The following is a 116,812-nucleotide window of genomic DNA, read 5'->3' on the forward strand; positions in this document are numbered from 1 at the left end:
GACATCAGAACGACAACTCCAGGGGCTCTGATTGTTCATCAACTTCTCAGCAAGTCCAGAGAACCACCTAGCAGTCCCACTACTCAGAAGACACTATTCCTAAAAACATACCAGGGCAGATTTAAGAAAGTGGGGAGGAGGGGGTCAATGAGAGGGAAAGGGGAACATCTGTAATACTTCCAACAACAAAGATAAAAAATAAAACAGAGCCTGGTACATCAAAACAAAGGAAGGTCTTCTGGAAATAGCCTCTTTGTCCACAAGGACTACCTCAGGCATCAATCATGTCATCTCTCACCATTTCCACTGTCACAGCGTCTTCTTCAACTCCAACCTTACTAACTAGAATGCTTCTTTCCTTAGCCTTCCTCCAACCTAACACCCAGAAGCCTTGAGGTGGCAACACATGGCTAATGGCACTCTTCAGGCCTTTCTTCTGTGTAGAGAGAGCCTGGTGGGCACCTGAGCCAAGGGTCCTCGGCTGAGTCCAGCAGCTTCAGCAAAGCCATGACCTGGAGACATACCTCACCAAAGGCAGGGATGTCTTCAGTCCTGATCTTTAGTTCAGGCGCCAGGGGGGTGGGTGTAAATATCTAAGTTCAGCCAGTCCCTAGGTGGGGATGCAGTTATCAGGGTCCATTCAGACCTGACCATTCTGAGAAGCCACAGGAATGAAGAATTGCAGCTTGATCTTTAAGCCTGATTTTCCATAATTTCCTTTGTCTTAAACTCTAGTAAAACTTTTTGGTATCATGCTGTATCCAATAAACGCGATGCACTAGCTCTGGGTCACTGTCTCTCCATCCAAGAACAGTGTCCCACCTGGTCCCAGCTTTCCCTACTGTCTCTGTGTCTGTTTCATTCTTTTTCTCAATCTCCATAGCCCCTACTCAGGACTCATCTGCTCTCTAGCAATTCTGGTCGTGCCTAAAAGAGAACACTTATACTTCTGGGTTTCATTTCATATTGGAATGAAATGTCCTCCCCGAACTCTACATAAACTCTTGAGCTTTGATTAGGCACAAACTCCTCCTTTCACCTCTTTGTCTTAATCTTGGTCACTTGTCTCTTTTTTTGTTTTTTCTTTTTTTTGTTGTTTGTGGTATTATTTTGTGTTTTTTTTTGTTGTTGTTGTTAATCCTCACCCGAGTATATTTTATGCCATTGATTTTTTAGAGAAAGAGGAATACCTAGGCAATCCTACCTGGTGGCCCTGCTAAACAAACTCACAATAATTGCCCTTTCTTTGAATGATATTCATCAACTCAGGCCACTTCACGTGGATTATTACACCCCTCTTTATCTGCTTTGTGCTCATGGTGGCCAGGAGTGATGTCTCAGATACTAAGATATGACATAGACAGTCCAGGATTCAGTGTTCAATAAGAAATCTGTGAAGTACCTCTGAGGACTTCTCCAGACCCCATTTTTCTCAATCCTCCCCAATGCAAATCTCCCAGCAGATAAGGCAAATCTCAGAGAATAGAAAGACCTTCTTATTCCCTAAAGCCTTCCCTTCTCAGTGTCTTTTGCTGGTCCATGACTGATATGACACCTTCAACACAGTAAGTTCTGGGTCTTTGGCCTTATTTCTATTCCTCTCCATCTACCAAATCTCTTGGTTACCTGATATCTCAGCTGTTCTGAGTGACAGCAAGACTCTAAATTTGGATTTTTATACATGAATTGTTCACTATACATCAAATTTTTATTGCACCCAGAAGATTCCATACAGATTTTGTTGAGTCTGGAGTTTATACAATTTGAATTTCATATGATTTAGGAAAAAGGATGTAAAATTGTGAACACAAAATTGAATGTTTACTTAGAACCATTAATCACCATAAGCCATAATTTTAAAGAGTTAAATACAACAAACATTTAAAAAGTAGAAAAATCACAGTATTATCTTTATTATTAACAGATCGACATACCCCCAAATTCTTTTTTTCTTACATACTCTGATTGCCTCTTAAGATGACAAAGATTTTGTAGCATCATTTTCTGTAGAGAGGTTGGAAAGACGATTCAGTATTTCCTCTAGTGTGGCTATTTACAATTCATTTTAAAGTATAAATAAAGTATTAAAATTAAAAAAAAACTTGTGAGTTCTGTTCTAATACTATCCTTGATATCAGAGTCTGCAAAGCTTTCCTCTCTGTGGTGTTGTCTCTGGTGTTAATGTGAGGTTAGCATCCTGTTTCCAAGTGAAGGGCAGTGCAGACAAAATATAGATGACATTAATAAATTCTTATATCTCTTATATCTCACAATGTAGCACCATTGAGTATCTATTACATCCTATAAAGAATTTCAATCTTATGCCTCAGCATTAAGAGCTCCTGGTTTTGGTCCCATAAGTTCTGTTTTAAATGACCTACTATTTTAAAAAATATATTTGTATTGATTTCAGAGAGGAAGGGAGAAGGAGAGAGAAATAGAAACATCAATGAAGAAAGAGAATCATTGATCGGCTGCCTTCTGCACACCCCACACTGGGGATTGATCCCACAACCCAGGTATATGCCCTGAATAGGAATCAAACCGTGACCTCCTGGTTCATAAGTTGACTCTCAAGCACCAAGCAACACCTGCTGGACAAATGACCTATTTTTTTAAATTTAATTTTTATTATTCACACTATTACATTTCCCTGCCTTTGCCCACCCCTTATCCCTACGTCTGGTTCTATTTTGATCATCAGTTTATTTTGTTAATTAGATTCCACCTACAGGTGAGAGCATATAGTATTTGTCTTTCTGTGACTGGCTTATTTTGATCAGCGTAATACTGTCCAGTTCTATCCATGCTGTCATTAAAGGTAATAGTTCCTTCTTTTTACAGCTGAATAGTATCCATTATGAAATGTGCCACAAATTTTTTATCCACTCATCTACGGATTGGCACTTGGGCTGTTTCCAGATCTTGCCTATTGTACATAAAGCTGCTATGAACATAGGAGTGCATATATACTTCTAATATATTTCCAGAAGTGGGGTTGCTGGGTCAAAAGGCAGCAGAACAGAATAGAGAGCTCAAAAATTAACCCACACCTATGGTCAATTAATATTTGACAAAAGAGGCAGGAGTATACAATGGAGTAAAGACAGTCTTTTCTTTTTTTAAAATTTCTTCATTGGTTAAGGTATTACAAATGTGTCCTCATCTCCCCATTAACCCCCAACCCCCGCCCCCCCCAAATGGTGTTGGGAAAATTGGACAGGCACATTGAAAAAAATGAAACTAGTCCACCAACTTACACCATGCACCGGAGTAAACTCAAAATGCATAAAAGACTTACATGTAAGTAATGAAACCATAACAATCCTAGAACAAAACAATAGGCAGGAAAACCTCAGACATCTCTCATAGCACTATTTTCCCCAGTATATCTCCTAGGACAAGGGAAACAAAGGAAAAAAGTAAACAAATGGAACCACATTAAACTAAAAGGCTTCTGAACCTCATCAACAAAATGAAAAGTGAACCCACACTATAAGCGAACATATTTGCCAGTGATACATCTGATAAAGGGTTAACTTCCAAAAAAATATAGATAAACAATACAATTTTTAAATATGGGCAGAGGCCTGGCTGGTGTTGCTCAGTGGTTGAGCTTTAAACCATGAACCAGGAGGTCACAGTTCGATTCCTGGTCAGAGCACATGCCTGAGTTGGGGATTCAATCCTCAGTAGGGGGTGTCCAGGAGGCAGCTGATCAATGATTCTCTCTCATTATTGATGTTTCTGTTTCTCTTTTCCTTTCTCTTTCTCTCTCTGTAATCAATTAAAACTATTTTTAAAAATGGGCAAGGAACCTGAATGGACACTTCCCCAAAGAGGACATAGGCATGATCAATAGACATGAAAAACGCTTAACATCACTAATCATCAGAGAGCTGCAAATTAAAACTACAATGAGATATCACCTCACACCTGCCAGAATGGCAACCACCAATAAATCAACAAACAAGTGCTGGTGAAGATGTGAAGCAAAGGGAACCCTTGTGCAATGTTGGTGGGAATGGCAGACTGGTGCAGCCACTGTGAAAAACAGTGGAGTTTCTTTAAAAACTGGAATTCCTCTTTGACTAAGCGATCTTACTTTTATTTTTTAAATAAATGAGGTGTAGATCAAAAATCCTTCTGATAGATGAAGCCTAAATTTACTTTGGATTTTCTGAATTGCTTCAGATTTTTCTAACAGGAATTCTTATGCAACAGAGTTTAAGCCTGGAGAAGTACTCAATTTTCTGTTTATTTCATATACAGATCGTGCAATAATTATTCAAATATTTTACTCGTTTCCCCCCAAAGAACCAAGATGCTGTAAAAGTTGCTCAGACTGCAAAAAATATTATTTTCATTTTTATTAGACTGCAATTGTGAAACAGACCTACACAATGGTCACATAAACCACATATTAAGATGAACTTCAAAACACCAATTTGAAAAAAATACAAGTCCTTGGACTTGTATGCATGAATATAAGCATAATCAATGGACACAGACACTGGGGGGGAGGGTAGGGGAGGCTAGGGGAAGGTCAAGGGGAAAAAAGGAGACAAATGTACTACTCTGTGTAATATTTTAAGCAAATATATATATATATATATATATATATCCCTATGTTCACAGCAACATTATTTAATCCATCAGTAGATGAGTGGATAAAAAAGCTGTAGTACATTTACACAATGGAATTCTAAGTGGCTATACAAAGAAGGAACTCTTGCCGAAACCGGTTTGGCTCAGTGGATAGAGCGTCAGCCTGCGGACTGAAAGGTCCCAGGTTCGATTCCGGTCAGGGGCATATACCTGGGTTGCGGGCACATCCCCAGTGGGAGATGTGCAGGAGGCAGCTGATCGATGTTTCTCTCCCATCGATGTTTCTAACTCTCTATCTCTCTCCCTTCCTCTCTGTAAAAAATCAATAAAATATATTAAAAACAAAACAAAACAAAACAAAAAAAACAAAGAAGGAACTCTTAACTTTTGCATAGATGGACTTGAAGGTTATTGTGTAAGCGAAATAAGCCAGTCAGAGAAAGCCCATATAATCTCACTTATATGTGGAATCTAATGAATAAAATAAACTGATGATCAAAATGGAGCCAGAGGCAGGGATACATGGAACAGACTCACCGTTGTCAGAGGGGTGGGGGGCAGGGGAGACTGGATGAAAGAAGGTGAGGGATTAGCCAAAGAACATGTCTGCATAACCTATAGGCAGAAGGACAAAGGACCTGAACGGATACTTACTTCTGTGTAACAGATGGTGATGGCCAGAGGGAAGGAGGGGAGAGGGAGGTGGGCAAAGGTGGGGGAAAAGGGGACACCTGTAATAGTGTCAACAACAAAAATAAACTTAAAATAGACACAACGTTAGTATAGTGATAATTCAATAACAGTCAGCAACTATTCTGAATATTAAAATACTAATATTTTTTATTAATAAAGGGTCAGTGTAAAAGTTAAGCAGAAATTGCAAGATATTTTAAGAAAAAAGAAGAGAAAGCCACAGCATGTTTGTGGCACTACAGCAGCATTTTACATTTCGGGTCCACAAGATAAGTTAAGTAAATAGCCGGTAAATACCAAAGAGGCAGGATCCCTATCACAAGGCTTTGAGAGCTAAGATAAGGGGTTTGAACTTTGAAGACATTTGTGAGCAGGAAAGCAACAAGGTCACCTGCTGGCATCAGAATCTATTTAATAAATAGAACAATTCATGAAACCAAGTGTCTACCACCCCTGAAGATTGTCCCATTCCCAGGGTCCCTGCTGCGATAGCTTCACATGGAGAGGAAACCTGGTTTGGGAATCATGGATGTGAATTTTGTGGGGCCTCCCACAGAGAAGCGACTTCAAGTAGATGTGAGGAGGGAGAGCAGGAGCAACTGAGTGACCGAGTGTGCCTCAGTCCTAACCTACATATCTAAACAGGGACATTGCTTAATGCTCATAGCAATATTATCCTATATATATAAAGAGCCAGCGACTGGAACACCAGAAGGACCAGAACAACTGGTCGCTATGATGCCCACTGCAGCCAGTGAACCGGCCCAATCTGGGGGTGGGGCCAGCCAGCCAACCTCAGGGGGCACCTCCCCCCTGTCAGCCCCACCCCTGATCGGCCTCTCCCACCCAGATCAAGGTCAGGGCAGCTGGCCAATCCCCCTATGGCTTTTCCCCCCAGTAGGACCCCCACCGAATCACTCCCCCAGTAGGGGGCAGGGCTGGCTAGCCAACCTCCTGAAGACCCTCCCCCTGGCAGGCCCCACCCCCAATGGGCTCCCACCACCCCAATTGGCCCATAGCTCCTCCCCCCAGCCTGCCCCACCCCTGATCAACCCTCCACCCCAATAAGGGGCAGGGCCAGTGGCCAACCACCTATAGCCCTTCCCCTGGGCCAGCCCCACCCCCAATGGACCCCCATCACCCTTATTGGCCTGCAGCCCTTTGCCCTAGCTGGCTCTGCCCTTGATGGCCCCCGAATACCCCAATAAGAGGCGGAGTCAGCTGGACAAACTACTGCAGCCTCTACCCCCACCAGGCCCCACCCCTGATGGGCCCCCATCACCCGAATAGGCCCATGGCTCCTCCCCATAGCCAGCTCTTGCCCTGATAAGCCCCCCCCCCCAACTCTGATCAGGGGCAGGGCCAGCCAGCCAACCACCCATTGCCCCTCCCCCAGGCCAATGGCTCCTAATTGGACCCCTAACCCCATTTGGGGACAGGGCCAGTTGGATAAACACTCACAGCCCCTACCCAGTTGGCCCCACACCCAGTCAGACCCCACCACACCAATTGGCCAGCGGCCCCTTCCCCCAGTCAAATCTGCTCCAGATTGCCCCCACACCAATTGGGGGCGGGGCCCACTGGCCAATCACCCATGGCCCCTCCCCCGAGCTGGCCCAGCCATGATGGGCCCAATCAGGGTGGGCCGGCCAGCCAACCTCCCACCGTCTCCTTCTCCCGATAGGCCTGGCCTCAATCTGCCACAATTGGGGCCAGGCTGGCTGGACCCCACCCATGCATGAATTCATGCATTGGGCTTCTAGTCCTATATAATAAAAAGCTAATATGCAAATTGTCCCCTCGGGAGTTTGACCCACCAGGAGTTAAACCACCCGCTATGATGTGTGCTGACCACCAGGGGGCAGCATGGAACGAAGGAAGGCCCTGGCCGGCAGCCTGGCAGCCAGGTGAAGGGAGGCCCCGATTGGCCCTGATCACCAGCCAGGCCTAGGGACCCTACCCATGCACGTATTTCAGGCACCGGGCCTCTAGTTCAAAATAACCCTGAAGAAGAAAGAACCCAAAAATCAAAAACAGGTGTCCCTCAGCTCTAGGTGGTTTGGCTCAGTGGCTAGAGCATCGGCCTGAGGACTGAAGGTCCCAGGTGTTTTATTCTGGTCAAGGGCACATAGCTCAGTTGTTGCAGGCTCAATGCCCAGCCCTGATTGGGGTGTGCAGAAGGCAACCAATCAATGTATCTCTCTCAAATCAATGTTTCTCTCTGTGTGTCTCTCCCCCTCCCTTCTATTCTCTCTAAAAATCAGTGGAAAGAAATCCTCAGGTGAAGATTAACAACAACAAAAAATACATGTTCCTCCCCATTGCCTCCTGTGTCCTCACCTTCCCAAGAAAGCTACATCCTCAATTTATCATTAATTATTTTTATTTACAGTTTTACTATCAATTTCTGCAAAAACAATTATCAAGGAAACTATAAAACACATATAATTTAATAGAAGGCCTGAATCTATGGATACATACACCATATTAATAGAGGTGAATCATTTTCTAAAAATTCCAGTTCTCCCCTAAAATAACCCAAGAAGTCATAGTTTTTTTTTTTTTAACAAAATCCCAATAAGATTTTTATAGAAATTTTCACACTGATTCAGGCTCACCTGGTGATAATAAATCATATGTTAATGTGTCTAATGTAATGATAGTAAGACAATTAGCATTGGAGTAGATACACAAATAAATTAATATAGAAGAACAAAAGTCCCAGGAAAAGACCAAAGCATAGAGGTGGCATTACTAGTGAGCTGGGATGACAGATCCCCTAGAAGTTACAAGCCTTCTGGGCTGCAACTTGGGGTCTTACAACAGTGGGGTAAGCAGAGATGTCGCCAAAGACTTAGAGTCAAGAGGGAGAACAAGGGGGAGGACAAGGAAGGGGAGAGGCATGGAGAAAAATGTGATGAAACATGAAAGAGGGGGAAAAGGAGAGAGGATGAGGAGGGGTAAAGACAGAGAGGTGGCCTAAGATTAATGCCCCTTCGCTCTGTCCTGACTCCTCTCTGATGTCCTTCAGTTTTCAATATTTTACCTTTTGCTGTAGTGAAGTAAACTTTTTGCCGGGGGTACAATGATACAGACTAGTACTGAAAAGTGCAGAAATCTTAAATTTAGGTGATATTGAGGTGTACAAGACAGATTGTCACCTGTCTTGTGGAACTCACAGTCACTGTTATGGTCCCAGAAAGTTTTCAAAACAAACCTTTCAGGTGTAGAAAAATATTAGAAAGTCAATATATTACCATTTTCATATCACCATTTAAGCATCTCTGTTTTAGTGCATTTTCATTTACATATTTTTCTTTTTCTCTTTTTTTTGGGCAAGATTTCATTTGTTTTTTTAATGCTGAATAATATTCCACTGTATATATAAACATAGGTGCAAAATCATCAACAAAATATTAGCAAATTGAATCCAATGATGTATAAAGTGAGTTATACACCACACTACAACAAAGTGGGATTTATCCCAGGTATACAAAGCTGGTTCAACATCTGAAAATTAATTAATATAATACAACAAATCAACAAGCTAAAAAAATCACATAATTATATCAATAGATGCTTTGAAAAGTTCTTTGATATTCTGAGACCTAAAAAATTGCCCAGTAGTTTCTTCTAGTACTAGTATATTATATATATGTTTATATATATATATGTTTATATATATATAACATAAAAATATATATTTCATTTATCTGATATTTATTTTAAAAAATTTTTTTATTGCTAAAAGTATTACAAAGGGTATTACATATGTGTCCTTTTCCTCCCCCACCTCCGCCCTTGACAATCCCCTGGCCTCCCTTACCCCCCAGTGTCTTATGTCCATTGGTTATGCTTATATGCATGCATGCAAGTCCTTCGGTTGATCTTTTACCCCCCTCCCTCCTGCCCCCCAACCCTCCCTGGCCATCCCACTGCAGTTTGACAATCAGTATAACCATTTTCATATCACCATTTAAGCATTTCTATTTTAGTGCATTTTCATTTGCTTTTTTTCTTTTATTTTATTGTTGACAGTATTACAAAGGTCCCCTAATTCCACTTACCCCCTTTTCCCACCCTCCTCCCAGCCTCTGCCCCACCCCAAGCCTTCACCACACTATTGTCTATGTTCATTGGATATGTATTTATGTATAAAAGTTCTTTGGTTAATCTCTTCCCGTCTCTCCAGACTGCTTCCATCTGAGATCTGTCAGTTTGTTGCATGCTTCAATGTCTCTGGACCTATTTTGTTCAACATTCCTCTCTCCAGATCTGAATCCTTTGTCACCGGAGTCGCTTAGCTCTACGCCCACTTCTAGCAGGTATTCGGGGTCACCCTGTTCACAAACAATCTATCACATGTTTGTCCTGCCATCGCCTAGTCCTTCACCCCCAGGCTTCAGGGACTCTCTGGAGACACCCAGCTACTCTCCCACCACCCCCAGATTTCTGCGGGAGTCAGCCCATCACACACAGGAATCCCATAATCACTCACAGACCTCACCAGGTTCCACCCCAAGGTCTCCCATGTCTTCAGCTGCTGTCCCCAGAGACCCTCCAGAGTCACTCAGTTATTCTCCCACCATCCCCAGATTTCTGCGGGAGTCAGCCCATCGCACACAGGAAACCCCCATGAGCTCCCAGACCTCTGGGGCTTGCTCTCCCGTTTACACCCAGGGACTCCCAGATGTTCTCCAGTCCCAAACTCTTTTCCTTTCACACTCGGACACGCCCAGGTCCTCGCAGCTCCTCTCCATTTTGGTCCTTTGACTGCAACACGTGTGGGCCACGGCAGGGGTGAGCAGGACTCAGTGTTGAGTTCATTTCGGCATGGTTCTGGTGATGGTCACACACCCACCAGAGGGAGAAACCCTCCTCGCACCCTCCTGAGCTCACACCACTGCCCTCCCACTTGCTATTGTCACTCACTGGCTCACAGAAGACACCATTCCAGGGGAAGGCAGCACCACCCTGGCCATCGTCACCCCTCAGCTGTCCTGCCTGCCTCTGACCCTGCTGCCGGCCACCATGCCAGCGAGACCCTCCAGCCTGTCTGCTATCTTGTGGGCAACCCTGGAGATGATGGTGACCACGTGTCTCTCTAGTGTATGTGGTGGAGAGTCCCCTCTCTTTTATATGACCTTCTGGGGGAAGACAAGGTGACTATTGACATCAGCCTGGGCCTGCCTTCACACACCCTCTCAGCCTCCCAGAGTCTCACCAGTTCCAACCACCTACCCCTCCTCATTTTGGTTTTCCCTGGCTGGCTGCTGGCCCTTCTGTGTCTGCCCTCCCCCTGCCTTGGGATCTCAGCTGTCATCCATCACTGCCTCTGACCCTCTGCCTGAGACACTGTCTGAGTCCCTGTCCCTTTCCTTGGACCCCTCACCTGATCCCTCCCTCCACCCCTGAACCTGATCCTCCCCACACTGTATATATCAGGAGGCCCTTAACCTTCTATACATGTTCACTCTAGAATTAGAATAAATCCTGTGGTTCTGGTGTTTATTATCATGTTAGTGTTTAGAAACCTTTGCTTGGTCACACAGCATTTGACCACGCTCGCTTCAGCCTCTGTGTGAGCATGTCAGGCCCCAGCCCGTACAGCCGGATCAGGAGCTCCTCTTCCTCAGCACAGCCAGGTGGATGGGGACAGGGACGTTCCCGGCTTGGTGGCACATGTCCTGGCTGGGTCTGGGTCTGGGAACCCAGGGACAGTGGTGACTGTAAACTGGAGAAAGTCCTGGCCCTCAGCTTCCACCTCTGACAGAGCTGGTGAGGAACTGTGGTCACTCAGGGCTGAGTGCCATGAGGATTCAGGGGACATGGGTGCAGGGCCCCCGCAGCAAGCATCCCTCATCCTGAGAGCTGTTCAGACAGACTATCCTGTTGGCCTCCATCAAAGCACAACACGATGGAATTTTCCTTCAACCTGGCCTCCACTCAGAGTTCAGTGGTCCGTTGCTTCCGGTTGGCTTCAGAGTCAATCCAGCAGATAGGGATCCTCTACTGGGCGGGGCTCCCATCTCTGCCTGGATGCCCAGGCCCAGTGTGCACACGTGCCTGTCGTTTAGCAGGAAGCCAGAGGTGAGACGCTGGGGTGAATGAATTACAGGTGCAGGTGTAGGGAGCCACCAGGAGGGTAGAGGCTCTGTGTCTCTCCCGGATGCTCTTCCCAGATGAAGTCCTGCTCACAGCTCAGTACTGTGTCTGGGGAACGGAGGCAAAATGGGCCCCTGGTGCATGGACTCCACATCCTTTCAGGACAAAGTGCTGCTGCAGGTGGTTGGCCTGCGGTGGGCAGGGACTTGCCTGCAACCACAGGGTGAATGTGCGAGGGTGTGGAAGTGGGCACTTTCCCACCTGAATGACCTTGTTTTGATCTGGTAGTGGGTGGAGAGGACACCGTCCCCTGTGGTGCGCATGCACGGGTCGCCGCAGCTAGCGACAGGTGGAGCTCAGGCTTCCTCTCCAGAAAAGCCCCAGGTTCCAGTGACTCCTCCACCTGCAGAAGATTCTGGGACACTGATCGCCTCTGTCCAGGGTCCTGGGCGTTTCTTTTCCTGCTCCAAGACCAACCCTCCATCCAAGCGGGGCGATTCCAGACCCTCCAGGCTCTGGGGCATCTTTTCCTCACTTGGGATCTCTTGGGATAAGCGGTGGACACCAATGTCCTCCCTCAACCTGGCCCCTTCTTAGGAAGCTGGGCTTCTGTGACTTGAGTCCCTCCACATGCGCTGTAGTTTGGAGAGTCCAGGACATCGGGAAGGGCTTCCACGTTTGTTGGGGTGAAAGTGGACAGTGGAAACATCCTAAAAGAGGCGACATGAAAGTGGGTGACAGGGCCGTCTGGGTCGAGGCACGCACGGATTTTCTGATGCAGAGGGCGGGCATGGCGCAGATCCTTGGGTCAGGCGAGTTTGAGTAGCATTCAGGGCTCATCAGGCTGGGTATTTGGTGTTTGATTTTCAAATCCGATTATATGGACACTTCTAAGAGTGGACACAGAAAATACATGCAAATAGAGACCTTAAAAATGTCCCACCACGTTTCAATGGGGGAAACATTGCGTTTGGCTTTCAATTATTTGCTTCATATGTGTACTTTCACACACTAGAACAGCCGTGGGCCAACTACGGATCCGGCCCGTTTGAAATGAATAAAACTAAAAAAAAAAAAAAAAAAAAAAAAAAAGACTGTACCCTTTTATGTAATGATGTTTACTTTGAATTTATATTAGTTCACACAAACACTCCATCCATGCTTTTGTTCCAGACCTCCGGTCCAGTTTGAGAACCCATTGTGGCCCTCGAGTCAAAAAGTTTGCCCACCCCTGCACTAGAATGTTTTTCAGTGAAAATGTTTTAAAGTTGTTTTCAAATTTTCTCCCAAAATGTTTGGCAAAAGTGTTTAACCGTAGAAATGTGAAGCCACCCACTGAATGGAAACTCGGTGAGCAGTCATGGACTCCGTAGAGGGTTTTCTCCAGCTGTCATTTGATTTTCCTTCTGTGCATCCATGATGGGAAACACAAATATTTGGTATAAGGATCTGTTTACTCTTCTTCTTTTTTAAATTTTTAAAAATATTTTATTGATTTTTTACAAAGAGGAAGGGAGAGAGTTAGAAACATCGATGAGAGAGAAACATCCATCAGCCGCCTCCTGCACACCCCCCACTGGGGATGTGCCCGAAACCCAGGTACATGCCCTTGGCCGGAATAACACCTGGGACCCTTCAGTCCGCAGGCCGATGCTCTATCCACTGATCCAAACCGGTTTCGGCTATTTTTCTTCTTCTTAATCATAGGTAATTAACGTAAGTTAAGTTTTATTTTTAACCTTTGAATGTATCCATTCTTTCTTTCTTTCTTTCTTTCTTTTTTTTTTTTTTTTTTACAAAAAAATGTTCTAATTGGTTTCAGAGAGAGGCAGTGAGAGGGAGAGAAAGCTACAAACATCAAAGGTGAGAGACTATCATTGATCACCTGCATCGTGGGCCACCCCAACTGGCGATGGAGCCTGTGTACTGGGAAGGTGACAGAATTGAACAGGTGACCTCTTTGTTCATGGTGGACACTCAACCACTGAGACAAACCGGCCAGGGCCTCTGTATATTCTGAAATTAAATACCTACGTTCTGGCCTTACAGTGTTTGACATTTTAAAATACACTGTCGAGTCAAGAGAGCAATTGTCTAATGGGCGGAGCCACCGAGACAAAGCGGGAATACCTGGGGGGTAGACAGGTGTAAAACCCTGCCCCTCATCTCCCATCATCCACCGCGGCTCCATCCAGGCGGTGCCCACTGGTATTTAAAACCAGGCCCGCCTCTCTGGGCTCACATCCTCTCAGAGGACAGCAGTGTGCCGACCGCTTCGTCTGAGCCGCGGCTGCAGGCCAATTTTGAGGACAGAGGACAGAGGACAGAGCTTTGGGAAGGGCACGTCTGTTTGCCTGTCTGTCTGCTTTGTTGACTTCCTCCTTTTTTTTGGAGGACAAACACACACACACACACACACACACACACACACACACACACACACATGAACGCACGCACACTGCTCCCTCCACTGCTGTAGTCAGAAGAAGGGGCAGAGAGTCCTGGGAGCTGCAGGTTTCTCAACCAGGAGGGCACTTGGGAGAGTGGGCCATGTCTGGCTCCTCCCCAGAACGGTCCCCAGTTCTGAGTTATATTTCAGCAATGTATGGAAGGTGCCATTGTGACGATCTCGCTCACTTGTATCAGATTGACTCCTAGGTATTTGGTCTTCCAGACCCTTCATTCTCAAATTGGATCCGGTTCACCTCCACTTCCTTCCTGGATACAGCTGCTGCTGATGTCAATAAACGGAGAGCATCTGCTCTGGCAGGGCCCTGTGCTGGTCGCAGAGTGCATAGCTGCCAAAGAGGCAAACAGTTTAGTCGAGGGCAGGGGACAGACATTAAAGGGATAAGTACTGAACTCTTTTTTAAAGTGCATGTAAAGAGGCCCGAAGGGAGTTGGTAACAAGAGACTTGACATAATCTCAGGAGTGAGTGAGTGAGTGAGTGAGTGCCCCGAGGAAGTGCATTTTGGACTGACACCTGGCAGAAGAGGCCGTGATCCATAGTTCATGGCATAAATGATGTGTGTGTGTGTGTGTGTGTGTGTGTGTGTTCTAAATGTCCTTTTGAGATGGAAAAAGGGAGGCTTTAGTGATAGTTGTGGGGCATGTCTGATGATGCCAATGAATTTAAGTAATGTAGTAAGTACCCAATCACCTCATACAATTCAGGACCCACACGTGGTTGTCTGAAGTTCCTGCTCCAGGCTGCTTTGAGCACACTGATTGTAAGCAGGCAGGAGTCTTTGTGCAGGCCTGATTGATGGGATGTGAAATGTGCATCAGTTGGTAATTCCTGATACAAACTGTTTCAAATTCCTCTTCACATGCAACCCAAATCCAGACCCAGTTACAAACCACAGCTGCACTTTGATAGGTTCTTCCCTCAGCCCTGGGCCATGTGGTGAATGGTTCTACTCCAAAAACGGTGCTTCTCTTGCCCCTCTACACTCCTAAGCCTCAGTCCACTACCTGACCCAGCCCCCATCCCAGGGTGGAAGGGGACTTGGGCAAGTAATGAAAAGTTTTCCTTCTGATTTCCAGATTTAAGTCTCAAGGTTTTTACTATTTGGAGACTGATTTTTCAACTTGTTAATGAAAACTTCTTACTACATAAATGAAAATATAAAATTCTCATGTTCGTTCTCATGTGCTGTTTTTTGGTCATTTGGACCAAATCTGATTAAAATCGTCATATGATCCTGAATTTTGTACCTGGACTTCATTCTCCAGGAGAGAAATTAGGCTTCAGAGCAAGCATTTGTGTGGTCACACGTGGGTGATTGCAGGTGTGGGCAGGTCAAAGGGATCAGAAACATGGGTCCTACCACATCACGGCCCAAGGAACATGCTGGAAAATAGCAAGTTGAACAAGTACTAGCAGCCAGTTCCTGTGGCTGTGCTGGATCTGAAAACAATCCAACCTCCAGGGGAGAACTTGCTTCCACAGGCTTTTCAGTCCTGAGTGGACACTTTTTTCACAGGAAGAGGATTAGGCCTGGAGTGGATAAACCTATGGCCCACCAGTAATGTATGGGTTGGCGACTGCAAGCAGGAACAATTTCATAACACAAGGCGATTGTGAGACTGTTTATTAAAGTTGTGGATAGTGAAATAAGGGAAGGGCTTAGGATAGATGAAGCAACAGGAGAGCCAAGGCCGGCTGCTTGGTGTCATTGGAAACCTTCTCAGGAAGATGTGGACCTAGGCGGGGCTCCTTGGGGTCACTAGAAACGTAATCAGGAAAGTATGGACCTAGGCGGGGCTGCTTGAGGTCACTAAAAACATAATCAGGAAAACGTAGACCTAGGTGGGGCTGCTTGGGGTCACTAGAAACGTAATCAGGAAAATGTGGACCAGGTGGGGTTGCTTGGGTTCACTACAAAGGTTATCAGGAAGAACTGGACCAAGGTGGGGCTGCTTGGGTTCACTAGAAATGTTATCAGTAAGACATGGCCGAAGGTCAGGCTGCCTTTTGCTCACTGGAACATCAGAGAAAGGTGGGGCTGGAGACTGGTTCACCGGAGTCCCTCAGAGTTTAGGTCATGCACACTCTGGGGCAGGGGTCCTTAAACTATGGCCCGCGGGCCACATGCAAATACAGATATTGTATTAGTTCCCGTTTTGTGTTTTTACTTCAAAATAAGATATGTGCAGTGTGCATAGGAATTTGTTCATAGTTTTTTAAAACTATAGTATGGCCCTCCAATGGTCTGAGGGACAGTGAACTGGCCCCCTGTTTAAAAAGTTTGAGGACCCCTGCTCTGGGGGAATGTTCCAGTTGCCCACTGGAACCCAGCCCTTGGCCTCCCTTTGCTCTTGCCATCACCACACTGCTGTCTGTGTCTATGGGTTATGCATCTATGTTCTTTGGCTAATCCCTTCACCTTCTTTCATCTACTCCTTCTGGCAAGTGTTAGTCTGTTCCATGTATCCATGCCTCTGTTTCTATTTTGTTCATCAGTTTATTTTGTTCATTATGTTCCACTTGGAAATCTTAATGTTGAAAACATTCTGATTTAACTAGTTTTTATTGTTTCATTTAACTTTTTTAAATGACTCTAAGACGTGTCATTAATTGGGTTGCTATAATTTATGAATAGGTCATCATGATTAAATCATACTTATTCAAGTGTTATTATTACAAAGAATTTTTCATCTTAAATGTCCAATCTTGATTGAGGTATGTTGGAAGTTCACCAAGAGCGTGAAACAAAAAGGCTAAAACACTGTTGGCATTAACAGAGCCAAGGGACCTACTGTGGAAAAGAATTGAGACAAGACTTTATCTCTATCTCCAGGGCTGCTGAGGATCTATTCCTATGACCTCCCAGGACCTCTGGAAGGGAGTCCTTACCTCCGGGACCACCAAATCTTTGCCATTAATCAAGTCAGAAAAATGGGTACCTTTTGGGTGGGTTCTACTCTGAGGGATAAATACTTGGTGAGAGGCACGTAGGCTGGATTATAGACCCACTCACCCATCATTCCATCACCCTTATTCATGAATTTTTCCTGCTAATCTTTCCTCACCCACAGTTTCCTCACTGACGTTTCTATTGTATCACAACACGTCCTTTTCAAGGACAAGTTGTGATTGATTCTATTTATGATACCCCACACCTTCTCACCGGCTGGGGATCTGTCTAGAAGAGACTTAGAAACTGAAAGGAAGCCAGAGGGCGGGGCTTCCATAAATCATTTATAACCTGCCACTTGCAGACATCACACACACAACCAGACACAGTTCGGAAGAGCTTCCCAGCAGAAGGCACAACAATGGCAGCGATCCCGGTGAGTTGAACAGGAACAGCCTTCAGTGATCCCAGGTCCCGTAAGGGAAGGAGGAAACAGTCTGAGATTTTCTGAGATGAAAGTATTGGGAATGTTTTACTAGGGGTTGTGAATGTTTGGAAGAGAGAGGATGGGCCAGTGTAGCTACTGTCAGCATTTGGTGGTATCTGACAGAGGGTGAAGTCTATTGAAACACTGTGACTTTGTGTGGGAAGTGAACAGCTGACTGGGATGAGGGAGTGTGAGCATGGGTGCAAGGGGGTGACATTGCACGTTTGTCTTCATGCCTCTGAGTATGTGTGTGTAGTGCAGCTGGGGCAGTGGTTGAACAGCTATGCATGTTATCGTGAGTACTAGTGTTGAGAGGTATGTGTGAGACGGTGAGTTCCATGTCTTTGTGTATCTGTGTGTGTATGATGATCTATGATTGCATGTTGAACTATGAACATGTGTGTAGTTGTGTCTGTTTCTGATGGTTCTCCCATATACAGTAGTGACTGATTAAGCAGCTGTGGTTCTGTTCCTGTGTATCATTGTGGCTCCTGGTGGGCAGAACTGGAGGTCTTGGGGAGAGTGGGTTTCCCAGGACTCCTCCAGAGCATTAATGAGAGCAGAATGAGCCAGTCCTCAGATGCCTCTTCTCAAGAAGGCTGGGGGAAAGAGAACTCCGACTGTGGGGCATAGGAGCTCCTGTCTGAATCAGCACACAGTGACCCCTGCTCCTGCCTCAGGTCTCCTCCCCCAGCCAGTCCTTCCTTTGTCCTAACAAAAAAATGGTAGGAGATCCTGACTCTCTGGGAAGGTGATTGGGAGAATTGGTTTCAGAGAATGGATCACCTGATGATGGAAGGAACAAAACCAGCTTCAGTCCAGACAAAGCTTACAGTTGTTATGAGGGAGCAACCTGTAATTCTATCTAATTCCTTTCCTGTCTCCCACCCTGTGTGCAGGTACTGACTCTCCTCAGCAACTTGTGCATATTCATGAAATGACACCATTGCCCCTGAAAATTCTGATGCATATACATGCCACACTCAGGAGTCTCCTTTTCCATTATTTCCCTCGCCCTTTAAACAACTATCTTATATTGGAGTGAATTTTTATATTTTATACTTTTACATTCTAAAGTCTTATCTTCACAGTTTCAGATAAAAACTGGTGGGAGGGTAGTATCCGAGAAAGGGCCCTCCCCTTCTGCTAAGTCACCCCTGTCAGACCCTATACCTGCCAGTGACCATGCTGAAGGTTTTACATGTATTAGCTCAGCTATTCCTGAGAACATCCTATGAAATATGAATTTTTATAATCCTTCTTGTACTGAGAAAATGGAAGCAGGGAGCATTCAAGCAATGGAACTCAGTTCTCATTGGTTGTAAGAGGCAGAATCCGCATTAGAATCCAGGCCACCTGGCTTTAGAACTCTTGCTGTTAACTTCAACCGTATCATTTCTTCAAAGACACAGAGACCTGCCTGTGGTGAGGTGGGAAGAAGTGGGTCCTGAGAGGATGTCTTTTGAAGTATAACCTGCTTTGCCACTGGGAACTGTTACAGGATGGGAGACGACACCTGGCCTTACCCCTCTCAACCACTCTTGTCTCCCATGGCAGGTCCCATATACAAAATATGTATCCTTGTCTGTTGGTTCTTTCGTGAAAATCAAAGGGACATTTGTCATGCCTTTCAAGTGAGTATCTGTAGCCCATGGGGAGGAGAAGTGAGATTATTAGAGCTTTGGGGGTCACTTGATGCATGACTGAGGTTGACGTTTGTAATTATTGTAATGGTAGCACAATGCAGATGCAGGTTCTTGAGACCCATATGGTGTCAGGCATTAAAACTACAGGTGCATGACTGTGGGCAAGTGTTGAAGTCTGGGGGCTGGGGTCACTCAGGCATTGGAGCTGAGGTTGGTTATCAATAGGACACAGTATTTTCCAGGGCAAGAAAAGTAGCCCCAGGCCAGTGACTGCTGCTCAGTGTGAGTCCTGGGCTAAGAGACGAGGCATCTCCCCAGCCTGGGCAGGACAAGCTGAAGCAGCCCCATAGGAACACGTACTGCAGTCTCACCCAGCAAGGCCTTCCTTCCAGCAGGAGTTGGGGAGGATGTGGATATGTGTGTTGAATGTGGTCCCCCATGAGTTACTGTCCTACTTAACATGCTGCCTGCTTTGCCTTCAGCATGAACCCAGAACTGCAGGTGGATTTCCACACTAAAACTGAAGTGAACACACACATTGCCTTCCATTTCCGAGTGTTATGTGACAGATATGTGGTGATGAACAGCCGTCAGGGTGAGAACTGGGATGAAGAAGTGAGGAGCTCTGTTATTTCCTTTGAGAATGGCCAACCCTTTGAACTGGGCATCTTGGTGCTGTCAACGGAGTACCAGGTGAGTGTGCCAGGAACATCTACTACCATCCTGTGGCTCTCAGGGCTCTCACAGGAGCACACAGCTCTCCTTGGCCTGGCCCCCAGAGTCACTTGTGGTTCATCGCCTGCCTCTCTCATCACACAGCACCCTCTGCTTGTACTGCCATGCTCAGGTCCTTTTCCAAATCTAAGCAGGTCAAGATCAGCCCACATGCCTTATTCTCCAGGGTGGAGAAGTTCCTGTCTTCACTCACAACCATCGTTTCTACCTATGCTCTCATTCCTTCAGTTTTCATGTAGGAGATTGTTAAAATGTGCATATAACTAATTATAATCAGTCTAAAATTAAGTCTTTCCTACATTGCCAAACCCAGTCCCTCTCTCCAGAGCAACAATTCCTAATTCCTTTATGCTCCTTCCAGAGATACTATATGCTTGTTCAAGTCTATGTATCTATGTATCTATGTATCTATGTATCTACCTATCTATCTATCACTTATCTCTATATGCTTCCATGTTTAAACAAAGAGGTTATAAGTTACTCTAGAAATCACACATTGATATCTAGATTTTACTTGTTGTCAAAGAATGTATGTTAGAGAAACTCACATCATTCTATTTGTGATGCCCCAACATTATTTAATGTTTACATAACATTTCAATAGAAGCATTGTCAGAATAATTTAACTTGGCTCTTATTCATGCACATTTAGGGGGCTTCCATATTTTGCTCTTATGAACGATGCTTCATTCTATATCAATTTTGGTCACTATTAACCTCCCTATTCTTATAAAGGAGGATAATTTCAGAGGAATTGAATAACTGGTTCAAAAAGGCTATGCATTTTAAATTTGAAAAATTAAGACCTAAAAAGTTCAGTATTTCTCCATAGCCACACCCATAAAGGGTATGTTTAAGCCTTCTATCATTGGAGAAGCAAAAAGATTTCATGGCCTGTGACTGAAGTGAGGCATTGTTCCATTTTTATAAGCTTAATAAAAATGTCCTCATTTTAATCATATGTACTATTCCTTCTCTTCAGGAACATTCAAGTTTTGGTTCAGTGGTTAAAGCATTGGCCTGCACTCTGAGGGTCTCAGGTTAGATTCTTGGTCAATGGCACGTATCTGGGTTACAGGTTCAATAACCCAGCCCCAAGAAGGCTAATGAGAAGTCAACCAATTGAATCTCACATTTCTCTCTCTCTCTCTTTCTCTCTCTCTCTCTCTCTCTCTCTCTCTCTCTCTCTCTCCTCCTTCCTTCCACCCTCGCGCTATAAAAAATAGGAAAAAAAGAGTTTTATTCTTTACTTTTACCACCCATCAGGAGTAAACAGCAGTAACATTTAGCAGAGCTAAACCGAATGCACTCAATAAACACTTAATGACCAATTAGCCCAGTGGTTCTCAACCTTGGCTGCACATTAGAATCACCTGGGAAACTTTTTAAAATCCTGATTTCTGGGCCTCCTCCTCCGGAAATTCTGTTTCTTCGTTGCTAATGTTGTGGCCCCACCCCATAACAAAGAAATAGAATTTCCGGAGGAGGAGGCCCAGAAATCAGGATTTTAAAAAAGATTCCCAGGTGATTCTAATGTGCAGCCAAGGTTGAGAACCACTGAATTAGCCTATGATACTCTATGCAAGACCCAGACTCCCAAATCATGAAACAGATCCTGGCCAGAGGGAAGCCCAGGCAGACATAGACACTGCGACCTAATGTGCTAACATAAGTGGAAGAATGAGAGAATCTCAGAAAATAGGGTGAATAACTGTCTGAAATCGTCACAAAAGGAACGCTATAAAAAGAACAGGTGTGTTGGGTTTTAGAGTGTGACTAGGACTTTCTGGTGGATGGTGCATGTGTAGGATAGAAACGGAAAGGAAGACGGCAAGTTTGTTTGGTGGCATGCTATATTTCTGACACGTACTGTCTTCCAGGTAACAGTAAATGGTCGCCAATGTTACACTTTTCCCCATCGACTTGACCCAGCATCTGTGAAGATGATCCAGGTGTGGAGAGACATCTCCCTGACCTCAGTGACTGTCACTTAGAGAAGGATGTGACCAGACTCCCCGTTGTCAAGGAGATCCCTCCACCTAAGTGACTCTGTGGTTCCCAGAGCTCACTAACAACATGGGTTCTCACCCTTCCCCCACACTCGGTCATTAAAACTTCTGAAAACATAACAAGATTTGCTTCTTGCTTTAGAGGGAAATGAGAGAGGGGAAAATAGAGTATGTGGTTATCAGCAAGAGGGGTGTGACAATATTGTGGGAGAAATCAGGGTATCAAAGTGGATAAACATTTCTCTGATACAAGGAGTGAGTATCAGGCTCATGAAATATCTGAAGAGACATTGGAACCATATTCTCATGATGTAGTGCTTAGGATATGTTAGAAACTCCGGAGCAAAATCGTTCCCCAATTTCACATAGCTAAACTAAGACTTTAGGCTTCTCTCTAGTGCTATAATTGGTGATTTGATGAAGGAACTTTGTATTTTGAGGAAAATCAGGTGAAAAGTCTTAATTGTTCCTTTATGCTAAGAATTTTTAATTTATATTGACACTGTCTGGTTTTGTGTAAGATACACTGGAAAATAAAGAAAATGACAAGGCCAGCACTTACAATTTCTTTTAACCCTCACCTGAGGATATATTTTTATTGATTTTGACAGAGAGAGAGAGAGAAAGAGGAGAGAGAGAGAGAGAGAGAGAAACATCAATTGGTTGCCTCCCATATGTGCTCTGACTGGGAGCTGAGCCTGCAACCTTTTGGTGTACAGGATGATGTTCCAATCAACTGAGCCCCCAGCCAGGGTGCACTTAAAAAATTGTAATCCAAGGACTATTTGAAGAACCAAAAAATTTTTCCCAAAGATTTTTCTATTATTCAAACAATTGCAAGATTTTTCCAATTTATATGGGCAGACGCCTGGGGCATGTTTCATAATAATTGTCACCATTTTAGACCAGGGAGGATAAAAATTGTTATTAAAACAAGAACAATGTATACACCCGGATGCAGCGACAAGATTCTGGTTTTGATGTTGTCTCACTTAGTCATTACAGAATAACAAACCTCCCCAAAACATATTGGTTTAAAACAATAATTTATTATTATCTCCGTTTTGCAGGATTATTGCTCTTATATGGGTAGCGTATTATCTGGCCTTAATCAAATTGCAGTGGGAAGTGAAGTTTTCTGATGGAAGCTTTCCTCATATCTGATACTTCACTTGGGCTGGCTGACACAGCTGGGGGCTGGCTGGTTATTTCTCTCTTCACATGACCTTCATGGTTGTCTTAGACCTCTTCAAATCACAGAGATCTCAGGGGTTTGGGACTGGCTTCTGCCACAGAGAACCCTTGAAAAGACTCAAGCAGAAGATGCAAGGTGTAATGGGACCTAACTCTAGAAGTCATGCAGTGTGACTCCCAACATATCCTATTGTTCAAACATGAGTGAGAGAGACGGCCATAGTTATGTGGAGAAGACTACACCAGGGAAAGCGTATGTTGCCTGTGATACATGACAAGTCATCTTAGACTAGTACTGTTCCACCATCAGGCTCCAGAGACATTCACACTTCCCACATACCCCCAAATCTGACACTTCCCAAGGAATTCCCAAGTGTAATACAATAACAGTAACAACTCAAGACAGAAGTTCAGGATTTCACCATTTAAACCAGGACCTGGTGCTCACGAAGTGAACTGAGTATAGCTTCTCAGGTGCAGTTCCTTTCAATGTGTGCACTAATGGGGCAAAACACATCATACATGCCAAACCTACATGCTGAAACAGACACAGAATAAATGCAATCCACATTTTCAGAGGCATAAATAGGAGGTGTATAGCAGCCGCAGCTTCATATCACATAGGACACCCAGTCAGGCTCATATCTACCCTTCTCTCTATGACTGTTTTGTCTGTAGCGATTGAGTCCACCCTCCATTCTCAGCTTCTTTGAGTTCTTGCCAAGATGTCAGAATGACAACTCCAGGGCCTCTGATTGATCATCAGCTTCTTAGCAAGTCCAGAGCACCACTTAGCAGACCCAATACTCAGAAGACACTATTCCTAAAAACATACCAAGGCAGATTTAAGAAAGTGGGGAGGAGGGGGTCAAAGAGAGGGAAAGGGGAACATGTGTAATACTTTCAACAACAAAAATAAAACAGAGCCTGGTACATCAAAACAAAGGAAAGTCTTCTGGAAATGGCCTCTTTGTCCACAAGGACTACCTCCACCTTCCAATCCCCCATTTATCACTTACCCACTCTGTGCCCCTCTGTCAGTCCCTCCACTCTCCAGGTTTACACTGCCTGAGTCCCACCCCTGTTCCTTCCCTTGGACCCCTTACCTTATCCTTCTTTCCATAACTGACCCTGATCCTCCCCCAACCGTCTATATCATTATGCCCTTTACCTTCTAATCCAGATTCACCCTGGAATTAGAATCAATCCTGTGGTTCTGGTGTTTATTATCATTTTAATTGCTTAGAAACCTTTGCTTGGTCACATAGCATTAGACCATGCTCACGTCAGCCTGTGTGTGTGAGTGCATCGGGCCCCAGCTGGTACAGCCAGATCAGGAGCTCCTCATCCTCAGTACAGGCAGATGGAGTAGACAGGAACGTTCTCAGCTTGGTGGCCCGTGGCCCCCTGGGGTCTGGGTCTGGGAACCCAGGGAGGGTGGTGACTGTAAATTGGGGAAAGTCCTGGCCTTCAGCTTCCACCTCTCACAGAGCCGGTGAAGAACTGCGGTCACTCAGAGATGAGTGCCATGAGGATTCAGGGGACATGGGTGCAGGGCCCCCTCAGCAAGCATCCCTCATCCTGAGAGGTGTTCAGACAGACTCTCCTGTTGGCCTCCATCAAAGCACAGCACGATGGATCTTTCCCTCAACCTGGCCTCCGCTCTGAGTTCTGTGCTCCGTTGTTCCCGGTTTAGCAGGAAGCCAGAGGTGTGACGCTGGGGTGAATGAATTACAGGTGCAGGTGTAGGGAGCCACCAGGAGGGTAGAGGCTCTGTGTGTCTCCCGGATGCTCCTCCCAGATGAAGTCCTGCTCACAGCTCGGTACTGTGTCTGGGGGAACGGAGGCAAAATGGGACCCTGGTGCATGGACTCCACATCCTTTCAGGACAAAGTGCTGCTGCAGGTGGTTGGCCTGCGGTGGGCAGGGACTTGCCCACGACCACAGGGTGAATGTGCGAGGGTGTGGAAGTGGGCACTTTCCCACCTGAATGACCATGTTCTGTTCTGGCAGTGAGTGTGGAGGGCGCCCTACCTGTGGTGCGCACGCGCGGGTCACTGCCGCTGGGGGCAGGTGGCGCTCAGGCTTCCTCTCCAGATAAGCGCCAGGTTCCAGTGACTCCTCCACCTGCAGAAGATTCTGGGACACTGATCGCCTCTGTCCAGGGTCCTGGGCTTTATTTTCCTGCCCAAAGACCAACTCCTCCATCCAAGCGGGGCGGTTCCAGACCCTCCAGGCTCTGGGGCATCTTTTCCTCACTTGGGATCTCTTGGGATAAGCGTTGGACACCAATGTCCTGCCTCAACCCGGCCCCTTCTTAGGAAGCTGGGCTTCTGTGACTTGAGTCCCTCCCCATGCGCTGTAGTTTGGAGAGTCCAGGACCTCGGGAAGGGCCTCCACGTCTGCTGGGCTGAACGCGGACAGTGGAAACGTCCTCAAAGAGGCGACATGGAAGTGGGTGACAGGGCCGTCGTGGGTTGAGGCACTCACGGATTTGCTGGTGCAGAGGGCGGGCATGGCGCAGATCCTTGGGTCAGGCGAGTTTGAGTAGCATTCAGGGCTCATCAGACTTGGGATTTGGTGTTTGATTTTCAAATCAGATTATATGGACACTTCTAAGAGTGGACACAGAAAATACATGCAAATGGCGACCTCAAAAATGTCCCACCACGTTTCAATGGGGAAAACATTGCGTTTGGCTCCCAATTATTTGCTTCATGTGTGTACTTTCACACACGAGAATGTTTTTCAGTGAAAATGTTTTAAAGATGTTTTCAAATTTTCTGCCAAAATATTTGGCAAAAGCGTTTAACCATTGAAATGTGAAGCCACCCACTGAATGGAATCTCGGTGAGCAGTCATGGACTCTGTAGACTAGGGTTTCCTCCAGCTGTCATTTGATTTTCCTTTTGCGCATCCATGATGGGAAACACAAATATTTGGTGTGAGGATCTGTTTACTCTTCTTCTTCTTAATCATAGGTAATTAATGTAAGTTAAGTTTCATTTTTAATCTTTGAATGTATCCATACTTTATTTTCTTTTTACAAAAAAATGTTTTAATTGATTTCAGAGAGAGGAAGTGAGAGGGAGAGAAAGCTACAAACATCAAAGGTGAGAGAATCATTGATCAGCTGCCTGGAGGACAACCACTACTGGGGATGGAGCCTGCACCCTGGTCATGTGACTGAATTGACCTGGTGACGTCTTCGTTCATGGTTGGACCCTCAACCACTGAGACAAACCGGCCAGGGCCTCTGTAAATTTCTAAAACCAAATACCTACGTTCTCGCCTTACAGTGTTTGACATTTTACAATAGACTGTCAAGTCAAGAGAACAATTTCTAATGGGCGGAGTCAGCCTGACAAAGCAGGAATAACCTGGGGTAGGGAGGTGTGAAACTCCGCCCCTCCTCTCCCATGATCCACCTCAGCTCCTCCCAGGCGGTGCCCAGTGGGAATTAAATCCAGGCCTGCCTCTCTGGGCTCACATCCTCTCAGAGCACAGCGTTGTGTGGACCGCCTCGTCAGAGCCGCGGCTGCAGGCCAATTTTGAGGACAGAGGACAGAGGACTGAGAATTTGGGAAGGGCACGTCTGTCTGCCTGTCTGCTTTGTTGACTTCCTCCTTTTTTTGGAGGACACACACACACACACACACACACACACACACACACTGCTCCCTCCACTGCTGTAGTCATAAGAGGGGCCAGAGAGTCCAGGGAGCGGCAGGATTCTCAACCAGAGGGCTCCTGGGAGAGTGCGTCGTGTCTGGCTCCTCCCCTGAACGGTCCCCAGTTCTGAGATATATTTCCGCAATGTTTGGCAGTTGTCAGTGTGACGATCTTGCACACCTGTATCAGATTCACTGCTAGGTATTTGGTCTTCCAGACGCTTCATTCTCAAATTGGATCCGGTTCACCTCCACTTCCTTCCTGGATACGGCTGCTGCTGATGTCAATAAACAGAGAGCAACTGCTCTGGCAAGGACCTGTGCTGGTAGCAGAATGCATAGCTGCCAAAGAGACAGTTTAGTCGAGGGCAAGGGACAGACATGAAAGGAATAAGTATTGAACTCTTTTTTAAAGTGCATGTAGAGACCCGAAGGGAGTTGGTAATAGGAGACTTGACATAATCTCAGGAGTGAGTGAGTGGGTGAGTGCCCCAAGGAAGTGCTTTTTGGACTGACACCTGGCAGAAGAGGCCGTGATCCATAGTTCATTGCATAAATGATGTGTGTGTGTACGTGTGTGTGTGTGCGCGCGCCCACGTGCACGCGCGCGTACACGCGCGAGTTCTAAATGTCTTTAGTGGTAGCTGTGGGGCATCTGTGATGATGTCAATGAACTTAAGTAATTTAGTAAGTATCCAATCAACTCTTACAATTCAGGACCCACACGTGGTTGTCTGAAGTTCCTGCTCCAGGCTGCTTTGAGCACACTGAATGTAAGCAGGCAGGAGTCTTTGTGCAGGCCTGATTGATGGGATGTGAAATGTGCATCAGTTGGTAATTCCTGATACAAACTGTTTCAAATTCCTCTTCACATGCAACCCAAATCCAGACCCAGTTACAAACCACAGCTGCACTTTGATAGGTTCTTCCCTCAGCCCTGGGCCATGTGGTGAATGGTTTTACTCCAAAATCGGTGCTCCTCTTGCCCCTCTAGACTCCTAAGCCTCAGTCCACTACCTGACCCAGCCCCCATCCCAGGGTGGAAGGGGACTTGGGCAAGTAATGAAAAGTTTTCCTTCTGATTTCCAGATTTAAGTCTTAAGCTTTTTACTATTTGGAGACTGATTTTTCAACATTGTTAATGAAACCTTCTTACTACATAAATGAAAATATGAAACTCTCATGTTCGTTCCCATGTGCTGTTTTTTGGTCATTTGGACCAAATCTGATTAAAATCGTCATATGATCCTGAATTTATGTACCTGGACTTCATTTTCCAGGAGAGAAATTAGGCTTCAGAGCAAGCATTTGTGTGGTCACACGTGGGTGATTGCAGGTGTGGGCAGGTCAAAGGGCTCAGAAACATGGGTCCTACCACATCACGGCCCAAGGAACATGCTGGAAAATAGCAAGTTGAACAAGTACTAGCAGCCAGTTCCTGTGGCTGTGCTGGATCTGAAAACAATCCAACCTCCAGGGGAGAACTTGCTTCCACAGGCTTTTCAGTCCTGAGTGGACACTTTTTTCACAGGAAGAGGATTAGGCCTGGAGTGGATAAACCTATGGCCCACCAGTAATGTATGGGTTGCTGACTGCAAGCAGGAACAATTTCACAACACAAGGTGATTGTGAGACTGTTTATTAAAGTTGTGGGTAGTGAAATAAGGGAAGGGCTTAGGATAGATGAAGCAACAGGAGAGCCCAGGCGGGGATGCTTGGTGTCATTGGAAACGTTCTCAGGAAGATGTGGACCTAGGCGGGGCTGCTTGGGGTCACTAGAAACGTAATCAGGAAAGTATGGACCTAGGTGGGGCTCCTTGGGGTCACTAGAAACATAATCAGGAAAACATGGATGAGGTTGGGCTGCATGGAGTCACTAGAAACGTAATCAGGAAGATGTGGACCAGGTGGGGTTCCTTGGGTTCACTACAAAGGCTATCAGGAAGAAGTGGACCAAGGTGGGGCTGCTTGGGTTCACTAGAAATGTTATCAGTAAGACATGGCCGAAGGTCAGGCTGCCTTTTGCTCACTGGAACATCAGAGAAAGGTGGGGCTGGAGACTGGTTCACCGGAGTCCCTCAGAGTTTAGGTCATGCACACTCTGGGGCAGGGGTCCTTAAACTATGGCCCGCGGGCCACATGCAAATACAGATATTGTATTAGTTCCCGTTTTGTGTTTTTACTTCAAAATAAGATATGTGCAGTGTGCATAGGAATTTGTTCATAGTTTTTTAAAACTATAGTATGGCCCTCCAATGGTCTGAGGGACAGTGAACTGGCCCCCTGTTTAAAAAGTTTGAGGACCCCTGCTCTGGGGGAATGTTCCAGTTGCCCACTGGAACCCAGCCCTTGGCCTCCCTTTGCTCTTGCCATCACCACACTGCTGTCTGTGTCTATGGGTTATGCATCTATGTTCTTTGGCTAATCCCTTCACCTTCTTTCATCTACTCCTTCTGGCAAGTGTTAGTCTGTTCCATGTATCCATGCCTCTGTTTCTATTTTGTTCATCAGTTTATTTTGTTCATTATGTTCCACTTGGAAATCTTAATGTTGAAAACATTCTGATTTAACTAGTTTTTATTGTTTCATTTAACTTTTTTAAATGACTCTAAGACGTGTCATTAATTGGGTTGCTATAATTTATGAATAGGTCATCATGATTAAATCATACTTATTCAAGTGTTATTATTACAAAGAATTTTTCATCTTAAATGTCCAATCTTGATTGAGGTATGTTGGAAGTTCACCAAGAGCGTGAAACAAAAAGGCTAAAACACTGTTGGCATTAACAGAGCCAAGGGACCTACTGTGGAAAAGAATTGAGACAAGACTTTATCTCTATCTCCAGGGCTGCTGAGGATCTATTCCTATGACCTCCCAGGACCTCTGGAAGGGAGTCCTTACCTCCGGGACCACCAAATCTTTGCCATTAATCAAGTCAGAAAAATGGGTACCTTTTGGGTGGGTTCTACTCTGAGGGATAAATACTTGGTGAGAGGCACGTAGGCTGGATTATAGACCCACTCACCCATCATTCCATCACCCTTATTCATGAATTTTTCCTGCTAATCTTTCCTCACCCACAGTTTCCTCACTGACGTTTCTATTGTATCACAACACGTCCTTTTCAAGGACAAGTTGTGATTGATTCTATTTATGATACCCCACACCTTCTCACCGGCTGGGGATCTGTCTAGAAGAGACTTAGAAACTGAAAGGAAGCCAGAGGGCGGGGCTTCCATAAATCATTTATAACCTGCCACTTGCAGACATCACACACACAACCAGACACAGTTCGGAAGAGCTTCCCAGCAGAAGGCACAACAATGGCAGCGATCCCGGTGAGTTGAACAGGAACAGCCTTCAGTGATCCCAGGTCCCGTAAGGGAAGGAGGAAACAGTCTGAGATTTTCTGAGATGAAAGTATTGGGAATGTTTTACTAGGGGTTGTGAATGTTTGGAAGAGAGAGGATGGGCCAGTGTAGCTACTGTCAGCATTTGGTGGTATCTGACAGAGGGTGAAGTCTATTGAAACACTGTGACTTTGTGTGGGAAGTGAACAGCTGACTGGGATGAGGGAGTGTGAGCATGGGTGCAAGGGGGTGACATTGCACGTTTGTCTTCATGCCTCTGAGTATGTGTGTGTAGTGCAGCTGGGGCAGTGGTTGAACAGCTATGCATGTTATCGTGAGTACTAGTGTTGAGAGGTATGTGTGAGACGGTGAGTTCCATGTCTTTGTGTATCTGTGTGTGTATGATGATCTATGATTGCATGTTGAACTATGAACATGTGTGTAGTTGTGTCTGTTTCTGATGGTTCTCCCATATACAGTAGTGACTGATTAAGCAGCTGTGGTTCTGTTCCTGTGTATCATTGTGGCTCCTGGTGGGCAGAACTGGAGGTCTTGGGGAGAGTGGGTTTCCCAGGACTCCTCCAGAGCATTAATGAGAGCAGAATGAGCCAGTCCTCAGATGCCTCTTCTCAAGAAGGCTGGGGGAAAGAGAACTCCGACTGTGGGGCATAGGAGCTCCTGTCTGAATCAGCACACAGTGACCCCTGCTCCTGCCTCAGGTCTCCTCCCCCAGCCAGTCCTTCCTTTGTCCTAACAAAAAAATGGTAGGAGATCCTGACTCTCTGGGAAGGTGATTGGGAGAATTGGTTTCAGAGAATGGATCACCTGATGATGGAAGGAACAAAACCAGCTTCAGTCCAGACAAAGCTTACAGTTGTTATGAGGGAGCAACCTGTAATTCTATCTAATTCCTTTCCTGTCTCCCACCCTGTGTGCAGGTACTGACTCTCCTCAGCAACTTGTGCATATTCATGAAATGACACCATTGCCCCTGAAAATTCTGATGCATATACATGCCACACTCAGGAGTCTCCTTTTCCATTATTTCCCTCGCCCTTTAAACAACTATCTTATATTGGAGTGAATTTTTATATTTTATACTTTTACATTCTAAAGTCTTATCTTCACAGTTTCAGATAAAAACTGGTGGGAGGGTAGTATCCGAGAAAGGGCCCTCCCCTTCTGCTAAGTCACCCCTGTCAGACCCTATACCTGCCAGTGACCATGCTGAAGGTTTTACATGTATTAGCTCAGCTATTCCTGAGAACATCCTATGAAATATGAATTTTTATAATCCTTCTTGTACTGAGAAAATGGAAGCAGGGAGCATTCAAGCAATGGAACTCAGTTCTCATTGGTTGTAAGAGGCAGAATCCGCATTAGAATCCAGGCCACCTGGCTTTAGAACTCTTGCTGTTAACTTCAACCGTATCATTTCTTCAAAGACACAGAGACCTGCCTGTGGTGAGGTGGGAAGAAGTGGGTCCTGAGAGGATGTCTTTCGAAGTATAACCTGCTTTGCCACTGGGAACTGTTACAGGATGGGAGACGACACCTGGCCTTACCCCTCTCAACCACTCTTGTCTCCCATGGCAGGTCCCATATACAAAATATGTATCCTTGTCTGTTGGTTCTTTCGTGAAAATCAAAGGGACATTTGTCATGCCTTTCAAGTGAGTATCTGTAGCCCATGGGGAGGAGAAGTGAGATTATTAGAGCTTTGGGGGTCACTTGATGCATGACTGAGGTTGACGTTTGTAATTATTGTAATGGTAGCACAATGCAGATGCAGGTTCTTGAGACCCATATGGTGTCAGGCATTAAAACTACAGGTGCATGACTGTGGGCAAGTGTTGAAGTCTGGGGGCTGGGGTCACTCAGGCATTGGAGCTGAGGTTGGTTATCAATAGGACACAGTATTTCCAGGGCAAGAAAAGTAGCCCCAGGCCAGTGACTGCTGCTCAGTGTGAGTCCTGGGCTAAGAGACGAGGCATCTCCCCAGCCTGGGCAGGACAAGCTGAAGCAGCCCCATAGGAACACGTACTGCAGTCTCACCCAGCAAGGCCTTCCTTCCAGCAGGAGTTGGGGAGGATGTGGATATGTGTGTTGAATGTGGTCCCCCATGAGTTACTGTCCTACTTAACATGCTGCCTGCTTTGCCTTCAGCATGAACCCAGAACTGCAGGTGGATTTCCACACTAAAACTGAAGTGAACACACACATTGCCTTCCATTTCCGAGTGTTATGTGACAGATATGTGGTGATGAACAGCCGTCAGGGTGAGAACTGGGATGAAGAAGTGAGGAGCTCTGTTATTTCCTTTGAGAATGGCCAACCCTTTGAACTGGGCATCTTGGTGCTGTCAACGGAGTACCAGGTGAGTGTGCCAGGAACATCTACTACCATCCTGTGGCTCTCAGGGCTCTCACAGGAGCACACAGCTCTCCTTGGCCTGGCCCCCAGAGTCACTTGTGGTTCATCGCCTGCCTCTCTCATCACACAGCACCCTCTGCTTGTACTGCCATGCTCAGGTCCTTTTCCAAATCTAAGCAGGTCAAGATCAGCCCACATGCCTTATTCTCCAGGGTGGAGAAGTTCCTGTCTTCACTCACAACCATCGTTTCTACCTATGCTCTCATTCCTTCAGTTTTCATGTAGGAGATTGTTAAAATGTGCATATAACTAATTATAATCAGTCTAAAATTAAGTCTTTCCTACATTGCCAAACCCAGTCCCTCTCTCCAGAGCAACAATTCCTAATTCCTTTATGCTCCTTCCAGAGATACTATATGCTTGTTCAAGTCTATGTATCTATGTATCTATGTATCTATCTATCTATCTATCACTTATCTCTATATGCTTCCATGTTTAAACAAAGAGGTTATAAGTTACTCTAGAAATCACACATTGATATCTAGATTTTACTTGTTGTCAAAGAATGTATGTTAGAGAAACTCACATCATTCTATTTGTGATGCCCCAACATTATTTAATGTTTACATAACATTTCAATAGAAGCATTGTCAGAATAATTTAACTTGGCTCTTATTCATGCACATTTAGGGGGCTTCCATATTTTGCTCTTATGAACGATGCTTCATTCTATATCAATTTTGGTCACTATTAACCTCCCTATTCTTATAAAGGAGGATAATTTCAGAGGAATTGAATAACTGGTTCAAAAAGGCTATGCATTTTAAATTTGAAAAATTAAGACCTAAAAAGTTCAGTATTTCTCCATAGCCACACCCATAAAGGGTATGTTTAAGCCTTCTATCATTGGAGAAGCAAAAAGATTTCATGGCCTGTGACTGAAGTGAGGCATTGTTCCATTTTTATAAGCTTAATAAAAATGTCCTCATTTTAATCATATGTACTATTCCTTCCCTTCAGGAACATTCAAGTTTTGGTTCAGTGGTTAAAGCATTGGCCTGCACTCTGAGGGTCTCAGGTTAGATTCTTGGTCAATGGCACGTATCTGGGTTACAGGTTCAATAACCCAGCCCCAAGAAGGCTAATGAGAAGTCAACCAATTGAATCTCACATTTCTCTCTCTCTCTCTTTCTCTCTCTCTCTCTCTCTCTCTCTCTCTCTCTCTCTCCTCCTTCCTTCCACCCTCGCGCTATAAAAAATAGGAAAAAAAGAGTTTTATTCTTTACTTTTACCACCCATCAGGAGTAAACAGCAGTAACATTTAGCAGAGCTAAACCGAATGCACTCAATAAACACTTAATGACCAATTAGCCCAGTGGTTCTCAACCTTGGCTGCACATTAGAATCACCTGGGAAACTTTTTAAAATCCTGATTTCTGGGCCTCCTCCTCCGGAAATTCTGTTTCTTCGTTGCTAATGTTGTGGCCCCACCCCATAACAAAGAAATAGAATTTCCGGAGGAGGAGGCCCAGAAATCAGGATTTTAAAAAAGATTCCCAGGTGATTCTAATGTGCAGCCAAGGTTGAGAACCACTGAATTAGCCTATGATACTCTATGCAAGACCCAGACTCCCAAATCATGAAACAGATCCTGGCCAGAGGGAAGCCCAGGCAGACATAGACACTGCGACCTAATGTGCTAACATAAGTGGAAGAATGAGAGAATCTCAGGAAATAGGGTGAATAACTGTCTGAAATCGTCACAAAAGGAACGCTATAAAAAGAACAGGTGTGTTGGGTTTTAGAGTGTGACTAGGACTTTCTGGTGGATGGTGCATGTGTAGGATAGAAACGGAAAGGAAGACGGCAAGTTTGTTTGGTGGCATGCTATATTTCTGACACGTACTGTCTTCCAGGTAACAGTAAATGGTCGCCAATGTTACACTTTTCCCCATCGACTTGACCCAGCATCTGTGAAGATGATCCAGGTGTGGAGAGACATCTCCCTGACCTCAGTGACTGTCACTTAGAGAAGGATGTGACCAGACTCCCCGTTGTCAAGGAGATCCCTCCACCTAAGTGACTCTGTGGTTCCCAGAGCTCACTAACAACATGGGTTCTCACCCTTCCCCCACACTCGGTCATTAAAACTTCTGAAAACATAACAAGATTTGCTTCTTGCTTTAGAGGGAAATGAGAGAGGGGAAAATAGAGTATGTGGTTATCAGCAAGAGGGGTGTGACAATATTGTGGGAGAAATCAGGGTATCAAAGTGGATAAACATTTCTCTGATACAAGGAGTGAGTATCAGGCTCATGAAATATCTGAAGAGACATTGGAACCATATTCTCATGATGTAGTGCTTAGGATATGTTAGAAACTCCGGAGCAAAATCGTTCCCCAATTTCACATAGCTAAACTAAGACTTTAGGCTTCTCTCTAGTGCTATAATTGGTGATTTGATGAAGGAACTTTGTATTTTGAGGAAAATCAGGTGAAAAGTCTTAATTGTTCCTTTATGCTAAGAATTTTTAATTTATATTGACACTGTCTGGTTTTGTGTAAGATACACTGGAAAATAAAGAAAATGACAAGGCCAGCACTTACAATTTCTTTTAACCCTCACCTGAGGATATATTTTTATTGATTTTGACAGAGAGAGAGAGAGAAAGAGGAGAGAGAGAGAGAGAGAGAAACATCAATTGGTTGCCTCCCATATGTGCTCTGACTGGGAGCTGAGCCTGCAACCTTTTGGTGTACAGGATGATGTTCCAATCAACTGAGCCCCCAGCCAGGGTGCACTTAAAAAATTGTAATCCAAGGACTATTTGAAGAACCAAAAAATTTTTCCCAAAGATTTTTCTATTATTCAAACAATTGCAAGATTTTTCCAATTTATATGGGCAGACGCCTGGGGCATGTTTCATAATAATTGTCACCATTTTAGACCAGGGAGGATAAAAATTGTTATTAAAACAAGAACAATGTATACACCCGGATGCAGCGACAAGATTCTGGTTTTGATGTTGTCTCACTTAGTCATTACAGAATAACAAACCTCCCCAAAACATATTGGTTTAAAACAATAATTTATTATTATCTCCGTTTTGCAGGATTATTGCTCTTATATGGGTAGCGTATTATCTGGCCTTAATCAAATTGCAGTGGGAAGTGAAGTTTTCTGATGGAAGCTTTCCTCATATCTGATACTTCACTTGGGCTGGCTGACACAGCTGGGGGCTGGCTGGTTATTTCTCTCTTCACATGACCTTCATGGTTGTCTTAGACCTCTTCAAATCACAGAGATCTCAGGGGTTTGGGACTGGCTTCTGCCACAGAGAACCCTTGAAAAGACTCAAGCAGAAGATGCAAGGTGTAATGGGACCTAACTCTAGAAGTCATGCAGTGTGACTCCCAACATATCCTATTGTTCAAACATGAGTGAGAGAGACGGCCATAGTTATGTGGAGAAGACTACACCAGGGAAAGCGTATGTTGCCTGTGATACATGACAAGTCATCTTAGACTAGTACTGTTCCACCATCAGGCTCCAGAGACATTCACACTTCCCACATACCCCCAAATCTGACACTTCCCAAGGAATTCCCAAGTGTAATACAATAACAGTAACAACTCAAGACAGAAGTTCAGGATTTCACCATTTAAACCAGGACCTGGTGCTCACGAAGTGAACTGAGTATAGCTTCTCAGGTGCAGTTCCTTTCAATGTGTGCACTAATGGGGCAAAACACATCATACATGCCAAACCTACATGCTGAAACAGACACAGAATAAATGCAATCCACATTTTCAGAGGCATAAATAGGAGGTGTATAGCAGCCGCAGCTTCATATCACATAGGACACCCAGTCAGGCTCATATCTACCCTTCTCTCTATGACTGTTTTGTCTGTAGCGATTGAGTCCACCCTCCATTCTCAGCTTCTTTGAGTTCTTGCCAAGATGTCAGAATGACAACTCCAGGGCCTCTGATTGATCATCAGCTTCTTAGCAAGTCCAGAGCACCACTTAGCAGACCCAATACTCAGAAGACACTATTCCTAAAAACATACCAAGGCAGATTTAAGAAAGTGGGGAGGAGGGGGTCAAAGAGAGGGAAAGGGGAACATGTGTAATACTTTCAACAACAAAAATAAAACAGAGCCTGGTACATCAAAACAAAGGAAAGTCTTCTGGAAATGGCCTCTTTGTCCACAAGGACTACCTCCACCTTCCAATCCCCCATTTATCACTTACCCACTCTGTGCCCCTCTGTCAGTCCCTCCACTCTCCAAGTTTACACTGCCTGAGTCCCACCCCTGTTCCTTCCCTTGGACCCCTTACCTTATCCTTCTTTCCATAACTGACCCTGATCCTCCCCCAACCGTCTATATCATTATGCCCTTTACCTTCTAATCCAGATTCACCCTGGAATTAGAATCAATCCTGTGGTTCTGGTGTTTATTATCATTTTAATTGCTTAGAAACCTTTGCTTGGTCACATAGCATTAGACCATGCTCACGTCAGCCTGTGTGTGTGAGTGCATCGGGCCCCAGCTGGTACAGCCAGATCAGGAGCTCCTCATCCTCAGTACAGGCAGATGGAGTAGACAGGAACGTTCTCAGCTTGGTGGCCCGTGGCCCCCTGGGGTCTGGGTCTGGGAACCCAGGGAGGGTGGTGACTGTAAATTGGGGAAAGTCCTGGCCTTCAGCTTCCACCTCTCACAGAGCCGGTGAAGAACTGCGGTCACTCAGAGATGAGTGCCATGAGGATTCAGGGGACATGGGTGCAGGGCCCCCTCAGCAAGCATCCCTCATCCTGAGAGGTGTTCAGACAGACTCTCCTGTTGGCCTCCATCAAAGCACAGCACGATGGATCTTTCCCTCAACCTGGCCTCCGCTCTGAGTTCTGTGCTCCGTTGTTCCCGGTTTAGCAGGAAGCCAGAGGTGTGACGCTGGGGTGAATGAATTACAGGTGCAGGTGTAGGGAGCCACCAGGAGGGTAGAGGCTCTGTGTGTCTCCCGGATGCTCCTCCCAGATGAAGTCCTGCTCACAGCTCGGTACTGTGTCTGGGGGAACGGAGGCAAAATGGGACCCTGGTGCATGGACTCCACATCCTTTCAGGACAAAGTGCTGCTGCAGGTGGTTGGCCTGCGGTGGGCAGGGACTTGCCCGCAACCACAGGGTGAATGTGCGAGGGTGTGGAAGTGGGCACTTTCCCACCTGAATGACCATGTTCTGTTCTGGCAGTGAGTGTGGAGGGCGCCCTACCTGTGGTGCGCACGCGCGGGTCACTGCCGCTGGGGGCAGGTGGCGCTCAGGCTTCCTCTCCAGATAAGCGCCAGGTTCCAGTGACTCCTCCACCTGCAGAAGATTCTGGGACACTGATCGCCTCTGTCCAGGGTCCTGGGCTTTATTTTCCTGCCCAAAGACCAACTCCTCCATCCAAGCGGGGCGGTTCCAGACCCTCCAGGCTCTGGGGCATCTTTTCCTCACTTGGGATCTCTTGGGATAAGCGTTGGACACCAATGTCCTGCCTCAACCCGGCCCCTTCTTAGGAAGCTGGGCTTCTGTGACTTGAGTCCCTCCCCATGCGCTGTAGTTTGGAGAGTCCAGGACCTCGGGAAGGGCCTCCACGTCTGCTGGGCTGAACGCGGACAGTGGAAACGTCCTCAAAGAGGCGACATGGAAGTGGGTGACAGGGCCGTCGTGGGTTGAGGCACTCACGGATTTGCTGGTGCAGAGGGCGGGCATGGCGCAGATCCTTGGGTCAGGCGAGTTTGAGTAGCATTCAGGGCTCATCAGACTTGGGATTTGGTGTTTGATTTTCAAATCAGATTATATGGACACTTCTAAGAGTGGACACAGAAAATACATGCAAATGGCGACCTCAAAAATGTCCCACCACGTTTCAATGGGGAAAACATTGCGTTTGGCTCCCAATTATTTGCTTCATGTGTGTACTTTCACACACGAGAATGTTTTTCAGTGAAAATGTTTTAAAGATGTTTTCAAATTTTCTGCCAAAATATTTGGCAAAAGCGTTTAACCATTGAAATGTGAAGCCACCCACTGAATGGAATCTCGGTGAGCAGTCATGGACTCTGTAGACTAGGGTTTCCTCCAGCTGTCATTTGATTTTCCTTTTGCGCATCCATGATGGGAAACACAAATATTTGGTGTGAGGATCTGTTTACTCTTCTTCTTCTTAATCATAGGTAATTAATGTAAGTTAAGTTTCATTTTTAATCTTTGAATGTATCCATACTTTATTTTCTTTTTACAAAAAAATGTTTTAATTGATTTCAGAGAGAGGAAGTGAGAGGGAGAGAAAGCTACAAACATCAAAGGTGAGAGAATCATTGATCAGCTGCCTGGAGGACAACCACTACTGGGGATGGAGCCTGCACCCTGGTCATGTGACTGAATTGACCTGGTGACGTCTTCGTTCATGGTTGGACCCTCAACCACTGAGACAAACCGGCCAGGGCCTCTGTAAATTTCTAAAACCAAATACCTACGTTCTCGCCTTACAGTGTTTGACATTTTACAATAGACTGTCAAGTCAAGAGAACAATTTCTAATGGGCGGAGTCAGCCTGACAAAGCAGGAATAACCTGGGGTAGGGAGGTGTGAAACTCCGCCCCTCCTCTCCCATGATCCACCTCAGCTCCTCCCAGGCGGTGCCCAGTGGGAATTAAATCCAGGCCTGCCTCTCTGGGCTCACATCCTCTCAGAGCACAGCGTTGTGTGGACCGCCTCGTCAGAGCCGCGGCTGCAGGCCAATTTTGAGGACAGAGGACAGAGGACTGAGAATTTGGGAAGGGCACGTCTGTCTGCCTGTCTGCTTTGTTGACTTCCTCCTTTTTTTGGAGGACACACACACACACACACACACACACACACACACACTGCTCCCTCCACTGCTGTAGTCATAAGAGGGGCCAGAGAGTCCAGGGAGCGGCAGGATTCTCAACCAGAGGGCTCCTGGGAGAGTGCGTCGTGTCTGGCTCCTCCCCTGAACGGTCCCCAGTTCTGAGATATATTTCCGCAATGTTTGGCAGTTGTCAGTGTGACGATCTTGCACACCTGTATCAGATTCACTGCTAGGTATTTGGTCTTCCAGACCCTTCATTCTCAAATTGGATCCGGTTCACCTCCACTTCCTTCCTGGATACGGCTGCTGCTGATGTCAATAAACAGAGAGCAACTGCTCTGGCAAGGACCTGTGCTGGTAGCAGAATGCATAGCTGCCAAAGAGACAGTTTAGTCGAGGGCAAGGGACAGACATGAAAGGAATAAGTATTGAACTCTTTTTTAAAGTGCATGTAGAGACCCGAAGGGAGTCGGTAATAGGAGACTTGACATAATCTCAGGAGTGAGTGAGTGGGTGAGTGCCCCAAGGAAGTGCTTTTTGGACTGACACCTGGCAGAAGAGGCCGTGATCCATAGTTCATTGCATAAATGATGTGTGTGTGTACGTGTGTGTGTGCGCGCGCGCCCACGTGCACGCGCGCGTACACGCGCGAGTTCTAAATGTCTTTAGTGGTAGCTGTGGGGCATCTGTGATGATGTCAATGAACTTAAGTAATTTAGTAAGTATCCAATCAACTCTTACAATTCAGGACCCACACGTGGTTGTCTGAAGTTCCTGCTCCAGGCTGCTTTGAGCACACTGAATGTAAGCAGGCAGGAGTCTTTGTGCAGGCCTGATTGATGGGATGTGAAATGTGCATCAGTTGGTAATTCCTGATACAAACTGTTTCAAATTCCTCTTCACATGCAACCCAAATCCAGACCCAGTTACAAACCACAGCTGCACTTTGATAGGTTCTTCCCTCAGCCCTGGGCCATGTGGTGAATGGTTTTACTCCAAAATCGGTGCTCCTCTTGCCCCTCTAGACTCCTAAGCCTCAGTCCACTACCTGACCCAGCCCCCATCCCAGGGTGGAAGGGGACTTGGGCAAGTAATGAAAAGTTTTCCTTCTGATTTCCAGATTTAAGTCTTAAGCTTTTTACTATTTGGAGACTGATTTTTCAACATTGTTAATGAAACCTTCTTACTACATAAATGAAAATATGAAACTCTCATGTTCGTTCCCATGTGCTGTTTTTTGGTCATTTGGACCAAATCTGATTAAAATCGTCATATGATCCTGAATTTATGTACCTGGACTTCATTTTCCAGGAGAGAAATTAGGCTTCAGAGCAAGCATTTGTGTGGTCACACGTGGGTGATTGCAGGTGTGGGCAGGTCAAAGGGCTCAGAAACATGGGTCCTACCACATCACGGCCCAAGGAACATGCTGGAAAATAGCAAGTTGAACAAGTACTAGCAGCCAGTTCCTGTGGCTGTGCTGGATCTGAAAACAATCCAACCTCCAGGGGAGAACTTGCTTCCACAGGCTTTTCAGTCCTGAGTGGACACTTTTTTCACAGGAAGAGGATTAGGCCTGGAGTGGATAAACCTATGGCCCACCAGTAATGTATGGGTTGCTGACTGCAAGCAGGAACAATTTCACAACACAAGGTGATTGTGAGACTGTTTATTAAAGTTGTGGGTAGTGAAATAAGGGAAGGGCTTAGGATAGATGAAGCAACAGGAGAGCCCAGGCGGGGATGCTTGGTGTCATTGGAAACGTTCTCAGGAAGATGTGGACCTAGGCGGGGCTGCTTGGGGTCACTAGAAACGTAATCAGGAAAGTATGGACCTAGGTGGGGCTCCTTGGGGTCACTAGAAACATAATCAGGAAAACATGGATGAGGTTGGGCTGCATGGAGTCACTAGAAACGTAATCAGGAAGATGTGGACCAGGTGGGGTTCCTTGGGTTCACTACAAAGGCTATCAGGAAGAAGTGGACCAAGGTGGGGCTGCTTGGGTTCACTAGAAATGTTATCAGTAAGACATGGCCGAAGGTCAGGCTGCCTTTTGCTCACTGGAACATCAGAGAAAGGTGGGGCTGGAGACTGGTTCACCGGAGTCCCTCAGAGTTTAGGTCATGCACACTCTGGGGCAGGGGTCCTTAAACTATGGCCCGCGGGCCACATGCAAATACAGATATTGTATTAGTTCCCGTTTTGTGTTTTTACTTCAAAATAAGATATGTGCAGTGTGCATAGGAATTTGTTCATAGTTTTTTAAAACTATAGTATGGCCCTCCAATGGTCTGAGGGACAGTGAACTGGCCCCCTGTTTAAAAAGTTTGAGGACCCCTGCTCTGGGGGAATGTTCCAGTTGCCCACTGGAACCCAGCCCTTGGCCTCCCTTTGCTCTTGCCATCACCACACTGCTGTCTGTGTCTATGGGTTATGCATCTATGTTCTTTGGCTAATCCCTTCACCTTCTTTCATCTACTCCTTCTGGCAAGTGTTAGTCTGTTCCATGTATCCATGCCTCTGTTTCTATTTTGTTCATCAGTTTATTTTGTTCATTATGTTCCACTTGGAAATCTTAATGTTGAAAACATTCTGATTTAACTAGTTTTTATTGTTTCATTTAACTTTTTTAAATGACTCTAAGACGTGTCATTAATTGGGTTGCTATAATTTATGAATAGGTCATCATGATTAAATCATACTTATTCAAGTGTTATTATTACAAAGAATTTTTCATCTTAAATGTCCAATCTTGATTGAGGTATGTTGGAAGTTCACCAAGAGCGTGAAACAAAAAGGCTAAAACACTGTTGGCATTAACAGAGCCAAGGGACCTACTGTGGAAAAGAATTGAGACAAGACTTTATCTCTATCTCCAGGGCTGCTGAGGATCTATTCCTATGACCTCCCAGGACCTCTGGAAGGGAGTCCTTACCTCCGGGACCACCAAATCTTTGCCATTAATCAAGTCAGAAAAATGGGTACCTTTTGGGTGGGTTCTACTCTGAGGGATAAATACTTGGTGAGAGGCACGTAGGCTGGATTATAGACCCACTCACCCATCATTCCATCACCCTTATTCATGAATTTTTCCTGCTAATCTTTCCTCACCCACAGTTTCCTCACTGACGTTTCTATTGTATCACAACACGTCCTTTTCAAGGACAAGTTGTGATTGATTCTATTTATGATACCCCACACCTTCTCACCGGCTGGGGATCTGTCTAGAAGAGACTTAGAAACTGAAAGGAAGCCAGAGGGCGGGGCTTCCATAAATCATTTATAACCTGCCACTTGCAGACATCACACACACAACCAGACACAGTTCGGAAGAGCTTCCCAGCAGAAGGCACAACAATGGCAGCGATCCCGGTGAGTTGAACAGGAACAGCCTTCAGTGATCCCAGGTCCCGTAAGGGAAGGAGGAAACAGTCTGAGATTTTCTGAGATGAAAGTATTGGGAATGTTTTACTAGGGGTTGTGAATGTTTGGAAGAGAGAGGATGGGCCAGTGTAGCTACTGTCAGCATTTGGTGGTATCTGACAGAGGGTGAAGTCTATTGAAACACTGTGACTTTGTGTGGGAAGTGAACAGCTGACTGGGATGAGGGAGTGTGAGCATGGGTGCAAGGGGGTGACATTGCACGTTTGTCTTCATGCCTCTGAGTATGTGTGTGTAGTGCAGCTGGGGCAGTGGTTGAACAGCTATGCATGTTATCGTGAGTACTAGTGTTGAGAGGTATGTGTGAGACGGTGAGTTCCATGTCTTTGTGTATCTGTGTGTGTATGATGATCTATGATTGCATGTTGAACTATGAACATGTGTGTAGTTGTGTCTGTTTCTGATGGTTCTCCCATATACAGTAGTGACTGATTAAGCAGCTGTGGTTCTGTTCCTGTGTATCATTGTGGCTCCTGGTGGGCAGAACTGGAGGTCTTGGGGAGAGTGGGTTTCCCAGGACTCCTCCAGAGCATTAATGAGAGCAGAATGAGCCAGTCCTCAGATGCCTCTTCTCAAGAAGGCTGGGGGAAAGAGAACTCCGACTGTGGGGCATAGGAGCTCCTGTCTGAATCAGCACACAGTGACCCCTGCTCCTGCCTCAGGTCTCCTCCCCCAGCCAGTCCTTCCTTTGTCCTAACAAAAAAATGGTAGGAGATCCTGACTCTCTGGGAAGGTGATTGGGAGAATTGGTTTCAGAGAATGGATCACCTGATGATGGAAGGAACAAAACCAGCTTCAGTCCAGACAAAGCTTACAGTTGTTATGAGGGAGCAACCTGTAATTCTATCTAATTCCTTTCCTGTCTCCCACCCTGTGTGCAGGTACTGACTCTCCTCAGCAACTTGTGCATATTCATGAAATGACACCATTGCCCCTGAAAATTCTGATGCATATACATGCCACACTCAGGAGTCTCCTTTTCCATTATTTCCCTCGCCCTTTAAACAACTATCTTATATTGGAGTGAATTTTTATATTTTATACTTTTACATTCTAAAGTCTTATCTTCACAGTTTCAGATAAAAACTGGTGGGAGGGTAGTATCCGAGAAAGGGCCCTCCCCTTCTGCTAAGTCACCCCTGTCAGACCCTATACCTGCCAGTGACCATGCTGAAGGTTTTACATGTATTAGCTCAGCTATTCCTGAGAACATCCTATGAAATATGAATTTTTATAATCCTTCTTGTACTGAGAAAATGGAAGCAGGGAGCATTCAAGCAATGGAACTCAGTTCTCATTGGTTGTAAGAGGCAGAATCCGCATTAGAATCCAGGCCACCTGGCTTTAGAACTCTTGCTGTTAACTTCAACCATATCATTTCTTCAAAGACACAGAGACCTGCCTGTGGTGAGGTGGGAAGAAGTGGGTCCTGAGAGGATGTCTTTTGAAGTATAACCTGCTTTGCCACTGGGAACTGTTACAGGATGGGAGACGACACCTGGCCTTACCCCTCTCAACCACTCTTGTCTCCCATGGCAGGTCCCATATACAAAATATGTATCCTTGTCTGTTGGTTCTTTCGTGAAAATCAAAGGGACATTTGTCATGCCTTTCAAGTGAGTATCTGTAGCCCATGGGGAGGAGAAGTGAGATTATTAGAGCTTTGGGGGTCACTTGATGCATGACTGAGGTTGACGTTTGTAATTATTGTAATGGTAGCACAATGCAGATGCAGGTTCTTGAGACCCATATGGTGTCAGGCATTAAAACTACAGGTGCATGACTGTGGGCAAGTGTTGAAGTCTGGGGGCTGGGGTCACTCAGGCATTGGAGCTGAGGTTGGTTATCAATAGGACACAGTATTTCCAGGGCAAGAAAAGTAGCCCCAGGCCAGTGACTGCTGCTCAGTGTGAGTCCTGGGCTAAGAGACGAGGCATCTCCCCAGCCTGGGCAGGACAAGCTGAAGCAGCCCCATAGGAACACGTACTGCAGTCTCACCCAGCAAGGCCTTCCTTCCAGCAGGAGTTGGGGAGGATGTGGATATGTGTGTTGAATGTGGTCCCCCATGAGTTACTGTCCTACTTAACATGCTGCCTGCTTTGCCTTCAGCATGAACCCAGAACTGCAGGTGGATTTCCACACTAAAACTGAAGTGAACACACACATTGCCTTCCATTTCCGAGTGTTATGTGACAGATATGTGGTGATGAACAGCCGTCAGGGTGAGAACTGGGATGAAGAAGTGAGGAGCTCTGTTATTTCCTTTGAGAATGGCCAACCCTTTGAACTGGGCATCTTGGTGCTGTCAACGGAGTACCAGGTGAGTGTGCCAGGAACATCTACTACCATCCTGTGGCTCTCAGGGCTCTCACAGGAGCACACAGCTCTCCTTGGCCTGGCCCCCAGAGTCACTTGTGGTTCATCGCCTGCCTCTCTCATCACACAGCACCCTCTGCTTGTACTGCCATGCTCAGGTCCTTTTCCAAATCTAAGCAGGTCAAGATCAGCCCACATGCCTTATTCTCCAGGGTGGAGAAGTTCCTGTCTTCACTCACAACCATCGTTTCTACCTATGCTCTCATTCCTTCAGTTTTCATGTAGGAGATTGTTAAAATGTGCATATAACTAATTATAATCAGTCTAAAATTAAGTCTTTCCTACATTGCCAAACCCAGTCCCTCTCTCCAGAGCAACAATTCCTAATTCCTTTATGCTCCTTCCAGAGATACTATATGCTTGTTCAAGTCTATGTATCTATGTATCTATGTATCTATGTATCTATCTATCTATCACTTATCTCTATATGCTTCCATGTTTAAACAAAGAGGTTATAAGTTACTCTAGAAATCACACATTGATATCTAGATTTTACTTGTTGTCAAAGAATGTATGTTAGAGAAACTCACATCATTCTATTTGTGATGCCCCAACATTATTTAATGTTTACATAACATTTCAATAGAAGCATTGTCAGAATAATTTAACTTGGCTCTTATTCATGCACATTTAGGGGGCTTCCATATTTTGCTCTTATGAACGATGCTTCATTCTATATCAATTTTGGTCACTATTAACCTCCCTATTCTTATAAAGGAGGATAATTTCAGAGGAATTGAATAACTGGTTCAAAAAGGCTATGCATTTTAAATTTGAAAAATTAAGACCTAAAAAGTTCAGTATTTCTCCATAGCCACACCCATAAAGGGTATGTTTAAGCCTTCTATCATTGGAGAAGCAAAAAGATTTCATGGCCTGTGACTGAAGTGAGGCATTGTTCCATTTTTATAAGCTTAATAAAAATGTCCTCATTTTAATCATATGTACTATTCCTTCTCTTCAGGAACATTCAAGTTTTGGTTCAGTGGTTAAAGCATTGGCCTGCACTCTGAGGGTCTCAGGTTAGATTCTTGGTCAATGGCACGTATCTGGGTTACAGGTTCAATAACCCAGCCCCAAGAAGGCTAATGAGAAGTCAACCAATTGAATCTCACATTTCTCTCTCTCTCTCTTTCTCTCTCTCTCTCTCTCTCTCTCTCTCTCTCTCTCTCCTCCTTCCTTCCACCCTCGCGCTATAAAAAATAGGAAAAAAAGAGTTTTATTCTTTACTTTTACCACCCATCAGGAGTAAACAGCAGTAACATTTAGCAGAGCTAAACCGAATGCACTCAATAAACACTTAATGACCAATTAGCCCAGTGGTTCTCAACCTTGGCTGCACATTAGAATCACCTGGGAAACTTTTTAAAATCCTGATTTCTGGGCCTCCTCCTCCGGAAATTCTGTTTCTTCGTTGCTAATGTTGTGGCCCCACCCCATAACAAAGAAATAGAATTTCCGGAGGAGGAGGCCCAGAAATCAGGATTTTAAAAAAGATTCCCAGGTGATTCTAATGTGCAGCCAAGGTTGAGAACCACTGAATTAGCCTATGATACTCTATGCAAGACCCAGACTCCCAAATCATGAAACAGATCCTGGCCAGAGGGAAGCCCAGGCAGACATAGACACTGCGACCTAATGTGCTAACATAAGTGGAAGAATGAGAGAATCTCAGGAAATAGGGTGAATAACTGTCTGAAATCGTCACAAAAGGAACGCTATAAAAAGAACAGGTGTGTTGGGTTTTAGAGTGTGACTAGGACTTTCTGGTGGATGGTGCATGTGTAGGATAGAAACGGAAAGGAAGACGGCAAGTTTGTTTGGTGGCATGCTATATTTCTGACACGTACTGTCTTCCAGGTAACAGTAAATGGTCGCCAATGTTACACTTTTCCCCATCGACTTGACCCAGCATCTGTGAAGATGATCCAGGTGTGGAGAGACATCTCCCTGACCTCAGTGACTGTCACTTAGAGAAGGATGTGACCAGACTCCCCGTTGTCAAGGAGATCCCTCCACCTAAGTGACTCTGTGGTTCCCAGAGCTCACTAACAACATGGGTTCTCACCCTTCCCCCACACTCGGTCATTAAAACTTCTGAAAACATAACAAGATTTGCTTCTTGCTTTAGAGGGAAATGAGAGAGGGGAAAATAGAGTATGTGGTTATCAGCAAGAGGGGTGTGACAATATTGTGGGAGAAATCAGGGTATCAAAGTGGATAAACATTTCTCTGATACAAGGAGTGAGTATCAGGCTCATGAAATATCTGAAGAGACATTGGAACCATATTCTCATGATGTAGTGCTTAGGATATGTTAGAAACTCCGGAGCAAAATCGTTCCCCAATTTCACATAGCTAAACTAAGACTTTAGGCTTCTCTCTAGTGCTATAATTGGTGATTTGATGAAGGAACTTTGTATTTTGAGGAAAATCAGGTGAAAAGTCTTAATTGTTCCTTTATGCTAAGAATTTTTAATTTATATTGACACTGTCTGGTTTTGTGTAAGATACACTGGAAAATAAAGAAAATGACAAGGCCAGCACTTACAATTTCTTTTAACCCTCACCTGAGGATATATTTTTATTGATTTTGACAGAGAGAGAGAGAGAAAGAGGAGAGAGAGAGAGAGAGAGAAACATCAATTGGTTGCCTCCCATATGTGCTCTGACTGGGAGCTGAGCCTGCAACCTTTTGGTGTACAGGATGATGTTCCAATCAACTGAGCCCCCAGCCAGGGTGCACTTAAAAAATTGTAATCCAAGGACTATTTGAAGAACCAAAAAATTTTTCCCAAAGATTTTTCTATTATTCAAACAATTGCAAGATTTTTCCAATTTATATGGGCAGACGCCTGGGGCATGTTTCATAATAATTGTCACCATTTTAGACCAGGGAGGATAAAAATTGTTATTAAAACAAGAACAATGTATACACCCGGATGCAGCGACAAGATTCTGGTTTTGATGTTGTCTCACTTAGTCATTACAGAATAACAAACCTCCCCAAAACATATTGGTTTAAAACAATAATTTATTATTATCTCCGTTTTGCAGGATTATTGCTCTTATATGGGTAGCGTATTATCTGGCCTTAATCAAATTGCAGTGGGAAGTGAAGTTTTCTGATGGAAGCTTTCCTCATATCTGATACTTCACTTGGGCTGGCTGACACAGCTGGGGGCTGGCTGGTTATTTCTCTCTTCACATGACCTTCATGGTTGTCTTAGACCTCTTCAAATCACAGAGATCTCAGGGGTTTGGGACTGGCTTCTGCCACAGAGAACCCTTGAAAAGACTCAAGCAGAAGATGCAAGGTGTAATGGGACCTAACTCTAGAAGTCATGCAGTGTGACTCCCAACATATCCTATTGTTCAAACATGAGTGAGAGAGACGGCCATAGTTATGTGGAGAAGACTACACCAGGGAAAGCGTATGTTGCCTGTGATACATGACAAGTCATCTTAGACTAGTACTGTTCCACCATCAGGCTCCAGAGACATTCACACTTCCCACATACCCCCAAATCTGACACTTCCCAAGGAATTCCCAAGTGTAATACAATAACAGTAACAACTCAAGACAGAAGTTCAGGATTTCACCATTTAAACCAGGACCTGGTGCTCACGAAGTGAACTGAGTATAGCTTCTCAGGTGCAGTTCCTTTCAATGTGTGCACTAATGGGGCAAAACACATCATACATGCCAAACCTACATGCTGAAACAGACACAGAATAAATGCAATCCACATTTTCAGAGGCATAAATAGGAGGTGTATAGCAGCCGCAGCTTCATATCACATAGGACACCCAGTCAGGCTCATATCTACCCTTCTCTCTATGACTGTTTTGTCTGTAGCGATTGAGTCCACCCTCCATTCTCAGCTTCTTTGAGTTCTTGCCAAGATGTCAGAATGACAACTCCAGGGCCTCTGATTGATCATCAGCTTCTTAGCAAGTCCAGAGCACCACTTAGCAGACCCAATACTCAGAAGACACTATTCCTAAAAACATACCAAGGCAGATTTAAGAAAGTGGGGAGGAGGGGGTCAAAGAGAGGGAAAGGGGAACATGTGTAATACTTTCAACAACAAAAATAAAACAGAGCCTGGTACATCAAAACAAAGGAAAGTCTTCTGGAAATGGCCTCTTTGTCCACAAGGACTACCTCCACCTTCCAATCCCCCATTTATCACTTACCCACTCTGTGCCCCTCTGTCAGTCCCTCCACTCTCCAAGTTTACACTGCCTGAGTCCCACCCCTGTTCCTTCCCTTGGACCCCTTACCTTATCCTTCTTTCCATAACTGACCCTGATCCTCCCCCAACCGTCTATATCATTATGCCCTTTACCTTCTAATCCAGATTCACCCTGGAATTAGAATCAATCCTGTGGTTCTGGTGTTTATTATCATTTTAATTGCTTAGAAACCTTTGCTTGGTCACATAGCATTAGACCATGCTCACGTCAGCCTGTGTGTGTGAGTGCATCGGGCCCCAGCTGGTACAGCCAGATCAGGAGCTCCTCATCCTCAGTACAGGCAGATGGAGTAGACAGGAACGTTCTCAGCTTGGTGGCCCGTGGCCCCCTGGGGTCTGGGTCTGGGAACCCAGGGAGGGTGGTGACTGTAAATTGGGGAAAGTCCTGGCCTTCAGCTTCCACCTCTCACAGAGCCGGTGAAGAACTGCGGTCACTCAGAGATGAGTGCCATGAGGATTCAGGGGACATGGGTGCAGGGCCCCCTCAGCAAGCATCCCTCATCCTGAGAGGTGTTCAGACAGACTCTCCTGTTGGCCTCCATCAAAGCACAGCACGATGGATCTTTCCCTCAACCTGGCCTCCGCTCTGAGTTCTGTGCTCCGTTGTTCCCGGTTTAGCAGGAAGCCAGAGGTGTGACGCTGGGGTGAATGAATTACAGGTGCAGGTGTAGGGAGCCACCAGGAGGGTAGAGGCTCTGTGTGTCTCCCGGATGCTCCTCCCAGATGAAGTCCTGCTCACAGCTCGGTACTGTGTCTGGGGGAACGGAGGCAAAATGGGACCCTGGTGCATGGACTCCACATCCTTTCAGGACAAAGTGCTGCTGCAGGTGGTTGGCCTGCGGTGGGCAGGGACTTGCCCGCAACCACAGGGTGAATGTGCGAGGGTGTGGAAGTGGGCACTTTCCCACCTGAATGACCATGTTCTGTTCTGGCAGTGAGTGTGGAGGGCGCCCTACCTGTGGTGCGCACGCGCGGGTCACTGCCGCTGGGGGCAGGTGGCGCTCAGGCTTCCTCTCCAGATAAGCGCCAGGTTCCAGTGACTCCTCCACCTGCAGAAGATTCTGGGACACTGATCGCCTCTGTCCAGGGTCCTGGGCTTTATTTTCCTGCCCAAAGACCAACTCCTCCATCCAAGCGGGGCGGTTCCAGACCCTCCAGGCTCTGGGGCATCTTTTCCTCACTTGGGATCTCTTGGGATAAGCGTTGGACACCAATGTCCTGCCTCAACCCGGCCCCTTCTTAGGAAGCTGGGCTTCTGTGACTTGAGTCCCTCCCCATGCGCTGTAGTTTGGAGAGTCCAGGACCTCGGGAAGGGCCTCCACGTCTGCTGGGCTGAACGCGGACAGTGGAAACGTCCTCAAAGAGGCGACATGGAAGTGGGTGACAGGGCCGTCGTGGGTTGAGGCACTCACGGATTTGCTGGTGCAGAGGGCGGGCATGGCGCAGATCCTTGGGTCAGGCGAGTTTGAGTAGCATTCAGGGCTCATCAGACTTGGGATTTGGTGTTTGATTTTCAAATCAGATTATATGGACACTTCTAAGAGTGGACACAGAAAATACATGCAAATGGCGACCTCAAAAATGTCCCACCACGTTTCAATGGGGAAAACATTGCGTTTGGCTCCCAATTATTTGCTTCATGTGTGTACTTTCACACACGAGAATGTTTTTCAGTGAAAATGTTTTAAAGATGTTTTCAAATTTTCTGCCAAAATATTTGGCAAAAGCGTTTAACCATTGAAATGTGAAGCCACCCACTGAATGGAATCTCGGTGAGCAGTCATGGACTCTGTAGACTAGGGTTTCCTCCAGCTGTCATTTGATTTTCCTTTTGCGCATCCATGATGGGAAACACAAATATTTGGTGTGAGGATCTGTTTACTCTTCTTCTTCTTAATCATAGGTAATTAATGTAAGTTAAGTTTCATTTTTAATCTTTGAATGTATCCATACTTTATTTTCTTTTTACAAAAAAATGTTTTAATTGATTTCAGAGAGAGGAAGTGAGAGGGAGAGAAAGCTACAAACATCAAAGGTGAGAGAATCATTGATCAGCTGCCTGGAGGACAACCACTACTGGGGATGGAGCCTGCACCCTGGTCATGTGACTGAATTGACCTGGTGACGTCTTCGTTCATGGTTGGACCCTCAACCACTGAGACAAACCGGCCAGGGCCTCTGTAAATTTCTAAAACCAAATACCTACGTTCTCGCCTTACAGTGTTTGACATTTTACAATAGACTGTCAAGTCAAGAGAACAATTTCTAATGGGCGGAGTCAGCCTGACAAAGCAGGAATAACCTGGGGTAGGGAGGTGTGAAACTCCGCCCCTCCTCTCCCATGATCCACCTCAGCTCCTCCCAGGCGGTGCCCAGTGGGAATTAAATCCAGGCCTGCCTCTCTGGGCTCACATCCTCTCAGAGCACAGCGTTGTGTGGACCGCCTCGTCAGAGCCGCGGCTGCAGGCCAATTTTGAGGACAGAGGACAGAGGACTGAGAATTTGGGAAGGGCACGTCTGTCTGCCTGTCTGCTTTGTTGACTTCCTCCTTTTTTTGGAGGACACACACACACACACACACACACACACACACACACTGCTCCCTCCACTGCTGTAGTCATAAGAGGGGCCAGAGAGTCCAGGGAGCGGCAGGATTCTCAACCAGAGGGCTCCTGGGAGAGTGCGTCGTGTCTGGCTCCTCCCCTGAACGGTCCCCAGTTCTGAGATATATTTCCGCAATGTTTGGCAGTTGTCAGTGTGACGATCTTGCACACCTGTATCAGATTCACTGCTAGGTATTTGGTCTTCCAGACCCTTCATTCTCAAATTGGATCCGGTTCACCTCCACTTCCTTCCTGGATACGGCTGCTGCTGATGTCAATAAACAGAGAGCAACTGCTCTGGCAAGGACCTGTGCTGGTAGCAGAATGCATAGCTGCCAAAGAGACAGTTTAGTCGAGGGCAAGGGACAGACATGAAAGGAATAAGTATTGAACTCTTTTTTAAAGTGCATGTAGAGACCCGAAGGGAGTCGGTAATAGGAGACTTGACATAATCTCAGGAGTGAGTGAGTGGGTGAGTGCCCCAAGGAAGTGCTTTTTGGACTGACACCTGGCAGAAGAGGCCGTGATCCATAGTTCATTGCATAAATGATGTGTGTGTGTACGTGTGTGTGTGCGCGCGCGCCCACGTGCACGCGCGCGTACACGCGCGAGTTCTAAATGTCTTTAGTGGTAGCTGTGGGGCATCTGTGATGATGTCAATGAACTTAAGTAATTTAGTAAGTATCCAATCAACTCTTACAATTCAGGACCCACACGTGGTTGTCTGAAGTTCCTGCTCCAGGCTGCTTTGAGCACACTGAATGTAAGCAGGCAGGAGTCTTTGTGCAGGCCTGATTGATGGGATGTGAAATGTGCATCAGTTGGTAATTCCTGATACAAACTGTTTCAAATTCCTCTTCACATGCAACCCAAATCCAGACCCAGTTACAAACCACAGCTGCACTTTGATAGGTTCTTCCCTCAGCCCTGGGCCATGTGGTGAATGGTTTTACTCCAAAATCGGTGCTCCTCTTGCCCCTCTAGACTCCTAAGCCTCAGTCCACTACCTGACCCAGCCCCCATCCCAGGGTGGAAGGGGACTTGGGCAAGTAATGAAAAGTTTTCCTTCTGATTTCCAGATTTAAGTCTTAAGCTTTTTACTATTTGGAGACTGATTTTTCAACATTGTTAATGAAACCTTCTTACTACATAAATGAAAATATGAAACTCTCATGTTCGTTCCCATGTGCTGTTTTTTGGTCATTTGGACCAAATCTGATTAAAATCGTCATATGATCCTGAATTTATGTACCTGGACTTCATTTTCCAGGAGAGAAATTAGGCTTCAGAGCAAGCATTTGTGTGGTCACACGTGGGTGATTGCAGGTGTGGGCAGGTCAAAGGGCTCAGAAACATGGGTCCTACCACATCACGGCCCAAGGAACATGCTGGAAAATAGCAAGTTGAACAAGTACTAGCAGCCAGTTCCTGTGGCTGTGCTGGATCTGAAAACAATCCAACCTCCAGGGGAGAACTTGCTTCCACAGGCTTTTCAGTCCTGAGTGGACACTTTTTTCACAGGAAGAGGATTAGGCCTGGAGTGGATAAACCTATGGCCCACCAGTAATGTATGGGTTGCTGACTGCAAGCAGGAACAATTTCACAACACAAGGTGATTGTGAGACTGTTTATTAAAGTTGTGGGTAGTGAAATAAGGGAAGGGCTTAGGATAGATGAAGCAACAGGAGAGCCCAGGCGGGGATGCTTGGTGTCATTGGAAACGTTCTCAGGAAGATGTGGACCTAGGCGGGGCTGCTTGGGGTCACTAGAAACGTAATCAGGAAAGTATGGACCTAGGTGGGGCTCCTTGGGGTCACTAGAAACATAATCAGGAAAACATGGATGAGGTTGGGCTGCATGGAGTCACTAGAAACGTAATCAGGAAGATGTGGACCAGGTGGGGTTCCTTGGGTTCACTACAAAGGCTATCAGGAAGAAGTGGACCAAGGTGGGGCTGCTTGGGTTCACTAGAAATGTTATCAGTAAGACATGGCCGAAGGTCAGGCTGCCTTTTGCTCACTGGAACATCAGAGAAAGGTGGGGCTGGAGACTGGTTCACCGGAGTCCCTCAGAGTTTAGGTCATGCACACTCTGGGGCAGGGGTCCTTAAACTATGGCCCGCGGGCCACATGCAAATACAGATATTGTATTAGTTCCCGTTTTGTGTTTTTACTTCAAAATAAGATATGTGCAGTGTGCATAGGAATTTGTTCATAGTTTTTTAAAACTATAGTATGGCCCTCCAATGGTCTGAGGGACAGTGAACTGGCCCCCTGTTTAAAAAGTTTGAGGACCCCTGCTCTGGGGGAATGTTCCAGTTGCCCACTGGAACCCAGCCCTTGGCCTCCCTTTGCTCTTGCCATCACCACACTGCTGTCTGTGTCTATGGGTTATGCATCTATGTTCTTTGGCTAATCCCTTCACCTTCTTTCATCTACTCCTTCTGGCAAGTGTTAGTCTGTTCCATGTATCCATGCCTCTGTTTCTATTTTGTTCATCAGTTTATTTTGTTCATTATGTTCCACTTGGAAATCTTAATGTTGAAAACATTCTGATTTAACTAGTTTTTATTGTTTCATTTAACTTTTTTAAATGACTCTAAGACGTGTCATTAATTGGGTTGCTATAATTTATGAATAGGTCATCATGATTAAATCATACTTATTCAAGTGTTATTATTACAAAGAATTTTTCATCTTAAATGTCCAATCTTGATTGAGGTATGTTGGAAGTTCACCAAGAGCGTGAAACAAAAAGGCTAAAACACTGTTGGCATTAACAGAGCCAAGGGACCTACTGTGGAAAAGAATTGAGACAAGACTTTATCTCTATCTCCAGGGCTGCTGAGGATCTATTCCTATGACCTCCCAGGACCTCTGGAAGGGAGTCCTTACCTCCGGGACCACCAAATCTTTGCCATTAATCAAGTCAGAAAAATGGGTACCTTTTGGGTGGGTTCTACTCTGAGGGATAAATACTTGGTGAGAGGCACGTAGGCTGGATTATAGACCCACTCACCCATCATTCCATCACCCTTATTCATGAATTTTTCCTGCTAATCTTTCCTCACCCACAGTTTCCTCACTGACGTTTCTATTGTATCACAACACGTCCTTTTCAAGGACAAGTTGTGATTGATTCTATTTATGATACCCCACACCTTCTCACCGGCTGGGGATCTGTCTAGAAGAGACTTAGAAACTGAAAGGAAGCCAGAGGGCGGGGCTTCCATAAATCATTTATAACCTGCCACTTGCAGACATCACACACACAACCAGACACAGTTCGGAAGAGCTTCCCAGCAGAAGGCACAACAATGGCAGCGATCCCGGTGAGTTGAACAGGAACAGCCTTCAGTGATCCCAGGTCCCGTAAGGGAAGGAGGAAACAGTCTGAGATTTTCTGAGATGAAAGTATTGGGAATGTTTTACTAGGGGTTGTGAATGTTTGGAAGAGAGAGGATGGGCCAGTGTAGCTACTGTCAGCATTTGGTGGTATCTGACAGAGGGTGAAGTCTATTGAAACACTGTGACTTTGTGTGGGAAGTGAACAGCTGACTGGGATGAGGGAGTGTGAGCATGGGTGCAAGGGGGTGACATTGCACGTTTGTCTTCATGCCTCTGAGTATGTGTGTGTAGTGCAGCTGGGGCAGTGGTTGAACAGCTATGCATGTTATCGTGAGTACTAGTGTTGAGAGGTATGTGTGAGACGGTGAGTTCCATGTCTTTGTGTATCTGTGTGTGTATGATGATCTATGATTGCATGTTGAACTATGAACATGTGTGTAGTTGTGTCTGTTTCTGATGGTTCTCCCATATACAGTAGTGACTGATTAAGCAGCTGTGGTTCTGTTCCTGTGTATCATTGTGGCTCCTGGTGGGCAGAACTGGAGGTCTTGGGGAGAGTGGGTTTCCCAGGACTCCTCCAGAGCATTAATGAGAGCAGAATGAGCCAGTCCTCAGATGCCTCTTCTCAAGAAGGCTGGGGGAAAGAGAACTCCGACTGTGGGGCATAGGAGCTCCTGTCTGAATCAGCACACAGTGACCCCTGCTCCTGCCTCAGGTCTCCTCCCCCAGCCAGTCCTTCCTTTGTCCTAACAAAAAAATGGTAGGAGATCCTGACTCTCTGGGAAGGTGATTGGGAGAATTGGTTTCAGAGAATGGATCACCTGATGATGGAAGGAACAAAACCAGCTTCAGTCCAGACAAAGCTTACAGTTGTTATGAGGGAGCAACCTGTAATTCTATCTAATTCCTTTCCTGTCTCCCACCCTGTGTGCAGGTACTGACTCTCCTCAGCAACTTGTGCATATTCATGAAATGACACCATTGCCCCTGAAAATTCTGATGCATATACATGCCACACTCAGGAGTCTCCTTTTCCATTATTTCCCTCGCCCTTTAAACAACTATCTTATATTGGAGTGAATTTTTATATTTTATACTTTTACATTCTAAAGTCTTATCTTCACAGTTTCAGATAAAAACTGGTGGGAGGGTAGTATCCGAGAAAGGGCCCTCCCCTTCTGCTAAGTCACCCCTGTCAGACCCTATACCTGCCAGTGACCATGCTGAAGGTTTTACATGTATTAGCTCAGCTATTCCTGAGAACATCCTATGAAATATGAATTTTTATAATCCTTCTTGTACTGAGAAAATGGAAGCAGGGAGCATTCAAGCAATGGAACTCAGTTCTCATTGGTTGTAAGAGGCAGAATCCGCATTAGAATCCAGGCCACCTGGCTTTAGAACTCTTGCTGTTAACTTCAACCATATCATTTCTTCAAAGACACAGAGACCTGCCTGTGGTGAGGTGGGAAGAAGTGGGTCCTGAGAGGATGTCTTTTGAAGTATAACCTGCTTTGCCACTGGGAACTGTTACAGGATGGGAGACGACACCTGGCCTTACCCCTCTCAACCACTCTTGTCTCCCATGGCAGGTCCCATATACAAAATATGTATCCTTGTCTGTTGGTTCTTTCGTGAAAATCAAAGGGACATTTGTCATGCCTTTCAAGTGAGTATCTGTAGCCCATGGGGAGGAGAAGTGAGATTATTAGAGCTTTGGGGGTCACTTGATGCATGACTGAGGTTGACGTTTGTAATTATTGTAATGGTAGCACAATGCAGATGCAGGTTCTTGAGACCCATATGGTGTCAGGCATTAAAACTACAGGTGCATGACTGTGGGCAAGTGTTGAAGTCTGGGGGCTGGGGTCACTCAGGCATTGGAGCTGAGGTTGGTTATCAATAGGACACAGTATTTCCAGGGCAAGAAAAGTAGCCCCAGGCCAGTGACTGCTGCTCAGTGTGAGTCCTGGGCTAAGAGACGAGGCATCTCCCCAGCCTGGGCAGGACAAGCTGAAGCAGCCCCATAGGAACACGTACTGCAGTCTCACCCAGCAAGGCCTTCCTTCCAGCAGGAGTTGGGGAGGATGTGGATATGTGTGTTGAATGTGGTCCCCCATGAGTTACTGTCCTACTTAACATGCTGCCTGCTTTGCCTTCAGCATGAACCCAGAACTGCAGGTGGATTTCCACACTAAAACTGAAGTGAACACACACATTGCCTTCCATTTCCGAGTGTTATGTGACAGATATGTGGTGATGAACAGCCGTCAGGGTGAGAACTGGGATGAAGAAGTGAGGAGCTCTGTTATTTCCTTTGAGAATGGCCAACCCTTTGAACTGGGCATCTTGGTGCTGTCAACGGAGTACCAGGTGAGTGTGCCAGGAACATCTACTACCATCCTGTGGCTCTCAGGGCTCTCACAGGAGCACACAGCTCTCCTTGGCCTGGCCCCCAGAGTCACTTGTGGTTCATCGCCTGCCTCTCTCATCACACAGCACCCTCTGCTTGTACTGCCATGCTCAGGTCCTTTTCCAAATCTAAGCAGGTCAAGATCAGCCCACATGCCTTATTCTCCAGGGTGGAGAAGTTCCTGTCTTCACTCACAACCATCGTTTCTACCTATGCTCTCATTCCTTCAGTTTTCATGTAGGAGATTGTTAAAATGTGCATATAACTAATTATAATCAGTCTAAAATTAAGTCTTTCCTACATTGCCAAACCCAGTCCCTCTCTCCAGAGCAACAATTCCTAATTCCTTTATGCTCCTTCCAGAGATACTATATGCTTGTTCAAGTCTATGTATCTATGTATCTATGTATCTATGTATCTATCTATCTATCACTTATCTCTATATGCTTCCATGTTTAAACAAAGAGGTTATAAGTTACTCTAGAAATCACACATTGATATCTAGATTTTACTTGTTGTCAAAGAATGTATGTTAGAGAAACTCACATCATTCTATTTGTGATGCCCCAACATTATTTAATGTTTACATAACATTTCAATAGAAGCATTGTCAGAATAATTTAACTTGGCTCTTATTCATGCACATTTAGGGGGCTTCCATATTTTGCTCTTATGAACGATGCTTCATTCTATATCAATTTTGGTCACTATTAACCTCCCTATTCTTATAAAGGAGGATAATTTCAGAGGAATTGAATAACTGGTTCAAAAAGGCTATGCATTTTAAATTTGAAAAATTAAGACCTAAAAAGTTCAGTATTTCTCCATAGCCACACCCATAAAGGGTATGTTTAAGCCTTCTATCATTGGAGAAGCAAAAAGATTTCATGGCCTGTGACTGAAGTGAGGCATTGTTCCATTTTTATAAGCTTAATAAAAATGTCCTCATTTTAATCATATGTACTATTCCTTCTCTTCAGGAACATTCAAGTTTTGGTTCAGTGGTTAAAGCATTGGCCTGCACTCTGAGGGTCTCAGGTTAGATTCTTGGTCAATGGCACGTATCTGGGTTACAGGTTCAATAACCCAGCCCCAAGAAGGCTAATGAGAAGTCAACCAATTGAATCTCACATTTCTCTCTCTCTCTCTTCTCTCTCTCTCTCTCTCTCTCTCTCTCTCTCTCTCTCCTCCTTCCTTCCACCCTCGCGCTATAAAAAATAGGAAAAAAAGAGTTTTATTCTTTACTTTTACCACCCATCAGGAGTAAACAGCAGTAACATTTAGCAGAGCTAAACCGAATGCACTCAATAAACACTTAATGACCAATTAGCCCAGTGGTTCTCAACCTTGGCTGCACATTAGAATCACCTGGGAAACTTTTTAAAATCCTGATTTCTGGGCCTCCTCCTCCGGAAATTCTGTTTCTTCGTTGCTAATGTTGTGGCCCCACCCCATAACAAAGAAATAGAATTTCCGGAGGAGGAGGCCCAGAAATCAGGATTTTAAAAAAGATTCCCAGGTGATTCTAATGTGCAGCCAAGGTTGAGAACCACTGAATTAGCCTATGATACTCTATGCAAGACCCAGACTCCCAAATCATGAAACAGATCCTGGCCAGAGGGAAGCCCAGGCAGACATAGACACTGCGACCTAATGTGCTAACATAAGTGGAAGAATGAGAGAATCTCAGGAAATAGGGTGAATAACTGTCTGAAATCGTCACAAAAGGAACGCTATAAAAAGAACAGGTGTGTTGGGTTTTAGAGTGTGACTAGGACTTTCTGGTGGATGGTGCATGTGTAGGATAGAAACGGAAAGGAAGACGGCAAGTTTGTTTGGTGGCATGCTATATTTCTGACACGTACTGTCTTCCAGGTAACAGTAAATGGTCGCCAATGTTACACTTTTCCCCATCGACTTGACCCAGCATCTGTGAAGATGATCCAGGTGTGGAGAGACATCTCCCTGACCTCAGTGACTGTCACTTAGAGAAGGATGTGACCAGACTCCCCGTTGTCAAGGAGATCCCTCCACCTAAGTGACTCTGTGGTTCCCAGAGCTCACTAACAACATGGGTTCTCACCCTTCCCCCACACTCGGTCATTAAAACTTCTGAAAACATAACAAGATTTGCTTCTTGCTTTAGAGGGAAATGAGAGAGGGGAAAATAGAGTATGTGGTTATCAGCAAGAGGGGTGTGACAATATTGTGGGAGAAATCAGGGTATCAAAGTGGATAAACATTTCTCTGATACAAGGAGTGAGTATCAGGCTCATGAAATATCTGAAGAGACATTGGAACCATATTCTCATGATGTAGTGCTTAGGATATGTTAGAAACTCCGGAGCAAAATCGTTCCCCAATTTCACATAGCTAAACTAAGACTTTAGGCTTCTCTCTAGTGCTATAATTGGTGATTTGATGAAGGAACTTTGTATTTTGAGGAAAATCAGGTGAAAAGTCTTAATTGTTCCTTTATGCTAAGAATTTTTAATTTATATTGACACTGTCTGGTTTTGTGTAAGATACACTGGAAAATAAAGAAAATGACAAGGCCAGCACTTACAATTTCTTTTAACCCTCACCTGAGGATATATTTTTATTGATTTTGACAGAGAGAGAGAGAGAAAGAGGAGAGAGAGAGAGAGAGAGAAACATCAATTGGTTGCCTCCCATATGTGCTCTGACTGGGAGCTGAGCCTGCAACCTTTTGGTGTACAGGATGATGTTCCAATCAACTGAGCCCCCAGCCAGGGTGCACTTAAAAAATTGTAATCCAAGGACTATTTGAAGAACCAAAAAATTTTTCCCAAAGATTTTTCTATTATTCAAACAATTGCAAGATTTTTCCAATTTATATGGGCAGACGCCTGGGGCATGTTTCATAATAATTGTCACCATTTTAGACCAGGGAGGATAAAAATTGTTATTAAAACAAGAACAATGTATACACCCGGATGCAGCGACAAGATTCTGGTTTTGATGTTGTCTCACTTAGTCATTACAGAATAACAAACCTCCCCAAAACATATTGGTTTAAAACAATAATTTATTATTATCTCCGTTTTGCAGGATTATTGCTCTTATATGGGTAGCGTATTATCTGGCCTTAATCAAATTGCAGTGGGAAGTGAAGTTTTCTGATGGAAGCTTTCCTCATATCTGATACTTCACTTGGGCTGGCTGACACAGCTGGGGGCTGGCTGGTTATTTCTCTCTTCACATGACCTTCATGGTTGTCTTAGACCTCTTCAAATCACAGAGATCTCAGGGGTTTGGGACTGGCTTCTGCCACAGAGAACCCTTGAAAAGACTCAAGCAGAAGATGCAAGGTGTAATGGGACCTAACTCTAGAAGTCATGCAGTGTGACTCCCAACATATCCTATTGTTCAAACATGAGTGAGAGAGACGGCCATAGTTATGTGGAGAAGACTACACCAGGGAAAGCGTATGTTGCCTGTGATACATGACAAGTCATCTTAGACTAGTACTGTTCCACCATCAGGCTCCAGAGACATTCACACTTCCCACATACCCCCAAATCTGACACTTCCCAAGGAATTCCCAAGTGTAATACAATAACAGTAACAACTCAAGACAGAAGTTCAGGATTTCACCATTTAAACCAGGACCTGGTGCTCACGAAGTGAACTGAGTATAGCTTCTCAGGTGCAGTTCCTTTCAATGTGTGCACTAATGGGGCAAAACACATCATACATGCCAAACCTACATGCTGAAACAGACACAGAATAAATGCAATCCACATTTTCAGAGGCATAAATAGGAGGTGTATAGCAGCCGCAGCTTCATATCACATAGGACACCCAGTCAGGCTCATATCTACCCTTCTCTCTATGACTGTTTTGTCTGTAGCGATTGAGTCCACCCTCCATTCTCAGCTTCTTTGAGTTCTTGCCAAGATGTCAGAATGACAACTCCAGGGCCTCTGATTGATCATCAGCTTCTTAGCAAGTCCAGAGCACCACTTAGCAGACCCAATACTCAGAAGACACTATTCCTAAAAACATACCAAGGCAGATTTAAGAAAGTGGGGAGGAGGGGGTCAAAGAGAGGGAAAGGGGAACATGTGTAATACTTTCAACAACAAAAATAAAACAGAGCCTGGTACATCAAAACAAAGGAAAGTCTTCTGGAAATGGCCTCTTTGTCCACAAGGACTACCTCCACCTTCCAATCCCCCATTTATCACTTACCCACTCTGTGCCCCTCTGTCAGTCCCTCCACTCTCCAAGTTTACACTGCCTGAGTCCCACCCCTGTTCCTTCCCTTGGACCCCTTACCTTATCCTTCTTTCCATAACTGACCCTGATCCTCCCCCAACCGTCTATATCATTATGCCCTTTACCTTCTAATCCAGATTCACCCTGGAATTAGAATCAATCCTGTGGTTCTGGTGTTTATTATCATTTTAATTGCTTAGAAACCTTTGCTTGGTCACATAGCATTAGACCATGCTCACGTCAGCCTGTGTGTGTGAGTGCATCGGGCCCCAGCTGGTACAGCCAGATCAGGAGCTCCTCATCCTCAGTACAGGCAGATGGAGTAGACAGGAACGTTCTCAGCTTGGTGGCCCGTGGCCCCCTGGGGTCTGGGTCTGGGAACCCAGGGAGGGTGGTGACTGTAAATTGGGGAAAGTCCTGGCCTTCAGCTTCCACCTCTCACAGAGCCGGTGAAGAACTGCGGTCACTCAGAGATGAGTGCCATGAGGATTCAGGGGACATGGGTGCAGGGCCCCCTCAGCAAGCATCCCTCATCCTGAGAGGTGTTCAGACAGACTCTCCTGTTGGCCTCCATCAAAGCACAGCACGATGGATCTTTCCCTCAACCTGGCCTCCGCTCTGAGTTCTGTGCTCCGTTGTTCCCGGTTTAGCAGGAAGCCAGAGGTGTGACGCTGGGGTGAATGAATTACAGGTGCAGGTGTAGGGAGCCACCAGGAGGGTAGAGGCTCTGTGTGTCTCCCGGATGCTCCTCCCAGATGAAGTCCTGCTCACAGCTCGGTACTGTGTCTGGGGGAACGGAGGCAAAATGGGACCCTGGTGCATGGACTCCACATCCTTTCAGGACAAAGTGCTGCTGCAGGTGGTTGGCCTGCGGTGGGCAGGGACTTGCCCGCAACCACAGGGTGAATGTGCGAGGGTGTGGAAGTGGGCACTTTCCCACCTGAATGACCATGTTCTGTTCTGGCAGTGAGTGTGGAGGGCGCCCTACCTGTGGTGCGCACGCGCGGGTCACTGCCGCTGGGGGCAGGTGGCGCTCAGGCTTCCTCTCCAGATAAGCGCCAGGTTCCAGTGACTCCTCCACCTGCAGAAGATTCTGGGACACTGATCGCCTCTGTCCAGGGTCCTGGGCTTTATTTTCCTGCCCAAAGACCAACTCCTCCATCCAAGCGGGGCGGTTCCAGACCCTCCAGGCTCTGGGGCATCTTTTCCTCACTTGGGATCTCTTGGGATAAGCGTTGGACACCAATGTCCTGCCTCAACCCGGCCCCTTCTTAGGAAGCTGGGCTTCTGTGACTTGAGTCCCTCCCCATGCGCTGTAGTTTGGAGAGTCCAGGACCTCGGGAAGGGCCTCCACGTCTGCTGGGCTGAACGCGGACAGTGGAAACGTCCTCAAAGAGGCGACATGGAAGTGGGTGACAGGGCCGTCGTGGGTTGAGGCACTCACGGATTTGCTGGTGCAGAGGGCGGGCATGGCGCAGATCCTTGGGTCAGGCGAGTTTGAGTAGCATTCAGGGCTCATCAGACTTGGGATTTGGTGTTTGATTTTCAAATCAGATTATATGGACACTTCTAAGAGTGGACACAGAAAATACATGCAAATGGCGACCTCAAAAATGTCCCACCACGTTTCAATGGGGAAAACATTGCGTTTGGCTCCCAATTATTTGCTTCATGTGTGTACTTTCACACACGAGAATGTTTTTCAGTGAAAATGTTTTAAAGATGTTTTCAAATTTTCTGCCAAAATATTTGGCAAAAGCGTTTAACCATTGAAATGTGAAGCCACCCACTGAATGGAATCTCGGTGAGCAGTCATGGACTCTGTAGACTAGGGTTTCCTCCAGCTGTCATTTGATTTTCCTTTTGCGCATCCATGATGGGAAACACAAATATTTGGTGTGAGGATCTGTTTACTCTTCTTCTTCTTAATCATAGGTAATTAATGTAAGTTAAGTTTCATTTTTAATCTTTGAATGTATCCATACTTTATTTTCTTTTTACAAAAAAATGTTTTAATTGATTTCAGAGAGAGGAAGTGAGAGGGAGAGAAAGCTACAAACATCAAAGGTGAGAGAATCATTGATCAGCTGCCTGGAGGACAACCACTACTGGGGATGGAGCCTGCACCCTGGTCATGTGACTGAATTGACCTGGTGACGTCTTCGTTCATGGTTGGACCCTCAACCACTGAGACAAACCGGCCAGGGCCTCTGTAAATTTCTAAAACCAAATACCTACGTTCTCGCCTTACAGTGTTTGACATTTTACAATAGACTGTCAAGTCAAGAGAACAATTTCTAATGGGCGGAGTCAGCCTGACAAAGCAGGAATAACCTGGGGTAGGGAGGTGTGAAACTCCGCCCCTCCTCTCCCATGATCCACCTCAGCTCCTCCCAGGCGGTGCCCAGTGGGAATTAAATCCAGGCCTGCCTCTCTGGGCTCACATCCTCTCAGAGCACAGCGTTGTGTGGACCGCCTCGTCAGAGCCGCGGCTGCAGGCCAATTTTGAGGACAGAGGACAGAGGACTGAGAATTTGGGAAGGGCACGTCTGTCTGCCTGTCTGCTTTGTTGACTTCCTCCTTTTTTTGGAGGACACACACACACACACACACACACACACACACACACTGCTCCCTCCACTGCTGTAGTCATAAGAGGGGCCAGAGAGTCCAGGGAGCGGCAGGATTCTCAACCAGAGGGCTCCTGGGAGAGTGCGTCGTGTCTGGCTCCTCCCCTGAACGGTCCCCAGTTCTGAGATATATTTCCGCAATGTTTGGCAGTTGTCAGTGTGACGATCTTGCACACCTGTATCAGATTCACTGCTAGGTATTTGGTCTTCCAGACCCTTCATTCTCAAATTGGATCCGGTTCACCTCCACTTCCTTCCTGGATACGGCTGCTGCTGATGTCAATAAACAGAGAGCAACTGCTCTGGCAAGGACCTGTGCTGGTAGCAGAATGCATAGCTGCCAAAGAGACAGTTTAGTCGAGGGCAAGGGACAGACATGAAAGGAATAAGTATTGAACTCTTTTTTAAAGTGCATGTAGAGACCCGAAGGGAGTCGGTAATAGGAGACTTGACATAATCTCAGGAGTGAGTGAGTGGGTGAGTGCCCCAAGGAAGTGCTTTTTGGACTGACACCTGGCAGAAGAGGCCGTGATCCATAGTTCATTGCATAAATGATGTGTGTGTGTACGTGTGTGTGTGCGCGCGCGCCCACGTGCACGCGCGCGTACACGCGCGAGTTCTAAATGTCTTTAGTGGTAGCTGTGGGGCATCTGTGATGATGTCAATGAACTTAAGTAATTTAGTAAGTATCCAATCAACTCTTACAATTCAGGACCCACACGTGGTTGTCTGAAGTTCCTGCTCCAGGCTGCTTTGAGCACACTGAATGTAAGCAGGCAGGAGTCTTTGTGCAGGCCTGATTGATGGGATGTGAAATGTGCATCAGTTGGTAATTCCTGATACAAACTGTTTCAAATTCCTCTTCACATGCAACCCAAATCCAGACCCAGTTACAAACCACAGCTGCACTTTGATAGGTTCTTCCCTCAGCCCTGGGCCATGTGGTGAATGGTTTTACTCCAAAATCGGTGCTCCTCTTGCCCCTCTAGACTCCTAAGCCTCAGTCCACTACCTGACCCAGCCCCCATCCCAGGGTGGAAGGGGACTTGGGCAAGTAATGAAAAGTTTTCCTTCTGATTTCCAGATTTAAGTCTTAAGCTTTTTACTATTTGGAGACTGATTTTTCAACATTGTTAATGAAACCTTCTTACTACATAAATGAAAATATGAAACTCTCATGTTCGTTCCCATGTGCTGTTTTTTGGTCATTTGGACCAAATCTGATTAAAATCGTCATATGATCCTGAATTTATGTACCTGGACTTCATTTTCCAGGAGAGAAATTAGGCTTCAGAGCAAGCATTTGTGTGGTCACACGTGGGTGATTGCAGGTGTGGGCAGGTCAAAGGGCTCAGAAACATGGGTCCTACCACATCACGGCCCAAGGAACATGCTGGAAAATAGCAAGTTGAACAAGTACTAGCAGCCAGTTCCTGTGGCTGTGCTGGATCTGAAAACAATCCAACCTCCAGGGGAGAACTTGCTTCCACAGGCTTTTCAGTCCTGAGTGGACACTTTTTTCACAGGAAGAGGATTAGGCCTGGAGTGGATAAACCTATGGCCCACCAGTAATGTATGGGTTGCTGACTGCAAGCAGGAACAATTTCACAACACAAGGTGATTGTGAGACTGTTTATTAAAGTTGTGGGTAGTGAAATAAGGGAAGGGCTTAGGATAGATGAAGCAACAGGAGAGCCCAGGCGGGGATGCTTGGTGTCATTGGAAACGTTCTCAGGAAGATGTGGACCTAGGCGGGGCTGCTTGGGGTCACTAGAAACGTAATCAGGAAAGTATGGACCTAGGTGGGGCTCCTTGGGGTCACTAGAAACATAATCAGGAAAACATGGATGAGGTTGGGCTGCATGGAGTCACTAGAAACGTAATCAGGAAGATGTGGACCAGGTGGGGTTCCTTGGGTTCACTACAAAGGCTATCAGGAAGAAGTGGACCAAGGTGGGGCTGCTTGGGTTCACTAGAAATGTTATCAGTAAGACATGGCCGAAGGTCAGGCTGCCTTTTGCTCACTGGAACATCAGAGAAAGGTGGGGCTGGAGACTGGTTCACCGGAGTCCCTCAGAGTTTAGGTCATGCACACTCTGGGGCAGGGGTCCTTAAACTATGGCCCGCGGGCCACATGCAAATACAGATATTGTATTAGTTCCCGTTTTGTGTTTTTACTTCAAAATAAGATATGTGCAGTGTGCATAGGAATTTGTTCATAGTTTTTTAAAACTATAGTATGGCCCTCCAATGGTCTGAGGGACAGTGAACTGGCCCCCTGTTTAAAAAGTTTGAGGACCCCTGCTCTGGGGGAATGTTCCAGTTGCCCACTGGAACCCAGCCCTTGGCCTCCCTTTGCTCTTGCCATCACCACACTGCTGTCTGTGTCTATGGGTTATGCATCTATGTTCTTTGGCTAATCCCTTCACCTTCTTTCATCTACTCCTTCTGGCAAGTGTTAGTCTGTTCCATGTATCCATGCCTCTGTTTCTATTTTGTTCATCAGTTTATTTTGTTCATTATGTTCCACTTGGAAATCTTAATGTTGAAAACATTCTGATTTAACTAGTTTTTATTGTTTCATTTAACTTTTTTAAATGACTCTAAGACGTGTCATTAATTGGGTTGCTATAATTTATGAATAGGTCATCATGATTAAATCATACTTATTCAAGTGTTATTATTACAAAGAATTTTTCATCTTAAATGTCCAATCTTGATTGAGGTATGTTGGAAGTTCACCAAGAGCGTGAAACAAAAAGGCTAAAACACTGTTGGCATTAACAGAGCCAAGGGACCTACTGTGGAAAAGAATTGAGACAAGACTTTATCTCTATCTCCAGGGCTGCTGAGGATCTATTCCTATGACCTCCCAGGACCTCTGGAAGGGAGTCCTTACCTCCGGGACCACCAAATCTTTGCCATTAATCAAGTCAGAAAAATGGGTACCTTTTGGGTGGGTTCTACTCTGAGGGATAAATACTTGGTGAGAGGCACGTAGGCTGGATTATAGACCCACTCACCCATCATTCCATCACCCTTATTCATGAATTTTTCCTGCTAATCTTTCCTCACCCACAGTTTCCTCACTGACGTTTCTATTGTATCACAACACGTCCTTTTCAAGGACAAGTTGTGATTGATTCTATTTATGATACCCCACACCTTCTCACCGGCTGGGGATCTGTCTAGAAGAGACTTAGAAACTGAAAGGAAGCCAGAGGGCGGGGCTTCCATAAATCATTTATAACCTGCCACTTGCAGACATCACACACACAACCAGACACAGTTCGGAAGAGCTTCCCAGCAGAAGGCACAACAATGGCAGCGATCCCGGTGAGTTGAACAGGAACAGCCTTCAGTGATCCCAGGTCCCGTAAGGGAAGGAGGAAACAGTCTGAGATTTTCTGAGATGAAAGTATTGGGAATGTTTTACTAGGGGTTGTGAATGTTTGGAAGAGAGAGGATGGGCCAGTGTAGCTACTGTCAGCATTTGGTGGTATCTGACAGAGGGTGAAGTCTATTGAAACACTGTGACTTTGTGTGGGAAGTGAACAGCTGACTGGGATGAGGGAGTGTGAGCATGGGTGCAAGGGGGTGACATTGCACGTTTGTCTTCATGCCTCTGAGTATGTGTGTGTAGTGCAGCTGGGGCAGTGGTTGAACAGCTATGCATGTTATCGTGAGTACTAGTGTTGAGAGGTATGTGTGAGACGGTGAGTTCCATGTCTTTGTGTATCTGTGTGTGTATGATGATCTATGATTGCATGTTGAACTATGAACATGTGTGTAGTTGTGTCTGTTTCTGATGGTTCTCCCATATACAGTAGTGACTGATTAAGCAGCTGTGGTTCTGTTCCTGTGTATCATTGTGGCTCCTGGTGGGCAGAACTGGAGGTCTTGGGGAGAGTGGGTTTCCCAGGACTCCTCCAGAGCATTAATGAGAGCAGAATGAGCCAGTCCTCAGATGCCTCTTCTCAAGAAGGCTGGGGGAAAGAGAACTCCGACTGTGGGGCATAGGAGCTCCTGTCTGAATCAGCACACAGTGACCCCTGCTCCTGCCTCAGGTCTCCTCCCCCAGCCAGTCCTTCCTTTGTCCTAACAAAAAAATGGTAGGAGATCCTGACTCTCTGGGAAGGTGATTGGGAGAATTGGTTTCAGAGAATGGATCACCTGATGATGGAAGGAACAAAACCAGCTTCAGTCCAGACAAAGCTTACAGTTGTTATGAGGGAGCAACCTGTAATTCTATCTAATTCCTTTCCTGTCTCCCACCCTGTGTGCAGGTACTGACTCTCCTCAGCAACTTGTGCATATTCATGAAAGGACACCATTGCCCTTGAAAATTCTGATGCATATACATGCCACACACAGGAGTCTCCTTTTCCATTATTTCCCTTGGCCTTTAAACAACTATCTTATATTGGAGTGAATTTTTATATTTTATACTTTTACATTCTAAAGTCTTATCTTCACAGTTTCAGATAAAAACTGGTGGGAGGGTAGTATCCGAGAAAGGGTCCTCCCCTTCTGCTAAGTCACCCCTGTCAGACCCTATACCTGCCAGTGACCATGCTGAAGGTTTTACATGTATTAGCTCAGCTATTCCTGAGAACATCCTATGAAATATGAATTTTTATAATGCTTCTTGTACTGAGAAAATGGAAGCAGGGAGCATTCAAGCAATGGAACTCAGTTCTCATTGGTTGTAAGAGGCAGAATCCGCATTAGAATCCAGGCCACTTGGCTTTTGAACTCTTGCTGTTAACTTCAACCATATCATTTCTTCAAAGACACAGAGACCTGCCTGTGGTGAGGTGGGAAGCAGTGGGTCCTCCGAGTATGTCCTTTGATGTATAACCTGCTTTGCCACTGGGAACTGTTACAGGATGGGAGACCACACCTGGCCTTAACCCTCTCAACCATTCTTGTCTCCCATGGCAGGTCCCATATACAAAATATGTATCCTTGTCTGTTGGTTCTTTCGTGAAAATCAAAGGGACATTTGTCATGCCTTTCAAGTGAGTATCTGTAGCCCATGGGGAGGAGAAGTGAGATTATTAGAGCTTTGGGGGTCACTTGATGCATGACTGAGGTTGACGTTTGTAATTATTGTAATGGTAGCACAATGCAGATGCAGGTTCTTGAGACCCATATGGTGTCAGGCATTAAAACTACAGGTGCATGACTGTGGGCAAGTGTTGAAGTCTGGGGGCTGGGGTCACTCAGGCATTGGAGCTGAGGTTGGTTATCAATAGGACACAGTATTTCCAGGGCAAGAAAAGTAGCCCCAGGCCAGTGACTGCTGCTCAGTGTGAGTCCTGGGCTAAGAGACGAGGCATCTCCCCAGCCTGGGCAGGACAAGCTGAAGCAGCCCCACAGGGACACCTACTGCAGTCTCACCCAGCAAGGCCTTCCTTCCAGCAGGAGATGGGGAGGATGTGGATATGTGTGTTGAATGTGGTCCCCCATGAGTTACTGTCCTACTTAACATGCTGCCTGCTTTGCCTTCAGCATGAACCCAGAACTGCAGGTGGATTTCCACACTAAAACTGAAGTGAACACACACATTGCCTTCCATTTCCGAGTGTTATGTGACAGATATGTGGTGATGAACAGCCGTCAGGGTGAGAACTGGGATGAAGAAGTGAGGAGCTCTGTTATTTCCTTTGAGAATGGCCAACCCTTTGAACTGGGCATCTTGGTGCTGTCAACGGAGTACCAGGTGAGTGTGCCCATGAACATCTACTACCATCCTGTGGCTCTCAGGGCTCTCACAGGAGCACACAGCTCTCCCTGGCCTGGCCCCCAGAGTCACTTGTGGTTCATCGCCTGCCTCTCTCATCACACAGCACCCTCTGCTTGTACTGCCATGCTCAGGTCCTTTTCCAAATCTAAGCAGGTCAAGATCAGCACCCGTGCCTTATTCTCCAGGGCGGAGAAGTTCCTGTCTTCACTCACAACCATCGTTTCTATCTATGCTGTCATTCCTTCAGTTTTCATGTAGGAGATTGTTAAAATGTGCATATAACTAATTATAATCAGTCTAAAATTAAGTCTTTCCTACATTGCCAAACCCAGTCCCTCTCTCCAGAGCAACAATTCCTAATTCCTTTATGCTCCTTCCAGAGATACTATATGCTTGTTCAAGTCTATGTATCTATGTATCTATGTATCTATCTATCTATCTATCTATCTATCTATCACTTATCTCTATATGCTTCCATGTTTAAACAAAGAGGTTATAAGTTACTCTAGAAATCACACATTGATATCTAGATTTTACTTGTTGTCAAAGAATGTATGTTAGAGAAACTCACATCATTCTATTTGTGATGCCCCAATATTATTTAATGTTTACATAACATTTCAATAGAAGCATTGTCAGAATAATTTAACTTGGCTCTTATTCATGCACATTTAGGGGGTTTCCATATTTTGCTCTTATGAATGATGCTTCATTCTATATCAATTTTGGTCATTATCAACCTCCCTATTCTTATAAAGGAGGATAATTTCAGAGGAATTGAATAACTGGTTCAAAAAGGCTATGCATTTTAAATTTGAAAAATTAAGACCTAAAAAGTTCAGTATTTCTCCATAGCCACACCCATAAAGGGTATGTTTAAGCCTTCTATCATTGGAGAAGCAAAAAGATTTCATGGCCTGTGACTGAAGTGAGGCATTGTTCCATTTTTATAAGCTTAATAAAAATGTCCTCATTTTAATCATATGTACTATTCCTTCTCTTCAGGAACATTCAAGTTTTGGTTCAGTGGTTAAAGCATTGGCCTGCACTCTGAGGGTATCAGGTTAGATTCTTGGTCAATGGCATGTATCTGGGTTACAGGTTCAATCCCCAGCCCCATTGAGGTACATGAGGATGCAACCAATTGAGTCTCACATTTCTCTCTCTCTCTCTCTCTCTCTCTCTCTCTCTCTCTTTCTCTTTCCTCCTTCCTTCTACCCTCGCTCTATAAAAAATAGGAAAAAAAGAGTTTTATTCTTTACTTTTACCACCCATCAGGAGTAAACAGCAGTAACATTTAGCAGAGCTAAAACGAATGCACTCAATAAACACTTAATGACCAATTAGCCCAGTGCAACTGAACCTTGGCTGCACATTAGAATCACCTGGGAAACTTTTTAAAATCCTGATTTCTGGGCCTCCTCCACCGGAAATTCTGTTTCTTCGTTGCTAATGTTGTGGCCCCACCCCATAACAAAGAAATAGAATTTCCAGAGGAGGAGGCCCAGAAATCAGGATTTTAAAAAAGATTCCCAGGTGATTCTAATGTGCAGCCAAGGTTGAGAACCACTGAATTAGCCTATGATACTCTATGCAAGACCCAGACTCCCAATTCATGAAACAGATCCTGGCCAGAGGGAAGCCCAGGCAGACATAGACACTGCTACCTAATGTGCTAACATCAGTGGAAGAATGAGAGAATCACAGAAAATAGGGTGAATAACTGTCTGAAATCGTCACAAAAGGTCGGCTATAAAAAGAAGCAGAGTGTGACTAGGACTTCCTGGTGGATGGTGCATGTGTAGGATAGAAACGGAAAGGAAGACGGCAAGTTTGTTTGGCGGCATGCTATATTTCTGACACATACTGTCTTCCAGGTAACAGTAAATGGTCGCCAATGTTACACTTTTCCCCATCGACTTGACCCAGCATCTGTGAAGATGATCCAGGTGTGGAGAGACGTCTCCCTGACCTCAGTGATTATCGCTTAGAGAAGGATGTGACCAGACTCCCCGTTGTCAAGGAGATCCCTCCACCTAAGTGACTCTGTGGTTCCCAGAGCTCACTAACAACATGGGTTCTCACCCTTCCCCCACACTCGGTCATTAAAACTTCTGAAAACATAACAAGATTTGCTTCTTGCTTTAGAGAGAAACGAGAGAGGGGAAAAAAGATTATGTGGTTATCAGCAAGAGGGGTGTGAGAATATTGTGGGAGAAATCAGGGTATCAAAGTGGATAAACATTTCTCTGATACAAGGAGTGAGTATCAGGCTCATGAAATATCTGAAGAGACATTGGAACCATATTCTCATGATGTAGTGCTTAGGATAGGTTAGAAACTCTGGAGCAAAATCCTTCCCCAATTTCACATAGCTAAACTAAGACTTTAGGCTTCTCTCTAGTGCTATAATTGGTGATTTGATGAAGAAACTTTGTATTTTGAGGAAAATCAGGTGAAAAGTCTTAATTCTTCCTTTATGCTAAGAATTTTTAATTTATATTGACACTGTCTGGTTTTGTGTAAGATACACTGGAAAATAAAGAAAATGACAAGGCCAGCACTTACAATTTCTTTTAACCCTCACCTGAGGATATATTTTTATTGATTTTGACAGAGAGAGAGAGAGAGAGAGAGAGAGAGAGAGAGAGAGAGAAGAGAGAAAGAGAAACATCAATTGGTTGCCTCCCATATGTGCCCTGACTGGGAGCTGAGCCTGCAACCTTTTGGTGTACAGGATGATGTTCCAATCAACTGAGCCCCCAGCCAGGGTGCACTTAAAAAATTGTAATCCAAGGACTATTTGAAGAACCAAAAAATTTTTCCCAAAGATTTTTCTATTATTCAAACAATTGCAAGATTTTTCCAATTTATATGGGCAGACGCCTGGGGCAAGTTTCATAATAATTGTCACCATTTTAGACCAGGGAGGATAAAAATTGTTATTAAAACAAGAACAATGTATACACCCGGATGCAGCGTCAAGATTCTGGTTTTGATGTTGTCTCACTTAGTCATTACAGAATAACAAACCTCCCCAAAACATATTGGTTCGAATTAATAATTTATTATTATCTCCGTTTTGCAGGATTATTGCTCTTATATGGGTAGCGTATTATCTGGCCTTAATCAAATTGCAGTGGGAAGTGAAGTTTTCTGATGGAAGCTTTCCTCATATCTGATACTTCACTTGGGCTGGCTGACACAGCTGGGGGCTGGCTGGTTATTTCTCTCTTCACATGACCTTCATGGTTGTCTTAGACCACTTCAAATCACAGAGATCTCAGGGGTTTGGGACTGGCTTCTGCCACAGAGAACCCTTGAAAAGGCTCAAGCAGAAGATGCAAGGTGTAATGGGACCTAACTCTAGAAGTCATGCAGTGTGACTCCCAACATATCCTATTGTTCAAACATGAGTGAGAGAGACGGCCATAGTTATGTGGAGAAGACTACACCAGGGAAAGCGTATGTTGCCTGTGATACATGACAAGTCATCTTAGACTAGTACTGTTCCACCATCAGGCTCCAGAGACATTCACACTTCCCACATACCCCCAAATCTGACACTTCCCAAGGAATTCCCAAGTGTAATACTATAACAGTAACAACTCAAGACAGAAGTTCAGGATTTCACCATTTAAACCAGGACCTGGTGCTCACAAAGTGAACTGAGTATAGCTTCTCAGGTGCAGTTCTTTTCAATGTGTGCACTAATAGGGCAAAATACATCATACATGCCAAACCTACATGCTGAAACAGACACAGAATAAATGCAATCCACATTTTCAGAGGCATAAATAGGAGGTGTATAGCAGCCGCAGCTTCATATCACATAGGACACCCAGTCAGGCTCATATCTACCCTTCTCTCTATGACTGTTTTGTCTGTAGCGATTGAGTCCACCCTCCATTCTCAGCTTCTTTGAGTTCTTGCCAAGATGTCAGAATGACAACTCCAGGGCCTCTGATTGATCATCAGCTTCTTAGCAAGTCCAGAGCACCACTTAGCAGACCCAATACTCAGAAGACACTATTCCTAAAAACATACCAAGGCAGATTTAAGAAAGTGGGGAGGAGGGGGTCAAAGAGAGGGAAAGGGGAACATGTGTAATACTTTCAACAACAAAAATAAAACAGAGCCTGGTACATCAAAACAAAGGAAAGTCTTCTGGAAATGGCCTCTTTGTCCACAAGGACTACCTCCACCTTCCAATCCCCCATTTATCACTTACCCACTCTGTGCCCCTCTGTCAGTCCCTCCACTCTCCAAGTTTACACTGCCTGAGTCCCACCCCTGTTCCTTCCCTTGGACCCCTTACCTTATCCTTCTTTCCATAACTGACCCTGATCCTCCCCCAACCGTCTATATCATTATGCCCTTTACCTTCTAATCCAGATTCACCCTGGAATTAGAATCAATCCTGTGGTTCTGGTGTTTATTATCATTTTAATTGCTTAGAAACCTTTGCTTGGTCACATAGCATTAGACCATGCTCACGTCAGCCTGTGTGTGTGAGTGCATCGGGCCCCAGCTGGTACAGCCAGATCAGGAGCTCCTCATCCTCAGTACAGGCAGATGGAGTAGATAGGAACGTTCTCAGCTTGGTGGCCCGTGGCCCCCTGGGGTCTGGGTCTGGGAACCCAGGGAGGGTGGTGACTGTAAATTGGGGAAAGTCCTGGCCTTCAGCTTCCACCTCTCACAGAGCCGGTGAAGAACTGCGGTCACTCAGAGATGAGTGCCATGAGGATTCAGGGGACATGGGTGCAGGGCCCCCACAGCAAGCGTCCCTCATCCTGAGAGCTGTTCAGACGGACTCTCCTGTTGGCCTCCATCAAATCACAGCACGATGGATCTTTCCCTCAACCTGGTCTCCGCTCAGAGTTCTGTGGTCCGTTGTTCCCGGTTGGCGTCAGAGTCAATCCAGCAGAACTAGGGATTGTCTACAGGGCGGGGCTCCCATCTCTGCCTGGATGCCCAGGCCCAGTGTGTGCACGTGCCTGTCGTTTAGCAGGAAGCCAGAGGTGAGACGCTGGGGTGAATGAATTACAGGTGCAGGTGTAGGGAGCCACCAGGAGGGTAGACTCAGTGTGTCTCCCGGATGCTCCTCCCAGATGAAGTCCTGCTCACAGCTCAGTACTGTGTCTGGGGGAACGGAGGCAAAATGGGCGCCTGGTACATGGACTCGACATCCTTTCAGGACAAAGTGCTGCTGCAGGTGGTTGGCCTGCGGTGGGCAGGGATTTGCCCGCAACCACAGGGTGAATGTGCGAGGGTGTGGAAGTGGGCACTTTCCCACCTGAATGACCATGTTCTGTTCTGGCAGTGAGTGGGGAGGGCGCCCTACCTGTGGTGCGCATGCGCAGGTCACTGCAGCTGGCGACAGGTGGCGCTCAGACTTCCTCTCCAGATAAGCGCCAGGTTCCAGTGACTCCTCCACCTGCAGAAGATTCTGGGACACTGATCGCCTCTGTCCAGGGTCCTGGGCTTTATTTTCTTGCCCAAAGACCAACCCTCCATCCACGCTGGGCGATTCCAGACCCTCCAGGCTCTGGGGCATCTTTTCTTCACTTGGGATCTCTTGGGATAAGCAGTGGACACCAATGTCCTGCCTCAACCCGGCCCCTTCTTAGGAAGCTGGGCTTCTGTGACTTGAGTCCCTCCCCATGCGCTGTAGTTTGGAGAGTCCAGGACCTCGGGAAGGGCCTCCACGTCTGCTGGGCTGAACACGGACAGTGGAAACGTCCTCAAAGAGGCGACATGAAAGTGGGTGACAGGGCCGTCTGGGTCGAGGCGCTCACGGATTTGCTGGTGCAGAGGGCGGGCATGGCGCAGATCCTTGGGTCAGGCGAGTTTGAGTAGCATTCAGGGCTCATCAGACTGGGGATTTGGTGTTTGATTTTCAAATCAGATTATATGGACACTTCTAAGAGTGGACACAGAAAATACATGCAAATAGAGACCTCAAAAATGTCCCACCACGTTTCAGTGGGGGAAACATTGCGTTTGGCTCCCAATTATTTTCTTCATGTGTGTACTTTCACACACGAGAATGTTTTCCAGTGAAAATGTTTTAAAGATGTTTTCAAATTTTCTCCCAAAATATTTGGCAAAAGCGTTTAACCATAGAAATGTGAAGCCACCCACTGAATGGAAACTCGGCGAGCAGAGTCCTGGACTCTGTAGACTAGGGTTTCCTCCAGCTGTCATTTGATTTTCCTTTTGCGCATCCATGATGGGAAACACAAATATTTGGTGTGAGGATCTGTTTACTCTTCTTCTTCTTAATCATAGGTAATTAATGTAAGTTAAGTTTCATTTTTAATCTTTGAATGTATCCATTCTTTATTTTCTTTTTACAAAAAAATGTTTTAATTGATTTCAGAGAGAGGGAGTGAGAGGGAGAGAAAGCTACAAATATCAAAGGTGAGAGAATCATTGATCAGCTGCCTGGAGGACAACCACTACTGGGGATGGAGCCTGCACCCTGGTCATGTGACTGAATTGACCTGGTGACGTCTTCGTTCATGGTTGGACCCCCAACCACTGAGACAAACCGGCCAGGGCCTCTGTAAATTTCTAAAACCAAATACCTACGTTCTCGCCTTACAGTGTTTGACATTTTACAATAGACTGTCAAGTCAAGAGAACAATTTCTAATGGGCGGAGTCAGCCTGACAAAGCAGGAATAACCTGGGGTAGGGAGGTGTGAAACTCCGCCCCTCCTCTCCCATGATCCACCTCAGCTCCTCCCAGGCGGTGCCCAGTGGGAATTAAATCCAGGCCTGCCTCTCTGGGCTCACATCCTCTCAGAGCACAGCGTTGTGTGGACCGCCTCGTCAGAGCCGCGGCTGCAGGCCAATTTTGAGGACAGAGGACAGAGGACTGAGAATTTGGGAAGGGCACGTCTGTCTGCCTGTCTGCTTTGTTGACTTCCTCCTTTTTTTGGAGGACACACACACACACACACACACACACACACACACACACTGCTCCCTCCACTGCTGTAGTCATAAGAGGGGCCAGAGAGTCCAGGGAGCGGCAGGATTCTCAACCAGAGGGCTCCTGGGAGAGTGCGTCGTGTCTGGCTCCTCCCCTGAACGGTCCCCAGTTCTGAGATATATTTCCGCAATGTTTGGCAGTTGTCAGTGTGACGATCTTGCACACCTGTATCAGATTCACTGCTAGGTATTTGGTCTTCCAGACCCTTCATTCTCAAATTGGATCCGGTTCACCTCCACTTCCTTCCTGGATACGGCTGCTGCTGATGTCAATAAACAGAGAGCAACTGCTCTGGCAAGGACCTGTGCTGGTAGCAGAATGCATAGCTGCCAAAGAGACAGTTTAGTCGAAGGCAAGGGACAGACATGAAAGGAATAAGTATTGACCTCTTTTTTAAAGTGCATGTAGAGACCCGAAGGGAGTTGGTAATAGGAGACTTGACATAATCTCAGGAGTGAGTGAGTGAGTGGGTGAGTGCCCCAAGGAAGTGCTTTTTGGACTGACACCTGGCAGAAGAGGCCGTGATCCATAGTTCATTGCATAAATGATGTGTGTGTGTACGTGTGTGTGTGTGTGTGTGTGTGTGCGCCCACGTGCACGCGCGCGTACACGCGCGAGTTCTAAATGTCTTTAGTGGTAGCTGTGGGGCATCTGTGATGATGTCAATGAACTTAAGTAATGTAGTAAGTACCCAATCAACTCATACAATTCAGGACCCACACGTGGTTGTCTGAAGTTCCTGCTCCAGGCTGCTTTGAGCACACTGAATGTAAGCAGGCAGGAGTCTTTGTGCAGGCCTGATTGATGGGATGTGAAATGTGCATCAGTTGGTAATTCCTGATACAAACTGTTTCAAATTCCTCTTCACATGCAACCCAAATCCTGACCCAGTTACAAACCACAGCTGCACTTTGATAGGTTCTTCCCTCAGCCCTGGGCCATGTGGTGAATGGTTTTACTCCAAAAACGGTGCCTCTCTTGCCCCTCTAGACTCCTAAGCCTCAGTCCACTACCTGACCCAGCCCCCATCCCAGGGTGGAAGGGGACTTGGGCAAGTAATGAAAAGTTTTCCTTCTGATTTCCAGATTTAAGTCTTAAGGTTTTTAGTATTTGGAGACTGATTTTTCAACATTGTTAATGAAACCTTCTTACTACATAAGTGAAAAGTATAAAATTCTCATGTTCGTTCCCATGTGCTGTTTTTTGGTCATTTGGACCAAATCTGATTAAAATCGTCATATGATCCTGAATTTTGTACCTGGACTTCATTTTCCAGGAGAGAAATTAGGCTTCAGAGCAAGCATTTGTGTGGTCACACGTGGGTGATTGCAGGTGTGGGCAGGTCAAAGGGCTCAGAAACATGGGTCCTACCACATCACGGCCCAAGGAACATGCTGGAAAATAGCAAGTTGAACAAGTACTATCAGCCAGTTTCTGTGGCTGTGATGGATCTGAAAACAATCCAACCTCCAGGGGAGAACTTGCTTCCATAGGCTTTCCAGTCCTGAGTGGACACTTTTTTCACAGGATGAGGATTAGGCCTGGAGTGGATAAACCTATGGCCCACCAGTAATGTATGGGTTGGCGACTACAAGCAGGAACGATTTCACAACACAAGGTGATTGTGAGACTGTTTATTAAAGTTGTGGATAGTGAAATAAGGGAAGGGCTTAGGATAGATGAAGCAACAGGAGAGCCAAGGCCGGCTGCTTGGATTCACTAGAAATGTAATCAGGAAGATGTGGACCTAGGCGGGGCTGCTTGGATTCACTGGAAACATTATGAGGAAGACATGGGCCAGGTGGGGCTGCATGGGTTCACTGGAAACATTATCAGGAAGTAGTGGACCAAGGTGGGGCTGCTTGTGTTCACTACAAAGGCTATCTGGAAGAAGTGGACCAAGGTGGGGCTGCTTGGGTTCACTAGAAACGTTATCAGTAAGACAAGGGCCAAGGTCAGCCTGCCTTTTGCTCACTGGAAAATCAGAGAAAAGTGGGGCTGGAGACTGGTTCATGGGGGTCCCTCAGAGTTTAGGTCATGCACACTCTGGGGCAGGGGTCCTCAAACTATGGCCTGTGGGCCACATGCAAATACAGATATTGTATTAGTTCCCGTTTTGTTTTTTTACTTCAAAATAAGATATGTGCAGTGTGCATAGGAATTTGTTCATAGTTTTTTAAAATTATAGTCTGGCCCTCCAACGGCATGAGGGACAGTGAACTGGCCCCCTGTTTAAAAAGTTTGAGGACCCCTGCTCTGGGGGAATGTTCCAGTTGCCCACTGGAACCCAGCCCTTGGCTGCCCTTTGCTCTCACCATCACCACACTGCTGTCTTTGTCTATGGGTTATGCATCTATGTTCTTTGGCTAATCCCTTCACCTTCTTTCATCTACTCCTTCTGGCAAGTGTTAGTCTGTTCCATGTATCCATGCCTCTGTTTCTATTTTGCTCATCAGTTTATTTTGTTCATTATGTTCCACTTGGAAATCTTAATGTTGAAAAACATTCTGATTTAACTAGTTTTTATTGTTTTATTTAACTTTTTAAAATGACTCTAAAACATGTCATTAATTGGGTGTGCTATAATTTATGAATAGGTCATCATGATTAAATCATACTTATTCAAGTGTTATTATTACAAAGAATTTTTCATCTTAAATGTCCAATCTTGATTGATGTATGTTGGAAGTTCACCAAAAGCGTGAAACAAAAAGGCTAAAACACTGTTGGCATTAACAGAGCCAAGGGACCTACTGTGGAAAAGAATTGAGACAAGACTTTATCTCTATCTCCAGGGCTGCTGAGGATCAATTTCTATGATCTCTCAGGACCTCTGGAAGGGAGCCCTTACCTCCAGGTTCACCAAATCTTTGCCATTGATCAAGTCAGAAAAATGGGTACCTATTGGGTGGGTTCTACTCTGAGGGATAAATACTTGGTGAGAGGCAGGTAGGCTGGATTATAGACACACTCACCCATCATTCCATCACCCTTATTCATGAATTTTTCCTGCTAATCCTTCCTCACCCATAGTTTCCTCACTGATGTTTCTATTGTATCACAACATGTCCTTTTCAAGGACTGGTTGTGATTGATTCTATTTATGATACCCCACACCTTCTCACCGGCTGGGAATCTGTCTAGAAGAGACTTAGAAACTGAAAGGAAGCCAGAGGGTGGGGCTTCCATAAATCATTTATAACCTGCCACTTGCAGAGATCACACACACAACCAGACACAATTTGGAAGAGCTTCCCAGCAGAAGGCACAACAATGGCACTGATACCGGTGAGTTGAACAGGCACAGGCTTCAATGATCCCAGGTCCCATAAGGGAAGGAGGAAAGAGTCTGAGATTTTCTGAGATGAAAATATTGGGAATGTTTTACTTGCGGTTGTGAATGTGTGGAAGAGAGAGGATGGGCCAGTGTAGCTACTGTCAGCATTTGGTGGTATCTGACTGAGGGTGATCTCTATTGAGACACTGACTTTGTGTGGGAAATGACAGCTGATTGGGATGAGGGAGTGTGTGCATGGGTGCAAGCGGTGAGACTGCACATTTGTCTTCATGCCTCTGAGTATGTGTGTGAGTGTAGCTGGGGCAGTGACTGAACAGCTGTGCACGTCATCATGAGTAGTAGTGTTGGAAGGTATGTGTGAGACGGTTGAATCCCATGTCTTTGTGTAACTGCGTGTGTATGATGACCTATGCCTGCATGTTGAACTATGAATATGTGTGTAGCTGTGTCTGGTTCTGAGGCTTCTCCTGTACATGGCAGTGACTATTTAAGCAGCTGTGGATCTGTCCATGTGTATCACTGTGGCTCCTGGTGGGCAGAACTGGAGGTCTTGGGGAAACTGGGTTTCCCAGGACTTTTCCCTGAGCATTAATGAGCGCAGAATGAGCCAGTCCTCAGATGCCTCTTCTCAAGAAGGCTGGGGGCAGGAGAACTCAGACTGTGGGGCACAGGAGCTCCTGTCTGAATCAGCACACAGTGACCCCTGCTCCTGCCTCAGTTCTCCTCCCCCAGCCAGTCCTTCCTTTGTCCTATCAGTAACAGTAAGCACATCCAGGCTCTCTGGGGAAGGTGGTTGGGAGAACTGGTTTCAGAGAATGGATCACCCGAAGATGGAAGGAACAAAACCAGCCTCAGTCCAGACAAACCTTACAGTTGATATCAGGGAACAACCTGTAGACTCTATCTAATTACTTTCCTGTCTCCCGCCCTGTGTGCAGGAACTGACTGTCCACAGCCACTTGTACACATTCCTGAAAGGACACCATTGCCCTTGAAAATTCTGATGCATATACATGCCACACTCAGGAGTCTCCTTTTCCATTATTTCCCTCGCCCTTTAAACAACTATCTTATATTGGAGTGAATTTTTATATTTTATACTTTTACATTCTAAAGTCTTATCTTCACAGTTTCAGATAAAAACTGGTGGGAGGGTAGTATCCCAGAAAGGGCCCTCCCCTTCTGCTAAGTCACCCCTGTCAGACCCTATACCTGCCAGTGACCATGCCAAAGATTTTACATCTATTAGTTCAGATATTCCTGACAACATCCTATAAAATAGAAATTTTTATAATCCTTCTTGTACTGAGAAAATGGAGGCAGGGAGCATTCAAGTAATGGAACTCAGTTCTCATTGGTCGTAAGAGGCAGAATCCGCATTCAATCCAGGCCACCTGGCTTTGGAACTCTTGCTGTTAATTTCAACCTTCTCATTTCTTCAAAGACACAGGGACCTGCCTGTGGTGAGGTGTGAAGAAGAGTGTCCTCCGGATATGTCCTTTGATGTACAACCTGCTTTGCCACTGGGAACTGTTACAGGATGGGAGACCACAACTGGCCTTGCCCCTCTCAAATACTCTTATCTCTCATGGCAGGTCCCATATACAAAATATGTATCCTTGCCTGTTGGTTCTTTCGTGAAAATCAAAGGGACACCTGCCATGTCTTTCAGGTGAGTATGTATAGCCCATGGGGAGGAGAAGTGAGGTTATTAGACCTTTGGGGGTCACTTCATGCATGACTGAGTTTAAAGTTTGTAATTAGCATAATGGTAGCACAATGCAGATGCAGTTCCTGGAGACCCATATGGTGCCAGGCATTAAAACTACAGGTGGGCCAAACCGGTTTGGCTCAGTGGATAGAGCATCGGCCTGCGGACTGAGGGGTCCTGGGTTCGATTCCGGTCAAGGGCATGTACCTTGGTTGCGGGCACATCCCCAGTGGGAGTGTGCAGGAGGCAGCTGGTTGATGTTTCTCTCTCATCAATGTTTCTAACTCTCTATCCCTCTCCCTTCCTCTCTGTAAAAAATCAATAAAATATATTTTTTTAAAAAAACTACAGGTGCATGTCTGTGGGCAAGTTGTGAAGTCTGGGGACTGCGGTCACTCAGGCATTGATTTATTATCAAGGGACACAGTATTTCCAGGGCATGAGAAGTAGCCCCAGGCCAGTGACTGCTGCTCAGTGTGAATCCTGCACTAAGAGATGAGGCATCTCCCCAGCTTGGGCCGGACAAGCTGAAGCAGCCCCACAGGGACACGTACTGCACTGTCACCCAGGAAGGCCTTCCCTCCCCCAGGAGGAGTTAGGAGGGTGTGCATGTGTGTGTCGAATGTAGCCCCCATGAAGAAGAGTCCTGCTCAACATGCTTCATGTTTTGCCTTCAGCATGAACCCACAACTGCAGGTGGATTTCCACACTGAACATGAAGATGACTCAGACATCGCCTTCCATTTCCGAGTGTACTTTAACAGCTGTGTGGTGATGAACAGCTGTCAGTGTGGGTCCTGGGGTGAAGAAGTGAAATCCACTGATATGCCCTTTAAGAATGGCCAACCCTTTGAACTGGGCATCATGGTGCTGTCAAAGGAGTACCAGGTGAGTGTGCCCAGGAATATCCAATACATGGGCTCTCAGGGCTCTCACAGAGCACACAGCTCTCCCTGATCTGGCCCCAAAGTCACTTGTGGTTCATCTCCTTCCCATCTCATCACACAGCACCCTCTGCTTGTACTGCCATGCTCAGGTCCTTTTCCAAATCTAAGCAGGTCAAGATCAGCACCCGTGCCGTATTCTCCATGATGGAGAAGTTCCTGTCTTCACTCACAGCCTCATTTCTACCTATGCTGTCATTCCTTCAGTTTTCATGTAGGATATTGTTAAAATATGCATATAAATAATTATAATCAGTCTAAAATTAAGTTCTTTCCTACATTCCCAAACCCAGTCTCCCTCTCCAGAGCAACACTTATTGATTCCTTTATGCTCCTTCCAGAAATACTATGTGATTGTTCCAGCCTATCTATCATCTATCTATCATTTATCTCTGTCTGCTTTTATTTTTAAACAAATGATGTTATAAGGTTTTCTAGAAATCCCACATCGATGACTAGATTTTATTTGTTCTCTTAGAATGTATATTAGAGAACCTAACATCATTCTACTTTGATGCCCCCGCAATATTTAATGTTTGCATAATATTCTAATAGAAGTGTTTTCAGAATAATTTAACTTGACCCTTATTCATGCACACTTAGGTGGTTTCCATATTTTGCTCTCATGAATGATGCTTCCTTCTACATCCCATTTTTGTCATTATCAACCTCCATATTCTTATAAGGGAGGATAATTTCAGAGGAATTGAATAACTGGTTCAAAAAGTGTGTGCGTTTTAAATTTGAAAAAGTAACACCTAAAAAGTCCACTTTTTATCCATAGCCACACCCATAAAGTGTATGTTTAAACCTTCTATCATTGGAGAAGCAAAAATATTTAATGTCCTATGATTGAAGTGAGGCATTGTTCCATTTGCTTATAAGCTGAATAAAAATATCCTCATTTTAATCCTATGTACTTTTCCTCCTCTTAAGGAACATTCAAGTTTTGGTTCAGTGGTTAGAGCATTGGCCTGCACACTGGAGGGTCTCAGTTTGGGTTCTCCATCAAGGGCATGTATCTGGGTTGCAGGTTCAATACCCCAGCCCATCGGGGCATATGAGGAGGCAACCAATTGAGTCTCACCTCTCTCTCTCTCTCTCTCTCTCTCTCTCTCTCTCTCCCCTCGCCTCTCCTATCGTCTCCTCTCTCCTTCTCTCTCTTCTCTTCCATCTTCCTTCCACCCTCACACTATAAAAAATAGGGAAAAAAGAGTCTTATTCTTTACCTTTACCACCCCAAATTTAAGCTACTGGGTCATCAGGAGTAAATGGCAGTAAAGTTTAGCACAACTAAAACGAATGTGCTCAATAAACACTTACTGACCAATTAGCCTATGATACTCTGTGTGAGAACCAGATTCACGATTCAGGAAACAGTTCCTGGCCAGAGGGAAGCCCAGGCAAACATAGACAGTGCAACATAGAGTGCTAACTCCTCAGTGGAAGAATGAGAGAAACACAGAAAATAGGGTGAGTAACTGTCTGAAATCGTCACAAAAGGTAGGCTATAAAAAGAAGCATGTCAGGCTTTAGAGTGTGACTAGGAGTTTCTGGTGGATGGTGTGTGTATGGAGTAGAAAAGGAAAGGAAGATGGCAAGTTTGTTTGGTGGCATGCTATTTTTCTGACACATACTCTCTTCCAGGTAATAGTAAATGGCTGCCAATATTACACTTTTCCCCATCGACTTGACCCAGGATCTGTGAAGATGATCCAAGTGGGGAGAGATGTCTCCCTGACCTCAGTGATTATCGCTTAGAGAAGGATGTGACCAGACTCCTGATTGTCAAGGAGGTCCTTACACCTAAGTGATGCTGTGAATGCCAGAGCTCACCGACAACATGGGATCTCATTCTTCCCCGACACTTTGTCATTAAAACTCCTGAAAACATAACAAGGGTTGCTTCTTACTTTAGTGTGGCTATTTACAATTCATTTTAAATACAAATAAAGTATTAGAATGAAAAAAAAAACAACAACTCGTGATTTCTGTCCTAATACTATCCTTGATACCCAAGTCTGCAAAGCTTTCCTTTCTGTGGTGTTGTCCGTGGTGCTAATGTGAGGTTAGCATCCTGTTCCCAAGTGAAGGACAGGGCAGACAGAATAAGATGACTTTAATAAAATCTTATATTTCCTCAGGAAAACATAGCACTATTGAGTATCTATTACATCCTATAAAGAACTTCAATCTTAGGCCACAGAATTAAGAGCTCCTGGTTTTGGTCCCACAAGTTCGCTTTTAAATGATCCACTATTTTAAAAAATATATTTGTATTGATTTCAGAGAGGAATGGAGAGGGAGAGAGAGATAAAAACATCAATGAAGAAAGAGAATCATTGATGGGCTGCCTTCTGAACACCCATACTGGGGATCGAGCCCACAACCCAGGTATGTGCCCTGACCTGTAATTAAACCATGACCTCCTGGTTCACAGGTTGACCCTCAACCACTGAACCACACTGCTGGGCAAATGACCTATTTTTTAAACTTAATTTTTATTATTGACATTATTACATTTCCCTGCCGTTGTCCACCTCCATGCAGCCCCAGCCCCCTTCCCTCTGGTCATCATCACACTGTTGTTGTTCTTTGACTAATCCCTTCACCTTCTTTCATCCACTTTCCACCACACCCCTCCCCTTTGGCATCTGTCACCTGTTCCATGTATCCTTACTTCTGGTTCTATTTTGATCATCAGTTTATTTTGTTAATTAGATTCTACCTATAAGTGAGAGCATATAGTATTTGTCTTCCTGTGACTGGCTAATTTTGGTCAGCATAATAATCTCCAGGTACATCCTTGCTGTCATCAAAGGTAATAGTTCCATCTTTTTTACAGCTGCATAGTATCCATTGTGAAATGTGCCACAAATTTTATATCCACTCATCTACTGATAGGTACTTGGGCTGTTTCTAGATCTTGCCTATTGTAAATAAAGCTGCTATAAACATAGGGGTGCATATACTCTTTCTAATTGACATCTCAGGTTTCTTAGACTATATTTCCAGAAGTGAGATTGCTGGGTCAAAAGACAGCAGAACAGAATAGAGACCTCAGAAATTAACCCATACCTTATGGTCAATTAATATTTGACAAAGGAGACAAGAGTAGGAGTAAAGACAGTCTTTTCAATAAATGGTGTTGGGAAAATTGGACAGGCACACGCAAAAGAATAAAACTAGTCCACCAACATACACCATACACCAGAGTAAACTCAAAACGAATAAAACACCTACATGCAAGTAATGAAACCATCAAAATCCTAGGACAAAACAATAGGCACTACAATCTCAGACATCTCTCATAGCAATATTTTTGCCAATATATCTCCTAGTACAAGGGAAACAAATGGAAATAAGTAAACAAATGGGACTACATCAAACTAAAAGGCTTCTGAACATCATCAACAAAAGGAAAAGTGAAGCCACACTATAAGCAAACATATTTGCCAGTGATATATCTGATAAAAGGTTAACTTCCATGAAACAGGAGGTCACAGTTCGATTCCTGGTCAGAGCACATGCCTGAGTTGGGGCTTCCTGGTCAGGGCATATGCCTGTGTTAGTTGTTCAATCCTCAGTAGGGGGCGCCGCGGGGGCGCGTAGGGGGCAGCTGATCAATCATTCTCTCTCATTATTGATGTTTATTTCTCTTTTCCTTTCTCTTTCTCTCTCTGAAATCAATAAAAACTATTTTGAAACAATGGGCAAAGAACCTGAATAGACACTTCCCCAAAGAGAACATCTACATGATCAATAGATATAGGAAAAAATGCTCAACATTACTAATCATCAGAGCAATGCAAATTAAAACTACAATGAGATATTACCTCACACCTGCCAAAATGGCAACTACCAATAAATCAACAAATAAGTGCTGGTGAAGATGTGAAGCAAAGGGAACCCTTGTGCAATGTTGGTGGGAATTGCAGACTGGTGCACCCACTATGGAAAATGGTATAGAATTTCCTTAAAAAAAAAATGGAATTCCCTTTTGACTCAGCAATCTTATATTTATTTTTTTAAATAAATGGGTTGTAGATCAAAATCCCTCTGATAGATGAAGCATAAATTTACTTTAGATTTTCTGAATTGCTTCAGATTTTTCTAACAGGTATTCTTATGCAGCAGAGGTTAAGCCTGGAGAAGTAATCAATTTTCTGTTTATTTCATATATGGATCATGCAACAATTATTCAAATGTTTTACTCAATCCCCCCCCCCCAAAAAAAACCAAGATGCTAGTAATAGTTGCTCAGACTGCAAAAATATTACTTTCATTTTTATTAGACTGCAATTGTGAAACAGACCTACACGATGGTCACAAAAACCATATATTAAGATGAACTCCAAAACACCAATTCCAAAAAATATATGCACCCCTATGTTCACAGCAACATTATTTACAATAGCCAAGATCTGGAAATAGTCCAAGTACCCATCAGTAGATGAGTGAATAAAAAAGCTGTAGTACATTTACACAATGGAATACTACGTGGCCATAAAAAGAAGGATTGGGAATCATGGGTGTGAATTTTGTGGGCCCTTCCACAGAGAAGCGACTTAGAGTAGATGTGAGGAGGGAGAGCAGGAGCAACTGAGTGACCGAGTGTGCCTCAGACCTAACCTATATATCTAAACAGGGACATTGCTTAATGCTCATAGCAATATTACTTATTATAACTCCAAAGATGAAAGAACCCAAATATCAAAAGCAGGTGTCTCTCTGCCCTACTTGGTTTGGCTCAGTGGCTAGAGCATCAGCCTGAGCGCTGAAGGTTTTTGGGTTTGATTGTGATTAAAGACACATACCTTGGTTGCAGGCTCGATCCCCAGTCCTGGTTGGAGTGTGCAGAAGCCAACCAAGCAATGTTCTCTCTCTCATCAATGTTTCTCTCCGTGTGTCCTCTCCCTCCCTTCCACTCTCTCTCAAAATCTGTGGAAGGACATCCTCATGTGAGGATTAACAACAACAACAAATAGATGTCTCTCCCTATTACCTCCTGTGTCCTCACCTTCCCAAGAAAACTACATCCTGAAGTTATCATTCATTATTTTTACTTAGAGTTTTTCTAGCTATGTCTGCAAACACAATTATCAAGAAAACTATAAAACACATATAACTTAATAGGATACCTGAATCTATGGATACATACACCATATTAATAGAGGAGAATCACTTTTTTTTAAGAATTCCATATCTTCCCTAAAATAAGCCAAGAAATCATCAGTTTTTAAGCAAAATCCCCATGGGATTTTTATAGAAATTTTCACACTGATTCAGTCTCACCAGATGTTAATAAACCATATGTTAATGTGTCTAACATAATTATAGTAATACGTTTTGCATTGGAGTAGATAAGCAAATAAATTAATATAGAAGAACAAAAGTCCCAGAAAAAGGCCAAGGCATAGAGGTGATATTACTAGTGAGCCGGGATGGCAGATCCCCTAGAAGTTACAAGCCTTCTGGGCTGCAACTTGGGGTCTTACAACAGGGGGGTAAGCAGAGATGTTGCCAGAGACTTAGAGTCAAGAGGGAGAACAAGGGGGAGGAAAAGGAAGAGGGGGAGGCGTGGAGAAGAATGTGATGAAACATGAAAGAGGGGGAAAAGGAGAGAGGATGAGGAGGGGTAAAGACAGAGAGGTGGCCTAAGATGAATGCCCCTTCGCTCTATCCTGAATCTTCTCTGATGCCCTTCAGTTTTGAATATTTTACCTCGTTGCTGTAGTGAAGTAAACTTTTTGCCTGGGGAATAATGATACAGACTAGTACTGAAAAGTGCAGAAATCTTAAGTTTAGGTGAATATGTGTTCACCTCCAGCTCAGTGGCCGGGGATATTGAGGTGAACAAGACAGATTGTCACCTGTCTTGTGGAACTCACGGTCACTGTTATGGTCCCAGAAAGGTTTTCAAAACAAACCTTTCAGGTGCAGAAAAATATTAGAAAGTCAATATATAAACATTTTCATATCATTCTTTAAGCATTTCTATTTTAGTGCACTTTCATTTACTTATTTATCTTTTTTCTTTACTTTATTTTATTGCTGACAGTATTACAAAGGTCCCCTTATTCTGACTACCCCCTAACCCTCCCTCCTCCCAGTTCCTGCCCCACCCCAAGCCTTCACCACACTATTGTCTATCCATTGGATATGTATTTATGTATAAAAGTTCTTTGGTTAATCTCTTCCCGTCTCCCCCCACCCCTTCCCTCTGAGATTGTTCAGTTTGTTGCATGCTTCAATGTCTCTTGACCTAATTTGTTCATCAATTTATTATGTTCATTAGATTGCTTTTAAAATTAGATTATATGGACACTTCTAAGAGGAGACACCGAAAATACTGGCAAGTAGAGACCTCAAATACGTCCCACCACGTTTCAATGGGGAAAACATTGCGTTTGGCTTCCAATTATTTGCTTCATGTGGGTACTTTCATGGACTAGAATATTTTTCAGTGAAAATGTTTTAAAGATGTTTTCAAATTTTCTCGCAAAATATTTGGCAAAAGCGTTTAACCGTAGAAATGTAAAGTCACCTATGGAACGGAAACTCGGTGAGCAGAGTCATGGACTCTGTAGAGGGTTTTCTCCAGCTGTCATTTGATTTTCCTTCTGCGCATCCATGATGGGAAACACAGATATTTGGTGTAAGGGTCTGTTTATTTTTCTTCTCCTTAGTCATAGGTAATTAATGTAAGTTAAGTTTAATTTTTAATCTTTGAATGTATCCATTCTTTCTTTTGTTTTTACAAAAAAATGTTTTAATTGATTTCAGAGCGAGGCAGTGAGAAGGAGAGAAAGCTAGAAACATCAAAGGTGAGAGAGAATCATTGATCAGCTGCCTGGAGGACAACCACTACTGGGGATGGAGCCTGCACCCTGGGCATGTGACTGAATTGACCCGGTGACCCCTTAGTTCATGGTTGGACTCTCAACCACTGAGACAAACCGGCCAGGGCCTCTGTAAATTTATAAAACCAAATACCTATGTTCTCGCCTTTAGTGTTTGACATTTTACAATAGACTGTCGAGTCAAGAGAATAATTTTCTAATGGGCGGAGTCAGCCTGACAAAGCAGGAATAATCTGGGGTAGACAGGTGTAAAACCCTGCTCCTCCTCTCCCAAGATCCACCTGGGCTTGCTCCAGGCGGTGCCCACTGGGATTTAAACCCAGGCCTGCCTCTTTGGGCTCACATCCTCTCAGAGCAGAGCAGTGTGTGTATTGCCTCCTCTTAGCCCGGGCTGCAGGCCAATTTTCGCGAACAGGGGACAGAGCATTTGGGAAGTGCACGTCTGTCTGCCTGTCTGTCTGCTTTGTTGACTTCCTCCTTTTTTTGGAGGACACACACACACACACGCACGCACGCACGCTGCTCCCTCCATTGCTGTAGTCAGAAGAGGGGGCAGAGAGTCCTGGTAGCAGCAGGTTTCTCAACCAGGAGGGCACCTGGGAGAGTGGGTCCTGTCTGGCTTCTCCCCAGAACGGTCCCCAGTTCTGAGTTACATTTCAGCAATGTTTGGATGTTGCCAGTCTGATGACCTTGCACACGTGTATCAGGTTTACTCCTAGGTATTTGGTCTTCCAGACCCTTCATTCTCAAATTGCATCTGGTTCACCTCCACTTCCTTCCTGGATACAGCTGCTGCTGATGCCAATAGACAGAGAGCATCTGCTCTGGCAGGGCCCTGTGCTGGACGCAGAGTGCATAGCTGCCAAAGAGGCAAACAGTTTAGTCGAGGGCAGGGGACAGATATTAAAGGGATAAGTACTGAACTCTTTTTTAAAGTGCATGTAAAGGGACCCAAAAGGAGTTGGTAACAAGAGACTTGACATAATCTCAGGAGTGAGTGAGTGAGAGAGTGCCCCAGGGAAGTGCTTTTTGGACTGACACCTGTCAGATGAGGCCGTGATCAATAGCTCATGGCATAAATGATGTGTGTGTGTGTGTGTGTGTGTGTGTGTGTATGTGTGTGTGTGTTCTAAATGTCCTTTTGAGAAGGGAAAGGGAGGCTTTACTGTAGAAATGGAGCAGTAACCCCCTAGAGGTGATCTGTCCTCCAGGCAGCTGATCAATGATTCTCTCTCACCTTTGATGTTTCTAGCTTTCCCTCCTTCTCACTGCCTCTCTCTGAAATCAATTAAAACATTTTTACTTTACTGAAGGTGGGCGGCAGCGGGCAAGGCTGTCTGCTGTCTGGGACCCAGATCTGTGACCCTGCCGGGCAGAGGGCAGTTCTTGAGGCTGTCCACGGTCCGGACCCGGATCCGTGACCTGGCGGGCGGGGGGCAGTGTTTGAGGCTGTCCGAGATCCAGACCTCAGTGTCTCCCTTAGTTGTGGAGCATCTGTGATGATGTCAATGAACTTAAGTAATTTAGTAAGTACCCAATCATCTCTTACAATTCAGGACCCTCACTTGGTGGTCTGAAGTTCCTGCTCCAGGCTGCTTTAAGCACACTGAATGTAAGCAGGCAGGAGTCTTTGTGCAGGCCTGATTGATGGGATGTGAAATGTGCATCATTGGTAATTCCTGATACAAAGTGTTTCAAATTCCTCTTCACATGCAACCCCAATCCAGACCCTGTTACAAACCACAGCTGCACTTTGATAGGTTCTTCCCTCAGCCCTGGGCCATGTGGTGAATTGTTTTCCTCCAAAAACCGTGCCTCTCTTGCCCTTCTAGACTCCTAAGCCTCAGTCCACTACCTCACCCCGCCACACCTCAGGGTGGAAGAGGACTTGGGCAAGTAATGAAAAGTTTTCCTTCTGATTTCCAGATTTAAGTCTTAAGGTTTTTAGTATTTGGAGACTGATTTTTCAACATTGTTCATGAAACCTTCTTACTACATAAGTTAAAAGTATAAAATTCTCTTGTTCCCATGTGCTTTTTTTTGGTCATTTGGACCAAATCTGATTAAAATCTTCATATGATCCTGAATTTATTTACCTGTACTTCATTTTCCAGGAGCGAAATCAGGCTTCAGAGGAAGAATTTGTGTGATCACAGGTGGGTGATTACAGGTGTGGGCAGGTCAAAGGGCTCAGAAACATGGGTCCTACCGCATCACGGCCCAACAGAGAGTCTGATGCAAGGAACATGCTGGAAAATAGCAAATTGAACAAGTACAATCAGCCAGTTCCTGTGGCTGTGCTGGGTCTGAAAACAATCCAACCTCCAGTGGAGAACTTGCTTCCACAGGCTTTCCAGTCCTGAGTGGACACTTTTTTCACTGGATGGTGACTAGGCCTGGAGTGGATAAACCTATGGCCCACCGGTAATGTATGGGTTGGTGACTGCGTGCAGGAAAGATTTCACAACACAAGGTGATTGTGAGACTATCTACTAAAGTTGTGGATAGTGAAATAAGGGAAGGGCTTCGGATAGATGAAGCAACAGGAGAGCCAAGGCCGGCTGCTTGGGGTCACTAGAAACGTTCTCAGGAAAACATCGACCTAGGTGGGGCTGCTTGGGTTCACTAGAAACATTATCAGGAAGACATGGGCCAGGTGCGGTTGCTTGAGTTCACTACAAAGGTTATCAGGAAGTAGTGGACCAAGGTGGGGCTGCCTGTGTTCACTAGAATCCTTATCAGTAAGACATGGGCGAAGGTCGGGCTGCCTTTAGCTCACTGGAAGATCAGAGAAAGGTGGGGCTGGAGACTGGTTTACGGGGGTCCCTCAGAGATTATGCGATGCACACTCTGGGGGAAGGTTCCAGTTGCCCACTGGAACCCAGCCGTTGGCCGCCCTTTCCTCTCACCATCACCATACTGCTGTCTGTATCTAGGGGTTATGCATCTATGTTCTTTGGCTAATCCCTCCCAATCTTTCATCTACTCCTTCCGGCAAGTATTAGTTTGTTCCATGTATCCATGCCTCTCTTTCTATTTTGTTCATCAGTTTATTTTGTTCATTATGTTGCACCTGGAAATCTTAATGTTGAAAAAATTTCAGATTTTACTTGTTTTTATAGTTTTATTTAACTTTTTTAAATGACTCTAAAACGTGTCATTAATTGGGTGTGCTATAATTTATGAATAGGTCATCATGATTAAATCATACTTATCCAAGTGTTATTATTACAAAGAATTTTTCATCTTAAATGTCCAATCTTGATTGATGTATGTTGGAAGTTGACCAAGAGGGTGAAACACAAAGGTTAAAACACTGTTGGCATTAGCAGAGCCAAGGGACCTACTGTGGAAAGGAAACGACACAAAGACTTTCTCTATCTCTATCTCCAGGGCCGCTGAGGATCAATTTCTATGATCTCTCAGGACCTCTGGAAGGGAGTCCTTACCTCCAGGACCACCAATTCTTTGCCATTGGTCAAGTTAGAAAAATGTGTATCTTTTGAGTGGGTTCTACTCTGAGGGATAAATACTTGGTGAGAGGCACATAGGCTGGATTATAGACACACTCACCCATCATTCCATCACCCTTATTCATGAATTTTTCCTGCTAATCCTCCCTCGCCCACAATTTCCTCACTGAAGTTTCTATTGTATCACAAAACATCCTTTTCAAGGACAAGTTGTGATTGATTCTATTTATGATACCCCACACCTTCTCAACTGCTGGGAATCTGTCTAGAAGAGACTTGGAAACTGAAAGGAAGCCAGAGGGTGGGGCTTCCAGAAATCATTTATAACCTGCCACTTGCAGCGCTCGCACACACACAACTACACACAATTTGGAAGAGCTTCCCAGCAGAAGGCACAACAATGGCAGCGATACCGGTGAGTTGAACAGGCACAGCCTTCAATGATCCCCGGTCCCGTAAGAAGGAGGAAGAGTCTGAGATTTTCTGAGATGAAAATATTGGGAATGTTTTACTTGGCGTTGTGAATTGTGGAAGAGAGAGGATGGGCCAGTGTAGCTACTGTCTGCATTTGGTGGTATCTGACTGAGGGTGAACTCTATTGAGACAAAGTGACTTTGTGTGGGAAGTGAACAGCTGACTGGGATGAGGGAGTATGTGCATGAGTGCAAGGGGTGAGATTGCACATTTGTCTTCATGCCTCTGAGTATGTGTGTGTAGTGCAGCTGGGGCAGTGACCCCTGCTCCTGCCTCAGGTCTCCTCCCCCAGCCAGTCCTTCCTTTGTCCTATCAGTAACGGTAAGCAGATCCGGGCTCTCTGGGGAAGGTGGTCAGGAGAACTGGTTTCAGAGAATGGATCACCTGAAGATGGAAGGAACAAAACCAGCCTCAGTCCAGACAAACCTTACAGTCGGTATCAGGGAACAACCTGTAGATTCTATCTAATTACTTTCCTGTCTCCCACCCTGTGTGCAGGTACTGACTGTGCTCAGCAACTTCTACACATTCCTGAAAGGACACCATTGCCCTTGAAAATTGTAATGCATATACATGCTACACTCAGGAGTCCCCCTTTCCATTATTTCCCTCACCCTTTAAGCAACTATCTTATATAGGAGTGGGTTTTTATATTTTATACTTTTACATTCTAAAGTCTTATCTTCACAGTTTCAGATAAAAACTGATGGGAGGGTGGTATCCCAGAAAGGGCCCTCCCCTTCCGCTAACTTACCCCTGTATAGACCCTACACCTGCCAGTGACCATGCCAACGGTTTTACATCTATTAGCTCAGTTATTCCTGAGAACATCATATGAAATAGGAATTTTATAATCCTTCTTGTACTGAGAAAACGGAGGCAGGGAGCATTCAAGTAATGGAACTCAGTTCTCATTGGTCGTAAGAGGCAGAATAAGCATTAAATCCAGGCCACCTGGCTTTTGCACTCTTGCTGTTAACTTCAACCTTCTCATTTCTTCAAAGACACAGGGACCTGCCTGTGGTGAGGTAGGAAGAAGAGGGTCCTGAGAGTTTTTCCTCTGATGTATAACCTGCTTTGCCACTGGGAACTGTTATAGGATCGGCGACACACCTGACCTTACCCCTCTCAACCACTCTTGTCTCCCATGGCAGGTCCCATATACAAAATGTGTATCCTTGTCTGTTGGTTCTTTTGTGAAAATCAAAGGGACATTTGTCATGCCTTTCAAGTGAGTATCTGTAGCCCATGGGGAGGAGAATTGAAATTACTAGAGATTTGGGGGTCACTTCATGCATGACTGAGGTTGACGTTTGTAATTATGGTAATGGTAGCACAATGCAGATGCACGTTTGGAGACCCAGATGGTGCCAGGCATTAAACCTACAGGTGCATGTCTGTGGGCAAGTGTTGAAGTCTGGGGGCTGGGGTCACTCAGGCATTGGGGCTGAGGTTTATTACCAAGGGACACAGTGTTTCCAGGGCATGAAAAGTAGCCCCAAGCCAGTGACTGCTGCTCAGTGTGAGTCCTGGCCTAAGAGGTGAGGCATCTCCCCAGCTTGGGCCGGACAAGCTGAAGCAGCTCCACAGGGACACGTACTGCAGTGTCACCCAGGAAGGCCTTCCCTCCCGCAGGAGGAGTTGGGGAGGGTGTGGATGTGTGTGCTGAATGTGGGCCCCCATGAGGAAGGGTCCTACTCAACATGCTTTGTGCTTTGCCTTCAGCATGAACCCAGAACTGGAGGTGGATTTCCACACTGAAGCTGAAGGGAACAAAAACATCGCCTTCCATTTCCGAGTGTACTGTGAATACTATGTGAAGATGAATAGCCGTCAGTGTGGGAACTGGGATGAAGAAGTGAGAACCTCTGTTATTTCCTTTGAGGATGGCCAACCCTTTGAACTGGGCATCTTGGTGCTGTCAAATGAGTACCAGGTGAGTGTGCCAGGAACATCCACTACCATCCTGTTGCTCTCAGGGCTCTCACAGGAGCACACAGCTCTCCCTGGCCTGGCCCCCAGAGTCATTTGTGGTTCATCTCCTGCCCCTCTCATCACACAGCACCCTCTGCTTGTACTGCCATGCTCAGGTCCTTTTCCAAATCTAAGCAGGTCAAGATCAGCACCCGTGCCTTATTCTCCCGGGTGGAGAAGTTCCTGTCTTCACTCACAGCCATCGTTTCTACTTATGCTGTCATTCCTTCAGTTTTCATGTAGGAGATTGTTAAAATATGCATATAACTAATTATAATCAGTCTAAAATTAAGTCTTTCCTACGTTCCCAAACCTAGTCCCTCTCTCCAGAGCAACAAATCCTAATTCCTTTATGCTCCTTCCAGAAATACTATATGCTTGTTCAAGTCTATGTATCTATCTATCACTTATCTCTATCTGCTTTTATTTTTAAACAAAGATGTTATTAGTTTCTCTAAAAATCACACATTGATGACTAGATTTTACTTGTTGTCAAAGAATGTATGTTAGAGAAGCTAACATCATTCTAATTGTGATGCCCCAACATTATTTAATGTTTACATAATATTTCCCTAGAAGCATTTTCAGAATAATTTAACTTGGCTCTTATTCATGCACATTTAGGTGGTTTCCATATTTTGCTCTCATGAATGCAGCTTCCTACTATATCAATTTTTGTCACGATCAACCTCCCTATTCTTCTAAGGGAGGATAGTTTCAGAGGAATTGAATAACTGGTTCAAAAAGGGTATGCATTATAAATTTGAAATTTTAAGACCTAAAAAGTCCACTTTTTCTCCATAGCCACACCAATAAAGTGTATGTTTAAACCTTCTATCATTGGAGAAGCAAAAAGATTTCATGTCCTATGCTTGAGTGAGGCTTTGTTCCATTGCTTATAAGCTAAACAAAAATGTCCTCATTTTAATCATATGTACTATTCCTCCTCTTCAGGAACATTCAAGTTTTGGTTCAGTGGTTAAAGCATTGGCCTGCACACCAGAGGATCTCAGGTTAGATTCTCGGTCAATGGCACGCATCTGGGTTACAGGTTCAATCCCCAGCCCCATCAAGGCACATGAGGAGGCAACCAATTGAGTCTCACATTTCTCTCTCTCTCTGTCTCTCTCTCTCTGTCCCTCTCTCTCTCTCTCTGTCTGTCTCTCCTTTCTACTTCTCTCTCTCTCCCCTTTCCACTTCTCTCTCTCTCTCTCTCTCTCTCTCTCTCTCTCTCTCCCTCTTTCTTTCCTCCTTCCTTCCACCCTCGCTCTATAAAAAATAGGAAAAAAGTTTTATTCTTTACTTTTACCACCCATCAGGAGTAAACGGCAGTAACATTTAGCAGAGCTAAAACGAATGTGCTCAGTAAACACTTAATGACCCATTAGCCAAGTGGTTCTCAACCTCGGCTGCACATTAGAATCACCTGGGAATCTTTGTAAAATCCTGATTTCTGGGCCTCATCACCCGGAAATTCTGTTTCTTCGTTATGGGGTGGGGCCACAACTTTAGTAACAAAGAAACACAATTTCTGGAGGATAAAGCCCAGAAATCAGGATTTTAAAAAGATTCCCAGGTGATTCTAATGTGCAGCCAAGGTTGAGAACCACTGAATTAGCCTATGATACTCTGTGCAAGACCCAGACTCACGATTCATGAGACAGTTCCTGGCCAGAGGGAAGCCCAGGCAGACATAGACAGTGCTACATAATGTGCTAACATCTGTGGAAGAATGAGAGAAACACAGAAAATAGGGTGAATAACTGTCTGAAATCGTCACAAAAGGTCGGCTATAAAAAGAAGCAGGTGTGTTGGGTTTTAGAGTGTGACAAGGACTGTCTGGTGGATGGTGCATGTGTAGGATAGAAACGGAAAGGAAGACGGCAAGTTTGTTTGGTGGCATGCTATATTTCTGACACATACTCTCTTCCAGGTAACAGTAAATGGTCACCAATGTTATACTTTTCCACACCGACTTGACCCAGCATCTGTGAAGATGATCCGGGTGTGGAGAGACGTCTCCCTGACTTCAGTGACTGTCATTTAGAGAAGGATGTGACCAGACTCCCCGTTGTCAAGCAGATCCCTCCACCTAAGTGACTCTGTGGTTCCCAGAGCTCACTAAGGACATGGGTTCTCACCCTTCCCCCACACTCGGTCATTAAAGCTCCAGTAAACAGAACAAGATTTGCTTCTTGCTTTAGAGAGAAATGAGAGAGGGGAAAAAAGATTATGTGGTTATCACCAAGAGGGGTGTGAGAATATTGTGGGAGAGATCAGGGTATCAAAGTGGATAAACATTTCTCTGATACAAGGAGTATCAGGCTCATGAAATATCTGAAGAGACATTGGAACCATATTCTCATGATGTAGTGCTTAGGATATATTAGAAACTTTGAAGCAAAATCCTTCCCCAATTTCAGATAGCTAAGCTAAGACTTTACGTTTCTCTCTGCACACATAGTGCTATAATTGGTGGTTTGATGAAGAAACTTTGTATTTTGAGGATAATCAGGTGAAAAGTCTTAATTCTTCCTTTATGCTAAGAATTTTAAATTTATATTGACACTGTGCCTGGTTGTGTGTAGGATGCACTGGGGAAAATAAAGAAAATGACAATGCCAGCGCTTAAAATTTCTTTTAACCCTCACTGAGGATATATTTTTATTGATTTTGACAGAGAGAGAGAGAGAGAGAGAGAGAGAGAGAGAGAGAAAGAGAGAGAGAGACATCAATTGGTTGCCTCCCATATGTGCCCTGACTGGGAGCTGAGCCTGCAGCCGTTTGGTGCACAGGATGATGTTCCAATCAACTGATCCCCCCAGCCAGGGTGCACTTAAAAAATTGTAATCCAAGGACTATTTGAAGAACAAGAAAAATGCCCCAAAGATTTTTCTATTATTCAAACAATTTCAAGATTTTTCCAATTATGTGGGCAGAAGCCTGGGACTTGTTTGGTAATGAATTGTCACCATTTTAGACCAGGGAAGATAAAATTTGTTATTAAAACAAGAACAATATATACACTTGGATGCAGTGACCAGACTCTGGTTTTGATGTTGTCTCAATCACTACAGAATAACAAACCTCCCAAGATATATTGGTTTAAAACAATAATTTATTATTATTATTATTATTGCACTTATATGGGTAGTGTATTAGGTGGCCTTAATCAAACTGTGGTGGAAAGGGAAGTTTTCTGATGGATGCTTTCCTCATATCTGACACTTCACTTGGTCTGGCTGACACAGCCGGGGGCTGGCTGGTTATTTCTCTCTTCTCATGACCTTCATGGTTGTCTTAGACCTCTTCAAAACATAGAGATCTCAGGGGTTTGGGACTGGCTTCTGCCACAGAGAACCCTTGAAAAGGCTCAAACAGAAGATGAAAGGTGTAATGGGACCCAGCTCTAGAAGTCATGCAGTGTCACTCTGAACACATCCTGTTGTTCAAACGTGAGTGAGAGAGACGGCCATAATATGTGGAGGAGACTACACCAGGGCATGGGTATGTTGCCTTGTGATCCATGACCAGTTATCCTAGACTAGTACTGTTCCACCATCAGGCTCCAGAGACATTCACACTTCCCACATACCCCAAAGTCTGAGCACTTCCCAAGGAATTCCAAGTGTAAAACAATAACAGCAACAAGCTCAAGACAGAAGTTCAGGATTTCGCCATTTGCATCAAGACCTGGTGCTCACGAAGTGAACTGAGTATAGCTTCTCAGGTGCAGTTCTTTTCAATGTGTGCACTAATGGGGCAAAATACCTCATACATGCCAAACCTACATGCTGAAACAGACACAGAATAAATGCAATCCACATTTTCAGAGGCAGCAGTAGGAGATGTATAGCAGCCACAGCTTCATATCACATAGGACACCCAGTCAGGCTCATATCTACCCTTCTCTCTAGGACTGTTTTGTCTGTAGCGATTGAGTCCACCCTCCATTCTCAGCTTCTCTGAGTTCTTGCCAAGACATCAGAATGACAACTCCAGGGCCTTTGCTTGATCATCAGCTTCTTAGCAAGTCCAGAGAACCACTTAGGAGACACACTACTCAGAAGACACTATTCCTAAAAACATACCAAGGCAGATTTAAGAAAGTGGGGAGGAGGGGATCAATGAGAGGGAAAGGGGGACATCTGTAATACTTTCAACAACAAAGATAAAAAATAAAACGGAGCCTGGGACATCAAACAAAGGAAGGACTTCTGGAAATAGCCTCTTTGTCCACAAGGACTACCTCAGGCATCAACCGTGTCATCTCTCTCCATGACCATTGCCACAGCGTCTTCTTCAACTCCAACCTTACTAACTGGAATGACTCTTTCCTTAGCCTTCCTCCAACCTAACATCCAGAAGCCTTGAGTTGGCAACACATTGCTAATGGCACTCTTCAGGCCTTTCTTCTGTGCAGAGAGCGCCTGGGGGGCAACTGAGCCACGGGTCCTCGGCTGAGTCCAGTGGCTTCAGCAAAGCCATGTCCTGGAGACATACCTCGCCAAAGGCAGGGATGTGGTCAGTCTTGATCTTTAGCTCAGGCACCAGGGGGTGCGTGTAATTATCTAAGTTCACCCAGGCATCAGGTTTGGATGCAATTATCAGGGTCCAGTCAGGCCTGACGATCTGAGAAGCCCCAAGAAAGTAGAATTGCAGCTTGATTTTTAAGCATGATTTCACATAATTTCCTTCTCTTAAACTCTAGTAAAACTTTCTGGTATAATGCTGTATATAATAATCGTGCTGCACTAGCTCTGGGTCACTGTGTCTCCATCTGAGAATAGTGTCCCACCTGGTGCCAGCTTTTCCTAGTGTCTCTTTGTCTCTTTTTTTCCTCTAAATCCCCCATCACCCCTACTCAGGACTCATCCATTCTCTAGCCGTGCTGGTCACGGCTAAGAGAGAACACTTTTACTTCTGGGTTTCATTTCATCGGAATGAAATGTGCCCCCGAAATATCCATAAGCTCTTGAACTTTGATTAGGCAAAATCTCATCCTTTCACCTTCTTTGTCTTAATCTTTGTCACTTCTATATATTTTTTTTAATCCTCACCCAAGGATATTTTATGCCATTCATTTTTTAGAGAAAAAGGAATACCTAGAGCGGTTCTCAACCTGTGGGTCATGACCCTTTGGCGGTCGAACGACCCTTTCACAGTGGTCATCTAAGACCATCCTGCATATCAGATTTTTACATTATGATTCCTAACCATAGCAACATTACAGTTATGAAGTAGCAATGAAAATAATTTTATGGTTGGGTGACAACATGATGAACGGTATTTAAAGGGCCAGAAGGTTGAGAAGCACTGAAGACCTGGTGGCCCTGCTAAACAAACTCACACTAATTGCTCTTTCTTTGAATATCAATTCATCAACTCAGCCCACTTCACGTGGATTATTACACCCCTCTTTATCTGCTTTATGCTCATGGTGGCCAGGAGTGATGTCTCAGATACTAAGATATGACATAGAGAGTCCAGGGATCAGTGTTCAATAAGAAATCTTTGAAGTACCTCTGAGGACTTCCCCACCCCATTTTTCTCAATCCTCCTCAATGCAAATCTCCCAGCAGATAAGGCAAATCTCAGAGAATAGAAAGACCTTCTTATTCTCTAAAGCCTTCTCTTCTCAGTGTCTTTTGCTTGTCCATGACTGATATGACACCTTCAAAACAGTAAGTTCTGGGTCTTTGGCCTTATTTCCATTCCTCTCCATCTACCAAATCTCTTGGTTATCTGATATCTCAGATGTTCTATGAGTGACATCAAAACTCTAAATTTGGATTGTTATAGATGAATTGTTCACTACACATCAAATTCTTATTGCACACAGAAGATTTCATCCAGATTTTGTTGAGCCTGGAGTTTATACAATTTGAATTTCATATGATTTAGGAAAAAGGATGTAAAATTGTGAACACAAAATTGAATGTTTCCTTAGAACCATTAATCACCATAAGTCATAAATTTTAAAGAGTTAAATACAACAAACATTTAAAAAGTAGAAAAATCACAGTATTATCTTTATTATTAACAGATCGACATACCTAAAATTCTTTTTTTTCTTATATATTCTGATTGCCTCTTAATATGACAAAGATTATTTAGCATCATTTTCTGTAGAGAGGTTGGAAAGACAATTCAGTATTTCTTCTAGTGTGGCTATTTACAATTCATTTTAAATTATAAATAAAGTATTAGGATTTTTTTAAAAAACTAGTGAGTTCTGTTCTAATACTATCCTTGATACCCAAGTCTGCAAAGCTTTCCTCTCTGTGGTATTGTCCGTGGTGCTAATGTGAGGTTAGAATCCTGTTTCCAAGTGAAGGGCAGTGCAGACAGAATGAGATGACTTTAATAAAATTGTATATCTCCTCAGGAAAACATAGCACTATTGAGTATCTATTACATCCTATAAATAACTTCAATCTTAGGCCACAGAATTAAGTGCTCCTGGTTTTGGTCCCACAAGTTCTCTTTTAAATACCTACTATTTTAAAAAATGTATTTGTATTGATTTCAGAGAGGAAGGGAGATTGAGAGAAAGAGAGATAGAAACATCAATGAAGAAAGAGGATCATTGATCAGCTGCCTTCTGCACACCCCACAGTGGGGATTGAGCCCAAACCCAGGTATGTGCCCTGACTGGGAATCGAACTGTGACCTCCTGATTCATAGGTTGACTCTCAACCACCTAGCCACACCAGCCAGGCAAATCACCCTTTTCTTAAACTTAATTTTTATTATTGACACTATTATATTTCCCTGCCTTTGCCCTCCTCCATGCATCACACTGTTGTTGTTGTTTGACTAATCCCTTCACCTTCTTTCATATAGTTTCCACCACACCCCTCCCCTTTGACATCTATCACTCTGTTTCACATATCCCTATGTCTGGTTCTATTTTGATCATCAGTTTATTTTGTTAATTAGATTCCACCTATAAGTGAGAGCATATAGTATTTATCTTTCTGTGACTGGCTTATTTGGATCAGCATAATAACCCGCAGGTCTAGCCATACTGTCATCAAAGGTAATAGTTCCTTCTTTTACAGCTGCATAGTATCCATTATGAAATGTGCCACAAATTTTTTATCCACTCATCTACTGATAAGCACTTGGGCTGTTTCCAGATCTTGCCTATTGTACATAAAGTTGCTATGAACATAGGGGTGCATATACTCTTTCTAACTGACATTTCAGAATTCTTAGAATATATTTCCAGTAGTGGGATTGCTGGGTCAAAATGCAGAAGAACAGAATAAAGAGCTCAGAAATTAACCCACACCTTATGGTCAATTAATATTTGACAAAGGAGGCAAGAGTATACAATGGAGAAAAGACAGTCTTTCCAATAAATGGTGTTGGGAAAATTGGACAGGCAGATGCAAAAAATGAAACTAGTCCACCAATTTACACCGTACACCAGAGTAAACTCAAAACGAATAAAAGACTTACATGTAAGTAATGAAACCCTAAAAATTCTAGAACAAAACAATAGGCAGTAAAGCCTCAGACATCTCTCGTAGCAATATTTTTGCCAATATATCTCCTATGACAAGGGAAACAAAGGAAAAAGGTAAACAAATGGGACTACATCAAACTAAAAGGCTTCTGAACATCAACAAAAGGAAGAGTGAACCCACACTATAAGCGAACATATTTGTCAGTGATACATCTGATAAAGGGTTAACTTCCAAAAAAATATAAAGATAAACCAATTTTTTAAATGGGCAAAAGCCTGGATGGTGTTGCTCGGTGGTTGAGCTTTGACCCATGAAGCAGGAAGTCACGGTTCAATTCCCGGTCAGAGCACATGCCTGAGTTGGGGGTTCAGTCCTCAGGAGGGGTGTTCAGGAAGCAGCTGATCAATGATTCTGTCTAATTATTGATGTTTCTGTTTCTTTTTTCCTTTCTCTTTCTCTCTCTGAAATAAATAAAAAACTATTTTTAAAAATGGGCAAAGAACCTGAATGGACACTTTCCCAAAGAGGACATATGCATGATCAATAGACATATGAAAAACGCTCAACATCACTAATCGTCAGAGAGATGCAAATTAAAACTATAATGAGATACCACCTCACACCTGCCAGAATGGTAACCACCAATAAGTCAACAAACAAGTACTGGTGAAGATGTGAAGCAAAGGGAACCCTTGTGCAATGTTGTTGGGAATTACAGACTGATGCGGCCACTGTGGAAAACAGTATGGAGTTTCCTTAAAAAAATGGAATTCCTTTTTGACTCAGCGATCTTACTTTTATTTTTTTAAATAAATGAGTTGTAGATCATAATCCTTCCAATATGTGAAGCACAAATTTACTTTAGATTTTCTGAATTGCTTCAGATTTTTCTAACAGGAATTCTTATGCAACGGAGTTTAAGCCTGGAGAAGTACTCAATTTTCTGTTTATTTCATATACAGATCATGCAACAATTATTCAAATATTTTATTCATTCCCCCCTCCCCCCGCAAAGAACCAAAGTGCTGTAATAGTTGCAAAAAGTGCAAAAATATTACTTTCCTTTTTAAAAGACTGCAATTGTGAAACAGACCTACACAATGGTCACATAAACCATATATTAAGATGATCTCCAAAGCACCAATTTGAAAAAATATATGCACCCCTATGTTCACAGCAACTTTACTTACAACTAGAGGCCCAGTGCATGAAATTCATGCACGGGCGGGATGGGGGTCCCTCAGCCCAGCCTGCACCCTCTCCAATCCGGGACCCCTCGGGGGATGTCCAACTTCTGGTTTAGACCCGATCCCTGTGAGACATCCCCCTCGCAATCCAAGAGCACTGGCTCCTAACCACTCACCTGCCTGCCTGCCTAATACCCCTACCTGCTTCCCTGCCTGCCTGGTAGTCCCTAAAAGCCCACCCCTGCCAGCCTGGTCGCCCCCAATGTGCGTATGCCTGGTGTTCTTCAGCCCAGCCTGTGCCCTCTCCCAGTCCGGGAACCCTCAGGGGGTTGCAAGCCTAAGCCAGCAGTCAAACATCCTTAACTCTGCTACGAAGGCAGGAGAGGCTTCCACCACTGCTGCTGCACTTGCCAGCTGTGAGCCTAGCTCAGGGTTTCTGGCTGAGCGGCACTCCCCCTGCAGGAGAGAACTGACCACCAGGGGGCAGCTCCTGCATTAGCGTCTGCGCCCTGGTGATCAGTGTGGGTCATAGTGACTGGTTGTTCCACTGTTTGGTCAATTTGCATATTAGCCTTTTATTATAGAGGATAGCAAGATCTGGAAAAAGTCCAAGTCCCATCAGTAGATGAGTGGATAAAAAAGCTGTAGTACATTTACACAGTGGAATACTATGTGGACATAAAAAGAAGGAACTCTTATCTTTTGCATAGATGGACTTGAAGATTATTGTGTAAGGAAAATAAGCCAGTTAGAGAAAGACCATATGATCTCACTTATATGTGGAATCTAATGAACAAAATAAACTGATGATCAAAATAGAACCAGAGGCAGGGATACATGGAACAGAGACCATTGTCAGGGCGTGGGAGACTAGATGAAAGAAGGTGAGGGATTAGCCAAAGAACATGTATGCATAATCTATAGACAGAAGGACAAAGGGTGTGAACAGATACTTACTTCTGTGTAACAATGTGGTGATGGCCAGAGGGACGGGGGAGCGGGGGAGGTGGGCAAAGGTGGGGGGAAAGGGGACATCTGTAATAGTGTCAATAATACAAATAAACTTAAATTAGACACAACATTAGTATAGGGACAATTCAATAACAGTTAGCAATTATTCTGAATATTAAAATACTAATACTTTTTATTAATAAAGGATCAGTGTAAAAGTTAAGCAGAAATTGCAAGATATTTTTTAAAAAAAGAAGAGAAAAGACACAGCATGTTTATGGCACTACAGCAAGCAACATTTTACATTTCGGGTCCACAGATAAATGAAGTAAATAGCTGGTAAATTCCAAAGAAGCAGGATCCCTATCACAAGGCTTTGAGAGCTAAGATAAGGGGTTTGACTTTGAGGTCATTTGTGAGCAGTAAAGCAACAAGGTCACCTGCTGGCATCAAACTATTTAATAAATAGAACAATTCATGAAAACCAAGTGTCTACCACCCCTGAAGATTGTCCCGTTCCCAGGGTCCCTGCTGTGATAGCTCCACATGGAGAGAAAACCTGGTTTGGGAATCATGGATGTGAATTTTGTGGGGCCTCCCACAGAGAAGCTACTTCAAGTAGATGTGAGGAGGGAGAGCAGGAGCAACTGAGTGACCGAGTGTGCCTCAGTCCTAACCTACATATCTAAACAGGGACATTGCTTAATGCTCCTAGCAACATTATGCATAATAACCCCAAAGAAGAAAGAACCCAAATATAAAAAACAGGTGTCCCTTGCCATAGCTGGTTTTGCTCAGTGGTTAGAGCATCGGCCTGAGCTCTGAAGGGTCTTGGGTTTGATTCTGATTAAAGACACATAACACAGTTGCAGGCTCGATCCCCAGCCCTGGTTGGGGTGTGCAGAAGCCAACCAAGCAATGTTCTCTCTCACATCAATGTTTCTCTCTGTGTGTCCTCCCCCTCCCTTCCACTCTCTCTCAAAATCTGTGGAAGGATATCCTCATGTGAGTATTAACAACAAAAAATACATGTCTCTCCCTATTACCTCCTGTGTCCTCACCTTCCCAAGAAAACTACATCCTGAAATTATCATTCATTATTTTTACTTAGAGTTTTACTACCTATGTCTGCAAAAACAATTATCAAGGAAACTATAAACACACATATAATTTAATAGGAGACCTGAATCTATGGATACATATACCATATTAATAGAAGAGAATCACTTTTTTTTAGAATTCCAGATCTCCCTTTAAATAAGCCAAGAAATCATCAGTTTTTAAACAATATCCCAGTGGGATTTTTACAGAAAATTTCACACTGATTCAGTCTCACCAGATGTTAATAAACCATATGTTAATGGGTCTAACATAATTATAGTAATACGTTTTGCATTGGAGTAGATAAGGAAACAAATTAATATAGAAGAACAAAAGTCCCAGAAAAAGACCAAAGCATAGAGAGAGACCAAGATGGCAGCATAGGTAAACACCGGAGACTGCTGCCGCAAACAACCACTTCAAAAATACAACTAAAAGATGGAACGGACATCACCCAGAACCACAGGAAGGCTGGCCGAGGACAGACTCTTCAACTAGAAGGATAGACAACTGCATACCCAGGCTCAGAGGAGGCGCAGTGTGGAAAATTTAAAGGTGCGGAGGTGCGCGCGAAAAGCAGGCTGGTGGCTGAGGGCGCGGTTGTCGTTTTCAATCAGGAGGGAGCCTCAGATTCTGAGCTCCAGATCTGGGCGAGTCTCTAGGGACTCAGACTCAGACGGGAGAAGTGGGATTGTCTGGCATCAGTTGAAACGTGAGGGCAGCCTTCTCTCCGAGATTTGCAGCGGTTTCCGGGGTTCTGAGAAGCAGAGCCTCTGGGAACGGGACTGAGAGCAGCCATAACTGCTCCCTCCACCTGCCCTGCTGAGCCTGCCCCGCCCAAGCCCTGTGCAGAGCCATTTGCCGGATCACCTCAGGCAAAGGCTAGATTAGCACCTCCCCAGAGGACAGAAGTTTTCCACACAGCTGATTCTCACAGCCAGTCGGCCTGGTGGTCAAATCCCTCTAGTATTAACTACAACAATCAAGGCTTAACTAGAACAAGACTGCGCACAAAGACCACAAGGGGGTGCACCAAGAAAGCATAAAAGATGCAGAGACAAAAAAAATGACAGAAATGGAGGATATGGAGCTAAAAAACGCAATTTTGAGGGCTTGCAATAATGTGCTAGAAGCAGCCAATAAACTTGATGAGAGACTCACGAAAACTAATGAGACCCTCGATGCTATGATAAAGAACCAACTAGAAATTAAGCATACACGGACTGAAATAAAGAATATTATACAGACACCCAATAGCAGACCAGAGGAGCGCAAGAATCAAGTCAAAGATTTGAAATTCGAAGAAGCAAAAAACACCCAACCGGAAAAGCAAAAGGAAAAAAGAATCCGAAAATAGAAGACAGCTTCAAGTGTACAAACATCAGAATAATAGGGGTGCCAGAAGATGAGAGACAGCAAGATATTGAAAACCTATTTGAATAAATAATGGCAGAAAACTTCTCCCACCTGGTGAAAGAAATGGACTTACAGGTCCAAGAAGCGCAGAGAACCCCAAACAAAAGGAATCCAAAGAGGACCACACCAAGACACATCATAATTAAAATGCCAAGAGCGAAAGACAAAGAATCTTAAAAGCAGCAAGAGAAAGAGACTCAATTACCTACAAGGGAATACCCATACGACTGTCAGCTGATTTCTCAACAGAAACTTTGCAGGCCAGAAGGGAGTGGCAAGAAATACCAAGAACCTACAACCAAGATTACTTTATCCAGCAAAGCTATCATTCAGAATTGAAGGTCAGATAAAGAGCTTCACAGATAAGGAAAAGCTAAAGGAGTTCATCACCACTAAACCAGTATTATACGAAATGCTGAACGGTATCCTTTAAGAAGAGGAAGAAGAAAAAGGTAAAGATACAAGTTGTGAACAACAAACATGCATCTATCAACAAATGAATCTAAGAATCAAGTGAATAAATAATCTGATGTACAGAATGAACTGGTGATTATAATGAATCAGGGACATAGAAAGGGAATGGACTGACTATTCTTGGGGGGGAAAGGGGAATGGGAGATGCGGGAAGAGACTGGACAAAAATCGTGCACCTATTGATGAGGACAGTGGGTGGGGAGTGAGGGCGGAGGGTGGGGCGGGAACTGGGAGGAGGGGAGTTATGGGGGGGGAAAAAAGAGGAACAAATGTAATCTGAACAATAAAGATTTAATTTAAAAAAAAAAGACCAAAGCATAGAGGTGTCGTTACTGGTAAGCTGGGATGACAGATCCCCTAGAAGTTACAAGCCTTCTGGGCTGCAACTTGGGGTGTTACAGCACTCGGGTAAGCAGAGATGTCACCAGAGACTTAGAGTCAAGAGGGAGAACAAGGGGGAGGAAAAGGAAGGGAGGGAGGCATGGAGAAAAATGTGATGAAACGTGAAAGAAGGAGAAAAGGAGAGAGGATGAGGAGGGGTAAAGACAGAGAGGTGGCCTAAGATTAATGCCCCTTCGCTCTATCCTGACTCTTCTCTGATGTCCTTCAGTTTTGAATATTTTACCTCTTTGCTGTAGTGAAGTAGACTTTTTGCCTGGGGTACAATGATACAGACTAGTACTGAAAAGTGCAGAAATCTTAAGTTTAGATGAATACGTATTCACATCCAGTTCCGTAGCCGGGGATATTGCGGTGAACAAGACAGATTGTCACCTGTCTTGTGGAACTCACAGTCACTGTTATGATCCCAGAAAGGTTTTCAAAACAAACCTTTCAGATGTAGAAAAATATTAGAAAGTCAATATATAACCATTTTCATATCACCAGTTAAGCATTTCTATTTTAGTCCATTTTCATTTACTTTTTTTTCTTTTTTTCTTTTATTTTATTGTTGACAGTATTACAAAGGTCCCCTAATTCCACCTATCCCCTCCCCCACTCCCAGCCTCTGCCCCACCCCAAGCCTTCACCACACTATTGTCTATGTCCATTGGATATGTATTTATGTATAAAAGTTCTTTGGTTAATCTCTTCCTGTCTCTCCAGACTGCTTCCATCTGAGATCTGTTAGTTTGTTGCATGCTTCAATGTCTCTGGATCTATTTTGTTCAACATTTCTCTCTCCAGATCTGAATCCTTTGTCACAGGAGTCTCTTAGTTCTACGCCCACTTCTAGCAGGTATTCGGGGTCACCCTGTTCACAAACAATCTATCACATGTTTGTCCTGCCATCGCCTAGTCCTTCACCCCCAGGCTTCAGGGGCTCTCTGGAGACACCCAGCTACTCTCCCACCACCCCCAGATTTCTGCGGGAGTCAGCCCATCGCACAGGAATCCCATAATCACTCACAGACCTCACCAGGTTCCACCCCAAGGTCTCCCATGTCTTCAGCCGCTGTCCCCAGAGACTCTCCAGAGTCACCCAGTTATTCTCCCACCGTCCCCAGATTTCTGCGGGAGTCAGGCCATCACACACGGGAAACCCCAATAAGCTCACAGACCTCAGCAGTTTGCTCCCCCGTTTACACCACAGGGACTCTCTACAGGGCGGGGCTCCCATCTCTGCCTGGATGCCCGGGCCCTGTGTGCACATGTGCGTGTCGTTTAGCAGGAAGGCAGAGGTGAGACGCTGAGGTGGATGAATTACAGGTGAAGGTGTAGGGAGACCCCAGGTGGCTAGAGGTTCCCTGTGTCTCCAGGATGCTCCTCCCAGATCAAGTCTTGCTCACAGCTCAGTACTGTGTCTGGGGGAACAGAGGCCAACTGGGCCCCTGGTCCAGGGACTCCACATCCTTTAAGGACAAAGTGCTGCTGCAGGTGGTTGGCCTGCGGTGGGCGGGGAATTGCCCGCAACCACAGGTTGAATGCGCGAGAGTGTGGAAATGGGCACTTTCCCACCTGAATGACCTTGTTCTGAACTGGCAGTGGGTGGGGAGGGCACCCTCCCCTGTAGTGCGCATGGGCTGGTCGCCAATGCAGCTGGCGGCAGGTGGCGCTCAGGCCTCCTCTCTTGGGAAGCCCCAGATTCCAGTGACTCATGCACCTGGAGAAGATTCTGGGACCCCTAGGGCCTCTGTCCAGGGTCCTGGGCGTTTTTTTTTCCTGCCCAAGGCCCGCAGACCCAGCATCCAATCTGGGCGGTTCCAGTCCCTCCAGGCTCTGGGGCGTCTTTTCCTCCCAGCCCTTGGGATCCGCCTTGGACACCAATGTCCTCCCTCAACCCGGCCCCTCCTTAGGAAGCTGGGCTTCTGTGACCCGGGGCCCCTTCCCGTGCGCTGCAGTTCGGAGAGTCCAGGACCTCGGGACGGGCTTCCCCGTCCGCTGGGCTGAATGCGGACAGTGGAAACATCCTCAAAGAGGCGACATGAAAGTGGGTGGCAGGGCCTTGGTGGGTCAGGGCGCCAACGGATTTGCTGGTGCAGAGGGCGGGCGTGGCGCAGGGCCCGGGGTCAGGCGGGTTTGAATAGCATTCAGGGCTCATCAGACTGTGGTTTGGGTTTTTGCTTTCTAAGTTAGATTATATGGACACTTCTAAGAGGAGACACCGAAAATACTGGCAAGTAGAGACCTCAAATACGTCCCACCACGTTTCAGTGGGGGAAACATTGCATTTGGCTTCCAATTATTTGCTTCATGTGTGTACTTTCACACACTAGAATGTTTTTCAGTGAAAATGTTTTAAAGATGTTTTCAAATTTTCTCGCAAAATATTTGGCAAAAGCGTTTCACCGTAGAAATGTAAAGTCACCCACTGAATGGAAAGTCGGTGAGCAGAGTCATTGACTGTGTGGGTTTTCTCCAGCTGTCATTTGATTTTCCTCCTGTGCATCGATGATGAGAAACACAAATATTTGGTGTAAGGATCTGTTTATTTGTCTTGTTCTTCTTCATCATAGGTAATTAACGTAAATAAAATTTCATTGTTAATCTTTGAATGTTTCCATTCTTTCTTTTTTTAAAATAGATGTTTTCATTGGTTTCAGAGAGAGGAAGTGAGAGGGAGAGAAAGATAGAAACATCAAAGGTGAGAGAGAATCGTTGATCAGCTGCCTCGTGGACAACCCCAACTGGAGATGGAGCCTGCATCCTGGGCATGGGACAGAATTGACCCGGTGACCTCTGTTTCATGGGTGGACACTCAACCACTGAGAGAAACCGGCAAGGGCCTCTGTAAATTGCTGAAACCAAATACCTACGTTCTCGCCTTACAGTGTTTGACATTTTAAAATAGACTGTTGAGTCAAGAGAGCAATTGTCTAATGGGCAGAGTCACCCGGACCAAGTGGGAATAACCTGGGGGTAGGGAGGTGTGACACTCCGCCCCCTCGTATCCCATGATCCACCGCGGCTCCCTCCAGGTGGTGCCCACTGGGATTTAAACCCAGGCCCGCCTCTCTGGGCTCACATCCTCTCAGAGGACAGCAGTGTGTGGATCGCTTCCTCTGACCCGTGGCTGCTAGCGAATTTCAAGGACAGAGGACAGAGCACTTGGGAAGGGCAGGTCTGTCTGTCGGCTTTGTTGACTTCCACATTTATTTGGAGGACACACCAGCACACACACACACACACCACCATGGTGACCAGTCACACACACACACACACACACACACACACACACACCACCATGGTGACCAGTCACACACACACACACACACACACACACACACACACACCGCCATGGTGACTGCAGCTGCATCGCCGTCATCCCCCCACCACACAGCTCCACATTCCTCTCTCCAGATCTGACTCGATTGTCAGCGGAGTCGCTTAGCTCTATGCCCACTTGTAGCAGGTATTTGGGGTCACCCTGCTCACAAACAATCTATCACATGTTTGTCCTGCCATCGCCCAGTCCTTCACCCTCAGGCCAAAGGGACTCTCTGGAGGCACCCAGCTACTCTCCCACCACCCCCAGATTTCTGCGGGAGGCAGCCCTTCACACACAGGAATCACGTAGCCACTCACAGACCTCACCAGGTTCCACCCCACGGTCTCCCATGTCTTCAGTCACTGTCCCCAGAGACTCTCCAGAGTCACCCAGTTATTCTCCCACCGTCCCCAGATTTCTGTGGGAGTCAGCCCATCGCACATAGGAAACCCCCATGAGCTCCCAGACCTCAGAGATTTGCTCCCCCGTTTACACCACCAGGACTCCCGGATGTTCGCCAGTCCCAAACTCATTTCCTTTCACACTTGGACACACCCAGGGCTTCCCAGCTCCTCTCCACTGTGGTCCTTTGACTTTAACACGTGTGGGCCACGGCAGGGGCCAGCAGGACTCAGTGTCGCATTCATTTCTGCATGATTCTGGTGATGGTCACACACACACCAGAGGGAGAGATCCTCCTCGCACCCTCCCTAGCTCACACCATCGCCCTCCCACTTGCTATTGTCACTCACTGGCTCACAGAAGACACCTTTCCCATGGAAGACAGCACTGTCCTGGCCATCATCACCCCTCAGCTCACACGCTCTCCCGACTGTGCTGGCAGGAAGGTACACAGGTGCAACACTGGAAATCAATGGGTGTCACATCCAAGAGTTCTCACAAAGCCCAAGATGCTGGTCTCCTGTGGAAGGACCACTCCCTCACTGTGCTCACAGGCCTCCTTCCAAATCTCATCTCCAGGGCAAGCCCGGGCTTCATCATCGGTGGTAGGTCCACTTCTTGTAATCTTTAATGGACTTGGCCATCAGCGGTGCAATCTTCTTCACAGGCTTCTTGTGGCCGCTGACCACCCGCTTCCCAGGGATGGGATGACAGCTGTGGCCACTGGCAGGGTCAGAGAGAGCACGGTGCCTGCTGTGGGGGCTGGGGCCGGCAGGGCTTTTTCCTGGACGGCTGCTCCTCCTCCTCCTCTTTCAGACAAGTCGAAACAAGCCACCTTTGCTGGTGGGTCCTGGGGCCTGTTGGCGCTGGTGTGCAGGACCAGTTCTGGGACCTCCTGCTCTTGGGGCTGCAGCTGTGCCGTGTGTTATTCCCCCCTTCCTTTCTCCAAGGCGCGGTGACACCGCTTCTTCCATAAGGGATCTGTCTCTGCAGCTGGTGCTCCATGGTGTTCCTTCAGGCCAGGCAGCTGCTCGGGTGTGTAACTCTCCACAGCGGGTTGGAGAAGAGAACACGGGACTCCTCTCAGTTGAGAGAGCAAGGTGACATTGTTCTGAAGGGTCTGGACACACTCCTGGAGCATGGTGATCCTTTTGTGGTGACTGGCCCTCTTGGACCCAGAGAACACCTGTGTCCCGGAGTTCAGCCTGATTCCCATCAGCCCAGCTCCTTCCTCTTCGCCAGGGGAAGGCCCTGCCCTTGGCCTGGGTTGGAAGGAGGACATCGATGCAAAGGCAGGCAGTGGGGGGTCACTGGGCTGGCCCCGGCAGGGCCCGAGGTCTGGCCAGACGGGTGACCCGGCAGGGAGCACGTGTGTGAGCCTGGCCCCCGCTGCTGTAGGTGGCGGTGGCTTTTCAGACTGGCCTGCCTCTGCTTGGGCGCTTGTTGTGTCCTCTTTCCTCAGACTCTTTCCTCCCAGCGCAGTGGCTGGAGGCTTGACACTCTTCCTCTCTTTCCTGGCGGGAGGCTGGTGGGGGGTGAGGGAGGCCTGGGAAGACATGGTGGGTGGGTCTAATTCCTCCTCCACTTCAGGCGGGGGACCCGCTGGCTTCCTTCCCAAGTGAGGAGTTCTGACCTTCCCTTCTGGAGTCTTGCAGGTGTCCCCAACCTTCTCCCTCACCTTGGGCAGCAGGCCCCCTGGCCCCTCTCCTGCACCTAAGCCTTGTAGATGCTGTGGGTCTTGTCTGATTGGATTGGATTTTGCTACCGTGTTTGCACTTTCGCTTTTTCATGGGATTTTCTGAAGCCACCTCTGATGGGGCCCCAGACATCCAAGGAGCACCTGCCACCCATAGAAGGGTCGGGTTGTCTGAGGCCACCTGTGATAGACACAGGGCGTAGGTGAAGTCCTCCTCTTGGAAAGACATGGTGGGTGGTTGGAATTCCTCCACTTCCTCAAGAGAGGGACCTATTGACTTCCTACCCAAGTGAGGAGATTTGACTTTCCCTTCTGGAGTCTTGAGGTTGATCCCAACCTTCTCTCTCACCTTGGGCGGCAGGACACCTGCCCCCTTTCCTGCATCTGAGCCATGTAGACTCTGCTTGTCTTTGTCCGATTGGCTTTTTTGTGAGTGTTTGTCCTTTCGCCTTTTCACTGGGTTTTCTGAAGCCTCTTCTGATGGAGGCTGATCTTGGTGAGGTAGGCCTCCAAGGACATGGTGGGCGGGTCTAATTCATCCTCCGCCGCCTCCTCCTCCATCTCAGGCGGGGGACCCGCTGGTTTCCTTCCCAGGTGAGGAGTTCTGACCTTCCCTTCTGGAGTCTTGGGGTTGTCCCCAACCTTCTCCCTCATCTTGGGCAGCAGGCCCCCTGGCCCCTCTCCTGCACCTAAGCCATGCAGACGCTGCTCATATTTGTGTGACTGTATTTCCCCCGAGTGTTTGCGCTTTCGCTTCTTCTCGGGGTTGTCTGAAGCCACCTCCGATGGAGGCTTAGACTTCTGGGGGCTGCGGCCCTCTCTTTCCTTCCCCTTCTTGACCTAACGAGAGGACAGCTTTCCCCCGGTTCCTTCTCGGCAGAGAAGCCGTGGGCTTTCCTCCCTGGCGGAGGCTGGGCGAGGTCTCTGCGTGCTCCCAGCTGAGGGCTCCTCCTGGCCCTTGGCCCCCAGCGGGGGCTGTCCTTGTGGGAAGGCGGGTGCTCCCCTCTCCGACTCACAGCCCCTCTCCCCTGGGGTGCCCCCAGGTGCCTGTCGGGAGAGGCTGCCAGGCGGCCTCTGAGGTGACTCGTGGGCCAGGGCCTGGGACTGGTAGTGAACTCCAGACATCCAAGGAGCACCTGCCACTCATGGAAGGGACGGGCCTCTGCCTCCAGAAGGCTCTGTGTGGCCGGGCCTTCCCTCCTCCGACCAGTCATGAAAGTGCGGCCCTGGGAGGGGCCTCGGGAGCAGCGAGGGCGCTCGGTGCTTTCTCCGTGGGCGCTCAGAGCTGTGGGATGGGCCGTGGGATGCGTGGGGCTCTCCCTCCATCTCGTCCCCCAGGTGAAGAGACACTTGGGGGGTGGGGGGAGCTTTGGAAGGGCTCTCCTCCGAGGCCCGCTCCTCACAGTGCTTCCTTTCCCGGGAACCAGCTTCTGGCACCCAGTCCCGGGCGGGCGAGGCTTCGGATATGCTCGCGCTTGGACGTGCGGACCTTCTCGCTGGTCCACCTCCAGCCGAATGGTCATGAGCAGGCCCAGCAGCAGCTTTCTGGAAGGTCTAGCGTCGAGGGCGGGGACAGGCGTGCAAGGGTTAGGGGCCGGGTTTGGCCCCTCCCTGGGGGGACCCAGGTGCCAATGGCCCTTGAGGGCTTCCTGTGTGGTGGGAGCAGGGTCACCTTGTAGGTTACATTAATCCATTTCTGAGGGAGGTGAAATTAATCTGCATAATCGGGTCAATTATCAGGAAGACGGGAAGCTGGAGTTGAAGAAGTTGAGGGCCAGGGTGAGGGTACCCTTCTGAACAGGGTGAAAAGTGGGAGCCTAGGGAGAGAGCGCCATCTGTCTGCAGTCAAACAGCTTAGCCTTACCGAGGGCATGACTAGTCCCTGTGTCTGTGGGGCCCCGGGAAGCAGGGTCTGAGCGAGGCCTCCCTCAGTTCTTCTGGAATGAATGGCTGACTGACCTTGTGCTCTCATCACCTGCACATCAGTGGTCGGGCCTGACTCAGATCAGCCCTCCACCCTCCAGAGTTCTTGAGGGCACTTCCCTTCACCCTACAAGGACTCCGTTTCATTAGCTTTGTGATTACTGCCCCAAAGAACAACTTCACAGTCTCCACACTGGCTCCATCACTTTGATTAGAGAAGAACAAAATAGATGACAGCTGATCCCCAGGAATGAACCTGCTCTGACCCCTTGAGCAAATCGGAGAGCTCAGTGGATGCTCCGCCTTGTTCTGTTTATATGTGAAGTTACTTTGTGTCTTGGACGATTCCATAGGCATACCTTTGAGTTTTCCCCTCAGATTTGCCGTTGTCTTAACGTTATTACTGAGCAGTCTGTATTTCCCCTGACATTCTGGGTTTTAAAGATACCCCAAGTGTTAGAATTGGTGAGATGTGAGAATTCCTGAGCGTTATCATTGTGTTCAATATTCTCAGAAGTATCTATGGGCAGAGTTAACACTGCACCAATACTCAGAGTCATAAATCCTTTT

The 116,812-nt window shown here is 45.5% G+C and overlaps 7 protein-coding genes and 2 non-coding genes across 9 annotated transcripts; 7 read left to right on the forward strand and 2 right to left on the reverse strand.

Annotated features, from left to right (window-relative positions):
* The first annotated feature begins 17,101 nt into the window (after positions 1 to 17,101).
* LOC138999909 (galectin-10-like) lies at positions 17,102 to 21,767 on the forward strand. Its single transcript, XM_070402128.1, has 4 exons — positions 17,102 to 17,203; positions 18,812 to 18,888; positions 19,383 to 19,593; positions 21,516 to 21,767. Exons 1-4 carry the CDS (start codon positions 17,189 to 17,191, stop codon positions 21,627 to 21,629), a joined length of 417 nt encoding a protein of 138 aa, XP_070258229.1. The 5' UTR covers positions 17,102 to 17,188; the 3' UTR covers positions 21,630 to 21,767.
* A 7,981-nt stretch (positions 21,768 to 29,748) lies between these two features.
* On the forward strand, positions 29,749 to 34,403 carry LOC138999914 (galectin-10-like). The gene is made up of 4 exons (XM_070402133.1): positions 29,749 to 29,850; positions 31,459 to 31,535; positions 32,029 to 32,239; positions 34,152 to 34,403. The coding sequence occupies exons 1-4, from the start codon at positions 29,836 to 29,838 to the stop codon at positions 34,263 to 34,265; spliced, it is 417 nt and encodes a 138-aa protein (XP_070258234.1). The 5' UTR covers positions 29,749 to 29,835; the 3' UTR covers positions 34,266 to 34,403.
* Positions 34,404 to 42,382: 7,979 nt separating this feature from the next.
* Positions 42,383 to 47,041, forward strand: LOC138999912 (galectin-10-like). The gene is made up of 4 exons (XM_070402131.1): positions 42,383 to 42,484; positions 44,093 to 44,169; positions 44,663 to 44,873; positions 46,790 to 47,041. The coding sequence occupies exons 1-4, from the start codon at positions 42,470 to 42,472 to the stop codon at positions 46,901 to 46,903; spliced, it is 417 nt and encodes a 138-aa protein (XP_070258232.1). The 5' UTR covers positions 42,383 to 42,469; the 3' UTR covers positions 46,904 to 47,041.
* Positions 47,042 to 55,020: 7,979 nt separating this feature from the next.
* LOC138999917 (galectin-10-like) lies at positions 55,021 to 59,678 on the forward strand. The gene is made up of 4 exons (XM_070402136.1): positions 55,021 to 55,122; positions 56,731 to 56,807; positions 57,301 to 57,511; positions 59,427 to 59,678. The coding sequence occupies exons 1-4, from the start codon at positions 55,108 to 55,110 to the stop codon at positions 59,538 to 59,540; spliced, it is 417 nt and encodes a 138-aa protein (XP_070258237.1). The 5' UTR covers positions 55,021 to 55,107; the 3' UTR covers positions 59,541 to 59,678.
* A 7,978-nt stretch (positions 59,679 to 67,656) lies between these two features.
* LOC138999928 (galectin-10-like) lies at positions 67,657 to 72,301 on the forward strand. Its single transcript, XM_070402145.1, has 4 exons — positions 67,657 to 67,759; positions 69,368 to 69,444; positions 69,938 to 70,148; positions 72,050 to 72,301. The coding sequence occupies exons 1-4, from the start codon at positions 67,745 to 67,747 to the stop codon at positions 72,161 to 72,163; spliced, it is 417 nt and encodes a 138-aa protein (XP_070258246.1). The 5' UTR covers positions 67,657 to 67,744; the 3' UTR covers positions 72,164 to 72,301.
* An 8,059-nt stretch (positions 72,302 to 80,360) lies between these two features.
* LOC138999474 (galectin-10-like) lies at positions 80,361 to 85,023 on the forward strand. Its single transcript, XM_070401594.1, has 4 exons — positions 80,361 to 80,459; positions 82,065 to 82,141; positions 82,858 to 83,068; positions 84,772 to 85,023. The coding sequence occupies exons 1-4, from the start codon at positions 80,445 to 80,447 to the stop codon at positions 84,883 to 84,885; spliced, it is 417 nt and encodes a 138-aa protein (XP_070257695.1). The 5' UTR covers positions 80,361 to 80,444; the 3' UTR covers positions 84,886 to 85,023.
* A 229-nt stretch (positions 85,024 to 85,252) lies between these two features.
* Positions 85,253 to 85,379, reverse strand: LOC139000431 (small nucleolar RNA SNORA25). The gene has a single exon (XR_011469607.1). It is a non-coding gene; the product is annotated as a small nucleolar RNA SNORA25 (small nucleolar RNA).
* Positions 85,380 to 93,799: 8,420 nt separating this feature from the next.
* Positions 93,800 to 98,093, forward strand: LOC138999507 (galectin-10-like). Its single transcript, XM_070401640.1, has 4 exons — positions 93,800 to 93,875; positions 95,089 to 95,165; positions 95,660 to 95,870; positions 97,842 to 98,093. Exons 1-4 carry the CDS (start codon positions 93,861 to 93,863, stop codon positions 97,953 to 97,955), a joined length of 417 nt encoding a protein of 138 aa, XP_070257741.1. The 5' UTR covers positions 93,800 to 93,860; the 3' UTR covers positions 97,956 to 98,093.
* Positions 98,094 to 102,280: 4,187 nt separating this feature from the next.
* On the reverse strand, positions 102,281 to 102,406 carry LOC139000434 (small nucleolar RNA SNORA25). The gene has a single exon (XR_011469611.1). It is a non-coding gene; the product is annotated as a small nucleolar RNA SNORA25 (small nucleolar RNA).
* Positions 102,407 to 116,812: the final 14,406 nt, after the last annotated feature.

The sequence above is a fragment of the Myotis yumanensis genome, unplaced genomic scaffold (assembly GCF_028538775.1).
Source record: "Myotis yumanensis isolate MYYU_CA2020_CCGP unplaced genomic scaffold, mMyoYum1.0.hap1 SCAF_23, whole genome shotgun sequence".
In the NCBI taxonomy this organism is placed as follows: Eukaryota; Metazoa; Chordata; class Mammalia; order Chiroptera; family Vespertilionidae; genus Myotis; species Myotis yumanensis.

Bases quoted from the DNA above. Each gene is read 5' to 3' on its own strand.
- LOC138999912 (XM_070402131.1), top strand. The intron at 44,170-44,662 runs GTGAGTATCTGT...CTTTGCCTTCAG, and splicing joins ACATTTGTCATGCCTTTCAA to CATGAACCCAGAACTGCAGG. The intron at 44,874-46,789 runs GTGAGTGTGCCA...ACTGTCTTCCAG, and splicing joins TGCTGTCAACGGAGTACCAG to GTAACAGTAAATGGTCGCCA.
- LOC138999909 (XM_070402128.1), top strand. The intron at 18,889-19,382 runs GTGAGTATCTGT...CTTTGCCTTCAG, and splicing joins ACATTTGTCATGCCTTTCAA to CATGAACCCAGAACTGCAGG. The intron at 19,594-21,515 runs GTGAGTGTGCCA...ACTGTCTTCCAG, and splicing joins TGCTGTCAACGGAGTACCAG to GTAACAGTAAATGGTCGCCA.
- LOC138999928 (XM_070402145.1), top strand. The intron at 69,445-69,937 runs GTGAGTATCTGT...CTTTGCCTTCAG, and splicing joins ACATTTGTCATGCCTTTCAA to CATGAACCCAGAACTGCAGG. The intron at 70,149-72,049 runs GTGAGTGTGCCC...ACTGTCTTCCAG, and splicing joins TGCTGTCAACGGAGTACCAG to GTAACAGTAAATGGTCGCCA.
- LOC138999914 (XM_070402133.1), top strand. The intron at 31,536-32,028 runs GTGAGTATCTGT...CTTTGCCTTCAG, and splicing joins ACATTTGTCATGCCTTTCAA to CATGAACCCAGAACTGCAGG. The intron at 32,240-34,151 runs GTGAGTGTGCCA...ACTGTCTTCCAG, and splicing joins TGCTGTCAACGGAGTACCAG to GTAACAGTAAATGGTCGCCA.
- LOC138999507 (XM_070401640.1), top strand. The intron at 95,166-95,659 runs GTGAGTATCTGT...CTTTGCCTTCAG, and splicing joins ACATTTGTCATGCCTTTCAA to CATGAACCCAGAACTGGAGG. The intron at 95,871-97,841 runs GTGAGTGTGCCA...ACTCTCTTCCAG, and splicing joins TGCTGTCAAATGAGTACCAG to GTAACAGTAAATGGTCACCA.
- LOC138999917 (XM_070402136.1), top strand. The intron at 56,808-57,300 runs GTGAGTATCTGT...CTTTGCCTTCAG, and splicing joins ACATTTGTCATGCCTTTCAA to CATGAACCCAGAACTGCAGG. The intron at 57,512-59,426 runs GTGAGTGTGCCA...ACTGTCTTCCAG, and splicing joins TGCTGTCAACGGAGTACCAG to GTAACAGTAAATGGTCGCCA.
- LOC138999474 (XM_070401594.1), top strand. The intron at 82,142-82,857 runs GTGAGTATGTAT...TTTTGCCTTCAG, and splicing joins ACACCTGCCATGTCTTTCAG to CATGAACCCACAACTGCAGG. The intron at 83,069-84,771 runs GTGAGTGTGCCC...ACTCTCTTCCAG, and splicing joins TGCTGTCAAAGGAGTACCAG to GTAATAGTAAATGGCTGCCA.